Source organism: Fistularia commersonii, chromosome 23, assembly GCF_037954325.1.
Source record: "Fistularia commersonii isolate RoL2024-O1a breed Wild chromosome 23, RoL_Fcom_v1.0, whole genome shotgun sequence".
Lineage (NCBI taxonomy): Eukaryota > Metazoa > Chordata > Actinopteri > Syngnathiformes > Fistulariidae > Fistularia > Fistularia commersonii.
In genome coordinates, this window is record NC_141306.1 from 2100142 (window position 1) to 2244320 (window position 144179).

Genomic DNA, 144179 nt, shown 5'->3' on the forward strand with positions numbered 1-144179 from the left:
AGAAACCTTCGGAACGGAAGGAATTCCTCTAATGAAGGAACGTGTTACGGGGTTCTTGAGGGGTTTGCGAAACCTTGTTTTGTCGTTGTGAATCAAATTCTGCAGAGGTGGAACAGGCAGTCCGACATGAGGTGGGAGGAGACTGGTGTCAAATACCGGGAACGTGGAGTCCCGTGGAGCTCCCCGAGATGCAAAAAAAAAAACGTTTCTCCATATTCAAAAAAAAAGGCTTACAAGCAGGGATGGAAACCCCACTGCAAGTATTTGTACACAAACATCTGATTCGGTGGAAAATAACAGAGGGTGAAAAATTATTTTGGCCTAAACCAGGAGTCGGCATCCTTTAACACCCAAAGAGCCATTTGGAAACGGTTTCCATGGAAAAGAAAACACTGGGAGCTGCAAATAATTTTTGACGTCTAAAATAAAGGTACCACTGTATATATTGCTTTTTATTACCTTTACACTTTGTAGAAACAAGTGTGTTGCTTATGAAAACAACAAAGTGCTACGGAGAAAATTAAATTTTATTTATGGAATGAACACATTTTTGAACATTTTGAGCTTTGCGCTTTAGCGTAGCATTCACCTGAATTTTAAAAATAAATTGGGAAAAAGCACTGTGTTGGTAAACAGTAAAAAATAAATATTTGGAAAATATCTTCATAAATATTTATTTTACCAGGTTAGTAGGACTTCTGCTCCCGAACTTCTGCGCACAGCATCCGCAAATCGGCGCCGTTTATTTTGAGCGGCGAAAAAATAATAATAATAATAATTTTGTGTTAATATTTCAACCTATGACAATAATCCTCCAATTTAGAACTCAAATTAAAAAAAAAAGGAACCAACACAAATAAAATACACTTCAATTAAATATTCATAATTTATTTTCCCAAGCCACGAAAAAATTAAATGGGTGTCGTTGGTGTGGAGTCCAACATGTGGATTGCTAAGCTACCTTATGAAGCAAGTTGGTCCGCAGCTAACATGCTAACATGCTAGGCTTTAGAAGGAAGAGCAGAAGGGAGGTTTGGCACTTCGAAGAAATGCATGACGAAGAAAACAATATAAGCATCGTGGAAAGACGTACCGCAGGACACTGGCCTTGTTGATAGTGAGCAGCAAAGGCCTAAAGGCGCTTCAGAAAAGAGCAAGGAGGATACGCTCGCCCTCTTAAAATGCAAGGACGCAAGGAAAGCAAAAAGAAGCTACAATATCCGTCAACAAGGGGTGACGAGCCGGCAGAAACAAGGATCCTGGAAGCAGCAAAGCTCCGTGACGAAACGGAACATGATGCAACTTTTAGCAAAGCTAATCCGTGACGGAACCCATTACCGGACGGCCGAGGTAGGCGAGCGGCTCCCGAGGACGCCGCTAAACCGGCGAGATAATGTGGTCATTTTGGGAAGATCACCGCCGGGCCGGGTAACCTGCGGGTTGCGGATCGTGAGGTCGGCCGTGAAACCTGGGAGGATGTTTCGAGATGTTTGGTTATCAAGTGATGCTCAGACAAGAGGATTCTTAAATGTATGCCGGGATTAGAAAGAAGTTGTATATATTTAATTGTAACTTGTTTTTTTTTTTTTTTTTTTTTTTTTTTTAATTTTTAATTTTAATTTTAATTTTAATTTTAATTTTAATTTTAATTTTAATTTTAATTTTAATTTTTTTCCATTTATTTTCAATGTGTTGACTTTAAAGCGAAGCTTTTTGGATGAATGTCCTTGTTTATGGCTCAAAATTCCAGCCAAAACTGTATTGATTCATTTATCCGCTCATTTGTTCAGTAAAAAGTATCTACAAAAAAAAAAAAAAAAAAATTAAAAAATAAATATATAAAAATAAAAAAAATATGGATTTATATATATATATATATATATATATATATATATATATATAAAATATATATATGTGCATAAAAATAATGAATAAACAAATAAATAAATAAATTATATATATATATATATATATATATATATATATATATACATTGGTTCATTTGGACATAATTCATTCCTTTGTTTGTTTAATTTTTATATAATTTTAAACATATATTTTTAGATTTTTTTTCCATATTTTTCAGGCGTGAAAGGTGTGGATGGTGAGAGCAGGCATGTTGTCTGGTAGCACTTGAGGCAGCGGAGATGAAGATATGAAGGTTCACCCTGTGGGAGCGAGAAGGACGGAGAAGATCGGCAACAGGTCCATCAGGGAGAAGGTTCTGGAGATAAAGTCTGGTTTGGACGTGGACGGAGGAGGGGATGCTGAGGTGGAGCTGCCGGGCAGGAGGTCCAGAAGAGAGGAGGGGGCTGGATGGAGGCAGATGATTGGTTCTTGCAACCCCTGAAGGTGGCAGCCTGGAGGGAAAAGAAGAAGCCGCAGTTACGATATCCATAATTATTTTCTTAGCTACAAGATAAACTCTGTATTTATATTGGATTGTAGGCTTGTTGTCCAAGTTTACATACGTTTCCCGCCGAGGTATTCGGCGAAAACCCCGAAGGAGCTTCCTTTTCAGAAGGTCCTATCTCCTCCAGGAGGCTCGGGTTTCCGCACAGGAGCTTAGAAGGGAACTATATCTCACAGCGAGGATATCCAAAGCAATTCAAGCCGGCAAAACTGTGCAGAAGCAATACGGCTCGGGATTACGTGCGCAATTCAGACGTTCCCCGGGCCGCCCTCGCGTTAACGCAAGGGCTGAAATTGCAACTTAATGCCGCCGCCGATCGGCAAACGCGCCGGTCTAATGCGTGATCTCAAGGAGGGGAAATGAAGGAGTGGAAACACAATTACAAAAATTTCTGCATATTTGGCTCGGAGGAGCGAGCGCTAAAGATCTTAGGACCACTTACAGGGAGCTTACGCCGTTATATTGCACATAAAGATTTTGAGAAACGGTAGCAAAAAAAAAGAAACATGGTAGATAACGGCGCTTTCAGTCAGATCCTTGGACTTTTCCAGTGCAAGTCTGGAGTGCTGTGCTAATATGTTAGCACTGAAAGAACGCTAATGTGGCTTCGGTGTCTTTTTTTATCGTCTCAATTTCCACCCGCGACCAACAAACGCCCCGATTCTGTGAAGAAACCTAAATAAATAACTGGCAAAGACGAGTTAATAACATCGTGATGATGCTGATTCTTTTAATAGTTAGCTCGTTCCTGCTCATTCCCCACGGCGCCTTTGGGCTAATTAAAAATGCATGACAAACAAGAGATTTAGCCTCGGGACGTTAAAAATATTACCGTCTCTTTCTTTCTCGTTAAAGTTCCATTGTGCGGACGAATGCTAATTGTTCCGGATAGCTCGGAACAATTACATCCGGACTACGAAGGGAGGTTCATTTGCCAGGTTTTCTTCAACTCGGGTCGTTCGGATGATCAACAACGACAACGTTCGCCCCGCAAGGCCCTTAGCTTAGCTCCCGATAGAAGCGTTCAAGGAAATCTAGCTGTTCGTGTCCGGCTACCGAAATTAGCATCTTGTTAGTTCCTCCTTTTGGCCTCTACCGCTCCTCACTGCATATATTTACTGCCACGATGTGACATCAAAAGACATATTTTGCCAACCTCTTTTGGCAATTACCTTTTGAGCTGAAACGAGTGCTGTTCCGGAAAGACAGTCCTCAAATGATGCTCTGTTTTCGGCACACGGAGCTGATGGAGGATATAATCGTCTTTTTTCCTTTTGGCTTTTCCCTTCAGGGATCATCTAACTCTATTCTCTGGATCCTCCTCTCCCGCACCAACTAACTCAATACCTTCTTTCACTACGTCCATAAATCTTCTCTTTGGTCTTTCTCTAGACCTCATGCCTGCCAGCTCCACCTTCAGCAACTTTCTACCAGATCTTCACCGTGGTTTGGACATGAACAGAGGAGTCCAAACCATCTCAGTCATCACTTTGTCTCGGTCATACATGTCCTGCACCCCTGCGACAAATTATTCTTTTCCTTTTGGCTTTTCCCTTCAGGGGTCTCCACAGCGAGTCAATCTTCTCCATCTAACCCTATTCTCTGTATCCTCCTCTCTCACACCAACTACCTTCATATCTTCTTTCACTACGTCCATAAATCTTCTCTTTGTTCTTCCTCTAGACCTCAAATTCCAGCATCCGACTACCAATATATTCACCACCCCTCGTCCTTACATGACCCAACCATCTCAGTCTTGCTTCTCTGACCTTCTCTCCAAAACATCTACCATGTTCTGTCCCTCTGATGGACTCATTCCCAATCCTTTCCAACCTGGTTCCTCCCAAAGAGAACCTCAGCATCTTCATCTCGGCGACCACCAGCTCTGCCTCCTGTCTTGTGGTCATTTTTGCTGTTTCTGGACCGAACAGCATTGCTGCTCTTGTCCACCTTTCCTTTCCTTCTGCCTGATAGTCTTCTATGATGGAGAATAAAATGTCACCAGCTGGACTTGGTTTCTTTCCTTTGAAGGCTTCTTTATTTCGGCACTGAGGATCATCCAGGAGGAGTACAACTCCTGCTCCCCCAGAATCCAGAAGAGTCAGGTGAGGTGGCTTAAACATTTGGTCAGGAAGCCTTTTGGACACCCTCCCACTGAGGTGTTCCAGGTATGCTCCACCAAAAGGAAGCACCCTGGAAGACCCAGGACACTCGGGAGGGACTATATCTGCAGGCTGGGGATATTTCTGGATCCCCAGAAGAGGTGGACCAAGTGGCCAGGGAAAGGGAAGTCCGAGTCTCCTTGTTTTGCCTCCTGCCCCTGTGATCTGACCCCAGATATGGGGCAGAAGATGTATGGATAGATAGATGGAGGAATTGAAGATGCCTTTTGGAGGAGGGGTGAAACGTCTTCAAGGAAATTCTTGTTGAAACCCTCTTGTTGTGGCAACTGGACTTGAATTTCTTCACTTGAAGAAGTTTCACGGCTCGTCCGAGAGGCTTCTTCAGGTCAGAAGTAAAAAGAAATTCAAGTTCTCGGATTAGAGCTCAAATATCTTCAAGTGAACTGAAATTCAAGGAATTCTGAGACAGTTTTATCGGTTTTAGACATCTTGAAGGCACTTTTAGAAAAGCCATTTCTTCTTAACTTACCTTATCTTTCTTTTATTTATTTATTTTTTTCATCTTATTCTATTTTATTCTTTTCTTTTTTCTTTTCTATTTTGTTCCTTTGTTTTCTTACCGTTTTTCTTCTCATTTCATTTCATCTCATCTCATCTTACCTTAACTTACCTTTTCTTTTCTTTTCTTTTCTTTTCTTTTCTTTTCTTTTCTGTCATCTCATCTGATTTTTCTTCTTTTTTTTCTTTTTTTTTCTCATCTTATCTTATCTCATCATATCTCAGCTTATCTTATCTTATCTTATCTTATCTTATCTTATCTTATCTCATTTTATCTCATCTTATCTTACCTTTACTTACCTTTTCTTTCTTTTCTTTTCTTTTCTTTTCTTTTCTGTCATCTCATCTGATTTTTCTTCTTTTTTTTCTTTTATTTTCTCATCTCATCTTATCTTATCTCATATTATCTTATCTTATGTCTCGCTGTCAGGGTTTTTTTGCAGGTTAATCGAAGGGTTTAGGTCGTTAAGTTAAGACGCCCCTCAGTGCTCGTCAAAGCTTCCACCGAGCAGATAATTCAAGCTGTTTCTACTTTTCTTCCTTCACAATTTTACCTTTCTTGGCGACAATCACTCGTCCAATCTGTCGATCATCCGTTGTGTGAAGGCGACCGTCGGCCGTGATGGTGTGAGAGGAGCTGCAGGGAAGACGGGAAAAAGGGAAAGTCCGCTGTAAAGATAAGAGATTATTCGTTCAAGGAAACTGGAAATGTTCCTCCTGGATTATTCAAATGGTGTGAAAGGAGCAATGATGCACAGATTTTTTCTTTGGATTTTAAATGTCGTGCTTTGAAAAGGTAGAAAGATGGGTTTTGTTAAAAAGGAATTTACAGATGAAGATAAACTATTAATATTAATATTAATGTTAATATTAATATAGTAATACATTACGATATCAATATTAATACTAATATTAATATTAATATTAATAGTAATATTATTATCTGAAACATTTATCGTGCATTCCAGAAATGTTTTTTGGATTTTCTACTAATTTTTATTTTGGAATTTATTGGGAAGAGATTATTATCACTATTATTAGTTTTAATATTATTGTTGGTGTTGTTTCATCATCATGTGTCAAGTGTCATTATTTCTATCATTATTTCATTCTAAAGATGTTTGTTTTGATGTTTTGTTCATTTATTTTTTGAGATTTAAAAACTGATCTTATCATTATTATTATTATTATTATTATTATTATCATTATTATTATTATCATTATTATTAATATTACTATTGCTGTTATTGTTATTGTTATTAGTATTCTCATCATCAAGAAGTGTTTATTTTTTATTATTATTTTGTTCTAGAGATTTTTTTTAATTAGTTAAATAGATATTATTATTGTTATTATTATTATTGTTGTTATTATTGTTATTATCATTATCATTATTTTTGTTATTATTTTTATTACCATTATTATTGTTATTGTTATTATTATTATCTTTGGGGGGGGGATTTATTGAGAAGAGATTATGATCATTATTATTAGTTTTAATATTATTGTTGGTGTTGTTTCATCATCATGTGTCAAGTGTCATTATTTCTATCATTATTTCATTCTAAAGATGTTTGTTTTGATGTTTTGTTTATTTATTTTTTTGAGATTTTAAAACTGATCTTATCATTATTATTATTATGATTATTATAATTATTATTATTATTATTATTATTATTATTATTACTATTGCTGTTGTTATTGTTATTAGTATTATCCTCATCATCAAGAAGTGTTTATTTTTTATCATTATTTTGTTCTAAAGATTTTTTAAATTAGTTAAATAGATATTATTATTATTGTTATTATTATTATTGTTGTTATTATTGTTATCATCATTATTTTTGTTATTATTATTATTACCATTATAATTGTTATTGTTATTATTATTATTATTATCATCTGAAACATCTATCATTATTGCATTCTAGAAATGTTTGTTTGGCTTTTCTATAAATTTTTTGGGGGGAATTTATTGAGAAGAGATTATGATCATTATTATTAGTTTTAATATTATTGTTGGTGTTGTTTCATTTGTTTCATCTTTATCGTGTCAAGTAACATTATTTCCATCATTATTTCATTCTAGAGATGTTTGTTTTGATATTTTATTGATTTAATTTTTTAAATTGTAAAGTCATTAACATTATTGTTATTAGTGTTGCAGTTGATGGTTTTGTTGTTGTTATTGTTATTAGCATTACCCTCATCATCATCTGAAGAAATATTTATTATTATCTTTATTTCATTCTAGAGATTTTTATTAAATTGATTAAATAGATTAATAGATTATTATTGTTGTTGTTGTTGTTATTATTATCATTATTGTTATTATTATTATCATTGCTTTTATTATTATTATTGTTATTGAGATTTCACCACTGTAGGATCTTGCCCAGCACTTTAATCTCAATCTGATCTGAACATTTTACATCTGTTTTTTGTTCCCATGCATCTGCTCCATGATTAAATATTTAATTTTTTTTTAATTATTCTTTTTAAACACATGAAAAATGAGAAAACTCGCCTCGAAAAACATCATCGGAAATCCGCCCGTGTTCATAAAGGTCTAAAATTTAATTTGCTTAAAGCCGCAGGCACGCCGAGGTGATTAGTGTCTTGGTTTTTGAATCAGCCAGAAATGTGTTTTTATATATATATATATATATTTCTGCCCACCTGTCATTCTTTCCTCAGTCAGCAGATGGAAGCTGACAAATCCTCCCCGGAAACTTCTCCCTCCTGTCACTCACCGGCAGAATCTGCCAGAACCTGGATTTCCCCCCCAATTACAGCGTCTGCAAGAGCAAGGATCAAGGTTTTATTTATTTTTCTCAAGGTGAGCCTTATTTCCGGGACGTTTGACCCCGCCCAAAAACTTTCAGTTCCTCAAAAATAAAGATCTGCGACCGCCGAGGTGAAGATGCAGAGTTAAATGCAGAAAGGTGATTGGCTGTGACGATTCGATCGATCCGGAATCGATATATCGGTCGAACCTACGTGTCCGACACCCTTGCGGGAAACAGGGACCGCACAAAATGAACATCCCGTTTAGCGCTAATCGCTAATTCGCGGCGTCCGACCCGATTAGGACATCATTACCTGGCAACCAACACGGCAAGACGCTCCATTAAATTATCACGGGGTGAAAATAATTGGAACAATTAAAGTAATTAGGTTAAAAGACTCATTGAATAATAGGTAATTAGTGCAGCTCTGCACTTTGTTGAGCCGCGAAGGGACAGAGTTATTCACCCCGGCTTATTATTCCCCGCCGCAGGCTAATTTCTCTGAAGTCGTACTGGGAACGACAGGAGCGACGACTCCAATGTACCGGTTTAGGCGAGGAACTCTGATGGGTTTTGAAAAGAGGGGAGAATCTTCAGACACCTTCAATCAAGCTGTGCGAAAAAATGAAGAAATAAGCCGAGGCAAATGACTAAGTAATGACAGCGCGATTGTTTTGAAAATGTTTAGTTTCTATATTTTGAGTGATATGAGGTTTAAATCTCCACTGAAATGAATGAATATCTGATTCTGAATATCTGAACGTGGTCTGCACTACGCTATGTAGCATAGCATAGTGATAGCATATAGCGCTTTCATCACCCTTATCGATTCAAAGAACTTCACACTGGATCTCAAGCTGCAATGCAAGGAGCTAACTGCACCGCTAACTAGACCTCTATTTGGACCGCTAACTGGACCGCTAACTGGACTGCTAACTGGATCGCTACCTGGACCTCTAACCGGATTGCTAACTGGACCTCTAATTGGACCGCTAACTGGACCGCTAACTGGACCGCTAACTGGATCGCTACCTGGACCTCTAACCGGATTGCTAACTGGACCTCTAATTGGACCGCTAACTGGACCGCTAACTACACTGCAAACTGGACCTGTAACTGGACCGCTTACTGGACCTCTAACCGGACCGCTAACTGGACTGCTAACTGCACTGCTAACTAGACCTCTAATTGGAATGCTGACTGGACCACTAACTGCATTACAAACTGGATCTGTAACTGGACCGCTAACTGCACTGCAAACTGGACCTCTAATTGGACCGCTAACTGGACTGCTAACTGCACTGCTAACTAGACCGCTAACTGAACCCCCAACTGGACTGCTAACTGGGCCGCTAACTGGAGATTGGAGGAGATTTTCATTTGGTGCTCTATCTCTTAACTTACTGGCTACTCACTAAGTGCAACAACGCTATGCTAAATGTAACGCACAAACCATCAAACCTCCTTTAATTTCTCCGGCCTTCTCACTGACGATGCTCTCGGCCACAATATCTCACCAACAACAACTTCTCCATCTCTTCATGTACGAGTCCACGACACACAATCCTTGCTTGTGTTTTTCCAATGTTCTCTCTGAGCTAGCTAGCGGTGGCGGCGCAACCCACTGTCTCTAAACACCATTATATGGACAGCGGCGGCCATGTCGGTGTCAAATGCTCGTCCCGCTCGCTCCTTACTCAGATCTGGGCTCTTATCTCAAAGCGACGTCTCGTATCTGAAAAGTTGTAAGTCAAAGTTCCGCCAAAAGTTGGAAAATCAAGTCTCTCCTCTAAAAAGACAGAAGAAGAAGGACGGCGATTATATCTAATTGGTATTTAGTATTCCTTGGTTTCTTACGAGATGTTAGTTGTGTGATGGACAACCCTTCTCCGTGTTCTGGGAGCTAACTTTGGCTAGCAACACCAGGCTAACTCTTCATGCAACAGCAAATTGTCGTCAAGGGAACGTCTTAAAACAAACAAAGCCTGATATCTCACATCTCCGGGATGCATAAATGTCATCTTCGGAAAAATATTCGTCATTATTTCACCTGCAGGAACGTGTTTCTCTTGCAGCATCTGCAGTTTATCTCAGGCAGTTTCACACATCAAACCCTGCTGCTCGGGAAACATAAAACTCAGAGTGCGCCGTGTTTGCTGTAAACAAAACGGCACTCAAAACGCTTGAGGACTAATAATCGCAGCGGACGGCGCGACCTGCTGATTTTAAACGCCACTTCACGAACAGCGGCGGCCGAATCAGCGTCAAACGGTCATCCCGCTCATTACCCAACTCAGATCCGAGCTCTTATCTCAAAGCGATGGTTCGTATCTCGGGAAACTGAACGGTTGCACTCGTAGGTCAGGGTTCCGCCGCACGTGGAAAGCGTCATCAGATAACCGAACCATCTAGAGCAAGGGTGTCAAACATACGGCCCGCAAAGGGGTTCGACCGGGCCCGCGGGATAATTTTGAAAGTGAAAAAAATGCACAAAAGACAAGGATTTATTTTTTGTAATTAAATGCAATTCAAGAATTGTCCACTAGGGGGCGCGCCATTTTGGTCAGGGTAGACGGCAATCCGCATCACTGAGACGGACCAATCAGCAGACGTCATCAATGCACCACCTGCTGTTTGTTATGACGTTGTTTCTACTCTGTTCTCCACCTCCCCGCTACGCCCTCATTAGCCAAATTGTCGTTATCAAAATAGAGAAAAGTATACTGCTCAAAAAAATAAAGGGAACACTTGAACAACACAATGTAACTCCAAGTCAATCCCACTTGTGTGAAATCATAGTGTCCACTCAGGAAGCAACACAGATTCATTTTGACTTGTTTTAAGGACATTACATCAAAGTTGGATCAGCCTGGAGTTTGTTTTTACACTTTAATTTTGAGTGTGATTCCTAATCCAGACCTCCATGGGTTGATACAATTGATTTCCATTGATCATTTTTGTGTGATTTTGTTGTCAGCACATTCGACTGTGTAAAGAGCAAAGTATTTCATAAGAATATTTCATTCATTTAGATCTAGGATGTGTTTTTTAAGTGTTCCCTTTATTTTTTTTGAGCAGTGTGGTTAAAGAGTGTAGAATTTTCAAAGAAAAACGGATTATTTATTTACAGAGACGCACGGGAAGCCTTCGTGCTTGGCGTGTTTGCAACAAGTTTCAGTATTTAAGGAATATAATATACGGCGCCACTACGAGACTCATCAGAGCGAAAAATATGACAGCTTGCAAAGAAACTGAGAAGAGATAAGATCAACCAATCGCTGGCCGGTCCGAGGAAACAGCGTCCACTTTCACCCACAGCTGAGAAATCAGTGAAGCAGCGGTAAAAGCCAGCTAGCTAATTGCTAGCGAATATGTGCAATTTAATGTTAGTCACCAGCTTCACTACAAACGAGTACGGTGGAATTCAATTTTAATGCATTTTCATACATTTTCAGTATGTATTGTATGTGTTTGCATGTTTTATAGATGAAGTTTACACATTTACAGGTGAATACTTTCTTCCTTACACATTTAAAAGCACTCTTTTTAGTTTGAAGGGTGTTGGCAGGGATTCAATTCAGATTTTATATGCACATGAAATGGTTTAAAAATCCCTTTCTTTATAAGTCTCATTTAATCTTAAAGTGCATTACTATATTTTTAATACCAATTACTTGTTAAACTTTTGTGCCTTTGTACGATCAGTGGGATCGCATGATGATAGAAGTAAACTGCACTTTTGTCGAAGGAAATATGAGGTGTTTCATGAAATGTTTTGTAAAGGGATTGTTCATGAAATTCCAAGATTTTCCTAATGTTCTTGTACTTCTTTACACCAAAACACAGGAAAGACATGATATTTTGGTTATTTATTGCTGAGTATGCCATTATTTTAACTTGACATCTACCTTGGGCGCATGTGGCCCGCCATTGGAAGTGAGTTTGACACCCCTGATCTAGGACTTCAGCGTCACGCCGGGAATCAAACCACCAAACATCCGATTGGGAAAAACGCGACGAGGCTACATTCTCTTGCCGCGCCGTCCGAGACTTCGCTTTTTTTTGTCCCCGTCATCTAATCGCCGTCTGGACGCGGTTGTCCGTCAAGCTGGCAGGCACCAGATGGAAGCTGACACCTTCCCACGGAAGGAGAAGACAAACTGTCAGGGAGTTTATCCCGCCGCCTCATCCTTTGCTAACAACCCGCTCGCCGCAGGATTCATTCATCCCCCTCATCAGGCGCAGACGGATGCCGGCGGCTCGTCGAGTTCCGTACAAACGACGCGGCAGGTGAGGCACTTAACGGAAAAGACGTAACCGAAAGAAATAAATAAAGTCGCGGCGAAGGAACAGTAAACCCAAAAATAGGTTTTCGTACGAGAGGCGACGACGAGGGGGCATCAAAAACGAGACGGAGGGGAAACAATGGAGATTGAAATAGTCGCAGGTTCACACGGAGGGAAAAAAAAAAAAAGAAGCGCCTTCAGACGAAATTACAAGTTTCACGCGGCGGGAGCGGCGCTGAGGCTCGGCGGGGGGTTGAATCTTCTGCAGGCGGGTCGCCATCGCTGCAGATTCTCAGCCGGGGGGGGAAGAGTTTGCAAGAGTAATCCTCATCATTTTCTTTTGTCTGTTCTCGCCGGGGGCGAGGCGGTACTGCGGCGCGTTGGTTAGCGCTCCTGGATCATAGCGAGAAGGTCCACGTTTGGATTTCCACTAGGGGCCTTTCGGTGTGGAGAACATGGAGTCTCCACACCGAAAGTTTGGGGTTCCCAAGGGTTCTCCGGGTTCCTCCCAGCGTAACCGGATACCCTAAATTGTCCAGACATGTGAATGAGAGGGTAGAACTCAGCGGCGAGAGGGCGAATGGTTGTATGTCTCCAAAGGGCATACAAGGGAGAGGGATGTTACATGTCATTACAAGACTTGGGAATGAGAGGGTGAAGGCAACCTGTCCATGAGTGAGTGCATGCTTGCATGTTCTAGATGATGTTTGGATGAACGGGTGAATGGTTGTGTGACTATATTGGGTTTGAATGAGAGGATCGATAGTTGTATGTCTCTATGACGTGAATGAGAGGGTCAATACTTGTATGCTTCCAAATGATTTGTGGACGAGAGGGTAAACGGTTGTATGATTCTATATTGTTTGTTTGTTTAGAAGTTTATTAGGACAGTGTACAAATACATTAAGCACAGAGGCAGAGATGTTTGTACCAGATTATAGCTCATAGTTAATTTCCATCTGTAGTCCTGTAGTCCATATATGCTCTGGAAAGGAGAGGAATGAAAGTTAGTTGCAGCAAGACAGAATATATGTGTGTGAATGAGGGGAACTCGGGTGGAACGGTGAGGCTACAGGGAGTGGAGATCAAGAAGCTGGAGGATTTCAGGTACTCGGGGTCAACAGTCCAGAGCAACGGAGAGTGTGGAAAAGAGGTGAAGAGACGGGTTCAAGCAGGTTGGAATGGGTGGAGAAAAGTGTCAGGGGTACTATGTGTTAGAAGACTTTCAGCCAGAATAAAAGGAAAGGTGTACAAGACAGTGGTGAGACCAGCGATGATGTTTGGACTAGAAACTGTTACAATGACCAAAAGACAGCAGGCAGAACTAGAGGTTGCAGAGATGAAGATGTTGAGGTTCTCTTTGGGAGTGACCAGGATGGAGAGGATCGGGAATGAGTCCATCAGAGGAGCAGCACATATTAGATGTTTTGGAGAGAAGGTCAGAGAAGCCAGACTGAGATGGTTGGGTCATGGACAGAGGAGGGATAGAGAATATATTGGTAGACGGATGCTGGAATTGGAGCTGCCAGGCAAGAGGTCTGGGGGAAGACCAAAGAGAAGATTTATGGACGTAGTGAGAGAGGATATGAAGGTAGTTGGTGTGAGAGAGGAGGATCCAGAGAATAGGGTTAGATGGAGAAAGTTGACTCGCTGTGGCGACTCCTGAAGGGAAAAGCCGAAAGAAGAAGAAGAAGAAGTCCTGTAGTCCGTATAAAGTGTGAATGAGCGGTTGAATGGTTGAATATGTTGAACCCCTGCCTCTTGGCAATGGGAGTGCCTCTTAAAAACAGCCAAAAAGATACTCGCAGATCAGTCCCAAATCTTACTACTCTGCTGCCCCGCCTGCAACTATTATATCGTCCAACTCCTCAATTCAATGCAACCCTGCAAACCCCTCATCGCCCCACCAGCCCCCTTCCATCATGTGAAATACCGCTCATTACTTATTTATCATGTAAATGCAGAGCGCAGCTTACTTCACATTCCCTTGCTAATGGTACAATTTGCACAATTCCATACAGTATTTATTATACTTACATGTACTTTTTTCATTTACCCATCTATTTATCGATGTTCACAATTTGATGCTGCTACACCATGTGTCCCCCGATTGACCCTCGGGGATAAATTAAGTTTTTTCTGATTCTGATTCTTGCTACCCTGCCCGCAGGATGAAATGTACAGATAATAAGCGAAATCACCCAGAGATGCTAACTCTTAGCTAATTTGTGTAAATGAAGTTAAGTTCTTCCTACGCACACAGCAGAGTACGCCGACTCACCGACTGGGAGAAAGACGAGGGAAAAATTCACACTTCCCCTCTCAGTATATGAATATTTACTTCAACTTTAAGTTAGAAACTCTTAATATATTCCCAGGAAAGTGTTGTTAGCGCTAGTTGTTTTTGGATGCAGGTAGCATTCAGTGACTCCCCGCTGACGACCCTATTCTGGGCGTCAGTTGCTAACAGGAGCTAACGGGACGAGAATGAGAGGCTGAATGGTTGCATGTTTATAATTTAAATAAGAATAAGAGGGTGAATGGTTGCATGTCTGACTGTTGCATCCATGATCTAGTGGTGTGAACCCCGTCTCTCGCCCCAAGAAAGCTGGTGAAGCCCTCAGCTGCAGGATTAGCGGTATAGATAATGCTTAAATGAATAAATGTCCCCACTGCATTTTTAGCTCATCACGCCCGTTATTGAATAATCAAACAAAGTCACGCGCAGGTGTTTGGATTTTGTGATTTAACCTTCTGAACACGTTTACTGCGACCGTATCTCATTTTTCCCTCCGCTGTGACTTGTATTTTGAGCCCGTACAGAAAACCAAAAACTTGAAATTGAAGATTAGATTACTTTTCAAGGCCTCGTGCCTCTCTGGACGGCCCAACGACTTTCTATTACCCGTCGTCGACGTCTCGTTGTTTTCGTCGACGCTGTTGTAACTTTACCTTGCGGTTTGGCCCCACAGCGCGTCCCCAGGTAACAGCGCCGCACGTTGTTTACCCACTTTTATACCCAAGGATTCCAACGGCGCTGCCCGCCGACCCACTTCAGCGGTACATACCGAAGTAACGGGCCACTTGCAGACCCAAGAAAGTCAAAGGCGAGGCCTCCGTCGCTTAGCTGAAGGACAAACGACCGCCGCTGCACAGTCAGCCGCAAACAAGCCAGAAGACCCAAGAGCCGGGAAAACGCCGCAGTGTGAAATTAGAAGCAGTCGCGCCGTCGTATTGACTCCGGTCACGCTTTGCAGCTACGGATGGATTGAATGCAAACAAGGTCCAGAGCTGCTGCTGCTGCTGCTGCTGCTCCGGTGAGGCTGAAGTCCAGGGTTTGTTTGAATCGACCTCACCGTATAGTGGCGCAGCTTATCAACAAACACCGTTACACCAACTCTGCTCCCTTAAAAAAAAAAAAAAAAAAGCTCCAACCTCGCAAATCGCCTCGGGAAATCAGCGCTGTGTCTACATCCAGCCACGGGCGAAATTCAGCAGCGGCGCGTGATGTATGGCGGGATGTCAGAAGCGTTCAGGACACCCGGCCACCCGTGTGCCGCATGAGTATCGCCGCCGTCCACGTGCGAGACACGAGGTCAAGTCCACGGCGGCGTCCGGGATGAGGCCGTGCCCGCTAAGCTCTCCGCTGGCGGTGAAGTCTAGCTAAGGAGGTCCCCGGGAACTCCTGCATAACGAGGTGAACTTCGACCGGCTTCTGGAGAAACGGCGTGTCGATATCGAGCCGGGGCGACGGCGGAAGGTCACGGACGACTGCGGAGAGGATCATTTAGCCACCTGCGGTGCAGGAGGCGGCGTCATCAGGGCACTTCCACAACAACTCACACCGGAGCCGTCCGTTATGGAGATTGGGCATACAAGTCGGCATTTACCAAAAAGACCCTTCCAGCTTGAGTAGCGCCATGTAGCGCCGTGCAGGAGGCGCCGTCATCAGGGAACTTCCACAACAACTCACACCGGAACCGTCCGTTACGGAGATTGGGCATACAAGTCGGCATTTGCCAAAAAGACCCTTCCAGCTTTAGTAGCGCCATGTTTCTTACATGGGGCTTCTGGAGCCAAAGGATGCCTGCAGAGGTTCTCACTCATCCAGGTGATGGTGAGATCTTGTGGAAATGTTCTTGTCGTGGCAACTGGACTTTACATTACATTACATTATAGTTATTTGGGAGATGCTTTTGTCCAAGGCGACTTACAAAAAGTGCAATACAGTCACCGAAGATCCAAAGTACCAGTCGTCGGAAGTCAGAAGTGACCACTCTGACAAATTGACACTTCAAAACCATATACATCTTCTTCTTCTTCTTCTTTCGGCTTTTCCCTTCAGGTGTCGCCACAGCGAGTCAACTTTATCCATCTCACCCTATTCTCTGTATCCTCCTCTCTCACACCAACTAACTTCAAGTCCTCTTTCACTACATCTACAAATCTTCTCTTTGATATTCCTCAAGACCTCCTGCCTGGCGGCTCCAACCCCAAGATCCTTCAACCAATATATTCACACTATATGACCCAACCATCTCAGCTTGGCCTCTCAGACTTTCCTAAACATCTACCATGCTCCGCCCCTCTGATGGACTCATTCCTGATCCTATCCATCTTCGTCCCTCCCAAAGAGAACCTCAACATCTTCATCTCTACCTCATGTCTTTCCTTAGTGTCTCCGGAGCATACATGTCTGGTTCCACCACCAGGTTGTTCACTGAAGTATCTCCGAGAACCGAGGGACGACTTCTTCTTATTCTTCTTCTTTCAGCTTTTCCCTTCAGGAGTCGCCACAGCGAGTCCACTTTCTCCATCTAACCCTATTCTCTGTATCCTCCTCTCTCACACCAACCACCTTCATATCCTCTCTCACTACATCCATAAATCTTCTCTTTGGTCTTCCCTGAGACCTCTTGCCTGGCAGCTCCAATTCCAGCATCCGTCTACCAATATATTCTCTATCCCTCCTCTGTACATGACCCAACCATCTCAGTCTGGCTTCTCGGACCTTCTCTCCAAAACATCTAATATGTGCTGCTCCTCTGATGGACTCATTCCCGATCCTCTCCATCCTGGTCACTCCCAAAGAGAACCTCAACATCTTCATCTCTGCAACCTCTAGTTCTGCCTGCTGTCTTTTGGTCATTGGAACAGTTTCTAGTCCATCAAAACCATTTACATACATGCATTCATTTCTTTGTTTTGTTTTTTTTGGGGGGGGCGTTTGGGGCAATTAGTGGGGTAGTGCTTGGTGAAGAGGTATGTTTTCCGATGGGCAGTGATCACGCTTGACTTTCTTTACTTAAAGACGTCTCAGACCTCGTCCCAAAGGCATCTTCAGCTCTTCTTCACACCTGTGGGGAGTTTCCTAATCTGATTGCCGGGGTTGTGGGCAGGTCTGGGCTATGGTGGCTTTTTATGGAAATGAAGAGTTGATGGGCAGAAAGTAGTTCTTGTCGAAATCCTTCACTTGAAAACGTTTCACTCATCCGAGAGGCTCCTTCAGACCCAAATTAGGGATGAAATTCAAGTCCAGTTGCCACGACAAGAAGATTTCCACAAGAATTCACCATGACCTGGACGACTGAGAGCCTCTACAGACGGGCCTAAGAGGTTGTTTTGCTCATTGGCGGTTTCTTCCGTTGGGGACAAAAGAGCAACTTTATGGAACTGGACTTGAATTTCATAGCTGGAAGACATCTCATCCCTCGTCCGAGAGGCTTCTTCAGTTCGAATGACCTGGACGGAGAGTTGATCTGCAGAAAGTAGGTCTAAGGGGGTTGGAGCTGATGGGGGTCTTGTTTTTTGGGGACAAAGGCGCAACTTTTGGGGATTTACCTGTGAAAAGGAGCGAAAACTGTTGTATCCCAAGGACCGAGCCTCAGGTGGAAGTTCTTGGTCCATCTGTGCAAACCCGTCAAGGTATTGATTCCAATACGGCGTTATAAATTATCGAAAGGTCGTGTCCGAGGCCTTCTCCTCTGCTGAGACGTTCTTTCTGGGTCGACAAAGATGTCTTCCTTGACTCCATCCATCTAATCCCCTGGTAATTTCCCCTTGTACTTTAAGAGTCCATTTGTAACATGAGATATTTAAACAGAAATGTTTTTTTAATTTTTGATTCAAATATGTAAACGCTTAATTTACAAACAGTGCCCTTAACACGTCTGGTTGAAAAAAAAGGAAAAGTACAGTCACCGAGCAGGAAAAGTCATTGATCTTTGTCTTTATCCTGAGTTAAAACCAATAAAGTCGTTTTCTTCAGTGTTGGAATTTAACAGACTTTCTCCGTCACAGTTTAAAGCTCATTAGCTCCTAAAAAATGTCTAAATTTGCAATGTCATTGTGTTCAAAGTGGGTGAAAAAAGTAACGTTTACAGTCAGGATATTACAATATTCATATATTTATATCTTGATTTAATACATTATCTGTGTCTTCATCCGGAGCCCGAGTGAGAAGAGATACGTGTTGCTAAATGCTAAGCTAGCGGGACGATTAGAAAACGACAGGAAGAAAAATAAAACGTCATTTTATTTGGCCCACAAGACATCTTGAGAGGTCTGATTGTCTTAAAATAAATAAGTCAAATACGCACATTAAACTAAACTACATTTCCCACAATTCATGCTGATCATGTGACCAGCAAAGTGATGGCATGCTGTATTAGATCATAGTGTATCCGCATTAATGCGATTATAAACAAGCGGAATTGAGAAATATAAACGGTCCCTAAACGTCCGGGAAGGCAGTTTCAAGAAAGAAGGGAAGGCCAATATATGTTTACGCTTCAAGGGGAAAAAGCGGCATGAAAAAGACTACAAATGTTAGCTGAGTATGCTAAAGTTAGCCTTCCAGAAAAACAAAAAAATGATCGAAGAATAAAAAGAATTAAAAACACATGGCTTTTTTTTTTTTTTTTTTTACATCTACGCAAATGCATAAGTGACATTTTAGATTTGAATACGTTATAAATTCAGAGTTATTTACATTTATTTTACATTAAATTTAGTTACATTTAAACTGTTAGCGTTACATGTAGGCCTATGACGGCAACCGTTATGCTAACGGTGAAAATGATTTTGCCGCCCCTGCTGTCGTCCATTACATTCACCGCACGTATCCGTCTAATAATCTATAAACAACTTGAAAAATGATTAACATGAACTTGCTGCTGCTTCTTTGACTAATCAACCATAAAAACCTATCTTTAACCTTAAAAAAAAAAAAAAAAATACTGTGCAATATTTCATTTCACTGTGCAATATTTCATCTCATCTCATAACAGCTACACTACAATGTTCCCTTCTATCATACTATTGTGCACTCCTTACCTCACTTGTTACTAAGACACTTTATAGTTTTATCACTGTTTACTAAGACACTTTATAGTTTCACTGAGACACTTTATAGTTTATAGTTTATTTTTATTTCTAATTCTGCCTTTCTTTTATTATTTATTAGCAATTTCCTTCGGGATTAATAAAGTTGTTCTTATTCTTATTCTTAATCTAAACCTAATCCGATCTAACGTTCGGTTTACCGATACCGACGGGGAAAACACGGAAATAACACGGAAGTGAGGTAATGAACGGGTGATGGTTATCGCCGGGATAAGAGGAGATAATCGAACGTCAAGATACCGTTTTTATTTCGCAGCGTTGACCTTCCTCTGCGAGCGATGAAAGCGTCGCTGCCGCGGGACGCTTTATTTGAGAAAAGACTTCCCGGGAACGCAAACAGAGATTCCCGCCTCGGGACGGAGGATGTACAGCCGGGCGCAAGGAAGACTGCAGCGACAGCGGAAAATGCAACACGGATGAATTAATTACTACTCAGCTGAAATGATGATTGGATAATGGGGGAAAGCCTGCGCGAAGGCGATAACACAAGCCGACGCTGCCTTTCAACGCCGCGTTATTTATGGACGCTCACAACAGGAGCGTAATGGCTTCCGGCGATATTTACAGCGTCGGGATTCAGATGCATCTTTCAAGATACCGAAATGGTTTGTTCCACCGGTTGGACGTTTTGAGTCGCGATCGAGGATAGTTAGCCTTTATTTACGCTTATTTCCGGATCGTAAGCCGCTACTTTTGCGTCCATCGTCCGTGCAAAAATACGAAAAATTGGACACAAACACCCAACGGTTGTCTTTAGTCCAAAAAAAAAAAAAACTAATTTTGCGCTCACCACCTCGAAATTGTAGTCTTCATTATTCTTTCGGTTATTCGTTATCGGAACAGTTCGCGCTCCAGGTCTTGTCAGGTGACCTGGAGCCTCACTGTGATTGGTCGAGAGGCGGGGTTCACCGTTCTGGGTCTCCAACGAAGCATGTTTTGGACATGCATGTTTTTTTAACCACCGTAAAATACAGATTCTTAGCCGCTACTTTTCTTTTCTCACGCGCTTTAAACTCCACGGTTTAAACAACAAGGCGGCAAATTTGTGGATTTTATTTTCCAGCTAATGAGCTTCACGACGCTTAATATTCAGCCTCGACGCATCGGACCGAGGAAATGACCGCGAAATTCCGAAACCGTTCAATTCCGACACCGAAAAAGACGACTTTAACGGTTTTGGCGCGCAGGAGGAAGATCGAGATAGCGATCGAACATTTTCTTGTGTTATTTATTATTAATGTTTTTCATTCAAAAAAAGGATTTCCGGTACATATTTGTGGATGTTACCGGTATGGATTAATGTGCAATGTGCAATATTAATATATAATAATAATATATAACATCTAGTGACTCCTTATCTTTCACTTAATACTTAAGACCTTCAGACACTAAACAGTTTTTTTTTTTTTTATATATTTTTTTTTACTGTTTATACAATTTTCTACTATTATTCATTGTTCTTATGTTTTTCTTGTAACACTGGCACAATAATTTTCATCGGGATAAATAAAGTTGTTCTTATTCTTATTAAATTAAAAAACTGTGTCTGCGTAAATATGTCATGTTACAATGTGGACATTTATACACAAGCGCGACCTATATATGTACTCGTATATTTATTTAGTCTTTTTTAATTAATTTAATACTTTTCTTTTTTGCTGTTTTGCCTCTGATTTCCATTGCAGTTATTGACGTCTTAACCCGTCAAAACCTTTGTTTTGACCGAATCATAAAACACGGTTCATTTATTTTTGCCATGTGGACACTTTTTGTGTTTCCTCAACGCCTTTTTTGAAGTTTTTAGCTTAAGATTTTTTTATTTTTTTTATTTTTTTTCTCGCTATTTTAGCTTCTGCTTTGAGGCAGGGGGAAGTCATACGACGTACGTTTCACCTGCTCGGATGTTTTGAGTCGCAATCAAGGATAATCAGCTCTTATTTATTTATCATTTTGCTGTTTTGTTTCGGATTTCACTTGCGGTTGTTGATGTCTATTGATGTCAGGGTTATTTGTGCAGCTGATTAGAAGCTCCTCCGGTTGCAGCTGTTCAGACGAGCTAAAGGTCGCTTTTAATATCCCGAGCTGTTCGGCACGACGTGTTTTTTTGTTTTTAACTTTTAGTTTATTTTTTTTTTAAAGCTAATTTAGCTTCTGCTTGGTACGTATGCGCGACCTGATTGGACGCCTGACGTCTCCTCCGATGTTTTGAGTCACTATAAAGGATCGTAAGCTTTTATTAGTTTATTATTTTGCCGTTTTTGATGTCTTAGCCCGGCTTTGTTTTGACAGAAACGTAAAACATTTTTCATTTAATTTTGCAATGTAGACACTTTTTTGCGTTTCCTGGTACCTATTTGTAACAACGCTGTTTTTTTTTTTTTTTTTTTTAGTTTTTAGCTTTTAGCCGTTGCTTTTTAGCTATTTTAAAAAGAGAAAATATTAACGGTCCCCAAACGTTCGGGAAGGCAGTTGTAAGAAAAATGGGAAGGCCAATACATGTTTATGCTTCAAGGGGGAAAAGCGGCATGAAAAAGACTACAAATGTTAGCTAAGTATGCTAAAGTTAGCCTTCCAGAAAAACAAAAAAATGATCCAAAATTTAAAAAAAAAAAAAAAACATGGCTTTTTTTTTTTTAATCCTTTTTATCAGGGATAGTACGCTTTTATTAGTTTATTATTTTGCTGTTTTGCCGTTTTTGATGTCTTAGCCCGGCTTTGTTTTGACAGAAACGTAAAACATTTTTCATTTAATTTTGCAATGTAGACACTTTTTGCGTTTCCTAGTACTTATTTGTAACAACGCTGTTTTTCAGTTTCTAGCTTTTAGCCGTTTTAGCTATTTTAAAAAGAGAAAATATAAACGGTCCCCAAGCGTTCGGGAAGGCAATTGTAAGAAAAATGGGAAGGCCAATACATGTTCATGCTTCAAGGGGAAAAAGCGGCATGAAAAAGACTACAAATGTTAGCTGTTTTCAGTTTTTAGCTTTTAGCTGTTGTTTTTTAGCTATCTTAGCTTCTACTTTGAGGTCTTTTCCATTCCGACGGGAACTCATGAGACGTAAGTGCAAAGTTATTGGACGTTATTGACGACTCCTCAGATGCCAAAATTGGGAGTTTCACCCGATGTTTTGAGTCGCGATCAACAATACAATATTTTTGGGTTCTTTTGCCGTCTTTTGTCTCGGATATCAATCGCGGTTATTGATGATATCTTAACCCGGCACTCACCCGTTGCAGGAACGGGTGAGTTTTCCTTCTTCCCCGGGCAGAAACCGCAGCTCAAACACCAAAATTGCGAGTTCGGGGGTGGAAATGAGGCGGAGCGACCTTATCTTATCGCGACGTCGAGCGAGTAGGAAGGCTTTCTGACAGCTCCCATCCACCGTTCGCCTCCGGGGTGAAGATTAGGAGCAGCAGATGTGAAGCTCTTCCATCTGTACGGCCATTTCTCCCCTGAATGCAGGTCAGGGAGGAAGTTAATGAGCCCTTATTAGGGCCGTCGCTCGGATCAGGGGTGAAATATCACGATAACGTTCATCGTGTGGGTTCTTTCTGGTGGTGAGTCGCAGTGCTGATGTTCACCTCCAGCCCTCCGCTGTCACATCCAGCGTATGTTGAGCCGCATTTTGTAATAACGGTGCATTTTGTAATAAACGTCCAAAATGTAATAACTTTTTCATTTCATTTTGTAATAAAGCCGCATTTTGTAATAAAGCTGCATTTTGTAATAAACTGCCCCAATGCATTTTGTAATAAATTTTGCCGCATTATGTAATAAGTTATTACATTTTGAGAAGATTATTACAAAATGCACTTGCAACTTTTTTATTCTCTAGGAAATGTAATAACATGGAATTTATAGAATATTCTCTGTTAATGCAACCTTTGAATAGTGTACTGATAGTAATTGCTAAGTACTGCTACTAGGCTAATACAGTGATACTAATAATAGGCCTAGCTTTTACAAATACTTTTAAGTAAAATAAAATACAATTAACAAACTTATGCTTTAGAATTGTTATTACATAATGCACCATGTTATTACATTTCCTAGAAAATAAAACAGTTGCAAGTGCATTTTGTAATAATCTTCTCAATATGTAATAACTTATTACATCATGCAGCAAAATTTATTACAAAATGCGGCTTTATTACAAAATGAAATGAAAAAGCTATTACATTTTGGACGTTTATTACAAAATGCACTTTTATTACAAATGCGGCTCAACAGCGTATTTATTTGATCGCCACTCTAATTCGGCATTTTCACCGCGGCCCACAGGAAGCCCGTCCGGTTGAAAATTTTAAAACGGGACGATTTTTATTAATTTTTGCCGACGGGATAAAGCGGAAGATGGCGGAATACAGAAAAAAAAAACGCTTTTTAAAGTAGATAAAAATCCTGAAAGCCTACTCAGTTGCAGGGAGTTTCTAGCGCACAAAAAAAAAGCCCCGTGGGAAGGAAAAAAAAAAAAAAAAAAGATCAATTCCAATCGTCGGTGCAGAAGCATCAGAGAAACGCTCCCGCAGGGGAGCGAGGTGAGGTTGAAGGTGGGAAAAAAAAAAAGAAAAAAAAAAAGCAGGTAAGAAACGGCTGAGTCGCGTTGAAATGCAGGCGGTGACACAGAAGTGTCACTTGGAGATGTTCAGAACAAACCGGATGAAGGTCGGGTTCCTTTCGGTCTGGAGTCGCCATGTTCTCCCCGTGAGGTTCCTCAGGGTTCCTCAGGGTTCTCCGGGTTCCTCCATCAGTCCAAACGCAAGCGTCCGAGACCCTGAAAGGCCCAGATACATGAAGGAGAGAGTGAATAATTGTATGTTCGATGAACGGAAAGTGAAATTTGGTACTGGTCGGCTGATCTCATTGTACCGATAGTTTCCTAATCTACCCGGCAACAGGGGATTTCACTGCTATTTCCATCTTTTTTTTTTTTTTTTTTTTTTGCATGAATGTCTTTATGTTTTCACATTGCCACTTTATTTAGAATTTAGTTTTTTTTTTTCTTATACTTTTATAAGTACTTTTCTTATACTTTTATTTTCTTATACTTTTTTCTTATACTCCAGAGTTTATTTATTTAATTTATTTATTCATATATTTTTTTCTTAGTTTTTTTTTTTTTTTTTTTTACTTTAATTAACTGATACTTTCTCACACATGTAAAGATATGGAAACTGAAACATTCTTGATGGAAGGGTTTTGGAATACAATATAAAATATTGCGTATATACACAGGAGGAAGAATTAGATCAACAGAGTAAAATAATACAGACAGAAAACACCATATGGATTGATTCTTTTTTTTTTTTTTTTTTGAATCCAGAACAATTCTATTCAATTAGATTATTATTGTCATTAAACATAGGATACAGAGTAATGAATTGTTAATCAGAAGTGCAAAAAGTGCATATGTACAGAATGTGCAGAATTCACAGATCAATACAGTATTAAAGAATACATGCATTTTTTTTGGGGGGGGGGTCATGTTTAGTAGAAACCAAAATCAAACTTTTTGGTAAAAACTCAACTTGCGTTTACGGGAGAATTTAACACCATACCTGCTGTGAAACTTCATGCTTCGGGGATGATTATTCTCCGAAGGGACCGGGACGACTGGGAAAGAAAGGAAAGAATGAACGGAGGTCACGTATCGCGAGATTTGGAGTGAAAACCAGAAGATGAAACGTGGTCGGCTCTTTCAGCGTGACGGAGACGGTTTCCAGATCTCAACCCTATTGGAAAATCTCCGGATCATTCGTGTTGCCCGGCGACAAACCCGAAACATCAGCGCTCTGGAGGAACGGGACGACATGTCAGTAAAAGTGTGTAAAAACCCTGTGAAGACTCACAGAAAACAAAGGGTTTGTAACAAATTATTGAGATGAACGTTCGCTCTTGACTAAATACTTATTTTCACCATCGTTCGCAAATAAAGTCTTTGAAAATCAGACAATGGAATTTTTTTTCTGTCTCATAATTAAAATGTATCTACGATAAAAATGTTAGAACTTGCACGATCATTGTAATTCTTGATTTAAAATGGGAATTGTACCCTGGAAATCTGCACCCTGGAAACACTAGAATTAAATGAGGAATTTGATATTAAACCTTGTTTACAGGTCTGTCCGTTTGTCCTCTATACCGTGTTTCTGTATTATTTTCCTCTGTTGGTCTAATTCTATATATTCTAATATATTCGATATTTTATATCGTGCGCTAAAACCCTTCCATCACGATCGTTCCCTTTAAAAATGGCGCCATGGTAACATGTTCGTTTACAAACATTTCTGGAAAAACCTATGTTTGCTCGAAACTGATATTTTTTCTCGAGCCTCGATAGATACTCCGATTAAACATCGGTCCGTTTCCCCCGGCAACCGAGTCTTAACATCGTAAGAACACGTAAGAAGTCGCTCTCCTGTAGCCGCACAGACGTCGCCGCGGTAACGATCGGTATCTCATTACAAAAAAAATCTTTCCCCGCCGAAAAACAAGAAGAAAAGGGAAACAAATAAACATTTTGGGCGATTTCGTGTCCCGAGATTGAGACGGTTTGGGTCGGTCGATGCCGATGTTGGAGCTCCGGAGGAAAACAAGATGCCGATGTCTCAAACGTCTTATTTTGGAGTAGAAACGAAACAAACAGGTTTTCGTGTCGACGACGAATCCCCCCCCCCCCCCTTTTCGCATCGTCGGGTTCCTTCTGTTTTCCCGGAAAAGGAAGAACTTTTACTTTCTAATGAGTTGCTTGTTGTTCTCGCTGCATCCCCGGCGTCCCTCGGGGACGGGAAGACGTTTCGTTTCTCCGTTTCCTTCGACCGAAGGAAGGAAGGGTGGAAAAATTGAGCGACGGGTCGGACGCTGATAAGGACGCAAAAATCTAATATAAGCTAAAAAGATAATATAACGCATATTCATCCCAACCATCGACTCCAAGGTGTTTTTACCCCAAAGCTGCCATTGCACTAAATTCGGCACAACCCTGAACTCTTTTATCCATTTTTTTTTTCCTTTTTAAATGTTTTTCTATTCAGTGTTCTAGATGTCGTTTTATATTTTGGGCTGCTTTGTGTTTATATTTATATTTTAATATATTTATGTATATATATACTGCTCAAAAAAAAAATAAAGGGGACACTAAAATAACACATCCTAGATCTGAATGAATTAGATATTCTTATTAAGTACTTAAATACTTGAATGTGCAGACAACAAAATCAGGCAAAAATGATTAATGGAAATCAAACGTATGAATCCATAGAGGTTCGGATTTGGAGAAACACTCAAAATTAGTGGAAAAACACACGACAGACTGATCACACTTTGATGTAACGTCCTTAACACAAATCGAAATGAATCAGTGGGAAGAAGACGGTTTGATTTCACACAAGTGTGAAAGTTATATAGTGTTCTCAATTGTATAGTGTGAATATACAGATATGTGTATATATAAACATAAAAAAAATAAAAACATATATATAGATAAGTAGCAAAAAATTTTAAAAATAAATAAATATGTAAAACATCTATAATAGCAAAAATTAATGTATAAAAAATACATATATAGATATTTATATATAAAATGTATATAATAAATAATAAATATAATATATATATATGTATAGTACACAAAGTACACAGTAATATATATATGTATATATATATATATATATATATATATATATTTATTATTATTTATTATATATATTTTATTTATTTATTTTTATACATTTATTTTTTACTATTATATATATATATATAATAGCAAAAAATAAATTTATGAAAATAGATAAATAAAATATATATAATAAATATAATATATATATATATATATATTTATTTTTTTTCTGACTCATTTCTGTAATCTGAGATCTGCCATCTCTCGTGTAACGACAATAAAAGTCTTGAATCCCTGAATGTCACAGCAGCGCAACAATAACAATGAATATGATTATAAATATAAATAGAAAAGACAACTAAAAGGACAACAGCAAGTTTAAAATAAAATAACAGAATGAGGACACGACCTGTGTGAATGAGTGAGGTAGTGAGATGGTTTCTGTATCACCGATGCCGAATCCAACCAGAAATGATGGTTGAATCTTTCAAAAAAAAACAAACAAAAAAAAAAAAAACATTTTTCTTTTTTCATAAACTCCAACCGTATGGCAGAGTCGGTTCTCCACATTGGTGAAAACAGGTCCGGGAATCACTCGTCCTCAGAGAACCTAGGATGTCAAAGTACACGGTCATTGTGAAACTCGGTCACTCCAACAAAGGCGTATTGACTGATACCTACATTAAATATCCGTGATCCAGCAAATTGGCGGCTAAAGAAAGAGAATACGGTATGAGTTCAGAAGGAGGCGTGATGGAGATCGCTGATGATCGATTGCTTGGCGATATTTTTACCATGATTGACTCCTACCGGTGATACGGGGAGAAATTACACCTATTTCTGTTCGCGCCACAAAAGCGAGCTAGCGATCGGGTCGGATAAGCTACATCATGAAGTCGCATATTTTGCACAGGTTGCTATGGAAACAACCCGGGATTTGGACAAATCGCCATCGGTCAACAGCAGGTTAAATACGTGAGCCGCCTCACTTTTCTCGAAAGTGTGATGTCGCGGAAAAGAGATGCAGAAGTTGATGTCAGGCAGGCACTGGGTATGACCGCAGAAGTCTTCCAGCAAAATCTGGACATCCGAGTCTATCAGCGTCAAAATTAAGCGGCAGCACTACCACTCCATCATGTAGCCTACAGCCACCAGACACGCTGGTGAGACATGGGAGCATACGGTACAAATTGTGCAAGGACTACATTTGTTCCAACAGAGATGCCTCGAGTGGATCCATCAAGTGTCCTATAGGGTCCGTGTCACTAATGAGGAAATCCTGAAAAGACCAGACTGCAACAGTGTGCGAAATGAGAAAGTGTCGAGCTGGACACATTCTGGGCGACTCAGGCCCTCGGCACTCGAACATCTTCACTGATGTGGACACCAGAAGGAGGCAGGAGAAAAGGCGGAAGGCCGGGAAACACTTGGCGAAGCACTTTCAGAGACGACCGGGATACCGGAGTGCAGAAAAGAGGCTCTGAGTCAGATACTTGTAACCAACTTGGGCTTCTTGTAAGGGGGCAACGCTCCATTTCTTTGAAAGATCTCCAAGCATACAAGGGAACAGCAGAACGGCCAGTTGTTGCCGCTGTGGTTTTGGGATGATCTAAAAACATGCTTGCATGGAGACACTTCTTCTCTCGACTCAGTAACAACTGTGGCGACTACAGACCGACAGTGAGTTGCAGTTTTTGCTTGGGGCGACCCGAAACTACGAGGCAGGAACATCGCAAGAGGATGATCGGGAGTCATCAGAGTATTTAGCCATCGTTGTTTGCTTCCACCCCTTTACCACTCAAAGAGCCATTTGGAAACGTTTCCCCAGAGTAAAAGAAAACCCCAAAAGCCACATAATCCTTTTGAAATTCAAAAGGAATTAACATGGGATATTAGTTTTTTTTTTTTTTTTTGTTTGTTTTTTGCCTTTGTGTTGCGTTTTTTTCAAATCAATGAAATGACATTTCTGCATGCAACAAAATATTTTGAAAAAAAAGACGATGGGTTGCAGGTTACTTTTAAACAAAATACTTCTTGTATTTATGGAAAAAAAAAGGAACTTAAATTTAAAAACAGCTACAACCGAAAATGTAGGCCTTTCTCTGTTTGCTGTCATCCTTTTACCGGCACACGGAGTCGCTTATTGAGAGCGACAAATTTGAACACATTTTATTTCGATGTCACAAGAAGATAATCTTTAAATTTAAAACGAAATCGGAAAAAAATGAACACACTAAAATAAAACACATTTTAAAAGCCACAGGGAGCCACACCAGAGGGGTCGAAGAGCCACGAGTTGCCAAATCCTGGTCTTATACGACTTAATTCCTTGTTTTTCCACCCAAACAAGACATTTAAAAGCGTAAAACAGCCAAAGGTAGCAAGGCAACATTGAAATAACGACAACATACTCACTCCAACCACTTGCAAGTTTCAGGAACTGGTTTTTCGGATGAACCAATGCGAACGGCGGGTTTAGTTTTGTATCAAAACTTTATTTATCAAACAAAAAGAATGCACCATTGAAATAACATTTCTATAAAAAGGACCATGGGACTGTTCTACAGTGCATTACAAAACCAGCAATTGTATACAACATTGTGGGTAGAAACGTCGCTTGACTTCATCTGAGATACACCGTCTTCGTCACCACCTCTCCCCCGTCACTCAAATGAAAAAAAAAAAAAAATTCAAAAAAAAAAAAAAAAAAAAAAAAAAAAAGCACACTCTTAAAATATTGCCAGTCACTAAGCTAATTTGGTTATAACGTCTCTAGGATCGGCTTTTTAATTTTTTTTTTTTTTTTTTTTTTCTCTCAGCAGAGTCAAAGTGTATTTACTGGGAGCCGTCCGTCCGTCGGCTCATCTGCCGAACAATGGCGTTCTGGAAATGAAGTAATTGTCTGTGTGAGAGGAGATAAGGGCGGCTTTAATTTGGCCCTTTCACCCCAAACAGATGAGGTCCAAAATTGTTTCTGGAATTTCCCTATTTTTCCATTTTTTTTTTTTTTTTTCCGTAACCCATCAGGTCTGAAAATGTCTCCGGGCAGAATGGATTTCACGGCGAAAATCGGGCCACTTTCAAAGTCGGATCGGACCAACTTTCCCCGAAAAGAATGGAGTTAACTGAGTTTCCCTTTGAGACGTGGGAGAACAAACCTCCCGGGAGTCTCACCTTATCGGGTCGGCTTCACACGGGCACATTCGCAACGGCAGGGTTGAAAAGGAGATCCTTCCGTAAAGCCACAAATCACCCCAATCCTGCAACTTCCGCAAGACGGAACCCAGAAGACCGATATTTTCCGACTTCGCCGCGACATTGAAGGCGAGCTACTCGGTGTACCGATGAGCGTTACATTCAGACCGAAAAAAGTCCTTTGTACAGTTTTTGCCAGGAGACAGACAGTAGTCGCGTCAGGCCATGCCGTCGGCCGCTAACGTGTTTAGGTCTGAAGAAAAAAACAGTCAAAACATCACGTCGGAGCTTTCATCCTACATCAAGGGAAGCGAAAACGGGCATACAAGTCACGCAGAGGCCGGTATGTCAGATCGCTATGGTCGGGTTACTTCGGACATCTTTGAAGATGGATAGAAACCGGCGTCTCTCGAGGGCGATGTTAGCATTATTGTCGGGTAAACAACAAGTTGTCTCTGCGTTCGGCCCAAAACCGACATGAATCTTCCGACTAACGGTGCGAAAAGCGATACTTCGGTTCCCGGACGTGAGCGAATCGCGCGTCAGGTGAGGTATTGAATTTCAAGCTACAAAACAAACACCATCGGGATGCGTCCCGGTTTGTCGGGAACCGATCACTGCATAGATACGAACGGAGCTTAAATCTACAGGTTTCAGTCTGAAAGTAAAAGCGACGGCGGCGGCTTTTACCCTTCCTACTCTTTCGACATCTGGAAAACGTACAAGAGCAAAGAGATGAGTTTGAAGGTGATTTGTGTAAAATAAAAGAAAAGCAAAAATGGCACGTGACTCCTCTTAACCTGTGAGAGGAAATGTTGCCGAAGTAGCACACGGTTATAAATAAGAGCTTTAAAGAGCACTCGAAATAAAGTGTAAAATAATATTAATAGGAATGATATATTAAATTTACTTATTCAAAAAAATGGTACCACTACTCTAGTAGAACTACTCTAGGGGCCGGACATGTAGTTCTGCTGCAGGGACTATTTTGTCCACGGTGAAAATACCAGCGACAAAAAGAGTCACGTCCCCTTGGCGGGAGGAGGGTTGGTTTCGACACCGACCATCTGAGACTCCCGAATTTCTCTCTGGCAATCAACTACTTTGGGCTTACCAATCGTAAGGCCTCACGAGAAGAGATCGGACCGTCGGAGATCGGACCGGGAAGCTCTTTGGCGAGAGCGCTTCCCGGCTACTTTTGCGTTATCGGCTAACGTATCTCTGTCAACTCTACGATTTCTGGACGGTTAAATTCGATAGGCAGGGTTTTGGGGATATTTGTTAGCTAACCTTTCTAAAAATGCTCTCGTCCAAATTCCATTTTGACTATAATTCTATTCCTGTGTCCTCTCAAAGGGCAATCTTTCTTTTTTTTTTTTTTTTTTTAAATTATTATTTTTATTTGGGAGCTCCGACAGGGAAAAGTAGGCAATTATTAATACATTTACACAAAACCGCCATATTGTCCCAGATATTCAGCTTCATCTTGAGAAATGTTTTAGGACGTGGACCCGCGTTGGCAGGCAGATGCCGCTCCACGAAAACACCGGAAAAAGCATCAACGCCGCATTTTGACGGTTGCAAACAAACATGCGGATACAAGCTCTCTCCTTCAACATTTCTAAGAATTTTGGTTTGTGGGTCAGTGTGATTTAGCTTCACTCATACCTTCAAAATCAGCGCCACTTTTCCTGCTCTCAGGGTTGCGGCGAACGCTGGAGTTGTTGTCAGGCGAGCGATTGGATTCACAGTGACATCAAGAGAAGCATACAACTTCTGACCCCCTCATTCACATGTCCTATAGAGAAGAGGTCAGTAGGCTGGGGGACAAACAAGAAATAAAGTTGTTTAAAATTAAATGTATTTCATTTTAGTCATTGTCTTATGGGTCTTTTAGTTTGAAACTCCTGGACTTGACTTCGTTGAAGGGTTTTTTGGCAAGTGAATCGTCACTTGGTCCACCACGGAGCTTCTTTGGAAAAGGAGAAAGGGCCAACGGTGAGAATCCAAAGGGCAAGAAAGTTGTCCGGGATGAAGGTGGTTCGGGATGCTAAACACCGATATGGAGAACCTTCTCATTCAAACCTTCGTGAACCTACTTCGTGCTTCCAAACGGTTGGAGGAAACCCCCTGCAGACGGCCGGAGAACATGAAGTCTCCACATCATGACAATAGATGGTTCCGGTGAGAACCGTCCGCATCTCTTTCTCCACGAATCAATGCTTTTGAATAATGCCAGATTTGTATCTTATTCTCCCTGATACAAGTCGCCTTCCCATTTTCACAACATCCAGGAAATTAAGTGTCTCACCCAGAACAAAAGGCTCTTTGAGAGTTAATCCGAGACTAAATGACTTGCGAGGAATGATATTTTTATAAAGTCAGTCGCCGAACCAGCGGGCTGGGACGCGGTGACGAGAGCCCCGGATGCTCTGCGGATCCAATCTGTGATAAATCAGCTCCTCGGCGCCATTCCGGCACGTCTCCGGTTCCCGGCAGCAGCAGCTGCGCCATTGAAGGAAAGGGGGACGTCTTTTATTATCAGTCGGTATTTTAAAAAGGCAGCAGCGAGGCCTCGGCGGAGCTGCCCGTCTCATCTGTTCCCCGCAAATGAACACATCACACGTCGTATTTTTTAACATTTCATAAAGACTTCAAATAAATGAGAACACAGAGCGGCGACTCGGGCGGAATACCAACGCAATGTAGGAAGACGGGGGTGAACGAAGGATGACGCGCGGAAAGCACCGGAAGGGGTTGATAATGTGTCCATGGACGCTAGGCTACCCACCGTAAGGGTAGCAGGTCATTAAGTGGACAGCGGTAGACTATTCTTCGCGGTACGTGCTTTAGCTGCACTGATGTGGAATTCGACATCCTGAAAATTGTCTTGTCCAGGCGGCTGAAAAATAAGAATCCTCTCAAAAATGAACATCCGTTAAATTCACAGCAGAGAGTAGAATTTACCCCACTTGTCAGGTGTCCCTAATTTGTTTGATTATATGTTTTCAGTCTACAATGAACAGAAATGCATCGAAACTACTACCTGTTTCCTTCGCGGCCAGTTGTTGTTCAAGCATGTTTCATAAATTGCTGACTAAAGATTAAAAAAAGCTATCATCATAAAATGTTGCCATGGCAACCCCGGTCACCTTGTGTCTCTCCTTGAAGACGTTCCCATCCAAGAAGGCCCTCCAGTTCTTACAGACCACGGAGAGATCTGGTATGTAACCACCCCAGCTGGGCGCTAAGGCTCATTACAGTATGTTGATGAATGAGTAGAAAAGGGATGCTATGCTAATGTGCACATTGTCAGGGTTGCCGGGTTGGAATCAGAGCAGGTACTTGTATGACTTTTGCCCAGAAACAAAAGGGGTCCGTTCATTCACTTGGTCGGTACAGGAGTCACCAGGGTTCGACTTGGGGGGTTGTTGTACGTTGACTCCTCTTTCAAATTACCTCTGGCAAGAGGAGGAGAGAGGAGTCATAAAGCCTTTGTCAAACTAGAGACCAAGAGAGAGGGGTCTTAGACATGACCTATCGCCCGCATAAATACAGTGGCGTGATCCACGCGAAAGCAGATCAACACAAGCATACCCGCAAGATCCGATGGTACCCTGCGCCTCACCGTTAGAGGTGGACAACCCAAACCGGTCCCCGGCGAATACTGGACGACCCGCACCAAAGACATCTTACCAACTTTTTGAGTTATACAATCTGCATATTAGCCTTACTCAGGTGAGTCCACGGACTTCATACCTTGCCGACCAATAAGTCGGACACAACAACCCCCCTTCAACCTAGTTGGGCGCTCGACAACTCGCTTGGGATAACGGCAGACCCGAGTCCTTGCAGGAAACTCCTCACGCCCGGATAGAGCTGACGAAGCCTCTTGGGCAAGAAGAGGGGCATATTCAAGGAGAGAATCTAAGTCCAGATGCCAGAGGAGTTCTTTAAAATTGACCAGGACCTGGATGATGGAGAACCCTCACAAGCTACTTGATGCAAATCTCAGTTGATTGGTACCAGAGCTCAAATGACATTGGCTTCTGGAGTGCTCCCATGCAGTATGCTCAGATGCTGTGACGTGCAGTCAGGGGAGGCAGGAGAGGCAGTGCCTCGCTTTCCAATCTTGGAGAGAAAAAGATGTAAAATGAAAAAACAAGAATGAAATGGTTTCAGGTATTCTTCGTTTAACTTCACCAGTATAAGAGATTTTTTTATTCTAAATGGCTGGATTTTCACATTTACTGTTGAAATTCTGAGAAGAGACGTGCGGTGAGGCTGAGGACTCTTGAGCCTCACCGTAGATCGCGGAAAAATGACTGACTGCTGGCATGCTCTGCACTAAGAACATATTGCTCTTTCTCTGGATGTTGCAATTTAAATGTTTAAACAGTTTCGCTAGATGAACTACACTGTTTATTTCTGTAAACAGCTGTGTCTGGTTCTAGTTTCTTGAGCTGAGCGCTCATAAAACGGCTGCCAAGAGCCACTAGGTGAGGCACGCAGTTCTCCTGCCTCATGGTAGGGGGCGCTCGTGATTCCAGGGATTCTTTTTTGCGAATCTGATTGTGATGAAGTCAGCACCTCACCAACCACGAACCTCACTGCACGGCACAGCTCGGGAATCCTTTCGAAACGCTTAAGGAACGCCTAATTGGTGGACGCTGTGTTAAAATGGCGGATCCGTTAGGATCAATCAGTAGCACAAATAAGCCGACCGGACCGGATGGGCGAACAAACACCGGCGGGATTTTCATTCCCGTCTCCTTTGACACCGAGGAGCAGAAATCCCTTGTGTCAACAGCCTCCTTTTTTAATTTAACGCTTAAAAAGAAGATTTTTTTTTTTTTTTTTTTTTTTTAATCGAGCCCGGCAGCGTCGGATCATCCCATCAGCCCGGCGACGCCTCGCCTCGCTTTCCGAGGGGAAAGAGGAGGAGGAGGAGGAGGAAACGAGCGACTCGGAGAAGAAAAAGGAAGCGCTCGGCTCAGACCGGATTCATCTCGGCGGAACATGTTGATGAGTTTGATCCCCACGCCGCCTGAATGCCTGCACGCCTGCGTTCCCTCACCTTTTCATCCCGGCGCCCGATCTGCCGAGACGTTACCTTTCCGTCCCCTCTGTCCCCGGGACTTTTCCCCCGCCGCCGCCGCCGCCGCCGCAACGGCCCGGCGAACGTGAGCTTGAATCGTAATAGTTGAAACGCTTCTTATAATGAATTCCCGGCCTCATTCCTCCGTGCCCCGCTCGCACATGCAACTCAACTCCGGAATATCAATTCACCTCCTCCGCCTTCTCCGGCTCCCACAGCTTCTTCCTTCCCCCCACTTCCTTTCATCACGCGGAGATAAAGGTCTGTAAATTACAATATGGCTACGGAGGTGACAGTCAAATATGGAACATGGCCTGTTTTCATTCCCCCACCTCTGCTGATTAGCGAATCATTAGCTTTTTTTTTTTCCCCGCGCGGTTCGGAAACGATCGATCGACGCGCGGAGGTGAGGTTTTCTTTTTTGTTTTTTTGTTTTTTACGCCCCAAAACAAAAAAAAAAAAAAAGAAAAAAAAAAAACTGTTTTATTTACTTGTTTCAATGCAGAATTGTCGGGGAATCAAGGAAAATGCTACGCGCTAACGCGACCCCCCCCCCCCCTCCGTTCTCCCGACGGCTCATTTAATTGCACACGTATTCTAAAAAACAAAACAAACAAACAAAAAAAAAAAAAAAAACACCATTCCCTCCATGCTATCAATACAAATCAAGTTGAAAAAAAAAATAAAGCAAAGGTCAACGCGAGAAAAAAAAAAAAAAAAAAATCAGAGTATCCTCGCTCTTATTATTCATAGGATCAATTTCCGCGGTGACCTTTGATGGGAGCGGTGCAGGGGGGGGGGGTCTAAATTGCAGGAAAGAGTTCAGACGGGGCAGCGAATGTAAAAATAGACTTTTTCGGATTTGCAATACCTGTGTTTATAGTTTTTTTTTTTTCATTATTATTTTGTATAAAACACCCCCCCCACAAAAAAAACAAAATAATCCCCCGAAGTGAACCTCAACAGCGGGGAAGTTCCAGACAGGGTTAACAAAAGGTGCAGGAATGAATTATCTTGAGATAATAATAATAATAATAAAAAAAAAAGAAATAACGTTGGGAAACACAAAAGTCATCCTTATTCAACCAGCGAAGGCGTCAACGCCGTCAACTTCATTTTCAGGAGCTACGCGTCGGCGTATCACGGGGAATTCGCAAGACGCCTTCCCGAGGTGTGAATCCGCTCCCTGGAGATCAATATTCCCTTCGTGAATATTAAAAAACAATCCCAACCAGGATTAATCGTGGTGTAACGGCGGCGGCGCCGAGCAGATCTAGGAGTTGTTTTTCAAAGGTCAACATCCGCTGATCGCATCTCCAGGTCACGCCTAGCTTGATTTCCGACCGATGGTACGGGTGGTGGCTGGAACCCCGGGTGATGTATAGCGGCGGGACATGATTTATCGCGGGTGAGATGAGCGTTTTTATTTTCCAGGGAGGATCAATCACGTCCGGGACGAGATGCATCCCGGGGAAACCAACCCGCCGTCATCGGGCTGATTTTACGACCTGTCCGTGACTCGCGGTCCACTACGGGCCGGGGACTCTCGCGAGGGAAGGGAAAAGAAGTAGCTTCTCAGAAGGGCGGTTTGGCAACGGCACAAAAAGCGGTGATTCGTTTTTGGATTTGGGGCGATAAAGGCTTGATTGAGAGCAGCAGAAGACGGCGCCTTCGATCCCTTCGTTTCATTTCCCGTCAAGGCCGACATCCGAAGTTAGCGGTAGGCTTTGCCGAACCGACGAAACCAAATGGTAAAACCCCAAAAAAGGACTCGCGAAACTTCGGCGGCCAAGGATGCGCCGCCTTTCCTTTGCTGTAGGTCGCGGTTGCGCTTTTTTTTTTTTAAAACTTTCAATATCCACTTCCACCTGTCACGGCACGAATGCCGGGATACCCGAACCGGAAGAGAAGTGCAAGGGACCAAAAAAAAAGACTCCCGGTGGTGATGGTGAAAAAATGAGTGAGGTACAGTCACAGTAACCGAGTTGTGGGGAACTCAGTGGAGGAGAATGCTAATAAATACCACACGGAAGAGAGACAGGAGGGGTCTAATGATTTCGTCGTCTTTTTTCTTTTTTTTTTTTTTTTGTGAGAACCCTCCCTTCCTGCTTCGGTAAGTCAAGGTGGTAGGCATCGGGTTTGACTAGTTTTTGTTTTTTAAGGTCGAAAGGTCTCGGGATGGGTGAGCGGTCCAGTTTGGGCGTCCCTTCCGCCCTTGTCCTGTTCCCGGGAGTCGATGCGGTGCCGTTCAAACCGGCACATATGGAGGTGTAATTCCTCAGAGGCAATTCCTTTTTTTTTTTTTTTAAATATTTTTTTTCCAAAAACCTGTTGCTGCAGAGAGTGAATGGCCGGCGGGTGACATCAAGGCTCGAGGAGGGCTTCCTGGACTGGGGTGGGGGAGCTTAGAAGGCGGAACCGGTAATGGCGTTGAGCTGCTTCATCAGCCCTTCTAAACTGGCCATCTGCTCTGAAAGGTCGTCTTGTTCGTACACCTGAAAAAACAAAGTAGATAAAAGAAAGTTACAGTCGTGGACCCGGAAAATGTCATCGTGAGTCATCGCCTACTTTCTCGGAAACAAGTATTACACGTTGCCGATTTTATGAGACACAAGGAAAAGTGACTAATCCCTCCCTCCATGCAGTGAAGAAGAAGTACTCTTGTGTTTTCCAAGCAGACGGATCACTCTGTACCTGACATCTTACTTCTTGTTCGGCACTTTGGACGGCTCCTGAGAAGCCCGGAGGTGAAAGAGCCACCCGGACGACAAGGTGGATTTTTAAAATCAAATGCTTTTGCGGAAAAAGGTGACGAGCAGAACATTAACTAATAGCATACAAGTCATCATAATGAGTCACATGAGTATCATCAACAATCAGCATGGGTAGGATCAGGAATATTCCAAGCGTAAAGCCAAAACTATCGTAATGCCCCGGCTTAAGTTGCGATAGCTTGTGTTGTCAATGGAGGAGTTGTTTTGCAGAACTCGGTTGGATCTGGTTGTTGTGTTAATGGGGGCGTCATTTGTTGGAACAGAGGTACAACTCTGGGGACTCACCTAGGGTAAAATTTGAGAACCGTAATTTCCGGCCTGAATATAAGCACAAATACACAAATGCTGGAAATGCTTTTTTTCCGAACAGCGCCTGTAACACGGCCGATGAAAAGCATTAATAATACATAAAACAAGGAAAAGTCGTTCCATTAATCCATCTTTTTCTATCCCTGTTATGTCCTAGTCCAGCTGATGGCTATCTAGGTCTTCCTCCTGCGCACTAAAATCGTTAATGTTGTCTTTTTCTGCGTCGGAATTGAACGGCATCGAAATTTCACGGTAATTTAATCGGTCCAATGTGACGAAGCTAAATGTTTTGGCGGCATGAAGCTTGCTAGACCCAAAAAAATCCATAAATCCATAAAAAAAGTAGCGGCTTATAGAACTTCCAGCTAAAGTTCAGATCATGTGGTACAAATAGAGAAGAATCTGCTGGCCTTTCTATTTTTTCTGACAAAGATAGCTTCTTTCACTCCTCTCGCGAACCATCTGCGTTCTCTGGCCAGAATCTGGACATACAACAAGCCCACATGACCTGGAAGACTGAGGACCTCCATGGACATTTTCCAAGCAAATCCAGAATCCAGTTCAGAGTCGTATCCTTTTCCTGTGTCCATACCCTCGGCTTCTCGGCCAATCACAGCCGGGATCGCCTCGAGCGCCTGCCCCCATGACCCGGAGCAAACGGTGTTGAAAATGAAGGAACTAATAATGAAGAGTGCAACTACGGTTTAGAGATGGTGAGCGCCAAATCAAGGGGTTTTTTTTGGGACTAAAGACAACCGTCTTTATGATGATCGTTCAGCATGATGAAGAGTTTCGGCTTTCGGGCCTCTTTTTGCGATACCGACCAAAAGCTATTTTGTGGAGATGGATGTTACGCCAATGCATATTTCATTTGCTGCTAGTCTGCTGTAGAAGTAGCGGTATGCTTAAGGGGATCTGGGACTGCCTTTGGTACCCAAGTCTACAATTGACATTTACTTTTCTTCCTGGGGTTTTGAGGAAACGATTAAAGTAAACAGAAGGACTGAAGGTAAAGGAACTGAGTTTTGATTTGGGAAATACCAAAATCCTAACTCTATTTCATAAGTACTTTGTTCCTTGCCGTGTCATCGGGTGGACAAAAGTCTTACAGAAAAAGTCTGAGCAAGCCGATGACTTGTACACCCCGAAATGTATTTATTACCTCTCGCTTGAAGGTACACTTTAGTTCCCTCGATGTTTCAGGTGAAAAACAGGAAGCGGAGGTAATAAAGACGCTGTGTTGTCAAAGATGCGGAATAAATCCCGATATTAAATCGGCGGAGGGAGACGAGGTCCTTCACACACTTTCGTCGCGAACGGTGAGCGTAAAGGTTATTCTCTTTTGGGTGATATGCCAGTTCACTGAGGTTTTGCATTGCATCTGACAAATTTATGATCATGCCAAGAGACTGTGTCGGCACATTAGCGCTACTTCCTGTGTGGCAGAAGGGGGGGGAGGGTGACCTTTCTCCTGACAGGAAATGGAAGGAAGTTAGTGTTAATGAAGAGACTAGACTTAAAAGCTGCAGAAAAATAGTCAGACCGAGGTTTCCCATGTATTGATTCGCATACAAACACGTACGCAGCTTATAAATCTCCTTGATCCCGGTGTCTCCGAAAAAACATTTGGAGTTTGACCGCTCTGCTCTGCCTCGTGAAAGGAGATCTCGCAAATCCGACGTCATTCCATGACAGATGATCGTGAAGCTAAAGGCGCTGAGAACAATAAAAGTCAACATCCATGAACTTAGAAGAGGGGCTGCTAATCCATCACAATAACAGCCAGGACTGAATTTATTTCTGCCCGAATTTGGTTATTGTTGGCCGGCAGTGCGGTGCAGACTTTTCAATCTGCACGTAGAACCGAATTAAATAAAAGGTGACTTCACGTTGACGGTGATGGATGATCCGTTCGCGGTGGGTTTCGCCAATTTTTTTTATCCTGCAAAAGTGAGCCAGAAGTGGCAGCCGCCCCGCGGATGGATTTGAAAGCTTGAGAAAACAAAAAAAAAAAGAAAAAAAGAGATCGTTTCAGATTGGGATGTTCAAGGGAAATCCAGTTCACTTGCAAAACCTGAGGGAAAACAACAAACGTGTCCTCGTAGCATCATGTTGCATCACCTAGCTAAGCTAGATCACTAGCTCGAACTGTCCGGCTCAAATTGTGATTCAAGAACAAATGTCCTCTGAGGGAACCTTTCAGTTCTGCCTTCCAACAGGCAGTGAGGAACCCCGGTGTGATGCTAGCAACTGCAACATGCAACTTTAGCGTCATTAAAAACAAAATACGTCGAAAGAAGAAGAGGAAGATGACGGGACAACATGGAGTGCGTGGCTGGAAGAATACCGGTGGGTTGAGGTGTTTTTTTCTTCTTCCCGCACGACATGAAGAACTCCGTCAGCCGTTAGCTGCTTCTTCTTTTCCTTTCGGCTTTTCCCTTCAGCAACCTTCTACCCAGATCTTCACCATGGTATGGACATGAACAGAGTAGTGATCATGTCCAAACCATGTCAGTCATCACTTTGTACCGGTCATACATGTCCTGCACCACTGTGACAAATTCCCCTATTCTTTTGGGCTTTTCCCTTCAGGAGTCACCACAGTGAATCCACCTTCTCCATCTAACCCTGTTCTCTGTATCATCCTGTCTCACACCAACTGCCTTCATATCTTCTCTCACTCCATCCATAAATCTTCTCTTTGGTCTTCCTATAACCTCCAGCATGCCAGCTCAACCTTCAGCAACCTTCTACCAAGATCTTCACCATGGTATGGACATGAACAGAGGAGTGATCATGTCCAACAATCTTAGTCATCACTTGGTCCCGGTCATACATGTCCTGCACCAATGTGAAAAATTCCTCTATTCCTTTGGGCTTTTCCCTTCGGGGGTCACCAAAGTGAATCAACCTTCTCCATATGACCCTGTTCTCTGTATCCTCCTCTCTCACACCAAGTAACTTCAGATCCTCTCTCACTACGTCCATAAATCTTTGGTCTTCTTCTAGACCAGCAATTCCAGCATCTGTCTACCAATATATTCACTCTCCCTTCTCTGTATATGACCCAGCCACCTCAGTTCAGCTTCTCTGACCTTCTCTCTATGATGGAGTCATTCCTGATCCTATCCATCCTCGTGACTCCCAGAGAGAACTTCAACATCTTCATCTCTGGGACGTCCAGCTCTGCCTCCTGTCGTTTTGTCCGTTAGCTAACTCTGCTTATTCTATCCAAAATATTGACGTCCCTCTGCGAGCCATGGAAACCCCTCTGAGGCTTAACAGACCAGAAAACCGCTTTGTCACTTAGTTCTCACCATTCGTTGCGAGAAAACAGCTGACCAGCGACCAGGATGTTTTTTTAAAAATGGCTCTCCATGTTCCTCAGGAAGTTTGGAACTGCAAAAAGACCCCAAGCTGAACAAAAACTAGGAGTTTGACCGGTCCAAAAACCTAGTTCCCAAAAACGGTTCCAGGCCCTGCAAGAAGTTCCTACAGTGCCGAAAGGGCTAATTACATATCGGCGCCCTTGTTGTCGTCGTTCATTCGAGGGCGCGGCTACTTCAGCCGCCGTTGTAACTGCAACACTTGAAGAGTTTGCTGTCCTCACCAGTTAATGGTGTGTTTTCTCTGGCAACACAAATTGTCGCCATTGAGTGGGTCTGCTTAAGTGCCCTCGCCTCTATGTGTGTGTGGGGGGGGGGGGGTTAAGTGCACATCCCTCTCTCACACACACACACACATGCGTAAACTATATGTATGTTATACCGAGCGTGGCCTTCATGCCGGGTTTGTCCTTGCTGTTGGAAAAAAAAAAAAAAAAAATTCAATATTGTGGTCGGCTCGCTCGCCGTGGAAAACCAATAAGGGCTCGGCGGAAATATTCCTCACACTTAAATTGAAAGATGCGCGTCAGCGATGTGACTGCGCGCTATACGATCCGGATGTCGGTATAAAATAATTATGCAACAATGTTTTTTTTTTTTTTTTGTTGTTTTTTGCTCTCTGTTAAAAATCGACTTTCCGGATTGCTTTATAGATTTTTTTTTTTTTTTTTTTGTTTATTATAGCCTAGCTTAAAATTGGGACACGCATCATTTACACTTGTTCATTCATTTATTTATAATCTATAATTCTTGTCCTCCATTCAGGGTCGCGGGGGAAAGCCTATCTCGACTGTGATTGGACGAGAGCAACCAATCAGAGGGCCACTTATAGAGGCACAACTAGTCACGTCAACAGCAAAATTCACCCTTTCATTTAGATCAGATTAGATTTCATTAGATTCAACTCGATTGTTATTATACACGTAAGGATAACAAAATTAGCCTATTTTAGCAATAATTAGCATCTATTAGCAATAACGCAGTTAGCAAAATTAGAAGTACATATGTACAGAATGTGCAGTAATTACAGATAAATGCAATATTAAAGATTTTTTTTAATTTTTTTTTATTACAGCTAGTGCAAGTAGAGATGGATAAGATATGAAAATTAATTTACATTTATAGAGAAACATACCATTCACATTTTGTAGAGACCTAAAACTATTCACACTCTCGCCCACAAATGATATGGATGAACCTTCTGCATGTGTTTGGACCGTGCGAGGAACCTGGAGAACCATGAGGAACCCCACGCAGACACGTGGAGAACATGAAGACTCCACAGAGAAAGACCATCCAATCAGAGGCCTCCTTACTGTGAGGTGGAGGAGCTAACTGCTAACCGCTAACGGCTATGACCGCCGAAGCAGGACTAAACAGAGTAAAATAGTGGGTGAGACGGCTTTTCAAGCTGAGTCTGTCAAACGCAAAGGAATGTAATAAAAGCGATAAAAATAAAAAAATGATGTATAAAAATACAACAAATGAACGGGGGAAGTCTGAAAAAGGGTGAATGTTTTTTTGTCCGTTTATAATGGATAAAATAAAATGGTCGATAAGGTCATGGTGGATTAATGAAAGTGTGAATCCAGATGTGCAAATAAAAGAATGAATGGTTCCATCTCTTTTTATAATGAATAAATGAAAGGGTGAATGATTTACATCTCAATATATTGGATAAATAAAAGGTTGAACATTTGCATGTCTGTATATGGTTGTGATTAATTAAAGGGTGAATCTAGATGACGAATAATTCTCTCTATATGACAGATAAATGAGTGAGTGAATAGTTGTGTGTTTATATGGTTGATAAATGAAAGGGTGAATGGTTTCTGTGACAATCGGAAGGATGAATGAGTGGATGAATGAATTGAGCCGCATTTTGTAATAACAGTGTATTTTGTAATAAACGTCCAAAATGTAATGACTTTTTCTTTTCATTTTGTAATAAAGCTGCATTTTCTAATAAACTGCCCCGTCGCATTTTGTAATACATTTTGCCGCATGATGTAATAAGTTATTACATTTTGAGAAGATTATTACAAAATGCACTTGCAACTTTTTAATTCTCTAGGAAATGTAATAACATGGAATTTATAGAATATTCTCTGTTAATGCAACCTTTGAATAGTGTACTGATAGTAATTGCTAAGTTCTGCTACTCGGCTAATACAGTGATGCTAATAATAGGCCTAGCTTTTACAAATACTTTTAAGTAAAATAAAATACAATTAACAAACAAATAAACTATCGCTTTAGAATTGTTATTATATAAGGTACCATGTTATTACATTTCCTAGAGAATAAAAAAGTTGCAAGTGCATTTTGTAATAATCTTCTCAATATGTAATAACTTATTACATCATGCGGCAAAATGTATTACAAAATGCGTTGGGGGCAATTTATTACAAAATGTGGCTTTATTACAAAATGAAATGAAAAAGTTATTACATTTTGGACGTTTATTACAAAATGCGGCTTTTTTACAAAATGAAATAGAGACGTTATTATATTTTGGACGTTTATTACAAAATGCACTGTTGTTACAAAATGCGGTCCAAGAGGGTGAATAGTTTTACGTCCCTATATGATGTGTGAACTACGAACGAGCAAACGAACGAACGATCGAACAATCGAACGAACAAACGAACGAAAAAGCAAGCGAAAAATGAACAAATGAACAAAAGAACGAATGATCGAATGAACGATTGAACGAATGATCCAACGAACAAATGAATGAACGGACGAACAAACGAACGAACGAACGAACGAACGAACGAACGAACGAATCTGTAATCGAATCACGTGTAAATAACACGAGCGTTTTCGGTGGAATCTTCACGGCGTGGCTCTTCATCCCCCTCCAGTAACCTCCTCTGCTTCTCAATGAGACAGAAAAAACCTGGCGCTCTGCAAAGAAGCCACCAGAAACAAAAAAAATAAAAAAAAGAACATAACCCCATTTAAAACCCCTTTCACTTAAAACCATATGACCTCCTGATCTGGATTTGTTGACCCCGCAGCCGCCGCTTCACAGGGTGGGTTAAAGCCTCCAATCGACACGATAAAACGGCGTCCGACTCTGCCGCGTTCCCGTCTGATATCCCGTTATCACCGCTGACCCGGATTCGCTCGGCTCTTTAATCCGGCGGAGATTCGGCGGAAATGCCGAGGCCTCGCAGGGAAACCGCAGAGACCGCCTTTTTCCCGTCTCTGTATTAGGAAGTGAACTCGAAAACGTAGACCTGCACCCTAATGGCTGTTTTTTTTACGCGCCGGTCTATCGTGAATAAAAAAATAACTAAATAAATTTAAAAAATTGATAAAAATCATTAGAAAAAATACCTATATTTTTGATTATTTCGCTGAAATTATTATTATTTTCCCTGAAAATCCCCGAGGATAGACGGACGTCTTGACCCTGATTTTCGTAGATTCGTCGGTTTTATTCCCATGTGGGAAAAAATAAAGGGAACACAAAAATAACACATTCTAGATCTGAATGAATGAAATATTCTTATTAAATACTTTTTTCTTTATATAGTTGAATGTGCTGACAACAAAATCACACAAAAATTAATGGAGTCAGTGGAAAAACCAACTACAGGCTGATCCAATGTTGATGTAATATCCTTAAAATGTAATGTTCTTTTTTTTTCAGCAGTATAAAGTGGAAGAGATTTTGGACTTTTTGGACAAATCGCGAAATGTGAAGAAATTCAGGTCCATTTGCAACGACAAGAAGATTTCGCAAGAATTCGCCGTGACCTCGATAACCTTCACAGGCAGGACGAGTTTCTTTTTTTTTTTTTTAATATGCTGTTTTTATCTCCTCTTAATTTTATAGCTATTTATTATTTGAATTATTTTTACAGCTAAATATTTTTTAATTTAATATCTAATATTTTTTTTTATTTTTTCACTTTTTTTATTCCCATATTTTTCCTTTTTACATATTTATCTATTTATTCTTCTAAGAGTTTTATACATTTTTTATCTCAATTTTTTTATTGTTGTATTATTGTGCTGTGTCCTGCTTTTTAAGGTTATTTATGTTTTTGATTCCCCAGAACCCGAGAGCTGCTATCTCTAAATTTCCCTGCACTTTATGTAATGATAAAAGTCTTGAATCACTGAATCTTTTCCCGGCAGTGCGTTTGTGTGAATTATACAGGAAGTGTTTATAAGAGTGTGGGGAGGGTCATGAGATATTTATAAATAATAAAATAAAAATATGACAGCTACTTTGTGAATTTTCTTTTATCGCTGTTTGGTTTTGGAAAGTAACCCGGCAATAAAGGAAACTACAAGCGATGCACCTTCCTTGTAGCTTATAGAGCTAAACCAGAAGATGGAAAGCCGCAGCTCCCTGTGGACAATTTAATTAAAAAGTATTTTATTTTAGCTCCTATGAGACTATGGTGACCTTGTAACATCTAAATAAAGCATGCTAATGCGCTAAAATATTTTTGTCTCTCTTAATTAGCGACTGCACACGGCAGTAAAAGTACAGTACACACAAAGAGGACGGCACTTTTGGCTAATTTAAGTTTGCCTTTTTTTTTTTTTTTCATAAATACAAGAAGGACTCAAATAGACATTGAGTATTTTGCTGAATTAACCTTCAACACAATTTTTTTTTTTTTTTTTTCTGAGTTCAAAATGTTTCGTTGCATGCAGAAATGTAAGTTTTCACTACAGTTAATAAAGAAAATGCAACACATATTTTGCTGATCCATAGCATGAAGGCAAATATATATATATATATATATATATATATATGTATATATATATTATATGTTGTGTAAATTCATTTAAAATTTTAAAAGGGTTGTGTGGCTCCTGTTGTTTTCTTTACTGTGGAGTGGGAAAGGTTGCCGACCCTTCAGCTAAGCTAGCTACACAAGCTACAAAGCTAGCATTGTGTTTATATAACTACACGCTTAACTGCTTTGTCTTTCTGACAAACGTAAATTATGATAATTTTCTAGCCACCTGTTAATTCACCAGTTTAACGGGTGTCTTAAGTCACGGCTGTAAAAGTTTTTCCTCCCGAAAATTTTGTCAGGAGACGCTGCGGATCAAAGGTCGTCCGCAGGGGTCAAAGGTCAGCTCGTGACCTTGTGTTGAGACATCCAGAAGGCAAAAAACACAGCGTCGGGAACGGATGATCGTTTTTTTATCCTTTTTCTGCCGGCGATCAGTGCGACACACACACACGCACACACACACACACACACAAACACACACACACTTGATATACACTTCAACACTCAGAAGATACTCAGTCGTAACAGTCGAGCTTGCAGAAAATTGTGTGTGTGTATGTGTGTGTGTGTGTGTGTGTGTGTGTGTGTGTGTGTGTGTGTGTGTGATGGACAGGGTGCAGAGCTGATGGGAAAAGACTAGATCAATTACAAAGATAGAGCAGCAGATGAAGAAAAAGACCTGCTGACCTTTAGCCGCCCCCCCAACACCCCCTCCCTCGTTTTTCTCCCCTCATCCGACGGTCGCCACGGCAACGCTGCCCGCCACCCCATTGTCGTCGAGCACCGTATGAATATTTAAACGAGCCCTGACATCCCGTGTCCCGCCGCGGCGCCCCGCCATCCCTCACGCCAACCCGTCCTCCATCATCCCTCCGTTCTCGCCTTCATCCCCCTCTTTCCGTATAATTAAATTACTTAATCTACATATATACTTTTATTTTTTAACTTTAAATTAAATATTAAATTAAATTAAAAATTACAATTACAATTACAAATTAAACTAAAATTAATAATGCAACTTACACTCTTTGGATTGAAAAAAAAAAACTTTGGAAAAAATATGAAAATGTAAAAAAAAGAAAAATTTATTAAAATTATGAATAAAAATATATATTTGTAGCAAGAGAAAAAAGGCATATAAGAAATAAATAAAAACAGTATTAACATTTCTGATAATAATAATAAGACTTGCTGTTTCTCTTCTTCTTATTGTTGTTGTTGCTGTTAAAATTTTAATTTTAATTTTAATGTAGTTTTATCATACACATACAATAAAACAAAGGAAAAAAAAAATAGATAATAAATATTATCAGGAAAAAAAAACAATTAAATTTTACCCTCCTTGCTTTTCTAATTTTTTTTCACAGAGCGAGACGACGAGTGCGACTCCCCCCCCGATTTAGTTTTAGAAAAAAAAAACAAATAAAAAAGAAAATAAATAAATAAAACAAAACAAACAAAAAGAAATAAATATTAATTAATCTACATATATATACTTTTATTTTTTAATTTTCAATTAAATATTAAATTAAATTAAAATTACAATTACTATTACAAATTAAACCAAAATTAATAATGCAACTTACAGTCTTTGGATTGAAAAAAAACTTTGAAAAAAACATGAAAATTAAAAAAAAAGATAAATTGAATTAAAAATATATATTTGTAGCAAGAAAAAAATGCATGTAAGAAATAAATAAAAACAGTATTAACATTTTTGATAATAATAATAAAACTTGTTGTTTCTCTTCTTCTTATTGTTGTTGTTGCTGTTAAAATTTTAATTTTAATTTTAATGTAGTTTTATCATACACATACAATAAAACAAAGGAAAAAAAAAAAAAAAAAAGATAATAAATATTATCAGGAAAAAAAACAATCCAATTTTACCCTCCTTGCTTTTCTATTTTTTTTTCACCCCCCGGCGCCGGACGGTGGCTCGTGATTGGACGGTTTCCCTCAGAACGAGAAGGTCTGAATGTCCCGGTTTTAAAATGGCGGATTCATGACTCGCATGAAGACGAGATGCGGGTGGAGTTATACATCCTCTTTGTTAGAACTGCAAGTCTCGTCATAATTCAATGATTTAAAAAAAATGAAAAAAAAATATGAATACATGATATAAAATCAAATAACAAAAAATGATTCATGTATATATATACATATGTATTTTTAAACTGTATTGGTGTGGCCCAGTTGTTACTGTTATTGTTCAGTAATTTGATATAAAGCAAAATATATTTATAAATATATAATGTTACTGTTCGGTAATTTAATTTAAAGCAAAAAAAATGTATGTCTCTATATATAAATATACGTTGCTTCAAATTAAATTACTGAACAGTATCAATTACTGAAAAGACACATACAAAAAAGTGACAAGTCCAAAATTGTCAACATTAAGGCATTGGGGCAAATGTTAGATGTGAAGTGAGATAATGAAAAATTAAAAAGTAAAAAAAAAGATAGTACATTTTCTAAAAATATGAATAAACTTGAGTATGTATAAAGACAAAAAATGCACATAACAAAACAATAAAAACAACAGCATTAATCATTATGATAACAATAATAATTGCTGTTCTTATTGTTGTTTTTTAATTAATTTAATTTTAATTTAAAAATAAATATCGTCAGGAAAATACAATGATTCAAATTTGCCATTTCAACCAATTCAGAAGAAAGGATCGGTGCATTTATTTCTTCTCATTATTAATTTTTTTGTACGATCCAATTCCCCGGATCGTGACTTTAACCCGAGATTTATTCTAACCTCTGCTTTCCTAAATCCCGCAAAACAGCGGCGTGAGAGGCTCCGGACGCCAACTGCAACGACCGATGGCTAATTTGAAAAAAAAATAAAAATAAAAAGCAGGAGAAAGAGAAACACAAATCCTCAAAGTGGACGGCGATCAAAGCAAAGTGCCTGCTCTTTCTTTGAGAGCGTCAAGCTGTAAACACATCCATGATTAATGCAGCCGCCATTAAAAAGACGCCACATTCTGGCGACCGAACCGCTTTTAACGGGTTGGATTCGCACCAAATGCACTCCGGACCGAGATCTGCTTCCAACGCCGCGGCTTCAAACCAGACCGGGGGACGCAAACAACCCTGATGTTGCTTTGGTGGAGCCAACAAACACACACACACACACACACACACAAGGACAAACACTGCCTGGACATTGAATTACCAACATTTCATTAGTGTTTATGCTGCATTTTAACACCTTTGTGCACCATTTTCCTCTACAACACCTGTAGACGTGTCCATATGACACATGAAGAGGTCAAAGGTCGTCCAAGTGACAACTCCCACCTTCAGACCCGGTAAACATGAAGGCGGAAAAACGTCTCCACGCTAAATCTGGTATTCATATTTTGCTCTGCGTTTCCCTGTCTTGATATTGTCAATAAATCATACCAGTGTGTGAAGCCGAAGATGTGATGAGTACTGATGAGTTTGCCCGGCGGGGGGTCCACGCTCAGATGTTAGGAGTTTGCGTTTTCTGTCTTTTTTTTTTTTTTTTTTATTTTGCATACCGTGTGATGTGTTCGTGTTTGATAATCTGTTTGATTGTGCGCTCTTTGTAGATGCGAATCACTTTTCCTTGCGTCAAAGAAACAATTTCCCTCCCGTCTCCTGACATCCCCGCAACGCCTCCACCAAGTTCTCCATGAACCGCCTTCATAAAAAATGCCCTAAAACTGTCAGAAGGTGTTTGCTTTAGGCTGTAGCCACTCTACATTCGATCGCTCATCCTAGCTAGCGCCTTTCCCCGCTAACGGAGACTCACGCTAGCGGCCGAATCCTCCGGGGGTTTGGTCCCGCCTTCCTCCGGGATGTCCGGCGCCGTGGGGACGGAGACCGGCAGCAGTGGGGACCGGGCCTTCCCGGCCTGACCCAGGGACGCCGTCTTCACCTGGGGCTTCGGGAGGCTGGCACCTGGGGAACACAACGCAACAAGTGAGCACTTGATTTCCTGCCCCAATGTCATCCATCCAACCCTTCTCGGGTATTCCCGGAGCGTTCCTGGAGCCAACCGAGACATGGAGCCACTCCAGCTTGTCTTCTTGTCCCCGGACCTCCTCAGAACAACTACCCAGGGAGGCGTCCAGGAGGCCTCCGAAGTTAAAACATCCGTGGTCAACCTTTCCTAGCAGTAGGTCTACTCCGAACCCCTTCCCACCCTTCCTCCAAGGGGTACACTTGTATGTTTGTGGAAGTTCTCAGTCATCCTGATCATGGTGCATTATTGTTGAAATCATCCGCTCATGGCGATTGGACTTTAAGAAGAAATTCAAGTCTAGTTGCCAACCAAGAGACGTAGCCACTCCAGCATGTTGTCTCGTCCCTGGACCTCCTCAGAACACCTCACCAGGGAGGCCTCCAAAGTTAAAACATCTGTGGTCAACCTTTCCTAGCAGTGGGTCTACTCTGAATCCCTTCCAACCCTACCTCCAAGAGGTACACTTGTATGTTTGTGGAAGTTCTCAGTCATCCAGATCATTGTGAGTTCTTGTTGAAATCCTCCTGTCTTGGCAACTGGACTTGAAGAAGAAACTCAAGTCCAGTTGCCAACCGAGAGACGTAGCCACTCCAGCGTGTTGTCTCGTCCCTGGACCTCCTCAGAACAACTACCCAGGGAGGCGTCCAGGAGGCCTCCAAAGTTAAAACATCTGTGGTCAACCTATCCTAGCAGTAGGTCTACTCCGAACCCCTTCCCACCCTTCCTCCAAGAGGTACACTTGTATGTTTTAGAAGTTCTCAGTCATCCAGATCATGGTGCATTATTGTTGAAATCATCCGCTCTTGGCAATTGGACTTGAAGAAGAAATTCAAGTCCAGTTGCCAACCGAGACATGTAGCCCCTCCAGCGTGTCTTCTTGTTCCTGGACCTCCTCAGAACACCTCGCCAGGGAGGCGTCCAGGAGGCCTCTGAAGTTAAAACATCTGCAGTCAACCAGTCAAGTGGTGGTTCTACTCTGAAATCTCCCTCCAAGGGATACACTTGTATGTCTGTAGAGGTTGTCAGTCATTCAGGTCATGGCGAATTCTTGTCGAAATGTCTTCTTGTTTGAATTTCTTCTTCAAGTCTAGTTGCCAAAACAAGAAGATTTCAACAAGGATACACTTGTATCTCCTTCTTTTGTTGACCAATGACAGCCAGGAACCAGAGGTGAGGGAGTCCATGCTAACATACCTGGTTGACCGGAAGCAACAGAACTGGTGAGTGCTAGCATTGACTAACATTGATTTTGCGATTATTTTGAATTATTAAAGAAGCTACCTTTGTCAAGACCGGAAAAAAAAGGCCAGTAGACTCCTGTGCTTTTGCTCCACACAATCTGGACTTTAGCTAGAACTTCTGTGATTTCCGCTATTTTTTTGACACTTTAAACACTGTGGCTTAAACGATGATACGGCTAATTTATGGATTTTTGGGGGGTCAAACGAGCTTCAAGCTGCCAAAATATTTTTTCAATTCCGACACCAGAGAAGACGACTTTAACGATTTTTAGTGCGCAGCAGGAAGACCAAGATAGCATCGGCTGGTGTAGGACAAGGCAGGGATAGAAAATGGATGGACTTTTCCTTGTCTTATTTATTATTCATCTTTTTCATCAGCCAGAAAAAAAAGCATTTCCAGTATGTATTTGCGGATGTTAAGGTTATGCATTTAATCAAAGTTAAAAAAAAAAAAAAAAAAAAAATCGGTGTCAATATTTCATGACACATTGGGACACCTACGGCTTATAGACAAGTATGGCCTATATATGTATACATACGTTTATTTTATTTTTATTTTTTTTTAGCCAGTGCGGCTTATATTCAGATGTGCTCAATAGTCCGGAAATTATGGTACTCAAATTTTCCCCCAGGTGAGTCCCTAGAGTTGTACCTTTGTTCCATCTAACAATGCCCCCATCAACAAAACAACCCCTTCCAACAAAGTTCTGCAAAACTACTCCTCCATTGACCTCACAAGCTGTCGCAACTTAAACCGCCGCTTACACCAAACCCTTTTCCAGTCACAGACCTCAATATGGTAGTTGAAAGGAAATCCTAAGAGTCGTAGGGCAGTGCTAGCAGAGTCGCAGAGCACTTCCGTCAGCTCAGTTCAAAAATGTGAGCTGGTAGTTTTGAGCCTCAGTGCAGTCGTAGGTCAGTCTTTTCCCCGTCTTAGTGCTCAGGATTGATATCAAACATTACATCATCGGAAAGACCGAACCAAAAGATGAGCTCCGACAAAACCGGACACAGGAAACCCTGTTGACAAACAGTCAAGCATCCAGAATGAAGAGATGATGTTGGGGCTACAAGCAAAAAAGCCCAGGTTGGACAATGTCCAAAGCGATAATAATAATAATAATAACTTCACTTTATTTTATCTCATTTTTATTGTACTTTAACTTTACATTTATATTTATTTTAGTTCATCTGCTCCAGGTTGCTATGCTACCCCTTGTGCCCCTCAATTGCCCCACGGGACAAATACTGATTATTCACTGATTCTGATTATCGGACCAAAGAAGTGAAGGCTCTGCAAATAACCGGTGAAAACGTAGCATAAAAAGATTGCCGAAAGAATGTAGTTGTTGGTTTCCACGAGTTTTTGCAAAATCTTTGGATGTAAAACCCACGGTCTTTGGTCTTATTTAGTTTTAAGGCGCGAGCCAGGCTTAAGCTCCGCCCCCAAACCCTGATAGACAGAAGAGACTCCACGATTTTGTTCCAGTTGGAGAAGCTTCAAGAATCGGAGGTGAAAGGTCCTCAAGGGAAAACATTCAAGTCCGGTTTCTGCAAAAAAGATCTCGACAAGATTGTGCCCAGAGAGTTCAGAGATGGAGGGGTGAGGACAGGAAGCGGCGCTGGCGAGCCGGGTCGGGTCATTTGTCACGCCGCCTCCCTGATCGTGCGTTCGCCAACGCGCAATCTCGTGCGAGACAGTTTGATCTAAAAACGCTGAGCCGCCGCTAATTGTTAGCATTGACGACTCCATCCAGAGCTAAGTGGAGCGTCAAACGGGAAACAGATCGAGCGTCCGAACCCCCGCGGCCGTTTTCCCCCCGACCTCGCCCAACGACCGCGCGATGACCAGGCGATAGAGGAAGAGCAAACATCCCGGTAATAGAACAAACATTGATGGACAAGCGGAGGGGAAAAAAAAAAAAGGAATAAATCAATGAATACACTAGGCAGCTTTATCTCTGCTTTAAAAAGTCGATTCTACGGATGAAAAAAAAAAAACAAAACAGGAAAACCGGGAGACAAAGCGTTTTCCCCAGACGGCGTCCAGATGCCCGGCGGCGTCCGAGGGGTTCCCCTCCTCCTCCGTTCCCTCGCTTCCTGATCAATAAACATCCATCCTCCGGAGCCAAACGCAACGGCGTTCCCGGAGCCGTGAATCACACCGGGGAACGAGAGGCGAAAAAAAAAAACATAAAATGAGAAGGTTTTTTTGCCATTGGAGGGTGGAGGAAGCAGACCTGATGACAGACGTTTTGTGTGTTTTCATGCCGGTCGGACAGAACGGCTCAAATCCGCCAGACGTTGACTCTGTTGGGTTTAAAACAAAAAAAAAAAAAAAAAAAAAAAAATCAATGGAGCAGCAGACGCACACACATGTTTAAAAAAAAAAAAAAAAAGAAGAGAGAATACACACACGCACACACATGGAGTTGCATATGTTGTGGTATTAAAAAATATAATAAAATGCAGATTTGTTAGCGAATATGTGAATGACTGAATGAATGCTTTTGCATTTTTAAGATGAGTTCTTCATAACGCTGAATGATTGGGTGAATGTCTGTATGAGGTGAACAAGTGAATAATTGCGTGTTTGTTTATATGATGGATAAATGAGTGAATGCTTGTTTTTCTACATGAAACTTTTCTACATGAATAACAACAATAAAGATAATATAGAATAACCAACCAATACAGTGCTGATGCTAACCACAACAGCGCGAACACCAACCACAACAGCACTAACGCCAACCATAACAGCGCTAACGCCAACAGCACTAACGCTAACCACAACAGCACTGATGCCAACCACAACAGCCCTAATGCTAACCACAACAGCGCTAATGCCAACCATGATAAGCGTGAATGGCAACCATAACAGCCCTAACGCTAACCACAACAGCGCTAACATTAACCATAACAGCGCAAACGGCAACCACAACAGCGCAAAAGCTAACCATAATAGTGCTAACGGCAATCACAACAGCATGAATGCCAACCACAAGGCACTAACGCTAACCATAACAGCGCTAACGCCAACAGCACTAACGCTAACCACAACAGCACTGATGCCAACCACAACAGCCCTAATGCTAACCACAACAGCGCTATTGCCAACCATGATAAGCGTGAATGGCAACCATAACAGCCCTAACGCTAACCACAACAGCGCTAACATTAACCATAACAGCGCAAACGGCAACCACAACAGCGCAAAAGCTAACCATAATAGTGCTAACGGCAATCACAACAGCATGAATGCCAACCACAAGGCACTAACGCTAACCATAACAGCTCTAAAGCCAACCATAACAGCGCTAACGGGAACCACAACAGCACTAACATTAACCGGAACAGCACTAACTATAGCCACAACAGCCCTAATGCTAACCATATCAGCACTAAAGCCAACCACAACAGCGCTAACGGCAACCACAACAGAGCTAATGCCAACTACAACACCCTAATGCTAACCACAACAGCACTATCATTAACCATAACAGCGCTACCGGCAACCACAACAGTGCTAAAGCTAACCATAATAGCTCTAACGCCAATCACAACATGATGAATGCCAACCACAACAGCCCTAACGCTAACCATATCAGCACTAAAGCCAACCACAACAGCGCCAACGCTAACCACAACAGTGCTAATGCCAACCACAACAGCACTAACATTAACCATAACAGCGCAAACAGCAACCACAACAGAGCTAATGCCAACCACACCAGCACTAACATTAACCATAACAGCGCAAACAGCAACCACAACAGAGCTAATGCCAACCACACCAGCACTAACATTAACCATAACAGCGCTAACAGCAACCACAACAGTGCTAATGCCAACCACAACAGCGCTAACATTAACCATAACAGCGCGAACAGCAACCACAACAGAGCTAATGCTAACCACACCAGTACTAACATTAACCATAACAGCGCTAACAGCAACCACAACAGTGCTAAAGCTAACCACAATAGCGCTAACGCCAATCACAACAGCATGAATGCCAACCACAACAGCGCTAATACCCACCATAACAGCGATATTCCATCATTTCAGTATGTTAAAGCTCCTTTAAATGATAAATGACCATCAGGGTCATTTGAGAATTAAACAAAACGTCGCTCAGCGTGACGCCTCAGCGTTGGCGAGCCGGAACGGGATGTATCTGGGCTAGCGCTCGGCCCTGTGGCGGACGCTCAGGGAGGTGGATATATATCTACCAGACATGTTGGAGTGGAGGTGGGAAGCGCCTACGGGAGGAGGGGGTGCACATCTGCAACGTGTGTGTGTGTGTGTGTGTGTGTGTGTTGTTCAGGGAGGCGGCGAAAGGAGGGGCGGAGTTATCGATCCTGAGCATCTCTTTGAAGTGAACACGGTTCGAGATGAAAACGCGTCTTTAAGGAGAAGAAGCGTCTCCAGGGGCGACGCCTTCCTCCTCCTCCGTCAGCCATCTGTTGGATCTCACTCCGTCTGAACACCCGCGGCCGGAGAAGATCCAGACTTTTCCGTTTCCCGGGTCACATTCTTCGCCGTCAAAAAAACGCCTCGGGGTCGATACCACATGACGCAAATAAACGGGCGTCAGATGTGACGCTGATGACACTGAGATCGGTGTGATAAATAAGCTAAATAAATTTCCAAGCACCTTTGTTGATATTTGCGTCAAATAGAATAAAGATCTCAATTACTAAGACTCTCTTTAGACTGAACACACACACATACACACACACGTTAATACATATAAATATGTATAATACTATAGACTATAGCTGGTCCCACTAAACATGTTTCAAAACATCCAATTTAAAATTAATAAACAAGAAACAACTACAACATAAATGAAAACAACAAAATAGCAATAATAATAATATAATGGTGAAACAAACAGCATGATCGAATGCATGAATAAATCATAAAACAATAAATAACAAAATAAAAAACTGTAACATTAATGATTAAATAACAGCAATAGTGATATAAAACAGCTGAATGAATGAAAAAATAAAAGCCAAAAAATATATTAGAATAACATGTCATTATTCTTATAATTAACTTTGACACATTAATTTTATTGTATTTCTTAAACTTTGACACTTTATATTTTTTATTGTATTTCTTATTCTCCCTCCTTCCTACTATTATTTATTATTGTTATGTTTTGCTGGGAACTCTGGCACAACAACTTCCTTCGGGATAAATAAAGTTGTTCTTATCTTATCTTATCTTATCTTGTCTTATCTTATCTTATCTTATCTTGTCTTATCTTAATTCTTATCATTAGATTCTCATTATTATTATCATTATTACCACTAATTTTATTATTGTTGTTGTGTTAGTTATTATTTTATGAATGAAATAGCTGGATGGATGAATGAATGAATGAATGAATGAATGAATGAATGAATGAATAAATGAATGAATGGATAGATGGCCATTACTCAGCAAACAATCACCCATTTTTGGATAAAATCTGCATAAATTAAAAATGAATGTCTTATGGCCTTGCAGGAGGTTCACTTTAAACGCCATTGCCGGCCAGAATCAGGATTTGGCCGAACAGGAAGTCAATTAAAGGAGTAAACAGGCGAACGTTGCCCTGCAGTGAAGCGTTTTAAACTTGGCGTTTTATTTGCTTTTCATTTGCCGTCATATGTTCACCAGATTTTCCATCACTGGCGGATCCACGGAGGCTCCTCTAATTGCCGCCTTCAGTTTGGACTTTGCAACCCCGACAAAATCCCCGACATCTCGATGAGCCCGATGTCTAATATTTACCCGACATGAACGACAGACGCACTCCTTTAATTACACTTTTCTGGAAAGTCAATTCACGTTCGCAAAGCCAATGAAGGAGAATAGAGGAAATGGTTGTGGCAACGGGAAAAACTACTATATTAATAAGGGAAAAATAAATAATACTCACCTACAAATGTTATTAAAAAATCAAAATATATTGAATCATAACTAACTAATTAAAACATGTTTAAAAGTATTTCCCCCCCAAAATTATATGTGAATACTATTTTTTGACACATAAAATTATTACTTATACAGGTATAAAAAATTGATCTTATTTAAAGAAATATATAAAAAAAATTAAATCAAATTTCAATATGTTAAATATGAATATACTATTTCATACAGTAGAAATAAAGAAAACACATTTTGAAAAATATAAAGATCTCAATTTTTTTAAAATAATCAAATTAATTTTATCTACTTTACTAACAACACAGAGTTTTTATATTTTTCAGCTTATATTTTTTTATATTTTTCAAGGTTTGAATGGGACTTTCTCCTTTCAAATTATAGTTTATCAATATCAAATCAATTCCATTCCAATTCCAGCATTCAGTGTCTCACAGTAGCTATAGATACAATTCATATGTACATAAATGTAATAAATAAATATTGTATTTTTTTTTTCATTTTTTCAAGATTTTTAATGAGACTGTCTTCCCCTTATAGAATGTGACAATTCATCAATATCCGATCAATTCCATTCCAAAGTAATGATATTTGATTTGAAGCAACATACTGTGTCTCTGCTTAAGCATCATAGTAGCTAAAAATACTATTTATAAATTAATTGAAAAAATAAAATATAAAAAAATTTAATTTAAAAATAACAAATATATATATATAATAAATTTTTAAATAATCAAATTAATTTTATCTACTTTACTAACAACACAGAGTTTTTATATTTTTCAGCTTATATTTTTTTATATTTTTCAAGGTTTGAATGGGACTTTCTCCTTTCAAATTATAGTTTATCAATATCAAATCAATTCCATTCCAATTCCAGCATTCAGTGTCTCACAGTAGCTATAGATACAATTCATATGTACATAAATGTAATAAATAAATATTGTATTTTTTTTTTCATTTTTTCAAGATTTTTAATGAGACTGTCTTCCCCTTATAGAATGTGACAATTCATCAATATCCGATCAATTCCATTCCAAAGTAATGATATTTGATTTGAAGCAACATACTGTGTCTCTGCTTAAGCATCATAGTAGCTAAAAATACTATTTATAAATTAACTGAAAAAATAAAATATAAAAAAATTTAATTTAAAAATAACAAATATATATATATAATAAATTTATATATATTTTTTTCTTTATTTATGCTCTCTATGAATTCTTTAAGAAACTAAAATAAAAAAATAAAAAAAATAGAAAAATAACAAATAACAAATATATATATATACACAGTATATCGGTGTGTCTCTCGAGCATCCCAATCCCAGTAGCATGTTGCTTATACTGAACATCTGATCAACTCCGGCGACCTCCCGGGATCACGCTCATCAGCTTCACGCCTACAAACACGGCGGCGAGGACGACAAAAACAAAAAACGCCTTTTCTTGTCTCCTATTTCGCTGCTCGACCGCTGCGAGATAATAATTTTAAAGACATTTAAAGCCTTTTTTTTCCCCCCGTCTTGTGTAATAACGCGCGTCTTCTGAGGCGAGATTAAAGCGTACACTTGAAAAACATCCATCAGGGCCGAGCGAGCGTCTGAGCGAGCGTCTGACCGAGCGTCTGAGCGAGCGTCTGACCGAGCGTCTGCCTCCAGCAACAGCCAGGACGTCTTTGCCTCAGTATCAGACACTGAGTCAGAGAATCCCATTACAGCTCGCAGCATTACGGCCCACTTTCAGGCCAATTTAAGTGAATGACTGCCCACTATCATACTTTACTCTCTGCAGACAGGATTCCAAAAAAAAAACAAAAAGAGAGAGAGAGAGAGAGAGAGGGGGGTAAGGCTGAAGATTTTTTAAAACTTGATATGAAACGTGGCTGGAAAAAGGTCAGGGTCTTGTTGATGTGGATGCAAAGAAAAGGAAAATAAAAAGTAAAGAAAAACAAACCCCAAACTGAATGTTATGAAAATGTTCCACATCGGATTTTTCACAAGTTCTTTGAATTTTGGTTAAAAAAATAATTATCAACTTTTACAATAATAATAATAATAATAATAATAATAATGCTATCAATTATAATAACAATAATAACAATAATAACAATAATAACAATAATAACAATAATAACATGAATAACAAGAATGATAATGATAATAATAATAATAACAATAATGTATTATTATTAATTATCCGTTATTATTATTTTTATTATCATTATTGTTATTATTATTATTATCATTGTTGTTTTCTTAGTTATTATTGATAATAGTCATTATTATTATTATTATCATTATTATTATTATTATTATTATTATTATTATATTGTGGGTCAGTTGGTTGTGTGGGCCAGTTGGAAGGTTGGTTAATTAATTTCCTGGTTTCTTCCTATAATTCTAATAATAATAAAGCAAAATAATCAACATAATGATATTAATTTCATAATCATCATAAAAATTGAAAATCGTATGATGTCAACTGAATGAAATTCATTTCCAGTTCCCATGATTTCAAAAAGTTATAATAATAACGATAATACTAATAATATTATTATTATTATTATTATTATTATTGTTACAGCAAATCATTACATGTCTATCTGACAGCCTCACCCAATAATATAGTGAATGTAATAAATCAATCAATAAATGAAAATATTAATGACAGACTGAATCAATAACGCTATTAGCAAACTCAAATGAATAAAACTCTCAGTCCTCCAGGTCACCGGTAATCGTTGTAAATCGTAGCAAACTGTCTGCTAGCGGCGTTTTGCTAGTCCGTCTGTTGTTCCAACAAGTGCCATATCGTGGTCACGTTTTTTCAGAAAAATAATAAAAAAAGGAGGAACACGTTGATGTTTAGCTGGTATCTCCGAGAAATGACACCCACTCACCACTGCCAAGATTGACGATTGGATAGCAGAATTCTGTACTCTCGTGCTAGCGTTGTTGTTAGCGCCCCTTATTGTTAGCGTTGTCGTTAGCTCCTCTAATTGTTAGTGTTGCTGTTAGCTCCCCTTATTGTTAGTGTTGTTGTTAGCGTCCCTCATTGTTAGTGTTGTTGTTAGCGCCCCTCATTGTTAGCGTTGTTGTTAGCGCCTCTTATTGTTAGCGTTGTCGTTAGCTCCTCTTGTTCATGAACCCGTTTTATCCGCTGCTTTTTTTTTTTTTTTTTTTTTGTGCAGATCCAAACGGATTCATCACCTTTGCCATTTCACTTTCACTCGAGTCGGACGGATTATGAGGTGCGCGCATTGTTTTTTTTTTTTTTTTGTGCTGTATTTCTTTAGGGCTCGTAAAAAAAAAAAAGACCAACAAGCCCTTTGTGACTAATTCAGAGGCGATACAAAGAAAACGTATGCTGGAGCCTCTCACTTTGACAGGTCTGAGAGGCATCAAGGCTTTCTTTTCTTTTTTTTCTGGTATCTCCTTCCCTTTGTTCGATGCTCAGCCGAGCTTGAGCTTCAAGGTAACGTTGAAACAACCCCCAGCGGTGAACGATAACCTCGGCGTAGCTGCTGCACGCCAATCTTTGCCTTGACGTTCCTCCATTGTTCTCGATGGTAAACGTGCACTCCAGAAGCGCTGAAGTTCACTCGAGAATTATTTAGCGTCTATTAACCAAATTGCAAAAAATCGTACGCCTGATCGATCGGAAGGGATATGATTTAGAAAACCGGGAGATGAATTATAGCTTGAAGATCGCTCTGAGAATTTAAACTAAACCTGCTAATTCCATCTTAGAATGCCTTGAAGGAAGGTCCGTGGACACTTTCAGGCAGCAAAGTTCCAAGAACTCAATTCTAAGAATCGCCCTGCTTCGATTTCATTGTTGAGAATTGTTTTAGTTTGGCATTCAGCTGCAACACAAGCATCTACAACATGCACTTTTAGTGCAACACTGAAGGCAAACCACCAAAGAAGAAGAAGAAGAAGAAGAAGAAGAAGACATGGACAAGGCGGAGGTGGAAGCTGCGAACAGCGATTAACTATCAGAAGAATCTAGATGTTTTTATCTTCTCCCTGCAGAAGTTGCCATACGAAAACTCCTGTTAGCCGTTCGTTAAATGCCTGTTTATTTTGCCGAAAATGCTGATGTCCCTCTGCGAGTTCGGTATCACGCCGGAAGAGCCTTATTTCAAAGACCTAAAAAGATTATTAGCACAATGTTGAAAAAAAACTGTAAAAGTTCTTGCTAACACTCTTTTTGCGGTTCTTTAAAACCACCAGCTGGAAGATTTTGGGTGAAACTAGGATATTCAAACATTCACAAAATGATGTAAATATCACGTGAGTGTTACTCAGACTGAGACAAGCTTGGATAAAAAAAAAAAAAAAAAAAAAAAGTGCATTTTTTTTGGCATGGAAGTTAATTTAAGATGCAGCTAGCCAAGAACTCCACATACAATCAATCATCAATCTTTCCCCATATTGATTCTTGCAGGATTCTGCCTCCATAACAAGAACTCAGACACCTAGAAGAGCATTAGGGACCCTCTGAAAGGTTTGGGGAACATTGACGCGGGAGGTCTGACCTTGCTTCTGTACAGTTGATAGCCTTCCCGGGATTATTCCTCTCTCTTACCCGCAACCGCAATCCAATTAAGCCGGGAAAACATCTCGCTCTTTTTTTCCCCCACAGAGGGAGTCATCACACCTGAGTGAGTGCGTAAACAAGACCAAACAACGCCACAACATACGCCATCGGTCACAAGCCTGCTTTTTCAACCCCCGCCTCCGAGGGAAGGGTGGTGGTGGTGGTGGTGGTGGGGCGCGAGTTGAGCCGGGGGGTTTCGAGGAGGCGAGCGGACGACCCGAGGAAAGGGTTTTCCAGGAGGCGAAAATCAATGTTAATCTGAGGCCACCTGGGCGTGTAAACAGAGCCGTAATGGAAGTGTATACACCCACACACTGCGGTAACACAAACACGCCCGCAGGAACAAGCAACACTCCCACCCGACGGACACACACACAGGCCGGAGATCACGGCGGTGAAGGTTTTCTGTCTGTGGCGCTTAAAATAGATTTAGCCCATCCAAATAGAGAGGATAAGATAGAGGAGATGTTTTCAGAAGGTGCGATGAGAGCATCTAGACCAGTGGTTCTTAACCTGGGTTCGATCGAACCCCAGGGGTTCGGTGGGTCAGTCTCAGGGGTTCGGCGGAGGTCAAGACACACATTGGTGATGACATCACTGGCCGCAGGTGATCACGCTACGTAGCTTAGCCTATCCGTGCTGCGGGGATTTTGGCGCGCTCAGTTGTAGTAACTTGTGACTGTCGTGATAGTACGTCATGTGATTTCTTTCTTAATATTTTAATCCCTTCGTACTAATTATGTCGGGCAAAAAAAGAAAGCGGTCGGAAGAACACGTACAATACGGATTCACATGTATGACGGAACGGGATTGGAATCGATGTCCTAACTGCATGATTTAGAATGACAAGATGAGCGATTCTAGTCCAGCACCGGCAAAACTAAGGGAAGGCTTCCTTCAGCTGCATGGAGATGGGAACTACAAGAACATAGCGCTTGCTGAATTCAAGGTGAAGGGAGCCAGATTCGATGAAAAGGCTACTCTGCCTGTTCTTTGTACCCATCAACGAACCGATCCTCGATCCAATAAAGAAGGGTTCGGTAAATGCGCATGTAAAACAGGTGGGGTTCAGAACCTCCAACAAGGTTAAGAACCACTGATCTAGACACTCCGGTGTTCTGTTTTTTGGGGGTCGGTATGCTTGGGGAAGATCCTTGTTCTGTGCCATTTTTTTGGAGAGGAGTTGATTTGAGGCTCAGATAGGAGTTGCAGGAGAGCCCGAGGTTTGCAATGGTGGTATGAATGCTAGCTTAACCCACATGCGATCTTAGCATTGTGTTTACTCCCCTTGGCCTATGGGTCAAAAATGACCCATAAGACAATATTTGTACCCTAGTGTACAGCCCACATGGAAACATAAACAAAAAAAGAAATATCACTTTTTCTTATTATGGGGTCTCTTTAGGAAAAGTCATAAAATTTCAAGTTGGAAAAAAATACATTGAGCTGTTTTTTCTACAGTAGGTCACTTTTGACCCGCAAGACAACACAAGGGTTAAGTGCAGGATAGCATCGCAAATTTGGGACTGCACAACAAGAAGGAGATTCGCGGATTTTGTTCTTGGACAGAATTACGCAGCAGAATCCAGGTAGCGGTCCTCAGCTGGAGCAAAGGTGGAGCGCCGTCTCCGGGTCGGGGATGACTTCCCACCATAAGTAACTCAGGGTCTCCGGTAATGGGGACTCTCCAGGGGTCAGTTGAGGTGACAAGAGAGCTGAGCCAAAAGGCAAAACTCTTGATTTACCGGTTGAACTATGCCGCGATCCTCAGGAGGACACGGATACAAGGGAGTTGCCCCTACAGGACAGTCCGGTCTCCTACTTAGACAGGGTGAAGAGCTTGACCATCTGGGAGGGGCTCAGAGTTGGACTTCTGCTCCTCCAGCATACAGAGGAGAAAGATGAAGAAGCCGGAGCTTCTGGTCAGGATGGACGCCTCCCTGATGGTGTGATCTTGGGAGGTCCCACCAGGAGTGAGGCCCGGGAGAAGACACCGGACACCCCGGAAGGACTGTGTTTCCTTTCCACCTCTGTTCGTCCAGTTGCACTGGCTACCAGTAGCTGCCAGGATCAAGCACAAGGTCCTGACCCTGGGATTCAAAACCACCTCAGGAACAGGACCAGCATATCTGAACGAAATGATAAGACCTTACGTTCCCGGCAGAGAGCTGCGTTCCTCTAATTCAAACCTACTAGCAGTACCTTTTGCTCGCTCTGAGCGATCTCAGGCAAAACTGTTCTCAGTTCTATTACCTCAGTGGTGGAACAAACTTCCGGAAGCAACAAGACTAGCATCATCTCTCTCAACCTTCAAGAAACAGGTAAAAACGTTTCTCTTTCAGGACTTTTACTGCGCTGATGCCCCAGATCAGGTTAGGAAACAAGTTAGGCTATGCAGTGTGTGTGTGTGTGTGTGTGTATGTTTGTGTATGTCTTTGTCAAGGAAGTAGCCTGAGGAAAGGGAAGTCTATGTATTGATGGCTGGATGGGGCAAAAAATGCAGGACACCTTGTTGAGCCGCATTTTGTAATAACGGTGCATTTTGTAATAAACGTCCAAAATGTAATATCTTTTTCATTTCATTTTGTAATAAAGCCGCATTTTGTAATAAACTGCCCCAACGCATTTTGTAATAAATTTTGTCGCATTATGAAATAAGTTATTACATTTTGAGAAGATTATTACAAAATGCACTTGCAACTTTTTTTATTCTCTAGGAAATGTAATAACATGGAATTTATAGAATATTCTCTGTTAATGCAACCTTTGAATAGTGCACTGATAGTAATTGCTAAGTACTGCTACTAGGCTAATACAGTGATACTAATAATAGGCCTACCTTTTACAAATACTTTTAAGTAAAATAAAATACAATTAACAAACTTATGCTTTAGAATTGTTATTGCATAATGCACCATGTTATTACATTTCCTAGAAAATAAAAAAAGTTGCAAGTGCATTTTGTAATAATCTTCTCAATATGTAATAACTTATTACATAATGCGGCAAAATTTATTACAAAATGTGTTGGGGCAGTATATATATATATATTAAAATAAATATATTATATTTTAAAATAAAATACAATTAACAAACTTATGCTTTAGAATTGTTATTACATAATGCACCATGTTATTACATGTTATTACATGTTATTACATGTATTACATTTTCATGTTATTACATTATTACAGTTCCTAGAAAATAAAAAAAGCTGCAAGTGCATTTTGTAATAATCTTCTCAATATGTACTAACTTATTACATAATGCGGCAAAATGTATTACAAAATGCGTTGGGGGCAGTTTATTACAAAATGCGGCTTTATTACAAAATACGGCTTTATTACAAAATGAAATGAAATAGTTATTACATTTTTGGACGTTTATTACAAAATGCACTGTTATTACAAAATGCGGCTCAACACACCCATACCCATAATTCCAGATAGGAAAACATGTTGGTTGTCTACATGTCTACATACACAGTATTGTCTACATGGCGGCCTTGAAGAAGCTGAAGAGAGATTCAGGTAACGAGGACGGAGAAAGAGGTCAGACGAGTTCACGTTCGAGCCTTCGGCTAATGTCAGGCCCGGTTACGGCGCATGCTAACGGCAGACCCACACATGTACACAACCGCACATGTACGCTACGGCAAACGCAGCAGCCTAAGGGATAAAGATTTTTTTTTGCTTCCCCGAATGAATTAATCAACAACGCAGCGGCTCGGCGGAGAGAATCCCGCCTAGACAAAGAATCGCTGAAGAAGATAAAGAAATAAAAATAATTAAATGGATGTGTAAAACAAATAGCCAATTTGAATTTAAGTAACGGATTTGCGGAGCGGGAACCAGCTGGGAACTTTTCCAAATACGGGTTTGTTACCATCTAAAACTAAATATTATTTCGTGGGCGGTGGAAAGACAGCACACACACACACACACACACAACGCTTTGGATGTGTGTTAATCACACACATTTTAGCGCAGAGAGATGGATCGGCTGTAAGCTTCGTGATTAAACCCTGGTAATTCGATCGTGGGAGTCCCGTAGGTCAGACGGGTTGAAGGATCGCGAGTCAACTCTCTGTTTTGTTTTGTGATTTGGACATTGTGGTTGCGGCTGGAGGTGACTGGACAAGAGTGATGGAAGCCTGGGGCCGGTATAAATCTTAGGATATACTCAGGGTGGAGAGGAAAGGGCCTCAATGAGGAGGACGTCAAGATACATGGAAATCAAAGTCCTAAAAAAACAGACCTGAGTCCGACATGAATACTGACACAGCACGAGCAAAAGTTTAGTACTACGACTCAGAACACCAGTCTGGGACTACGGAACAGGAAGAACCAGAACTATGAACCAGGGCTACCAACTAGGGCTACCAACCAGGGCTACCAACTAGGGCTACCAACCAGGGCTACCAACTAGGGCTATGAACCATGACTACCAATCCAAACTACACATCAAGACTACAAACCAATACTACTGTATAAACCAAAACTACAATCCAGGACTACAGAACAGGACTACGAATTAGAACTACGAACCAGTGCTACTAACCAGGGCTACCAACTAGGGCTATGAACCACGGCTACCGACCATAACTACAAATCAAGACTACAAACCAGTACTATAAAGCAGAACTACAATCCAGGACTACAAATTAGAACTACAAACCAGGGCCAACAACTAGGGCTACGAACCACGGCTACCAACCCAAACTATAAATCAAGACTACCGTAATTTCTGGACTATTGAGCGCACCTCAATATAAGGCGCACCGGCTAGCCGATCGCTATCTCGCGCTTCCTCCTGCGCACTAATACCGTCAAAGTCGTCTTCTTCGGTGTCGGAGTTGAACGGACTCAGAATTTCTTGGTCGTTTCATCGATCCGATGTGACGAGGATAAATGTTTTAGCGGCGTGAAGCTCGTTAGCCCCCCCCCCCCAAAAAAAAGTCCATATATTAGCCGCAGCGTTGTTTACTTGAAAAAAGTCGCGGCTTATCATCCGGAAATTACGGTACATACCAGAACTACGAACCAGAACTACAATCCAGGACTACGGAACAGTACTACAAATTAGAACTACGAACCAGGGCCACAAACCAGGGCTATGAACCACAGCTACGAACCCAAACTACAAATTAAGACTACAAACCAGTGCTACGAACCAGTACTATAAACTAAAACTAAAATCCAGGACTACGGAACAGGACTACAAATTAGAACTACAAATCAGGGCCACCAACCAGGCCTACGAACCACGGCTACAAACCCAAACTACAAAGTAAGATTGCAAACCAGTACTACGATCCAGAACTACAGTCCAGGACTACGAATTAGAACTAAGAACCACGGCTACGAACCCAAACTGCAAATCAAGACTACGGACCAGTACTACGAACCAGAACTACAGTCCAGGACTGTGAACCAGGGCGAGGAACCAGGACAAAGTGACCCCCACTGAACGAGTCACACAGCATATGTATGCTCGACAGGAGGGATCAGGTGGGGACGATTAAATAAAGGGTCTTAGGAGGGGGAACCAGATGCAGATGGCTGACATGATGAACATCCAGGACAATCGAAAGCGCAGGGTTTTCCATGTCGAGGAGCCGCTTGTATGAAAGTCGTTGTGGAAAGTGGAAGTTTTCTCAGTTCCTGCTGATTACATCTGAAAGCAGATGTGGAGTCCTCGGAAGAGCGGCCTCCAGCCTCAAGAACAAGGAGGGACGGAAGTGCGAAATGTTGGACTTTGAGCCATGACAACTTTTCTCTATCCCGCCTCCGTCAGACTCCTAAACCGCCGACAGGGATTCACAACCTTGGACGACTTCTGGACAAGCAGCTTCGATCGACTGCTAGCACTTCAATTTTGAGAATCATCGCTGACAGTGCACAACAGTCTCCGAACTTTTCAAACAGCCACAAGCTACCTCACGAAGTTCACTGATTGCCCCTGCGCTCCACTCTTTACCTTTTCAATTAGTTGTTTCAATTTGCACACTGCTGACCCTGGCAGTAAAGTCCAGAAACTGGGATGTTTTCCCATCAATCAGATCTCTAATGTGTTGATGCTAAATGTACCAATCTCACATTTGACCCTGATAAAAGATGAAGAAAAGGTTATTTCTAATCACAGCAGTTTTTGGGGTGTCTTACTCGGGTATATACCTCTCTTGACAAGATGATGGAAAAGGTTTTTCTTTTGGTTGAAAAAGCGGTACATTAAAAACCAACCAAACTAAGAACCACTTGAGGCTGAATGTCAGCAAGACCGGGGAGATGGTGATCAAATTCAGGCCGGCACAGCCTCTACAAATCAGGGCTAAGCTACTGGAGATGGTTGAGGACTATAACTTCCTGGTTGTCGTGATTGACAACGGACTGGACTGAAGATCCAACACTGTGAACAGGAAAGGATCTAATGTATGCAGCAAGATGTTGGAGATCTTCTACCAGTCTGTTGTCTCCAGTGTGATCTTTGGTGCACTTGTATGCCCGGGGAGCAGCATTGGAGCAAGAGACTCCTACAGAGTAGACGGGGTCATCAGGAGAGCTGGTTCTGTGACCGACGGTTGAGAAACTTGTCCATCACGGATGATCTGGACCAATACCTCCTGGACACCGGAGCTGCTCCTCCAGCAGATAACCCTAACAACTCCGCCGTCCAACAAAAAGGTACCGATCTTGTACAATAACTCACCCTAATCAGTTACTGCACTACTTCCCATCTCCACTTTGCTCATAACGCATTCCTGTATACTGGTAAATATAGAGACTTTTTTTTTTATTCTACTTTATACCTTTACACTTTGGAGTTTATGTATTTCTTCTTATTCTTTTTTTAATCTATTTATTTATTTTTTATTGTACTTTCCCCCTGAAATAAACCCAGCATGGATGAACCATGAGCAGTTGGCCGCCATCTAGAGCGATTAGGTCAGGGGGAAAATAAATTATAAATATTTAATTGAAGTGTATTTCATTTGTGTTAATTCCTTTTTTTTAACTTTTAGTTCTAAGTTGGAAGATTATTGTGATCTTGAAATATTAAATAAAATTATATTTATTATTTTTCGCCGCTCAAAATAAACGTCACACTCGCGGAAGCCAGTAAAGTCCCGATTTGTAGATGCCGTGCGCAGAAGTTCAGGAGCAGAAGTGCCATAAACCAGGTAAAATAGAAATTTATGAAGATATTTTGCAAATATTTATTTTTTATTGTTTACTGACACGGTGATTTTTTTTTCCCGATTTATTTTTAAAATTCAGGTCAAGGCTCCGCTAAACGCTCTGAAAGCCCAAAGCTCAAAATGAGTTCATTACATAAATAAGATTTAATTTTTTCTGTAATACTTTGTGAATTTAAGAAGCAACACACCACACACTTGTTTATACAAAGTGTAAAGGTAATAAAAAGCAATATATACAGCGGTACCTTTATTTTAGACGTCAAAAAGTAATTGCAGCTACCAATGTTTTCTTTTCCGAGGAAACCGGGTCCAAATGGCTCTTTGGGTGTTACGGGTTGCCGACCCCTGCTTTAGGGGTTCAATGTCTTGCTCAACAACACTTCGATAGGCAAAGAGGAACCGGGAGTTCAGTTCCAAGGACGATCGCTTTTTGCTTGTCATTGTCTTGTCCTTGTATGCCTTCCTGCTGCTAAACACTATCCCCAATAACGGGATGGTTAAAGTATATCCCAAAAGTACTCACTGGACTGCGGCATCATGGACGTGTACACCTTCGGGTCGATGGTGCCCATGGGCGGAGGCAGCAGCGGGTTGGTGAAGCTTCGCAGCGGATGGGTCGGCCGCACGCAAGCCGTCGGGATGGTCCGACTACCGCCCGCCTGGGACTCTTCCGTGGCGCCGGTGACCGTGGGCGCCCCTGGTACCGACCCTACGCCCGGGACGTGCTCCCCGGTCGGGGCGGAGGCGCCGGGGAGGAGCGGCGCCGGCTGCTGTGGCGGCGACTGCTGCTGGAGGAGGGGGTTGGTGGCGGCGTCGGAGGGCATCACTGTCGGACCGGCGGTGAAAGGAGGGCGGTGGGCGGATAAAAAGAGTTGTTTAGAGGAAGAAATGGAAATATGAAAGGACGCGGAGAAGGTCGGACAAAAGACGACATATCTAATTAGTCTCAATCGCCGTGTCGCTCGTAATGAGTCACGTTTTATTTGGAAACCCGACAGAAAACACCGAACAAGATAAACAGCACAACTTCAAACGTGCGAATGTTCGACTACGAAATCCCGCAGAGCTCCAGGGTTTTTCATAGACGCTGCCCCCTTTGATGTCGGCGGCATTGCGCTTTTTTCTCAATTACCCCGACACTTAACGCGCTTCTCAACCTCTTTATGTACGTGTAATGTGATAACACCCTCGCCGGTTTCACGCCTTTTTTTTTTTTTTTTGGCTAAATGGCGACTCCGGAGGGGGGTTGCTCGCAGTGGACTGACCTTTTTGAACTATTTGATGGAACCAGCGGGAATTAGATGCGCCCAAAAATAAGCGTCTATTAAACAAGTCCAAATCCATCAACAAGATGTTGCTTTAAATAGATTATGTTTTATGGCTCGGCACACCAGAAAGTGTCTTTTTGGCTGGATCGCAAAGTTAATCCAATAGGGTTGGCTTGATTTGAGCTAAATGTACTCAAATGAGACGGGCATGCGTGGGAGGTTAGCTTCATTCTTTGGGCTTTTCATCTGTTGGCAACGCATCTGCGAGAGCTCACATCGACGAAGCATACCGAAATTTGGACCTTTTAACATCATGTGACAAGACGACGACTGAATGGAAGCATACCGAAATTTGGACCTTTTAGCATCATGTGGCAATGAGACGACCAAATGGACGCGTAGTGGATTTTGGACCTTTTAAAATTGTGTGACAATGAAACGACCAAATGGACACATACTGGATTTTGGACCTTTTAACATAATGTAACAATAAGATGACCGAATGGAAGCATACCGAAATTTGGACCTTTTAGCATCATGTGGCAATGAGACAACCAAATGGAAGCATAGTGGATTTTGGACCTTTTAACATCGTGTGACAATAAAACGACCGAACAGAAGCATACCGAATTTTGGACTTTTTAACATCGTGTGACAAAAGGACAAACAAATGGAAGCATACCAGATTTTGGACCTTTTAACATCGTGTGACAAGAGGACGACTGAATGGAAGCATACCGAAATTTGGACCTTTTAGCATCATGTGACAATGAAACGACCAAATGGACGCATACTGGAGTTTGGACCTTTCAATATAATGTAACAATAAGATGACCGAATGGAAGCATATCGAAATTTGGACCTTTTAGCATCATGTGACAATAATACGACCAAATGGAAGCATACTGGATTTTGGACCTTTTAACACCGTGTGACAATAAAACGACCGAACAGAAGCATACCGGATTTTGGACTTTTTAACATCGTGTGACAAAAGGACAAACAAATGGAAGCATACCAGATTTTGGACCTTTTAACATCGTGTGACTAGAGGACGACCGAATGGAAGCATACCGAAATTTGGACCTTTTAACACCGTGTGAAAAGAGGATGACCAAAAAGAGCACAAAAGTCCCACCCATGGCCGCACTCAAGCATCAAAATTCTCTTTTGACCTTCCCTGCCGCTGTGAATGCGACCAATAGAGGGCACAGCGGCGGCTCTGTCTTGTTCCTTGGACCTATTTTTGGTCCTGTGTTAGTAGTCCACCTGCTTCCACTCCATCCAAACATAATAGGCCTTTTGTTACAATGAGGCAGAACTACAGCATCCACTTCAAGCACTTTGAAAGACTCTTATTATTGGCCAACAGAAGGGACCCTCCGGACAAGGCCATGTGATACTGTTGGCTGAAGACTCAATATTTTACATTTGGAAATACTCAGTTGTTTTCAAAGACATTTGTTAAGGATGTAACAGTTTCTTCGTTTTGTTTTTTTTTGTCCACAGTGGACGTCGCAAAACGCTGAAACCAAAACGCCGAAGTACAGTTGAAGTACCTTTTGAAGTAAAAGTAAAGGGCATTGATGGAACAGAAATTTCACAAAATACAGATATCGAGCTGGTCACTTGCGCTGGTTGTGATGTTCTTTGTCCAATAATAATGGACCTCTGGGATCAGGATAAAATGTAACCGTGAACCGGAGCCAAAATCCTCGTTTTCGGGACAATACTTGGCCAATAAAGTCCCTTCTGATGAACGCTTGCTTTTCCTCCAATGTATTCCTGTAATCGTCCCCTGCTTCCGTGATGATACTCGAGATATATTTTCAACACTATTTTCTAATTAGAAAAAAAAACAAAAAAAAAAACGGTTATTTGGCGTGCAGTAATAACGCCTCCCGGTGCGTCGGCTATTTCAATGACGCTGAAAACTCCTCCGCAGTTTTCTGACGATGTTGTATCATTTCCGACTAGGAATTAGCCAATTACCGCACAATCGCTCCCGACCGCATCGCTTAGAATTGTCCTCAGGAGCGAAATTGGTCTAAATGTGATTGAAAATAAACAAACAAAAAAACACAGGAGTCAGTAAATGTTGAATTATCATGTGAAAACTTTGTTATCAAAGTGAGTTTTGGAGTTGATCCTGAATCGCACATTTTTAAAGAAAGAATAAATATAACGTCTTTTTCCATACATTTACTCACCTTTTTTTCCCCAGATAATTTTATTGTTATTTTTAATTTTAATTTTTTTTTTTTAATTTCTATTGTTTTTATTTATTTTTTTAAATAAAAAAAATCAAGTAAAATAAAATAGGAGAAAATTATTATTTAATAAATTATTATATTATTATTATTTATTATTATAATATAATTATATATATTTATATATTTATATAGTATATATTTGGATATATATAATATTTTATATTATAATTTATTATTATAATAATCTTTTTTTTTAATAATTATTTGTGAATTCATTAATTTGTCTTTTTATGTATCTACTTACTAAAATATTTATTTCATATTTTCTCTTCTCCAAAGACCAATTGGATTTTTTTTTCAGAAAGAATTATTCTCCAACTTGTATCCCAGATTCTGTCAGATGACCCGGGTTCACCTCACATCTGTACTTCTTCACCGCCCATATTTTTCTGTAATCTTGACATGTTTGTGTTTCCGGTTGGCGGCGGCTGCACTTCTTTGAATAGTTTCTTATAAATAACGTGACGGTCCTTAATGTTAAACGGCTAATGTTGCTAATGAGCCGAAACAGCTGCTAAACAGTGGAGGTTCACACCCGGCCTACAAGAGGCCCCTTTTCTTTAACCCACAAACTAAAGTAGGAAGTTAATAGTGTGTTTCTAATTGGCCTCGGGAGAAATGTTTGGCCATTAGGAGCTGTTACTCACGTATTTAACCGGACATGCTTGTGTTTGCAGCTTTCAAATGTTTTTTTTTTTTTTGGACAAAGACTCCATCAGCAGCCGGATCTTCTGTTCGACTCGTGAAGGAACGTAAACATAGCAACGCCTGTGGAGGCATTTCTTTTTTTTTTTTTTTTTTTTTTTTTTTTAAGTCCGACGCAAGAATAAGATGCAAAAAACAAAAATCATTGGTTTTCGGTTCAAAAACGGTGATGTTTTATCGGGGACGCAAAGTTCGGTGACATTTCACCGGTCAAAGCTTAGCTGGGGGGAGTTCAGGCAGTTTGTGGCCAAATAATAACACTAGATGGATGGATGGATGGATGGATGGATGGATGGATGGATAATAATAATAATAATAATAATACATGGGATTTTTATAGCGCTTTTCATGACACTCAAAGACGCTTCACAAGTAAAAAAAAACAGAGGGAACAGAACATACACAGAATTATTGGGAAGAAGTCCAAATTGGATAGATAGATAGATAGATAGATAGATAGATAGATAGATAGATAGATAGATAGATAGATAGATAGATAGATAGATAGATAAAAAATAAAAAAACAATAATTGTTAGCAAAAAATATATAAATAAATAGATAAATAAATAAATAAATAAATAAATAAAAATATAATGAATAAATAAATAAATAAACAGATAATAAACAAATGAATAAATGAATAACAAGATAATAAACAAATAAATAAATGAATAACAAGATAATAAACAAATAAATAAATGAATAAAAAGATAATGAATAAATAAATAGATAAATAAATAAATAAAAAGATAACAAACACTTAAATAAATAAATAGATTAAGGATGAATATATAATATATGTAATAAATAATAAATGCTTGTCGATTATCAGGTGAGAGATAAAGATAAACTACCATTCACCCCTTCCTGATATTTTTATTTTTTACAAAAATATAGGAAATCGCCAATTAAAAAAAACAAAAAAAAGTTGCCACTTTCTATGATGGGAGTAATCTAATTACTATGATATTAGAAAAAAAAAAAAAAAAAAAAAAGTTATGTACATTCCTAGAGTTTTTCTTTTTTTTTTTTCCTTCATTTATTTTATTCATCTTTTTAAATGTGAGCGTATTCAGGACCCACCTGGTGTGTATCCTCTGTCCACCGTCAGGCTGGAAAACGGCATCGGCCTCAGGCTGAACTTGCCGTGCGTGAAGCCGCAGGACGGCGACGGCAGGATCCCGGGATACGGCGCCGAGTCCAGAGACGGCACCGGGATGGCGCTGACCACCGCTGGCGGGGACGGGGAAGCAGAGTCGGTCACCAAAACGCTATCCAAGCGCGGGAAAAGGGAACTTTATAGCAAACTATAAACGGGGAACTGAGATGGAAGTTATCCTGGTAAAACGCGGCTTGTTAAAACTGATTGTTAAAATTTTGATTTTAACGTCCCCGGGACTAAATAAAAGGGTCGGTAAATGAGTGAGTAAACGTCAGCGCTGCAGCCGTTTACAGCTGCGCACGCGTGTGTGTGTGTGTGTGTGTGTTGTGAGTTGAAACAAAGCAAAACGTGCGCTGCGGCGTGACCTCGCGGTCCACATTTAATGGCCGCTATCACAGATTTGAAGAGTTAAAGCCGGAGGACGCGCCACTTGATGTTAGCATCAAGGTGCTCCAGGTGTCCGGGTGAGTTGTGTTACAAAGGGTGAAAGGTGTGTGTGTGTGTGTGTGTGTGTGTGTGTGTTGTGGGGGGCCTAGATAGCACATTTCTAATCGTAACCATGACCCCGAGCTGCTCAGCGGGTTTCTAGTTAGCAGATACCCGATGCCTCGTGGGAATTGTAGCTCTGCAAGAAGCTACTAGCTAAAAGCTGTAGGACCGTTTTGATGTTCCTGCTAGATTTTCAGGATTTAGACCCGCGGCCTCCAAACTACGGCTCGGGGGCCGAATATGGACCGCCTCCAGTTTTTTCCCGGCCCCTGAGCAAAACCAGAGATGCATTACGATGCAGGGTTTTTAACCTGCGGCGGACAAACGATTATTTTTTTCGTCAAATTCTGAGAAAAGGCTGTTTGTCGTATCTGTCAAGAGACGGTGGCTGGATTTAAAGGATTATTTAACCACGAGAAAGTCCCGTTGCTATTAAAAACCTCTTTTACAAGGGAGGCAGCAATAGATTTAAATTTCATAAATAGTGTTATTTACTTTATTAATAACGTTAGTATTAATCTTCTGATATATATTTTTTTTTTTTTTTTCCTGTCAAGATCCGAGAGAGAGTTAATTTTCTGTTATGTACAACTTTCTGCAAAACACTAAATGTTTACATTTAGGAAGCTCTCCATTAGAGAAGGGAAACGTTATTCGATCCTGATTGGTAAACGTTTGAGGACCCCAAAGAAATCCGGTTTTGTGAAGAAAACCCGCCGTTAAACTGACACTTTTTGGCCGATATCGGATTTTGCACAGAAAATATATATCGAAAAAAAAAAAAAAACTATTGCGCCTGCTCGGTTCGGTGCCGCTCCGAAGGTCCGAATGTGAGATTGTTGTCTCGCAAACATCGGAAAAAGCTCCACGAAGGCGAACATATCCCATCCGTGTCTTTAACCCCCGGAGCTCTTTTCAATTCCATTCTCAGTCGGACGACACGGAGGAGGTCCGTCCGCCTCCTGCTTACTCCGGTTTTCTCCTAAAACCCTGATCAATACCGGGATTGATTGGACAGCATCGATTTATCCGGACGCTCCTCGGCTGCGATCAGCAGCTTTGGGAAATTTGTGCGCGCGTGTGTTGCTTACTGTATTTTGAAGAGACGCGGGGGTTTGATTACAGCGGCAGGATGGACGGGGAGAGCAGGGCTGATCAATACTGTCACTGACTGGGGTTATTGATGAGACGGGCGCAGGTTAATGGAGGTTTGTGTGTGTGTGTGTGTGTGTGTGTGTGTGTGTGTGTGTGTGTGTAAGACAGAACGATAAAATCGAAGCGGCGGAGATGGATAGAAATGTGTTGTATTTTTTTCCTCTCCTTTGCGTTGTACCCTGTTGGGATCACCACAGCCAATCAGCTGCCTCCATCTAACCCACAGCCAATCAGATGCCTCCATCTAACCCACAGCCAATCAGCTGCCTCCATCTAACCCACAGCCAATCATCTGCCGCCATCTAACCCACAGCCAATCAGCTGCCTCCATCTAACCCACAGCCAATCAGATGCCTCCATCTAACCCACAGCCAATCAGCTGCCTCCATCTAACCCACAGCCAATCATCTGCCGCCATCTAACCCACAGCCAATCAGATGCCTCCATCCAACCCAAAGCCAATTATCTGCCGCCATCTAACCCACGGCCAATTAGATGCCTCCATCTAACCCACAGCCAATCAGATGCCTCCATCTAACCCACAGCCAATCATCTGCCTCCATCCAACCCAAAGCCAATCACCTGCCACCATCCCACCCAAAGCCAATCATCTGCCGCCATCTAACCCACAGCCAATCAGCTACTTCCATCTCACCAACAGCCAATAATCTATCTCCATCTAGCCCACAGCCAATCATGTAAAGACAGTTGTGTTTTCCAAATGTCAGCAAAGAAATGCGGTTTTAGACTCACAGCCAATCATCTCCATCCATCTAACCCAAAATCAGATCCCACAGCCAATCATCTACTTCCATCTCACCAACATCCAATCATTAATATAAAATATAATAATATAGGACACAATATAATATAATATAGTACACAATATAAAATAATAATAATAATAATACTGATAATGACAATAATAACAATAATAATAATAGTAATTATTATCGTTATTATTATTGTTGTTATTATTATCATTATTATTATTATCATTGCTGTTGTCTGTGCTGTCGTTAGAAATTATAATAATAATTAGTTTATGAGTTCATCAAGAAGGGAAACCAAGAGAAAAGTAAAAAAATACATGTTAAATACATGCAAATACATGCCCAATGAAGTCATGCATTCATTCATTCATTCATTATCTTTACTTCTTATCCCTATAAGGGTTACCGAGTCAAAGCGATTCCATAATAAAAAAATGATTGAAAAAAATGAAAAAAAAAGGAGTAATTCATACGGTCATATATCCTTCATTATATTTACTGCTTATCCTGCACTCTGAGTCTCCTTGATATTTTACCATATTAAATAAATGTATCCATATAGGAATGAATAAAAAAAAAAACATTGATTCATCATCTAAACTGTTTATCCTGCTCGAGCGTCTCCGTGATACAGTAATACTGCCAAAAAAAAATATATATATATTATGATTATTATTGTTGGATTGGGCCTTTTTTTTAAATTTCATTATTTTTCTTCTTGTTATTATCCTCATTAATATAAAAGCAGGGGGCCAGAACGATTCAAAAACAGCTAAATTAACGGATCAATCACTGATCGATTGAACGAAATATCAACCCCATTCAAAAAGAATTAACAAATAGATAAATAATAGATGAATAAAAAGGTTTTTCGACGCAGGAGGCCCAACGTCGGAAGGCGCAAAGGAGAAGAAAAACCCGGAGGCGGAAAGAGAGATCAGCGATCCCGACGTCTGCAGGGCCGAGAAGTGGCAGGTGAAGAAAGAAGCCTGGAGCCGATCCGGAGGAAACCAGGGAGGAGGAAGAGAAAGAGACGGAAACAACAAAACCGCCTGCGGGTTCAACAAATAACACGAGTTCCCGTCATTAGAAATATCTTTTTTTTTTTTTTTAGGCTGTTAAATATCATAAAATTCTTTAAAACAAACAAAAAAAAAAATTAAATATTCTACCAGACGAACATAGTCCAGTGGCCCCCTGGTGGCCGTTACTGGAAACCGCAACTAAATATTCCTCTAATTTTATTTTATTTTATTTTTTACATAAAGATAATTAAAAAAAATAAATAAATAAAAATAAAAATGAAATATCCCGAAGCTGAAAAAGGAACACGAGTGGATCCAGGTCAAGGACAGGTTTGTACGTTGGGACCCCGCAGGCTCCCCCCGCCGCCTCGCGGTGACCCGGACGCCACATCACACACACACACTTCTGCACACACACACACTTTTGCACACACACATGTCGGCATGCGTCACAACGTGGAAAGCGAAATAGAAGAGTCATTAGCTGAGTCACGCTCTCCTGAAATAACCGAGGCAAAGTCGACGGCGACTTCGCTATGCAACAACAACGTCGCGGGAATAAAACACTGGAAATTAAAGTTTCTCACACACACACACTTATGCACACACACACACACATGCAGGAGGGGTGGGTTTAGGATTCTTGATATTTAAAAAGCAAAAAGCGAAGATGGTGATTATCTTGCTTTATTAAATTAAAGGCAGAGCGCGGATGTGTCGGGAATTAAAAGTTGCATTAAAGTATTAGCGAGATGCTAATTGAATGAGCGAGTTAGCAAGACGAGGAATAAAGGACAAGAAAATGAAAAATAATAATATAGTCCCAATAAGTGAAGAGGAGTGTTGGTTATCCATAGACTACCACTGCAGAGTCCACAGGAGAGAAAATGGATCGCTCACACTCCTATCCTCCGGAGGAGTGTGAAGGTAGAACGGCGCGACTGAATAAGTCGTTCTACCCGACTGCCATTGGACTCCTAAACAGCTGATACTTATTCTTCTTTTCTGCTCTTTCAATGTTGCCATTTCAAGTGTACTTGTCGTTGTACCTGCACACCGAGCTGGACTCGAGTTTTTACTTGCACGGCCAAAACCGTTCATATTTATGATAATATTTACAACACCTTCTTCTTCTTCTTTCAGCTTTTTCCTTATAGGGTCGCCACAGCGAGTCAACTTTCTCCATCGAACCCTATTCTCTGTATCCTCCTCTCTCACACCAACTATCTTCGTATCCTCTCTCACTACATCCCAAAATCTTCTCTTTGGTCTTCGTCTAGTCACCTTTAGCAACCTTCTACCCAGATCTTCACCTTGGTCACATCCAAACCATTTCAGTCATCCCTTTGTTTTGGCCATACATGTCCTGCACTCCTGCGACAAATTCTTCTTTCCTTTGGGCTTTTCTCTTCAGGGGTCTCCATAGCGAATCAACCTTTTCCATCCAACCCTATTCTCTGGATGCTCCCCTCTCACATCAACTACCTTCATATCCTCTCTCACTATGTCCATAAATCTTCTCTTTGGTCTTCCTCGAGATCTCTTGCCTGGCAGCTCCAATTCCAGCATCCATCTACCGATATATTCACTATCCCTCCTCTGTACATGACCCAACCATCTCAGTCTGGCTTCTCTGACCTTCTCTCCAAAACATCTAACATGTGCTGTTCCTCTGATAGACTCATTCCTGATCCTCTCCATCCTGGTCACTCCCAAAGAGAACCTCAGCATCTTCATCTATGCAACCTCTAGTTCTGCCTGCTGTCTTTTGGTCATTGTAACAGTTTCTAGTCCATACATCATCGCTGGTCTCACCACTGTCTTGTACACCTTTCCTTTTATTCTGGCTGATAGTCTTCTATCTCTTCGTACCCCTGACACTTTTCTCCACCCATTACAACCTGCTTGGACCCGTCTCTTCACCTCTTTTCCACAATATTTAAAATACGTATTTGCCAGAATGAAAGGAAAGGTGTGCAGGAAAAGTGGTAAGAGCAGAGATGCTGTCTGGCCTAGAAACAGTAACAACGGGGATAAGACAGGAGGCAGAGCTGGAGGTCACAGAGATGAAGATGCTGAGGTTCTGTTCGGGAGGATGGATAGGATCAGCAATGAGTCCATCAGAGGGACGGTAATTGTTGGATGTTTTGGAGAGAAGGTCAGAGAAGCCAGACTGAGATGGTTGGGTCATGAATATATTGGTAGACGGATGCTGAAATTGGAGGTCTAGAGGAAGACCAAAGAGAAGATCTATGGAGGAAGTGAGAGAGGATATGAAGGTAGTTGGTGTGAGACAGAATGATACAGAGAATAGGGTCAGAAGGAGAGGGTTGTTTCGCTGTGGAGACCCCTGCAGGGAAAAGCCCAAAAGAAAAGGAGAATTTGTCACAGTGGTGCAGGACATGTATGACCGGTACAAAGTGATGACTGACATGGTTTGGACACGAACAGAGGAGTGTTCATGTCCAAACCATGGTGAAGATCTGGGTAGAAGGTTGCTGAAGGGATCCCCCGAAAGGAAAAGAAGAAGAAGCTAACGGCTTACGGAGCTCTTCATGTCATGCAGGGAGAAGAAAAAAACACCTCACTGCTATTTTTCGCAAATGGTGCAGGACATGTATGACCGAGACAAAGTGATACTAAAATGGTGTGGACTCCTCTATACATGTCCAAACCATGGTGAAGATCTGGTAGAAAGTTGCTGAATGTGGAGCTGGCAGGCATGAGGTCTAGAGGAAGACCAAAGAGAAGGTTTATGGACGTAGTGAGAGAGGACATGAAGGTAGTTGGTGTGAGGGAGGAGGATATAGTGAATAGGGTTAGATGGAGAAGGTTGATAGACTGTGGAGACCCCTGAAGGGAAAAACCCAAAGGAGAAGAAGAAGAAGTTTACAAAGTCAATACAGAAATCAATACAAATCCAAATGCACTGCGGACAGAAAAGTAAGAATTTCATTGTACAAGGAAACACGTTTCCAAACTGTACATATGACAATAAATACTTAAATCTTAAATCTTGGTGGCTAGTGAGGACAAGCTAGTGAGGACTGAACCTGGACCATCTCCAATCAGAGGCATGGGGAGGGTGAAGGACAAACTTGGAGCAAATACATGTAGTATTACTGCGTATAAATCATGGTTATTACACAAAAGAAAATGGAATTATTTGACATACGGAGAATTATTGCACGTGATGACTCCATATGTTTAATAATTCCATTGTCGTCTGTGCAATGACCGTTTCCTGTAAATCGCTACTAAAAAAAAAAAAAAAAAAACATCTGTCAGAAGAAGCCCGTTCCACCTGATGCTGCTGTCACTTTTGGTTATTGATGTAAACATAATTCATGTTTATTCATTTGCCTTTTTATTGTTTTATTTTAATTGTTTCTTAGCATCTGTCCTTGACTGTCTAATAAAGCGTCTCCAATGTAGTGTATTATTATTATTCATATACACTGTAAGGTTCAAAATTATGCTACATGCTATATTATTTCGAAATATTTTTCATCAAAAGCTGCTTTCAAGAGAGCAGATTTTAAAATTTAAGTTTAACGAGTTTGACGAGTTCGTTGTCAGAGGCGACGGTGTTGATGGTTGCCTTGGTGATGATATGTCGCGCACCACCGCCAGCGTTCAGAGCAGCTGCGTGTCAGTGTCGATACCAGACTTCATTTCTACGTCTGATTTAGAAGCCACGTTCGCGCACACACACACACACACACACACACACACACACACACACACACACAGCAGAATGACACTTAATGAGGGTTCTGAGCTCCGTCTCTTTTGCTCTCTCTTTTTTTCGTCTCACTCAAATCTCCTGAGTGTCCTCCTAGTCAGTGTGTGTGTGTATGTGTGTGTGTGTGTGTGTGTGTGTTTGCAAGTTCCAACCGTATGTTTGTTCCATGCCAGCAGCCTTTTTTTTTTCTTTATCACCTCCATTCCGGAGTTGCAACCAACAGCCTAGTTTGGCTAGCTAGCGCTACGCTATCCGGTACGTTTACTCTCACGGGTCTCTGACAGGTATCCACCATTGTTATTCTTTTTCACTAATATTAACATACGATATTAGCATGTATTAGCATGTAACCGTTAGTTTTTAGTAATAGATAATTTGAGCCTGGTTGAGGCAGAAGACTGGCTACATCAATTGGGGATCTGTCCGAGGTTTTTCTGAGGTGCCCACCTGCTCTGCAAAGCTAGCAAGCGCTAGGCTAGCCCGTAGGTTTACTCTTGCCGGGTCCCAGTGGGTGTCTTACTGTCACACCCTGCCGGGCCTTACCTTTGTCATTTCTTTAAAGAATAAACAAGCTAACATTTTATCACATTAGCTATTAGCATGTAACTGCTAGCATTATCATTGTTACTAGCAGTAAATAATTTGTGCCTGGCCGAGGCAGAAAGCTGCCCACATCCATTGGGGATCTTTCCGAGGTTTTTGCACAGCGCCCACCTTCTGTACGAAGTTAGCTAGCGCTAGGCTAGCCTGTAGCTTTGCTCCTGCAGGGTCCAAGTGGGTAGGGATTGTCCTACTATCACACTCTACCCAGCTCCCCCCTTTTTATTTCTTTTAAGAATAAACAAGCTAACGTTGTATCACATTAGCTATTAGAATGTAATTGTTTGCGTTATTATTGTTATTATTGTTATTGTTATTGTTATTAGCAGTAGATAATTTGTGCCTGGTCGAGGCAGAAGGCTGCCCACATCCATCGGGGATCTGTCCAAGGCTTTTGCACAGCACCAATCCTCTCTACAAAGCTAGCTAGCGCTAGGCTAGCCCATAGCTTCGCTCCTGCAGGGTCCCAGTGGGTGGGCCTTGTCCTACTATCACAACTTACCGGGCTCGACCCTTGTTATTTCTTTTAAGAATAAACAAGCTAGCATTGTATTACGTTAGCCATTAGCATGTAATTGTTAGCGCTGTTACTGTTATTAGCCGTTAATAAATTATGCCTGGTCGAGGCAGAAGGCTGCCCACATCCATCGGGGATCTGTCCAAGGTTTTTGCACACCTCCAAGCTTCTCTACGAAGCTAGCTAGCGCTAGGCTAGCCTGTAGCTTTGCTCCTGCAGGGTCCCAGTGGGCGGGGCTTGTCCTACTATCACACTCTACCGAGCTCCCCCCTTGTTATTTCTTTTAAGAATAAACAAGCTAACATTGTATCGCGTTAGCTATTAGCAGGTAACTGTTTGCACTATTACTGTTATTAGCAGTTAATAATTTGTGCCTGGTCGAGGCAGAAGGCTGCCCACATCCATCGGGGATCTACCCAAGGTTTTCGCTCTATGCCAAAAGCGCTAACGTGCCACAAGACGCTAAAGAAAAACAAGCCCACGGAAGCATTAGCATCCCCCCCACCGCATCACATACGTGTGTTGCTCGGCTGCGAGTCCATCGGAATCATCATTTTTCCCCGCGTCCCCCTCCTGGCGGCCAGCGAGCGCTCCAGCGTGGAGATGCTGCTCGACGCCTCGTCCCCATCCGCACCTGGAACCGCATAGACAACAGAGAACATTGGATTAGCATACGGCTAGCAAACGTAAACAAAACCAAAAAAAAACGGAAAAACCCGCTACCTGAGTGGCTGCTCTTGCTACCCATCTGGCTCTCCGATTGGCTGTGGGCCACCTGGGGGAGGTCCTGGCAGGACTGGATGGGGGAGTCGCGGGCGGAGGGCGCCACGCTGGGGGCCTTCTCCATGTTCTTCATCTCCATCTCCTCGTGGTGGATCCAAAGGTCCGGCGGGCGCAGGTCTTTCTGGCTCCCCTTCCGCTTGCTAGCGCTATGGCTAGCTCGCTTCCTGCAGGGGAGAGCTAGCGTTAATATTGGCGACGGAAGCGTTGAAACACCGGTCTGTCTTCCAGACAGGAAAAAAACCACAGGTGCTTTTTTTTTTTTTTTTTTTTTAATTTTTTTTAATGCGGTGAGGAAACCATGTGTCAGTTTGGCGGGATTATTCATTAGAGACCAGGACGGGTCATTAAGCATCTGCCTCATTACCGTGACAGATGTTTACTGGCGTCGCGCAGACGAATGAAAGGCCTGACTTCCATCCCCCCACTTCCACACGTCGCCGCCGCGGCCAGAAATGCTTATCCACGGACAAATCATTTATCCTGTAACGCGGACGTGAAAACGCCGTCGGCTAAGTAAATACAATTTGAATGCATGTTCCGAGGGATGTTAATATTTTAGACAGAACGATACCTTGTATTTGCGTTGGTTTTATTCATATATATATATATATATTTTTTTTTTTCTTTGTTTGTTTTGTTCTATTGGGTTAATCGTACAAAAAATAAATACGAAAAGAAGTATTACCTTTAATTAATGAGCGTGTATTTTTTTCCCACTCAGATCATTACTTAACAACTAGGAAAACATATTTACAGAGGACTTGCGAAGATATATAATACATTACAATAATTTATTCACCCATTTATGAATGTATCTATGTTTTCATTTGTGTCTGTATTTATTGAATTAAATTTCTCTTTTCTTTATTCATTTATTGTGTTGTGTGTTGACAAGAATAACAATAACAGTAATTCTAAGAATAACACTTCACAATTACCATTGCAACAATTTTGTTTTGTTTATTATTATTACAATTCTAATTAATGACATGATTTGTGTATTATGATTAATAACGATAATAGTTTCATATTGTTGTCGTTATCATCATCATCATCATCATCATGTTCATTATTATAATGATTATTAGCAACATTATTGTTGCTATTATCAATATTGTTATTAATAATAGTATCATACCATTACTATATAATTATGATAGTATTATTATTAATCCTATTACTTTCATTTCTATTAATCAATAGATCTATTATAATTATTATTTTTACTGTTGTTAGTATTTCTAATACTAAAAGAATAAAAAACAACAACAGCAATGATGATAATAATAATAACAACAACAACCCCAATAATAAGAATAATAATAATGATAATACAAAAATAACAAAAAAAAAAATGCAATTAAAAATGATAGCAATAATAATAATAATAATGATAATGACTATGATAATGATAATAATGCTGTTATTATTGTCATTTTTATTCCCTGATTATAATATTTTCTTTCCCACTGTAAATCCCCGTGTCCCGACTTACTTCCGCTGCTGAGCCGACGACCGGCGGGTGCAGATCAGCGCCACGATGATGACCACGACCACGGTGACGGCGCCCACCGAGACCACGATGATCACCAGGAGGTTGCTGTTCTTCTGCGGCGTGGCGCTGCCATGAGGCGGACGCATCTGACCAATGGGAGACTCTGAAATAAAAGCGTGAAAAATATATATTTTCATACCGAGTTTTTTTTTGGGAAGCGAATGAGAGGCCGCGCAGATAATGAATGAATATAAAGTAGAAATAGACCAAAAGATGTATCAAGTCGGGTTTATTGACGGGGCTTCGGCCGGTCGATCCGTTAGCCGAGGGCCGGCAAATGGTTCGATTCCGAGACGGACGAGGAAATCAGAAGATGAGGAAAGAGAGGAGTGATGGATTGCGCTTTTCATCGAGACGGACAAAGAAGTGAGGGAAAGGGAGGGAGAAGAAGGTGAAGTTCTCTCTCTCTCGTTCCTTGATCTTCATCCCTTCTTCAATAACGTCCTCATCTCCTCCCTCGCAGCTTCAAAACACCTCCAACCCCCTCACATGTTCATTTTTCCATCCGTTCTCCATTTTTCTTCCCTCGCTCTTCTTCTGTCACCCCTTCTTTTTTTTTTAAATTCCTCATTCACTTCTTGTCATTCTCACTCTCTCTCTCTCTCTTTCCCTTCGTATTCCAAGGTCAAGTTAATGAATGACAGAGCGTGTCATCAATTCCCCTCTCTCCTCCAACACCTGTCAAACAGTCAACACACACACACACATGCTTGCACACACACACACACACACACACACACACACCATACGGTGTATTGATTGGAACGGCAGCATCTGCTCGGTCTTGTGCGTCCAAGGAAACCGCGTTGTGTTTGGTTCTGCAGAATCTCACTTGTTGTTGAACCTTTAATGCTAATTTATCGTGTGCGATTTAATGGATGGATGTTTGTATATATAGATAGATACATGATTCATTGATCCTGGGATGTTATTATTATTATTAATATTAAAATGATTATTTTTCATGGAATTTCCATTCATTTGCACGCACATGTATATATACATATATACATATATACATATATATATATATATATAAATATATATATGAAAAATTAATATGTATTTATAAAATATACATAAATATATTTACATAAATATATGTATATTTTGTATGTTTATATATATATATCGAGTATATAGATATACGGGCACACACGCGTGTATATACAGTATCTATATGTGTATATAGGACTGTCTCAGAAAATGAGAATATGATTAAGTTCTTTATCTCCTGTAATCCAATTTTAAAAAAAAAAACCTTTTCATGATCTTCTAATATTTTGAGATAAGGTATTTGAGTTTTCTAAAGATGTTAGCCATAATCAGCAATATTAAAATAATAACAGGCTTGCAATATTTGAGTTGATTTGCAATGAATCCAGAATATGTGACTTTTTTTTTACATTTTTTTTACATACATTTTTTACATTCTGGATTCATTACAAATCAACTGAGATAATATTTTTTTTGTTTTTTGTAATTGCATTACAGAAGTTATAAACTTCACAATATTCTCATTTTCTAAGACAGACCTGTGTCGAAACACACACGTATATTAATGTATATATATGTATATATACATTTGTGCGTATACACACACGGATATCGATAACAATAACGTATCAATTTCATTTACATTTACACACACAAACACAAACATATATATATATGTATATATGTACACTGTATGTATAAACATATATTTAAAATGCTTTCCTGCTTAGTTTTGCATATTCCTACATTTATCTCAATAATAATTCCAATAATTCTAAGGACGTCGTTTGCATTTTTGCACTTCATGAGGCACTATTTCAGTTGTTGTTTCAAAACAATTATGTCTTTTTCACAATGACAAATAAAACTATCGATTTATTCATCAATTCACGATTTCATTATCTCCACAGGGATGCTGGAGGTTTCCCCTGCCGTCATTGGCCGAAAAGTTGGGGTTAAAAAGCTCATCCAACCAGGGATCTCCTTGCTGTGAGGTGGAAGTGCTAACCGCTGCGCCGCCCTGATGCTACGTATCATCTGCTCATTGTGTCTTATCCGGCCCTCAGGCTGTCAGCTGGCGAGACGCGGCGTTTAACCCGCGACCCGTCAACTGTCAGCCACGGCGCTCAAGTTCACACCAATGAAACACCTGCATGGCTGGAAAAAAACAACAAAAAAAAAAAGCCAGACTATGTCTCAAATTGAGGAGTTGCTCCTGATAGCGAGGTTAGCATGAGTGTGTGGGTGTGTGAATGCTATCCAGCGGAAAGTGCTCTGTGAGTCGAAGCTTTTATTGATGCAAAAAAAAACATTATTTTGAAGATTCGGATGGGCTTATTTTACATTATCCGATCAAATTCGCTTGTTATTCAGAGCAAATGGCTGCTTCTTGCAGGCGACGGCAGAGATGTTCCAGGGGAACACGCAGGAACAAAATGTAATTCAATTTTAACCGACTTTTTCTTTTTAGAATAAATATAATAATATATCATTGTTTTAATAATATTTGTTAATAATAATTATAATAAATATTATTATTATTATTATGACATTTATATTGATAGTTATATGATTATTGTTATCTTTATTATTATGGCATATGTAATGCTAGTTATATTACTATTATTATTATTATTATTATTATTACTATTATTATCATTATTATGGCATATGTAATTACAGTTCTATTATTATTATCATTATTATCATTATTATTATCATTGTTATCATTATTATTATTATTGTTATCATTATTATTATTATTATTATTATTATGGTATTTACAGGACTGTCTCAAAAAATTAGAATATTGTGATAACGTTCTTTATCTTCTGTAATGCAATTGCAAAAAAATGTCATACATTCTGGATTATTCATTACAAATCAACTGAAATATTGCAAGCCTTTTATTATTTCAATATTGCTGATTATGGCTTACATCTCAAAAATTTTATCTCAAAATATTAGAAGATCATGAAAAGGTCTTTTTTGTTTTTTTAATTTCATTACAGAAGATAAAGAAATTTATCAGAATATTCTAATTTACTGAGATAGTCCTGTATATTGATACTTTTTGTTATTATTATTATTATTATTATCTTTACATAATAATATTTAATATTATTATTATTATTATTGTATTATCATTGTCATCTTTAGTATTATTTTCATGTTTACTATTATTTTTATTATTATTATTATTATTACTATTGTTAATTATTATTAATTGATTTTATCTTAATTATTTTTGTTGTTTCTTGCTTCCCATCCCCTGAGAGCGCTAACACGCTAACGTGACGGCGTCAAGGCATTTTCTTTTGGACGAGTTGTCCTTCAATAGTGACACACACTTACACACATGCACACACACACACACAGACACACACACACACACGGTCACACTAAGGGAACTGTGACCTGGTCGAAACAGTCAGAGGTGAATATTCTCTGCCGGCTGTTTTTTTTTTTCTTTCCCAGAGCCGGTCGACGTAAAGGACATCGCAACGTTAAAGATGAAATACACCCGAGGTGAGGAGCGAGGCGTTGCCCCCGGCGACCTGCCGTAAAGCTGGAGGAGACTGGAGGTCAGTGATGATGGATTTATGATGGCCTCGCAGCGGCCAAACATTGACAGGCACGCACACACACACACACACACACACATGTTCGGCCGTCCTCTACCAGGAAACTGAATCACCAGAGGCTACAGACCGTGACCTTTGACCTCAAAGAGTCGGGGCGACTGGGGGCAGGAAGGCAGTTTGTCTTCAAGCGGCGGCTATGAACGTCATTTGCTGCGCTCGCTTTTAAATACTGGATCTCGCATCGCAGCGCTCTGCGCACATTTATATCAGATATTGACTGATGTGCTGTAATTACACTGTAATGACAACAGCCGTGCGTGATTGAGTTTGCAAATTAACAAAGATGATAGTAATGCATTTAATTAGTTAAAGAAAATTACATGACCTAAAAAAAAAATTAATAGAAAGATTTTTTTTTCTTTTTTTTAATGATTGAAATATATCTTGATCCAAGACTTGATTTACACTATATTTATTTTTCTATTTTTCGAAAATAATTAAATGAAATAAAAATAAGAAGGAATGATTTACTCAGACTACATTGGATAAATAATAATGATTATCTCTGCTTTTTTTAATAAAAAAAAAAAAAAGTTTTTGTCTGATTGAAGTAAATTTTCTATTTTATCTAAAATATGCTGCATTTTTATCTAAAATATTTATAACAAATAAAATATTTTTTCATATTATATTACATTTTCCATTTTTCGAAAATATAAACAATAAATTGAAAATAATTTGAATATACTTTTCTTTGTTTCACTTAAAACTTGATTTATACATAATATATTTTTTTTCTATTTTCCTAGATTTATTTCAATAAATAAAGAATAATATATATATATATATATTTCTAGATTTTTTTTATTTTTCTAAAATAGATACAATAAATCTAAAATTATTTGAAAATACTTTTCTTTGTTTTACTTAAAGCTTGATTTATACGCTGTATATTTTCTTTTTGTTTTTCTAGATTTCTTTAAATAAATATATTAAGATATTTTGTCTGATTGAATATAAATTTTTGAAACATATTTGCAATAAACTGCATATTATATGTATGTTATATTGACTTTTCTATTGACATTCAATGAACGTAAGGGAAATTTTGTAATAATCACATTTTTAGTCACATTTGTAATAGTCACATTTTTTATGAGTGGAAGATCACAAAATGCAAATGAATATATTATAAATAATGATTAATTATAAATAAATAAAAATAAATAAATTGTTTTTTAAGTCATTATAAATCAAACCATTCACCCCCTGTCACTCATACGTCTGGACAATTTAGGGTTTCTATTGAACTTCCTGCATGGAGATTCAACCGGACACCTTCTCGCCGCAAGGCGGAAGCGCCGACCTCCCCGTCGCCCGCGTAGCTGCCAACTTAATCGACATCAAACGCCTCATTTAAAAGTTAGATATAAATAAATGATGAAAAACGGGAGGCAAAAGTTTCCCCGTCTCCCCCCCGTACATCAATCCGACCGCTATTAGTCATGTTGTCATTCGATTAAAAAGAGATGATTTACACGCCGACGTTGTTTTGATTCTGCTTCTCCTTCCACAAACAGCGTGTCTATCTAATTTGTATACTAAAAAAAAAGAAAAAAAAAGAAAACGATGGATGTTGAGATTGGGAAGCTAATTAATTTTCCTCGACAGCCGGCAGGTTGTAGGACAAACAGGAAGCGGCGTCGGCGGACTGCAGATCAGCCGACGCCGCAGACGTATCCTTTCCCTAATGTAGTTTACAATCCCGACAAGGGGGGGATTTTAATGATGCTGCACGATGTTGGGGAAACACACACACACACACACACACAAAGGGCTTCGGCATAGCAGCAGGACCCAGAAGGTCAGAGGTCTTTGTAGCATCTCATCAAAGTGGATGTTAAGATTTGGACGTCCGCTGGTCAGACTTTTTGCAGTTTTTTTGAAAGGGAACCAGATTGGGAGGCATCGATTTGGTTTATTGTTTGTCTCAAAGCACAAAGAATCGTTATTTCTCTAAAAATCGCAATTTCTAATACATATTTTTACCCAAGGGCTAACTTTCTGCTAGCGTTAGCTTTGGCGCAATACAATACGGTATAATACGCTAATATGAGATGAGATGAGAACAACTTTATTAATCCCGAAGGAAATTGTTGTGCCAGAGTTTCAAGTAAAAACATAACAGTAATAGATAATAATGGAAAGGAGGAAGAATAAGAAATATAATGAAATATAAATTGTATAACGCTAATAATAACTAGTAATAACACAACTAACGCTAGTAGTAATGCTACATTGTGCTGCTATTGGGTGCAATTTCCAGTTCAAGAGAAGCAAAAGTACTGATGCTAAGCTACACAGCTTTGCAAGCGGTAAGAAGATGGAAGGAGTGCTTGATATTTTTATCCAGATTGCCGCATCTAGCCGAGCTATTGCTAAAAGAACTGCTAGTTTGAAGCGGACGCTAAAGCCCAACCGCTTGCCGACAGTTTTCTGTCGGGTGAAGCCGACGCTAGACTTTTTGCCGCCAGGACGAGCAGAAGTAGCATCTTGACCAACGAGATCATGGCAAAAGCTAGAGCTAATGGAAGAAGTGGAGCTCCTCACAACAAGCGCTCTCCGTTAGCATAGCAACAGCGACTTTTGCCGACCCTTGCCTTTGTCGGTCTTCATTTTTAAGCTACCAAAACAGCGTTTTTGTGCAATTTTACACAAACTAAGACACGTCGGGAGATTTCATTTTCACCTAGCTGGTATAAATATAGATCAGATAGGACAATGACATCTTTGTAACCGCTAACCGCTAACCGCTAACCATGGACCTGACGTTGAAGCCTCATCACCCGATTCCACAGCGGCTAAATGTTAAGCTTCCCGTTTAGCAGTAGGACTTTGCTTGCTCGTGTGTGTGTGTGTGTGTGTGTGTGTGTGTGTGTTACCGTTAATACTGCTCCTGTCAACCAGGTTGGTATCGGGCGGCCAGAAGGCGTGGTCTCCTCCTCGACCTGGAGGTGGGAGGAAAGAGAAAATGGAGGGGATGAAGAAGCAACAAGCCATTTTGCAGCTGTAATAGAGGGATCGGACGGTGAGATTGTTTCCAATCCGGAAATAAATTGCCTTGTTTCCACACACAAACACACACACACACACACACACACACACACATCCTCCATTGCACTTTCCCTTTCCCTTTCGTGAAGCTCAATTAAATCGCATTTACATTAGGAAGGAAACAAAAATTAGACCTCTTGGTCAAACGATGAAGCCCGACGTTGTTTCGGGAATCCGGTAAATCGGATTCGGTTAAATTAACGTTAAAAGAGAGAAAAATGTCTGAAAAACGTAAAAGCCCATGTGAGACGGGAAGACTGGAAACCCCTGGTTGGTGAAATTAAATTGAAATAAATATTTATTTTCAGGAGAGCGAGAGGCCTCTGTACAAAGATATTTTTTTCTTTTTTTTAATGACTGAAATCCATCTTGATCCAAGGCTTGATTTACACTGTATTTTTTTTTTTTCTAAAGTATTTAAATGAAATAAAAATAGGAAGGAATGATTTACTCAGACCACATCGAATAAATAATAATGATTCTCTGCTTTTTTTCAATTAAAAAAACAAAACAAAACAAAAAGGTTTTTGTCTGATTGAAGTAAATTTTCTATTTCATCTAAAATATTTATAATAAATAAAATGTTTTTTTTCATATTGTATTACATTTTCAATTTTTTTTTAATATAAACAATAAATTGAAAATAATTTGAATATACTTTGTTTTACTTAAAGCTTGATTTATACACTATATATTTTTTTTCTATTTTCCTAGATTTATTTAAATAAAGAATAATATTAAGTTTTTTTTCCAATTAACCAATGTTTTTTTTTGTTATTAGTCTGAAAAAACATGATAATAATTTAATTTATATCCAGGTTTGAATGAAAAACTTACATCGATAAAGCTCAGGGTGGAAGGAGGAACGGCAGAAATGATAATATTTAAAGAAACTCCGCCAGGTTTATAAATCGCACAGTTGAAATCAAACATCAGCATGTGTGTGTGTGTTCATGTGTGTGTGTGTGTGTGTGTGTGTGTGTGTGTGTTTCTGGTGTGGGGTCCTTGGCTGCACATCAATCTGCGCTCCTCTCCTGACAACACTTCACTTTGAACAATGCAGAAGGACTGCAGCGCACACACACACACACACATAAAAACACACACATACATGTGCGCACACACACACACACACACACACACACACGTGTCAGTGACAAACAGCGCCATTTAACGGCTCGACACCAGAGCGGAGTCTCTCCGGCTCGGCGTCCCAGAGCCCGAGACGCTCGGCTGCACTGGAAGTCCGGCTGCACTGACGATCCCGCGGACCAGGACTCAGCTCATTAAACCCGGATTAACTAATCCAGGCTATCATAACCCAGGATTGTCAAAATAATCCCGCTAACGCACTCTTTCACCGTGTGGACGGGGCTCGGGGTAATAAAAATAAAAAAAAAAAACAGCAATGCAACATGGCGTCCTCCGGGGCGGACGTGTTTGTTCGCTCCGCAGCTGCATGCCGGAGTTTTTTTTCAATTCGAGCGAACGTCCGTGGAGGTTCTCGGTCTTCCAGGATGAATTTTTGTCGAAATCCTCTTCCTGTCAGATGAGTCTTCAAGTGAAGAAATTCAAGTCCAGTTGCAAAGACAAAAAGATTTTGACAAGAATTGGAGCGGACTTCTCCACTCTAAGGACAACTTGTTGTACTGCACGCCAAGCTGCACTCAGTGTTTAACTCACCGTTCATCTTTATAAAAATGTTTACGATACCTATTTATTGTCAATACAAATCCAAATGCACTGTGGACAGCAGAGTGAGAATTTCATTGTACTGGGAAATACGTTTCCACACTGGACATATGACAATAAACAATTTGAATCTTTGAATCTTTGAATCTATGAATTGATGAATCTTCGAATCTTCGAATCTTCGAATCTTCAAATCTTCAAATCTTCTAGTATATGAGTCTTTAGGTCTTCGAATCTACAAATCTTTGAATCTTCAAATATTCAAATCTTGGAATCTTCTAATCTTTAAATCTTCAAATCTTTGAGTCTTTGAGTCTATGAATCTTTGAATTTTCAAATCTTCAAATCTTCAAATGTTCCAATCTTCAAATCTTCAAATCTTCAAATCTTTGAATCTTCAAATCTTTGAACCTTCAAATCTTCGAGTCTTTGAGTCTTCAAATCTTCAAATTTTCAAATCTTAAAATCTTCGAATCTTGGCATCTTCAAATACTCGAATATTCAAATATTCGAATCTCAAAATCTTCAAATCTTCGAATCTTTGAATTTTCAAATCTTTGAACCTTCAAATCTTCGAGTCTTTGAGTCTTCAAATCTTCAAATTTTCAAATCTTCAAATCTTCGAATCTTGGCATCCTCAAATACTCGAATATTCAAATATTCGAATCTCAAAATCTTCAAATCTTCGAATCTTTGAATTTTCAAATCTTTGAATCTTCGAATCTTTGAATCTTAAAAAAAGAAACATCTAACCAGAGATGAGTGTAATCAGGAAAACCTCGTCGGTAGGCATGAGATAGAAGTACATCTTACGATGATGAGCCTTGGTTTGCCGTTGAGGCAGGGAAAGTGGCGTATTGCTTCTCGCTCGGTTGTTCCTGAGGAAGCTATTTCGCCGGAATGCTCCGGTCGGAGAAATTGCGCTTCCGAAATGTGAAGGGATGGGCGCACGGACACCACTAGGCGAAGGTGGATCAGGACAAAAATGCAGAGGAGAGATTCCTGTCATTTTTTTTACTGCAAAATCCAGATCAAACTGTCACCGTGTCCCTAAAACAAAACCTGCTAAGTAGCTGATAAAAACAGAGAACAGCTATGCGGCGAGGCTGAACTCAGACGAAGGACCCAAAATAACTTGCTAAGTCTCCAATGAAAGCAGAGAACAAACAAGGACAAACATACGAGGCAGAAGCAGAATCTCCTCCAGACAAAAGACCAGACTGTCGTACAAACAAGAGGCGGGAAAAGGGGAAGCCATCAACAAAACACAAACACAACAACATAACAGACTGTGGTGCATCATAAGGGCAGTTCATTACGTTCAAACAGCATATTGACGAGGATATTGAAATGTACCTTAATAAAACAGAGAAAGAAATAGAGGCCGTCTCATTCATCGCCATGACACCGCCGAGTTAGACTGGACCAACGGTGGCGGGAACCCAATAAATGTTCCCTTGTCGACAGCAAGGGACGGCGGTCCGACAGGCTACGTTGCTCTTCCTGGGTATGCAAGTTTGTGATTACTTAAAGCACAATAAAGAAGCTAAGCCTTTTTACGTTGTTTGTCCAATGTGCTCATTTCTCTTCCTTGTCAACAGCAGTTGCAAGAAGTATCCGAGCGGTAAAGTTTGTTGGCGGCTTCCCGCTCTGCAGTCTTGCATGTAAAACTGCGCTTGTGCTTGTACACATGTGACCGACCACAGAAAAGAAAAACATACTGTTTGGAGATGATGTCATGATGTCCGTTTACAGTCGGGGTTGATTAGGGTTCAACTTTTGGATGCAGACTGTCATAATGTGGATCGTAACAATCATTTGTTCATTATCTATACGACTTATCCTGCACTCAGGATCAGGAGGCTGCTGGAGTCTATCCGGGACATCATTGGGCAAGACGTAAACAATCAATCTATCAATCTATTGACTTCTTAATTATCATTTTTGGTTCCCCAATACAAGTTGCATTGGACTTCTTCTCCTTTTGGCTTTTCCCTTCAGGTGTCGCCACAGCACGTCAACTTTCTCCGTCTAATCCTATTCTCCGGATCCTCCTCTCTCACACCGACTACCTTCATATCCTCTCTCACGACGTCCATTTATCTTCTCTCTGGTCTTCCTCGAGACCTCTCGCCTGGCAGCTCCAATTCCAGCATCCGTCTACTAATATATTCACTATCCCTCCTTTGCACGTGACCGAACCATCTCAGTCTGGCTTCTCTGACCTTCTCTCCAAAACATCTAACATGTGCTGTTCCTCTGATGGACTCATTCCTGATCCTATCCATCCTGGTCACTCCCAAAGAGAACCTCAACATCTTCAACACGGACACGGCACCACTGTCTCACAGCGAGCATACATGTCCTGCACCAGTCTAACATACTTCTCTGCCGCTCCAGACTTCCTCATACAATACCAGAGCTCCTCTCTTGGCACCCTGTCATATGCTTTTTCTAGGTCTACAAAAACACAATGCAGCTCCCTCTGGCCTTCTCTGTCGTTCTCTATTAGCATTCTCAAAGAAAATACTGCATCTGTAGTGCTCTTTCTAGGCATGAAGCCATTCTGCTGTTCACAAATGCTGACTTCTGCTCTCGGTCTAGATTTCCACTACTCTTTCCCATAACTTCATTGTATGGCTCATCAACTTTGTCCCTCTATAGGGATAAATATATACAACATACAGGAGAACCTACTGTGTAATCTGATTCGTTCTCAATTCCTTCAACTCTCTTCGTGAAATGTTTGTGAATAGAATCAAATTTTCCTGTTCAAATCACTGTAAACCCCATCGATTTGTTCTGTCGCTCTTTTGAAACTTTTTAATGGGTTTATTTGTGCCAAAACAAAAACAAAGCCAAAAAAAAAAACAGAAAGGAATTAAAGATAACCTTATTGTGTGTCAAGTGTTCTTTCTCTTCTTGCCAGCACTTGTACACCACATTTCTTTGAATCACTAAATGTATGGCCAAGCTAATGCTAACCTGAACATTATCCCCAACAAGCTATTTTCAGTTAATCCAACCAACAATTACCTTTTTACTTCTTAGATCCAGATCCACTGTCATTCTGAACTTCTTCTTAACATCGCAACGTTTTGTTTGTGAGCCATAAGGAGAGCTAGCTCACTGAATAAAGCGTGATTATAGGAGAACGCAATGATAAACGACGTAAACAACAAAGAGTAATACATACTACTGTCGCTACGCTACAATGCTACAATGCAGAAAGACGGTTTGTTCTTAGCACGATTCTAATTTATTCAAAAACATGCAAATATATAGACTTACAACTAGTCACCCTGTCATTCACACATGGAGACGCAACACAGAAAAGCTTCTTGTTGCCTGGTGGAAGCGCAAACCACCACAACACAAAAAAAATAAAATAAAATAAAATAAAATTATTAAATCTATAAGGTTCATTAAAGTAATTTATAACAAAGAACTAAAATCCTCACACAAACCCAATCAATTTTGAAAATTCATTCCAACACTTTTTTTTTTTTTTTTTTCAATGACCAATAAAAGCCCAGAGAGCATGTCCGATTTAATTTCAGGTAATTTCCCACAGCCTCCTCTGTGCACCCAACTTAGAAATTGCTTCATGCTTTTTAATGCAGATGATTTGGACCGATTTGTCACACTAGTAATGATATAGAATAAATTAATAAATGAAAAAAAAAATTGCTTTAATTTCGCGTACTATTAGTTTTAGTTTATATTAATACATAAAAAAAAATGCTATAAATGTGTATCCTATTAGTGTCGGTTTATATTAACAAACACAGAATAATATAAATTTGCATCCTATTAGTTTTAGTTTATATTAACAACATAAGCAAAATGCTATAAATGTGAATCCTACTGGTTTTAATTTATATGAATAAATCAAAAAAATACTATCAATTTGCATCCTATTACTCTCAGTTTATGTTATTAAATGTAAAAAATGCTATAAATTTGCATCCTATTTGTTTTATTTTGAAGTCAGTTTCCTTGTGCGTCCCTGCTGTTTGCAACAGGAAGTCTCTGGTGGGCAAAGACACAATCTATTCCTTCTGGGATCCAAAAGCTCGGTGTTTTTTCTGTTTTTCGTTTTATAAAAGATCCTGGCGACGGTCGCCTCGCTTTTCCCTTCCGCCGGCGAGGCGTTCGAAAACGTTAAACGTGACTCGATCCGAGGAAAGAAATATCAAAAGTAGGTTGGAGATGGACGGCATCTCAGTGATATAAGCTTTAACTTGAATTAATTCTGTTTTTTTTTACGATTGTATCTTGTATATGTATAGACATACAACATTCATTTGCATGCATTATATAGATGAGAATATCCATTTAATCATCGCACATTGGGGAAATTTCAATATCGAGACATAAATGCAATTATTCACTCATTCACGACGTGTAAAGACAAACAACCAGACAACATGGAGACGTTCAATCATTCACCCTCTCATTTGTGGATCACGTGGTAGCAGACGACTATTCCACATTTATGTGAAATACAGAAAAGTGAAAATTCAGCCATTCACTTATTCGTATATCAAACGAACAACCATGAATGCGTCGGACAGAGACATCGAACCATTCAGCCTCTGATTCGTGCAGAAAGTAGAAGCACAGGACGATTCACTCATACATTCAAACGTCATATAAACACACACTCACCCATTCACAAAATATAAAGAGATATAACCATTCAATCTGTCATTTGTGCATCATAAACAGACATAAATTCACTCGTTGATTTACGAATAATATAGAGACATGCGTGCTTTCATTCACTCATTCACAACATATGAAAAAATACAACCATTCACCAAACGTCCAACTATTCACTCATTCATGCAAAGATCGAAAAGCGATATTCAACCAGTCACCCTCTCATGCAGAAGCATAGAACTAGTCCCTCATTCATTCAAACATCATACAGAGACATACGACCATTCACCCTCTCATTTGACCATTGTATAAAAACAAACAATTCACTCATTCATTCGCATAGAAACTCATATCATGTGGAATCAGACGACCATTCATTCAAAAGTCATACATACAACATTCATTCATTCATTCACAACATATGATGACTTACAACCATTCATTCATCATTTTGCGCATCATAAACAGACATAAATTCACTCATTCATTTACAGATAATATAGAGACATGCATATCTTTCATTCACTCATTCACAACACATTAAAAAATACAACCCTTCACCAGACGTCCAACAATTCACTCATTCATGCAAACACCGAATGGAGTTATTCAACCATTCACCTTCTCATTCAGACATGATATGACATTCAACAATTTATTCACTCATTCACAACATATAAAGACTTACAACCATTCATTTGTCATTAGCGCATCATAAACAGACACAAATTCACTATTCATTTACAGATAGTACAGACATGCATGCGTTCAAAAAATACAACCATTCACCAGACGTCCAACAATTCACTCATTCATGCAAACACCGAATGGAGATATTCAATTATTCACCCTCTCATTCGCACATCGTATCAAAACAAACAATTCACTCATTCATTCCCATAGAAACTCATATCATGTGGAATTAGACGACCATTCATTCAAAAGTCCTACATACAACATTCATTCACTCATTCACAACATAAAAAAACTTACAACCATTCACCCTGTCATTTGCGCATCATCCACTCATTCATTTACAGATAATTTAGAGATATGCGTGTTTTCATTCACTCATTCACAACATATGAAAAAATACAACCTTTCACCAGACGTCCATCTATTCACTCATTCATTCAGACATCACATGACATTCAACAATTTATTCACTCATTCACAACATATAAAGACTTACAACCATTCACCCTGTCATTTGCGCATCGTAAACACACAAATTCTCTCATTCATTTACAGATAATATAGCAAAAAACTACAAAAAAACTACAACCCTTAACCGTTCACCCTCTCAATCGTGCGTCATATAGAAGTTGGCAACATTCACTCATTCATTCACAAATCATATCGAGACGCAGAAACATTCACCCTCGTCCTCGTCATATCCAGACGGCTCCCCACCAATCAGGAGCCGGCTCCCTTCCAGACGCTTTTTTTTTTTTTTCTCTTGAAGGCGCACGTGATTGGTCAATATGCGTGTCTGCACTTGGTGTTTCTAAATGACGATCTACTGATCTTTTTCTTTTTGTTTTACACATTTAAATTGATATTTTTTGCGTGTTTTTCAGGAGTTCTGGGTTGTTTCAGTCTGAAATTGGTTAAAAGTTGATTTGTAAATAGTTAAAAGTTCTTGTATTTTATAGTTTATTTATAACACTGAAGAGTTAATATTTCTAATTTATTTCAAATTTTTAATGATTCTATTTTGTTGTTTTGTTGTTTTTTTCAGGGATTCTGTGTTGTTTGACTTTAAATTTGTTGAGTGTATAAAAAGCTAAAATTCTTTTGTATTTTATAATTTATTTTTTGTAGATCTGTAAATATTTTAATTTATATTTCGTGTGTTTTTCAGGGATCCTGTGTTTCACTTTAAATTTGTTACGTATAAAAAAGCTAAAAGTTTATCCTTGTATTTCATAGTTTATTTGTTGTCGCACTGAAAAGTAAATATTTTAAATATTTTTAATTTATTCTGTGTTGCTTGACTTTAAAGTTGCTCAGAATAAAAAAGTTAAAAGTTTAGTTAAAAGTTCACTGTAGAGCGAAAAATAAATGTTATTATAATATAGTAGTAAAATACATTTTTTTTATTAATTATTACTTCATTTTGTGCATAATGTTACATTATTAATGGCAATGTATCGATTAAAGCAACAAAAAAAAATCTGAAGAGCCGTTTGGGAGCCGAAAGAGCCGGTTCTCTAAAAAAGAGCCGGAATTCACAAATTTACAACATTTGAAGAAATACAACCATTCACCCTCTCATTCGCACATCGAATCAAAACAAATAATTCATTCATTCATTCATTCCCACATCACACTAAACACGGTGATTCATAATATAGTTTTTTAAGCCGTAATTAGATCATTCGGTATCACGTGAGCCAAAATAATTGTTTAGAGGTTTATTATAAAAAATTAAAAAAAAAAAAAAAGATTTGAAAATACATGAAAAAAAAGCTTTTAATTCGGATGGAAAAGGATTGTAAGTTCAACTTTTCTCTGTTGGAAAGAAAATGCAAAACGGGAACATTTTCTACCCAATAATTGCAGTGACGATTCTTTACATGCTTTTATCCGGCGTGTGTTGGATAAGTGGACAATTTTGTTCAATAAAAGGAAAAAAAAAAAAAAAAGAATTGGTGAAAATTGTTCGATAATATTCCCTGCAGCAGAGAAAAATGAAAAGTTGCTTCCATTCATTCATTTGTTCATCATCTGTGTAACTTCTTTTGCGCATGTGAAATACAGAAAAAAGTAAAATTCACATGTCACATGGAGACTTACAACCTTTCAAAACAACTCTGATGGCGTCTATTATTTAGAAACATTTTTTTTGATTTTTTTTTTAGTTAGCAATCCATCTCTTTCGTAATTGGTCACTTGAAGTCACATGACCCATTTTCAGAGACAATCATTCATCCTCTCATTCACACATCTGGCTCAATTCAGGATCTCCATTGGACGTCCTGCATTTTTTTTGGACTTTGCGAGGAACCCGGAGAACCCTGAGGAACCCCACGCCGTAAGATCGTCCAATCGGGGACCTTCTTGCTGCGAGGTGGAGGCGCTAACAACGCCGTCACCCCCCGATATTAAAATAAAAAGATGCATCAGCCAACATGTCCCATTATTGGCAGGTCTTGTTCCAGAAAGGTAGAACAGAACCGAGACGTACCCTCCGACACACACACACACACACACACACACACACACACACACACAAGCCTACCTTGATCATTTGCCATTTTGTCTGGATGTTCCACTGGAAGAAAAACAACGGACGGAAAATCAGCAGAAATTCACAGAAAACACATGTCGAGACAATAAATCTGACACACACACTCTCTCACACACACACACACACACCTTTGGCTGTCCTCAGGTGCACGGGCTCTGACAGCGGGCCCACTCCTTTGGCGTTCTTGGCCTGGATCCTGAAGTAGTAAACGGTGTCCAAGTTGAGATCGACGACTTGATGGGTGAGCCGATCGCCGCTGATGGTCTCCATCACCCAGGCATCGATCGGCAAGCTCTTCTCCAGGGTGTAATACAGGATGTAGCCTGTCGGACCGGAAAAAACGGACGCTTTCGGTAAAACCCGGACATCCTGCGGCGCTAACGCCCGCTCATTGTTATTATTCCTTGTGAAAAAAAAATCCAATTTTGATATTTTTTAATCCAACCTACAGAGGAGTCAGGTTATTTTTATTTGTAAATATTTTAGGAGAAACCCTCTTAGCGCTAACTAAAACCTCCGATTTTTTTTTTTTTTTTTTTTTTTTTTTTAATTTTTAATTATGTTCTTCCAAAATTCATCACCAACTTGATTATTTAGCGATATTGACTCACCGATTTAATCACCGCTCACAGCCCGAGACTAAGATCTCATTAATTTCGTCAATAAATCAATGTTGGGGTTGATTTATCAACAGATAATAATGCTAATTATTATCTCATTCATTAATTATGATGCGTTTATTACATTTACAGGCACATGATCCGGAGCAAAGCTAATGCTAGCGTGTTGCAGCTGCATTGGGGAAAAAACCCCCATGTAGTTCAGCTGGATTACAATTAAAAAAACAATAATAAATACATAAAAACAGCTTTGTATGACAGCATGCTAATATCCCATAATATTTATTGATGGCCAAATAAGTGCAGCAATGAAAAGCAATATTTCCTAGTGCTGGGAAATAATTCCCCTGCACGAGATCAATAAACTGTAACTTAACTCATGAATGATTAACAAGGTTAATAAGAAATGAATGACACTAAAAAAAGGACTTTAACACCTATTTGTTTAATAAAGCAAGTTTTAATGGTTTGTATAAAGGTATCAGTAATTCTAGATATAGAAATTCCCTAAATGTATTATTTTATTTGAATTATTCATTATTTGCATACTCTACAATGGAATATTTGTTACTCTAAATTTGGATTATTTACTATTTCCATTCTCTCAAACATTCATACCTGCTGAGTTTATACAATAATATTCTACTAATAACAATAAGAAGAATGATAATAATAAAAAAAACCCTTATTAGTATTATTATTATTGTTGTTTTTGTTGTTGTTGTTGTTACTATTATTATTATTGTTAATTTGTCTTATTACAATAATACCATTATTAATTAAGAATGATAATAATAATAATAATAACTGTAATAATAAATCCATTCATCCATGCTTATATACCACTTTTATATGTATTTATTTATGAAACGCTGCAGACATATTATTTAATGAAGGTGTTTGTAAATATGAAACTAGTGGCAATCAGCTGTCTCTTTGTCCTATTAATAATCAATAATAATCATTAACAATCAAATTTTTTTTTACGAAGAAGTAAACAATAAGTTGCTTAATTCGATTGCCTGATCATGAAAATGTAGTATGTAATTTTAATATTGTTAATATCTTCATCCTAACTGTATACTTGCATACAAATCAAATCATTTAATCATTTCAGTGGAAATAAAGGATTCACTTTGTAATTGTGACAGATTTCCAGCGTACTTTTGCACAAAGATGAAGAATAAATCTCATATTTTTGCAGAGAGGCGTTGAAAACCACAAAGCTCAAACTTACTTTGCGAGACGTTAAATTTGGTTGCGGTGAAAGATAGAAATGGAAGATGGAGGAAGAAAACCGGAAGCTGTTGAAATGTCTGGTTAAAGCAGACGGGTCGATTGGCCCGCAGAAGGGACAACAATAGACGTGTGAGTGTGTGTGTGCATGCATGTGTGTGTGTGTGTGTGTGTGTGTGCATAGACGTGCAACGTTTTGTTTTCTTTTTTTTTTCCAACATGCTCAACGTGACATAAGATGTGTTAAAATGCCAGACAGGACAAAATAGCAATATGGTTCAGATGAATGAAACCTTTCATTCATTCATTCATTCATTCATTATCATTCATTCATTCATCTGTTTTTGAAATCATATTTTTGTTTCCACATGATAAATTGCTTAATGAGAGGATGAGGGAGAGAAAATCATTATTATTAGTAATAATAATTTATATAATAATAATAACTATACTAAAAATAATAACATTATTCCTTCAGTCATGTAAATAAAAAATAAATAAAAAATAATAAATTAAACATAAATAAATAAATATCGAAATGGAGAAACAATAAATAAAACATACATAATAAATAAAATAAAAAAAAAATATGTTTTTAAATGAAATTAAATAATACAAGTATGAATAAAAACAATAAAGATAAATAAATAAATAAATAAAATAATAAGGTCCCTGACTAAAACAATTTCATCATTCATTTATTCATTCATCCATTGATGTATTTGTTTATCCATAACATTTTATAAATATAGCCTAAATAATATCTCTCTCAAAAACATTATTACAATTACATTTTACTCCAAATTCTCTGCAGGATGTAGAATGTGCTAAACATTTAGACAAGACAGAACACATATCCAATATGGTTTGGATGAATAAAAAAATGAATTAATTCATTCATCTTTTTCTTGATTTTTTTTTTCCACATGATAAATCGATTATTGAGAGGACGAGTGAAGGAAAAATAATTATAATGATAAAAAAAAAAAAATAAAAATAATAATAATAACAATAATAGTAATAACATCAATGAATGGAAAAAAAAGAACTATTTGCCATATTTTACAGCCTAACAATATCTCTCTCTCTAAAACTTAATTCCAATTATTTTTAATCTAATTTCTCAGCAGGATGTGCAATGTGCTGAGGACAGAAAAGACATGCAACATGGTTTGGAAAAATAAAACATTTCATTCATTTTTAAATGTTATTTTTGTTTCCAAAAGTCCAATGGCTCTTTGAGAGAATGTGTGAAGAAATAAATGCATAAACAAATAAGACTGGAAGATCTATGAATCAAAAACAAAGGAATAATGAATGAACATACATTTCTAACATTTTACAAATATAGCCAAATAATTTCTGTTTAAAAAAACATATACTTTTTTTTTTTTTAATCAATTTTGTCCATGAGAATTTAATTTATCTGTTTTAATTTTAATAAATGAATTATTTATTTATTTATAATTCATTTTTAATTTATTAAATTAATTTTTTATTTTAATTTTTTTTAATCCGGAGATACCGAGCGCTGACCTGTGATCCGCCCGTTGGCCTCCATCGGCGGCTGCCAGCTGATCAACATGGCTCGGGGTCGTCCTTCTCGCCCGATGACCGTCAGGTCTTTGGGGACGGAGCTCGGCGCTGCAAAAAAAAAAAAAAAAGAATTCAGAATTCCAGCGTGTTTTATTTCCGTATCGAACCTTCATTTATTTGATTCGCAGTGGCTGAAAAGCATGATTTACAACTGTAACGATCCATTAGAATGTACTGCAATTCCTAGTTAATTGAGCGCACCAGATGTTTATTGATTATATTCTTATTATACAATATTATTATGTATTATTATGACGCTTCAAACGTGCCCATGTGCAAGGCATCGGAGTCTTGTCGCCTCTCCACCCAGTGCTAGGAAATAATTTCCCCTGCAGGGGATCAATAAAGTAGAAAACGTATGTGATTGATAAGGCTAATAAAAATACATACAGGAAGTTAACACAGTTTGTTTCATAAAGCAAGTTGAAATGTTTGGTAGAAAGGTTGTTTTAATTCTGAAAAAGTACCTTGTTTTATTTTTGCATTAACGCCTGGGGATGCACTAAAATAATACTGATAGTCCAAATAAAAATAACAATAACAACGATAATATATAGGAAACCATTTTTATTCTTATTAATTTCCATTCATTTTTATTAATTATCACTATAATTATCATTATTGTTATTATCATTGTTGTTATTGTCTTATAACAATAACATGGATTTAAAATAATAATCATAATCGTGATAGTAGTTTAAATGTCAATAAGCATTATCCATTAGTTAATTAATCCATCCATCCATCCACCCTTTTAGATCAATTTATTCAGGAAACACTGTATATAATAATAATAATAATAATAATAATAATAATAATAACAATATTAATAATAATAATAATAAAAAGAAGAAGAAGAAGAAGTACTAAGTATAATGTAATATAGTAATAATGATAATAAGATAATATGATAATAACAGGAATAATTATATACTACTACTACTACTAGAAGTACTTCTACTACTACTGATAACAATAATAATAGTTATTGTAAGTAATTAATATAAAATGATAATAATGATAATACTACTATTAATAATAGCTATTATTATTTATTATCATTATTATTATTATCATTATTAGTGGTAGTAATAGTAGTAGTAATATTATGATTATTATTAATAATAATAAAATGATAATAATACTACTAATAACAAATGATTACTTTTATCAATTTTATTTTTATTTTAATTATTATTATTTTTATTTTAATAATAATAATTATTATTATTATTATTATTATTATTATCATTATTATTATGACATCTCTTTGTATTTTTTTTTCTGGTGAAAATCAATGTCACCCACTCGCCCCCCTAATAAAACCTCCTGTCAAATGGGAAACGACGCACCGCAGGTAAATTACAAGTTATGCCTGGTCCCGTTAGCACGCTGACAGGTGGTGTTTGGAATATATAAAAAAAAAAAAAAAAAGCTGCAGAACTCAAAAAAAAGAACTCGAGCTGCAGAACGAGCTGATTTTACGGCACTCGGCGCCAAATTATCAATGACGCCAAAAACAGAAGTAGTATTATGCTCTAAAAGTGGGTTTAATTAAATCTGAGACAGGACAATCAGGGGCGCTGTTGCAGTTTTTATTTCACCTTCTTTTTTTCTTATAAAAGATTCTCGCAAGCAAACTGAACGCAGCGGCAGGAAAAAAAAAAAATAGTTTTCGAAAAACCTGCCGAGGATTTGGAGTCAAATCGCGTCCGACGTGCGGGAAAAACGGTCGGTGTTCGCCCATCGCCGCGGGGACCGGGGTGGGCTCGGCCCGTCTGCTCACTCTGAATGTCAATGTATGCAGCGGACCCCCCCCCTCAACACACACACACACACACACACACACACACACACGTATCTCGGGTCGGTGTTTTCGATGCCATTCACGCTTAATTGGGTGACAAATATTACAAACATGGCTATAAACACCGTGGAGGGGGACGCCTTGGCGTTTTGGGGATTTCAGCGCAGGCATAAGTTTCGTTGCGTTAAGGTTGGTGCTGTGTGTGTGTGTGTGTGTGTGTGTGTGTGTGTGTGTGTGTGTGTGTGTAGTGCTGGAGGGCAACAATCAATCACACAACAATGTCACCTCAAAATGTATCCTCAGCAACAGCTGGATTTGAACTCATCGACTTCCTGGCTACTATGAGTGTCAAAATGTGTTTGTGTGTGTGTGTGTGTGTGTGTGTGTGTGTGTGTGTGTGTGTACATGTTCGCGAAGGGTAGCGATCACCAATGACGCCCTGAAATATATAGCAAGCAAGAACAGCATTTGAACCCATCTGCTTCCCAATATATGTGTATGTGTGTGTGTGTGTGTGTGTGTGTGTGTGTGTGTGTGTGTGTGCGGTGTGTGTTGGAGAGAGTTAGTATGTGTGTGTGGAAGCTAACAATCAACAATGTCGCCCCAAAATGTATCCTCAGCAACAGCTGGATTTGAACTCATCGACTTCCTGGCTACTACGAGTGTCAAAATGTGTGTGTGTGTGTGTGTGTGTGTGTGTGTGTGTGTTTGTGTGTGTGTATGTGTGCGCTAAGGGTAGCGATCACAAATGACGCCCCAAAAAATTTATAGCAAGCAAGAATAGCATTTGAACCCATCTGCTTCCCAAAACATTAGTGTGTGTCAAAAGATTTAGTGTGTATGTGTGTGTGTGTGTGTGTGTGCGTGTGTGTGTGTGTGTGTGTGTGTGTAAGCTAACAGTCAACAATGTCGCCCCAAAATGTGTCCTCAGCAACAACTGCATTTGAACTTATCTACATCCTGTGATACTATGAGTGTCAAAAAATGTGTGTGAGTGAGTGTGTGTGTGTGCGTGCGTGTGCGTGTGCGTGTGTGTGTGTGTGTGTGTGTGTGTGTGTGTGTGTGTGTGTGTGTGAAGGATAACAATCAACAACGTCGCCCCAAAATGTATCCCAAGCAAAAACTGCATTTGATCTCATGGACTTCCTGTGCTACTATGAGTGCCAAAAGTTATGACTGTGTGTGTGTGTGTGTGTGAGAGAGAGATTGAGAGAGAGAGAGTGTGTGTATATGTGTGTGTGTGTGTTCAACCCATCTATTGCCACAAATGGATGTGTGTGTGTGTGTGAATATGTGTGTGTGTGTGTGAATATGTGTGTGTGTGTGAGAGGCCGACCTGCTTCATAGGTGGTGGCGTGTGCCGTCATACTCCAGGTGCTGGACTTGCGTCCTTTGGTTACCATGACGGCAAACTCGTACATGGTGTTGGGCTTGAGGCCGGTGACGGTGTGGCTGAGGGCCGTGGTGTCTGCAGACTGCAGGGACGCACAGAAGAATGAATAATACATAAAAAAATTGAAATGTAATAGCGATACTTATCCTGCAGCCACGGGCCACATATGAAGACATACAAGTCTAGACCCTCTTATTCATATCATACAAAGCTACAACTTCACTCGCTCATCTGAGCAAATCAGGGTCTCAGATGAACCTGCAGGATGTTTTTGGATTGCCGGCGGAACCCGGAGAACTCAGAGGAACCCCGCAAAGACCTGCGGAGAACATTGACGCCTAAAAATGAATCTGGCCTTCAATATTCCTTGAAGAGCAGCAGGAGCTGAGCACTGGAGTCCCATCCAGGAACATAATGCCGGATGACGAGTCAAGCAGGGGAGGACTTTTCAAAATCAAGACGGGTACGTGCTGATTAATCCCTGATTTTCAAGTGTTTTGTTCAAGTCGGTCTCCAAGTTGAGACATACAAGTCCAAAGATCAGTCACAGCTAAGCTTCCTCTAGTCGAACTCATCTTGCTGCGGCAACTGGACATAAATTTCTTCACTTGAAGATGTTTGACCCTTCGAGAAGCCTCTTGGAGCCTCTCAAAAAGAAGATTTTGACAAGTATTCACCGTGACCTCATCCAAGAGGCTTCTTCATTTGTTGACTCTTTCTTCAGAACCAAAGAAGCCTCTTGGGCGAGGGGTGAAAGATCTTCAAGTGAAGAAATTCAAGTCCAGTTGCCACAACAAGAAAATTTGGACAAGAATTCACCGTCACCTGGATGTATAAGAACCTCCACAAAGATAAGCTCCCTTAAATCAAATTGGCAAATTTATCCCACCAAAGGTACAAGTCTTGAGTTCGACAAGGACATCCAAGACCTACGAGTTCGCGACGATGTTTGGAGATACGTCTCTCGCCGGCTTCTCGGTGTTACCTTGTACTTGCCGCTGGTGGAGTAGCTGGTCATCCACTTGACCGAGTAGTACCGGACCTCAGTGGACTTCTGGTTCTTGGACATGGAGTTGTCGGCCCAGGAGACACGGACCGATTCGGAGGAGAGCGCCACAGCTTGGACCCCGACGGGAGGGATCATGGGCGTGCTGGTGTCTGGCATGGGAGTGGGGTATTTGTCAAAGAGGTGGAAGACGTCGTCCTCAGACGTATCTACTGGGTCTGAGGGGGGTTGGCGTCGTCGCCGTGGGTGATTCGGAATTATCGGACACGGTGCGATGAATGCGAGATCATGAGTGACGCGAGCGCAAGCGCACGTCGGTATGGGTTTGGTACGTATGCATGTGCGAGAGTAGGGCGGAAGGGATAGGAAGAATGAAATGGCGACAAACAAGGGTGAGGACAGAGATGAAAAAGAGGAGAGAAGAAGACAAACAGAGAAAAGGCAAAGTGAGATAATAAAAAGTCGTCACTCTAAACAGGAAGTGGAGCCGCGGATCCACGCCGGGACGCAGCGATTGGTCGGGAGACCGGCGGACTTTTTGTCGGCGTAACATCACAACCTCTTGGGCGCAACCCCCAAAAAAAACCCCAACTTTTTAAGCAACTATTTCCCGTGATACACAAGTACCGTGCCGATTTTAATGATGATAATTTATCCTTTATTAATCCCGAAAGGGAAATCGGTTCTCTGCAATGAACCATCATGGATGAACCGCGAGAGGTAGCCTACCGTCCACCAGTGCCAAGGGAGCACTTCGACACACCAGAACAAGCCGGGAATCCAACGAAAAATGTTGGTTTCCCAGACGATTGCTCTACCTCCTGCGCCGCGCCGCCACCGATTTAATTGCGAAGATGTTATTTCTGTCTTTTTGTTTGAAGGAGTGCAGGAGGTCCATCATGATGGGCAGTGGAGTTGCCGACTGACATGTATGCATGTAACCCCGACTGAAACCTCCGTCCAGAAAAATTAGGTTTAACAAGAGCCAGACATGGGATTGTTGATAAATGAAAGTGAAAATAGCTAAATAAATAAATCAGTATTGATCAAGTACGGGGACGTTGTGTAGACGTCTCCCTTCTGACTACAGTTAAACCAATTCCAGCTGCCATGTCGGACCCGGTCTGGGGAATCCTTGACAATCCTGCGCCCGTAGCCTGATCCTGAATGCGTCCGTATCATTTATTCATTTATTAGCTTTTCATTTTATAGATGTAGCATCTGCTCCGGGATGCTACGCTACTCCGCATGCCCTCCGAATGCCCCTCAGGAGACAAATAAAGTTTCTCTAATTGTAATACTGATTTGTTTTTAGGGTAGTTGTTGATCACGTAGGCCGCGTTCAGCTGTTCGCTAACAGGTCAGGCCCGGGTTTCATGCTATCGTGATGCAGGAGCGCTAACCACAAGTAAATATCCCTAGCAAGCGACATTTGCTTCGTATTTGGTCCGAACACAACAAAATATACTTGAAAACCTGCTCGGATTGGAAGATCAATAATAATCTAGCAGGATAATTCAAACCGCACTCCGGAGTTGATGCTAATGCTAACGTTTGTTGCGCGAAAGCGACGGGATTGGATTGATCACAGCTGCCGTGGGGATAGAAATTCAATTTTTATTTTTTTTTTTTGTTGCTTTTATTTTTCAGGAAACGGCTGTTTTTTTTTGTTGTTTTTTTCGGTTACGATTCCTCTCATTAATATCAGATTTTTTTTTTTCTTTTTTTTCTTTTTCTGAAATCACACGCCGCCGGCTTCCGACCATCTGCATCGCTTAAAAAAAATCGTCCGTGGATCTGCGTCTGCAGACGCCCGGGGAGGAAACGCCACCTTCAAGTGCCTTCTGGAAAACCTCCTGAAATGGAAATGCGTGGGTGTGATATTCAAATGTACGACGATCCATCATTTATCGCCTTATTTCATTTCTTTTTTTTTTAAAACAGATTCCTTTTCAGATTTTACGAGCAAATTATTCCCTTTTTTTTTTTTTTTTTTTTCCATTTCAGCACGCCATGTGTAACACCCACTTTAAACGTAAAAACACCCGAACGCCTCATTTTTAACGTGACGGCGATCCGGGAAGGGCACCTGAAGGCAGCGCAAGGATGCAACACACACACACACACACACACACACATACACAGACTACGGCGGATTGCGGTCAGAGAGCTGGAATGAGCACCTGGGGGGTTGCACGTGAGAAAAATGAAAATTAAAATAGATAAAAAATGCTTATTTCAGCTCTGCGATCCAAGGTCTAGAGAGAGTCAAACCTACTGGAAGCAGAAAACACAGTTAGCGGAACAGAAAGCGAAGGGAAAAACACATTTTCTCCATTCGGTAATCAAGAATCACAGTAAAAACAGTTAAAACACGGTGTGAAGCAGGGAAATGTAAAAGGCGGATAGTTTTTCTCGGTGGTTTGCGAGCGTTTGCTTCGCCGACCGTGGAGGAAAAACAGTGGAGAGCGACCGAAGGCCCGATCGGAAAATGAAATGTTCGGAAAACTGGAGTGTAAAATTAAAGGCCGGTCTCTTGTGAACGCCCATCACGGTTGGCGGTTTGCTTCCTGTCTAGCAGAAAGAAAAATGAGCTTGTTTTTCACCATTGTTGGGGTATACACACACACACACACACACACACACACACACACACACTCACGTAAAAACACACACTTCTTCTCCTGAACGCACTTCCTGTGGCTATCGGACATGCAACTCATTGGATGTTTTGCAGAGGAAGATACAACACACACACACACACACACACACACCCATTAAACACCTCTATTTTCATCTTTTTTTTTTTTTTTTTTCTATTCTGTTGTCCATTCTTATCCTTGATGTTGTTGTTGTTGTTGCGGTCTATTTATTTGTGGATGCCTTTTGCTATCTTTTAATTGTCTCTATTTAAATTTTTATTTGTATTTATTGACAGTATTACTGTTATGCTGCTGTGACAAAAGAATTTCCCCAATGGGGATCAATAAAGTTCATCTTATCTTATCTAAGCTATGGTTTTTAGGAGTTTTTAATCTTCACTTGGCCTTTAAAAGAAAAAAAAAGAAGAAAAAAAAATAAAAAAATATATATATACAGGACTGTCTCAGAAAATTAGAATACATTGTGATAAAGTTCTTTATCTTCTGTAATGCAATTACAAAAACAAAAATGTCGTACATTCTGGATTCATTACCAATCAACTGAAATATTGATTGGTAAAGCCTTTAATTATTTTAATATTGCTGATAATGGCTTACATAAGAAAACTCAAAAATCCTATCTTAAAATATTAGAATATCACGAAAAAATATTTTTTGTTTTTTTAATTGCATTGCAGAAGATAAAGAATTTTATCACAATATTCTAATTTTCTGAGACTGTCCTGTCTATATATTTAATATATAAACATATATATATAAATCTTTTCATTAATTCTTTTTAAATACTGGTGGACGACACAAACATTCACCCTTTCATTAAAACATCACGAGGATGTACTAATATTGAATAAAATTAAATGAATAAATTAAAACTTCTGCATTATTTTGCACTTAAATGAACATTTTTTTTTTTTTTGTTCTGAATGTAGGTAATACTTTTAAATCTTTGCTACAGCGTTATTGGCAGAAACATGTTGCATTTGGATTGGGATTTAAATAATTTTGTCCTGTCCTGCAAGCAAATATGACGCACCCTATTGTTGAAACGGTCTCCAAACGACAGAGTATTGTTGATGTTACATGCTAATAGCCGCTAGCCACCGCGCACCCGCGTTTTGGACGAAGGAGCGAATTCCAAACGCGCATTTCGACTCAAGAGCGTTCCGCATTGAGGACCTGGCATCGGCAGAAGCATCAAGTAAATCGATCGCGGGCCGGCCGCCCTCGCGGCTGATATTGAACGGTTTTGTCTGCGGCGCGGAGAAGGACACTTGGAGAAAGAGAAAGGGGTAAAAATAAGCGGTGAATTGGGTAATGTCTATTTCAGTAGGCTGCTATGTTTTTGGCTCCCCTCCTGCGATCTATTCGGGATTACGGGTTGCCATTTCAGATCCCGCGTTCTGCAAAGTGATGTCTTTATGTTGGAATAATATGTTTGTTGCTATGTCAAACTCTCTGATGAACCTATTAAAGTGCTAATGTTTTAGCCCGCCGGCTAGTGATTGCTAGAAATCTGCAAAACCGTGACTGGGTCGGTGAGCGGAGCGACGGGAAATGTCTTATTGAATTGTCCAGCTGGCCAGAGGGTTTCGTCTTTAAATGTGTTACAGCTAATAACTATTGACACTTGGCCTCCAATAAGCATGTATGCATGTTTGTATGCATGCATGTACAGAGTACATATGTGTATCTAGTATGTATACATGTATGTATGTAACCATGTGTGCAATGCATGTCTCAGTATGTTTATATGTATGTGTGGATACATATATATATTGTGTGTGTGTGTGTCTATCTCGTGTTTGTGTAAGCATGCGTGAATCTAGTATATATGTTTGCATATATGCATCTGGTATATATGCACGTGTGTATGTAAATGTGTATTTGGTGTGTGTGTATGTATCTATGTAAATATATCAGTATATTTAAATGTGCTTGTATGCATGCATGTATGCAAATATATAAATATATATGTGTGTGTGTGTATCTAGTATATATGTATGCATGCACACATGTATATATGTATCTGGTACATATGCATGTATGTATGCATGTTTATATGAATACAGGTATCTTGTATGAACGTATGTGTACATATGTATGTATCTAGTATGTATGTATGGACATATGTATATATGTATCTGGTATATATGCATGTATGCAATGCATGTCTCAGTATATTTGTATGTGCTTGTATGCATGTATATACGTGTGTGTGTGCGTATGTAGTACATATGTGTAAATGCACATATGTATAACTGTATCTGTTATGTATATGAATGTATGCATACATATATGAACAGAACAATCTAGGATGTATGCATGTATGTAGCTTTGTATGGAGTATCAGAGGTTGTATGTATGTGTATTTATGTATGTATATATGTTTGCATGCACATATGTATACACACCTGTGGCTAATAGACAAGTATGGGCTTTATATATACACATATATTTATTTAGCTGTTTTTAACCAGTGCGACTTATATTCAGGTGCGCTAAAAAGGCCATACGATTATGCTACACACACACACACATATATGTTGCAGAAACTAAGCACGGCACGTTCAAGAGCAGCATCCTTCGTGGGAAGAGAGACGTCAAAACCGCCGGTCGGCGTGGCGATAAAACCCGATCGGGCCGGAATACCGATGAGGCGGACGGGTCGGCCTCTTGGAACCTCCTCCCTCCATCACTTTTTCTTTCCAATATTCTCTCCTGTCTGAACCCGAACCTCCGTTCACTTTTCTTCTCCTTTGACGTGTTTCTTCTCCGCCGCCTCCTTTCCATCCTTCTCCCCTCGCTTCGGTCCACTCTTCCCACTTCACCTCGCCCTCCCCCGAGCTCGCCGCTCTTCTTTTCATTATCTTCCTCAGCCGTCTCTCTCTCTCCTCTTCGGTTGGGCTCTTAAAAACGACCCGTCCTCCCTCGCCGCCGCCGCCGCCGCCGTCGCCTCGCGGCTGATTAAACGGCGTCGGCGCGCCGGTCGATTGAGGATCGGAGGGAGAGCGAGCGAGAGTCGAGGCGAGGACAGGCCGGTATATTAACGAGGATCCCGACGTTAATGAGCCATCTTTTTTTTTTTTTTTTTTTTTTTTTTTTTTTAGAGCCGTTGTCTTGGAAGAAAAAAAAAAAAAAAAACTTTCCAACCGTCTCACACTGACGTGTGTGTGTGTGTGTGTGTGTGTGTGAGAGTGTCAGTAATGGGTTTAGTTTCTGTCTCTGCCCTCGGGGTTCCATCTTATCAACTCCCGACTGTCACGCCGCGGTTTATATCTGCAGAAATTCGTCCGTGTCCCGCCTCAGTGAATTTCTGAGGATGTCCAGGTGTGTGAGGGAGCCGTACATCTAGGGACTCGTAAAAAATAAAAACGAAAGAAAGAAGTAGCCCCAGATGAGTTCCCGGTATGTAGGCCCGAGTAGGATGTTAGCTATCCAACCAGGATAGCCTCTTTTAGCGCTGTAGGAACTATTAGCGGTTGCTAGAACCTTTCCAGGAGCTCCGTGCAGAGGGACAGCAGAGGAACCAGGGAGGTGCACCTCAGCTCCTGGAACCGTTGTAGCCCCAACTCCGCCCTTCACCTTCCATAGGAACTCATAGGCACTTTGTGATTGGTGGAACTCGTAACTCATCATAGGTGTTTTCTTGGACAATGAAGTCCAAGGTCTTCTGGCCTGCTAGACCAAAGAGGGGTTTCCGGCAGAAAAATCTGGTCAAGTGGGTGTTAAGATTTGGATTTTTTTATGGTTAGGAACAGGGCAAAGCATACATCTGGACTGTTAGCATTCAAGGGCTACTTTCTCTTGGATGGAAGTTTTTGCTTCTCCTAGAACCTTTTCAGGAACTAGGTTTTTGGTGCACCGGGACAGCAGAGGTACCAGCAGAGACCCTGGACCTCAGCTTCCATTGTAGCTCCAACTCTGGGGCAGGGCCTTTCCCCATCTACAGGAACTCATAGGTGCTTTGTGACTGGTGGAACTCATAACTCATTGTAGGTGTTGTCCTGGATGAAGAGGTACAAGGTCTTCTGGCTTGTTACGCTAACGAGGGGTTTCCAGGGCAACATCTTGTCAAGTGGTTGTAAAGATTCTGATGTTTTTATGGTCCGAAAAAAGGGCCAGCCATCATCTGTGCTGTCAGCATTCAAAGGCTACTTTCTCAAGGTTCCCAGAACCTTGACAAGAACTAGATTTTTGGTGCACAAAGACAGCAGAGGAACCAGTCGAGACCGTAGACCTCAGCTTCCCTTGTAGCTCCAACTCCGCGGCAAGGCCATTCCCATTCCACGGGAACTCATAAGCCATTTCCAGATACGCCTTGCAAGATGCCTGTTTTAAAAGCCATAGCGGTCACTGGTCGGCTGTTTGCTCAGACAAGGAGGTCCAGGCTCTTCTGACCGGCTATGCTGCAGAGGGACATCCTAGGTAACATGTCGTCTGGTGGGTGTTTGGATTTGTTTTTACTGGATAGGAATAAGATCAAGCATACATGTTTGGTGTGACTATTCAAGAACTGCTCTCTCAATCCTGGAACTCTTTGCAGTTCTTAAAACCTTTTCAGGGGCTCCGGTGTTTCCAGGAGCATCGGGACGGCAGAGGAACCAGAGACCATGGCCTTCAGCTCCTTGAACCGTTGTAGCTCTTACTCCACATGTTCCATAGTACGAGCATTTTGTTGGAACTCATAAGCCACAGCTACAGACAGATACTTCTTGCATAGCACAACTTTTTAAACATATTCCGCCCAGTGGTCAGCTCTTTTCTTGCAACTAAATGGACATGACCCGTAAGAAATGAAGAGGTCCGAGGTCTTCTGGCCTGTGACGGCCACAGAGGAGGTTCCAGGGCTTGCAGAAGAACATCTACATATCGGTCAATATGGGTCCAGAGTTAGCTAATTGCTAACAGGTTTCTTCCAGTGCCGAAGCAACACAGGGAGAAGATAGAAACACCTCAACCCCTCTGATAGCCCATGGTTACTATTCCCAAATGCTGTTGGTCTCTTCAGCTGTTAGTTTTTGAACGTGGCACTCAAGGTGCACGCTAACCCTACCGCAAACAAAACCCAAAAAGAATCCCTTGGATGAGGCTAATTCCTGGAACTACTTTCCTCTCGGGAACCGGCTGATGATGCAGGTCACACCAAAACCCCCGTCAACAAATTCAACGCTACTGTAAATTTCAGCATATAAGACGCTAGTTTGAGAACTGCGGCTTTTAGAATGATGCGGCTAATTTTCATAGGGTAATTACGGTAGCTTCCTTTCGCCAAATGAAACTATTTTGGCAAATCTGCCGGCATTTACGATGATTCTTCCACAGATCGGCCATTTCGCGCTTTTTGTACGCCTTCCCATCATGAAAAAGACTTGCAGAAATGCATTTGAGGCCGTTTGCTGTCGAAGAAGGAAATCGAGCTGCCGCTAGTAAGTTCGGCAACTGTTCTGAAAAAGCATTTGCGTCGTTTCCCGGTTTTGTAGATGTACTGCCAGTTATTTATATAAAGTTTTCAAAAATATCTTTCCTGTAGCATCCATCTGTCTCATGTTTCAACAGAGACACCTGCAATTTAAGGAAAACGGCGCCTTTTTTATGTACAATTTCTTTTTTCTTTTAAAAATATGTAGTTGCAGTCCGGAGTTTAAGCTAATTTCGATCTTGACCCCGTGCTAACGCTTGTTAGCACCATACTAGCACCGTCGGTGACACTGCGCCGAGCCAGTAAGAACCGCATCTTTTATTTCCTGTCATTTTCCTGCAAGCGTCACGCCGACGCCTCGGTCCAGCCGGAATGTTCCGCCGGGCTGAACGCCGCCGCCGCCGCCGCTCGTTGCAGGAAATGCCTTTGACACGCCGTCTGGTCGCCTCGCCGACACGCGGGTTAATCTTTTCTTCCCGCGCGCCGTTCATCCTCTGAAAGAATTCCCAATCAAAGACGGCGTTTCCCAACAAAAAAGAAACAAAAGGTCGCGGCGGAAAAAACACGCTACGCCGTAATACTGAGAGACAGCGGTGAGCCGCGCGAGGCTAAGCTGACGCCTTTTCCTGCGACGATCATCCCGTCATAGGGAAAAAACTCAGAAATGTGATTTTTTTTTTTTTTTTTTCCGGACTAATAAAGGATTTATGTCAGCTTCAGGCTGCGCGGCTGAGCAGAGGAGGGTCGGCTGTTTAATTCATAAGATGAAACTTGGCTCCGGGTTTTGATGTGTTTCATTTATCTCACTTCTGCAGCCCATAGTTTGCAAAGGGAGAGCTAATGAGTCTCCCGTTCCCGCTCGCTAACGCGTCCTCGTAACACGCGTCGCCAAATACATACATGTCGTACGCTCCGAACGGTTTCCGCCGGTGTCGGAAAAATGGCTCGGATGGAATCGAAACATCTTTTTTTGAAAACTTTTGATTTCCTGCTGCTGCTGGTGACGACGATCCGAAGCTCAGTTTGAACTGAGACTTTAATTAAATCTGCCCGCTTTTTTTTTCCTCCATCTAAGATGATTTTGTTTAATTTCAGATATGAAAAAGTCAATTCATCCCAAGTCTAACACCTTTATTCTGCTTTTGCTTGTAATAACAATCACATCTTAAAATACTTGATAGTCTTAACCTTGACAATTTATATTTCATTGTATTTCTTATTCTCCCTCCTTCCTACTATTATCTATTACTGTTATGTTTTTGCTTGAAACTCTGGCACAACAATTTCCTTCGGGATAAATAAAGTTGTTCTCATCTCATCTCATCTGTGACTATTTATTTATTCTTTAATATAATTTAGGTATAACTATTATTATTACAGTGATCCCTCGCTATAACGGAGTTTACTTTTCACGGTTTCCGACACACAATCCACCGCACGCCGCACGACCCCAACGTGTGATTATCGGTCCTCGTTTCGGGCGGGAAAACCATAAAAATCGTCAAAAAAATAAAACGTCAATGGTTGCCATGGAGACGGGACCGGACGACAAATGTATAGGTGTGATCTCAAGCGGCACGTTTAGAATAATAATATCAGAAGCGGCGTTTCTGTTCCTCCGAAGATATTTATGCATGGATGAAGTCGAGTTTTTAAAAGGGATGCGTCCTCATATGGGGACGCACAGCGCCACCTGCTGGACTATTGAGCTCACCTGAATATAAGCCGCACAAAAAACAAAATAAATATATGTACAGTGATCCCTCGCTATAACGCGCTTTTCTTTTCACGGTTTCGCTACTTCACGGATTTGCATGGTGCATTGTGTTCTGCATTCTGATTGGCTTAAAAGTCACTCCGCTTCTTCTCTACCTGTGCGTCAATAACGACATTAACGTTTAATATGTACACGTACGTAAAACAGCTTGATGAATTTTCATTACGTACGTGCAAATTCTCTTGCAATTTCCAGTTTCTCTAAAACCCATAATGTTGACAAAACGCTCTGGAGCGACAAAAGGGCCCAAAAGGCAGCGGAAGATGCTATTTATCACAGATAAAGTTAAACTTCTGGACAAGCTAAGGGAAGGTAAAAGCTATGCGGCTGTAGGTCGGCATTACGGAATTAATGAATCTTCCGAAAAAAACATAAGGACGACAGCAGCAATGTATAATAGAGTATTTAATTGCATAATAATTGTAAAAAAAAATAAAGGTTTCTACTTCACAGATTTTGCCTATCACGGGTTCTTTTTGGAACCCCCGCGAAAAACAAGGGTAAACTGTAATATAATTATATTGTTGTTGTTTGTCCATTTACTGTAATTATATTAATTTTCTAAGCGATCATTATTTTCTTTTTCCTCACCTGGTTATTATTATTATTAACATTGTTGCTGTTTGTCAATTCATTGTAAATTGATTTATCTTTGAGTTACTCTAATTGTTATAATTGTTTTAAATATTATTATAATTTTTTGTTATTGTTTTTCCAATTATTAAAAATGCATTTTTTAAGTTACCATCTGAATCTTCATCATCATATTGATTACAATTATTTCAATTATTATTCTAATGATTTTTTTTTCCCATTATTGTCTTTGCTGTTTGTCCATTTGTCTGTTTGTGTGTTTATTTTAAAAATAAATTATTAAAACATTATTATTTTTAAAGCAATTATCATTATCATTGTTTTTTTTTCCCATTGTCATCGTTGTCAAGTAGTGTTAGTAGCAGTAGTACTTTTTGAATTTTATTTGTTCTAATTATCATCACTATTGCCATTATTATTATTATTATTATTATTATTATTGGTATTATGTATTACTTTAATTTTATTTCAAATGTTTGGCTTTTTTTCCCCTTTTCATTGTTTTCATCTTCTGGCTTAATGTGTTAAAAATTATTTAAAGTATATCCCAGATAAGCAAGTAAGCCGTTGACAACAAATACCACTAGCTTTGCATTAAGATGCTCTGAGCAGCCAAAAAATCAGCCAATAGAAATCCGACACTGTTAAAGGTCACGGTAGCTGATTGGTCAGTAGTTTTCTGCGTTCCCCTATCATTGAGGGGTTTAACTTTAAAGAGACGCCTTCACAAACCACAGAGAAACACGGCACCTATGCAAACACAACTAGCATCCGGCGCTAGCGCTCCTGGTGCACAATGACACCCCGACTGCTGATAAGGCTCCTGCGGTTTAGCTTCTCAAAATAGCGACAGGATAATCAAACAGCCTTGTTTACGGTGTTCCAGAGATGTTTTCAAGCCTTCCTACCTGTGAGGGACCTGGTGACGGCGCTCTCGTACAAGGGGACGCCTTCGCCAGCGTTGTTGAAGGCCTTCAGGGAGATGACGTAGTGCGAGCTGGGCTCTGGTGGACAACAAAAGAGGCAAAGGGGAGGAGTTACATTCACACTTTCATCGTGACATCATGCTTACATTAAAAAAAACATTACTTAAGAGCACAAGCAGAGCGTATGATTGCAAGAGTTCAGCCATTCCTTGGCTCACACCGGCCTCAGTGCATCGCGGCTTTCACGCCCCCTGCCAAAAAGATGTCAATCTTGGCCACGACAATCTTGGACACAAGCTAGTTCCCCTTTCAGCTGCAGGAAAAAGGACTGGCGCCGATTTTGGGACCAAAACATTCATTCATTCATTGTCTTTCTGCTTGTCTGGGACTCACAGTTGCCCCAGGGGCGGAGCCTACCACAGCTGTTATCGGGTGAAAGGCAGGGTTTGCCCTGGACCGGTTGCCAATCAATTTTAGGGTCTCGTATAGAAGCATACAACTATTCACCCCTTCCTTCGAATGCCATATGGAGACAAACAGCCATTCACCCTTTCATTCTTACGTCATGTAGAGACATACAACTCTCGCCCCATTCCCAAATTGTGTAGAGATAACCACTCATGCCTTCATTTGAAAGTCACAGTAGGACGTACAACTTTCTCACACTTCCAGGGTATTCAGGGTGACGAGTAAGTTATTAATGAGGGAAAATTCGGACAATTCTACCCGTTAGAAATTAGGGCAAACACCTTTTTTTTTTCTCAGAGCAGGAACTCTTTGCAGCTCCTAGAACCTTTCAAGAGCTTGAATCTTTCTTGGTGGAGGGGGACAGCAGAGGAACCAGAGTCCACGGACTTTAGGTCCTCGAACCATTTCTTCTACTTGGAGGCAGAGGGTTTCACATTCCATAGGACCTCCTAGGTGCCTGGAGGAGTTTGTATGGGACGACCATTGACAGATACTTCTTTTCTTGGGAGTAAAAGGATGGAAAGCGTAAGAAATGAAGCGACAAAGAGTCCCGAGCTCTTCTGGCCCACAGATGAACAAAAGGCATACAACTTTCTCATTCTTCTCGGCAATTCAGGGAGTCCCTCACGTTTTTGGACTCTGGGAGGCCCTTAGAACCTTTAGGAATCGAACCAGGGACCTTCTTGCGGTGAGATGTGCTAACCACTGGTCTCCACTAAAAGAACCCTTCTGTGATGTTACCATGATAAGGCATTATCCAGGGCGACAGGGACGAGGTTCGATGTCTCGCCAGAAGTCCCTTCAGGAGGAGGAGCTTGGGAGGCGCCAACCTTCTGTGGACTAATAGTCGGAGTACTCCTAAAACCCTATTTGGTGAATCCTGGAGAGTGGAAGCTCTCCTCCCAGTCTTTGAGAGCTACAAGGGGATTATCTAGTAATATCGAGCAAAGAGCTAATCTTGATAAGTCGGCTTTTCGGAATTTGCGCTTCGGATACGCCGGCTTTTCTACGAACACGTCCAAGCTGTGAGAATTCGCCCCCCCGGAGTTTGTAACCACGACGATTGTCCCGTTGTTCGAGCATCTGAACGTCCAGCAGCCGCCCCGTCCCTCAATTAACGCTCGCCATAAATTATGAATGCCGTGTTCGTGCCGAGCATCCGTTCCGACGCCGGCAGGAGACTTTTTCCGTTTTTTTTTTCATGACTCTTCCATTATGAAGCCCCCGAAACGGGGGTCCGCAGAGGCTCGGCCCGATTTGTTATTGTCTTCTTTAGCATGCAAATTGCTCAACGCGCTCACTCGGGGAAATGTTTTTTTGCCTTCTCAAGCACTCAGTGATTGGATTTCCACCTCGTGCGGCTTCCTTATGAAATTCCTTTAAATTATTGATTATAATTAAATAGGGGGGGTTCGTCATTGTATTGGATTAATGGGAGCGTTGTGTCAATATCGGCGTTCTGTCGGTGGAGAGGCCTGATTTAGGAAGGCTGGGCGGTTATTTCACTGTGGGAGAAAACAGGGGAGGCGGCTGAAAAATGACGCAGAAAAAAAAATTGAATTTGATTAAAAATCGATTAATTCACAGCTCAGACTGATGCTCGAATGCAAAATCAGCTGAAAATATTGCTTGCAAAATGGTGCCCTTAAGAAGGCAATACTGAGACAGAACTCATGCTATTTTATTTTTATTTTATTTGCTTTTATATGATTTGTTTTTTATTTTATTTTATTTTATTTTATTTATTTTATTTATTTTATTTATTTTATTTATTTTATTTATTTTTTATTTCATTTTATTTTTATTTTTTTTGGCTTCAAAATCATGACAGGACGATAAAAATAGGAATATATCGTGTAAATATTGGCCAAAAATATACGAATTAGGAAAAAAAAAAAAAAAAAAATCACCAAAAATGGCAAGCTGAAAAGCAGCAAAAATTACATCAATTATGCAAAAAAAAAAAAAAATCCAAAAAGAAATAAACAGAACCAGCAACATAAATACATGTGTATTTATTTATGTCTAAATCATCAAGGAATCAAAAAAGGGAGAGAGCAACTACTCCTGAAAAAAAAAAAAAAAATAGAAAAATAAAAGAAAAAAAATATATATATTCATTGATTTGTTGAATAAAAAAGAAACGAAGTAACAAATAAATAAATACATGAATGGAAAACGATGTGGGAGTGAAGGTGTCGGGTGTTGAAAGAAGCGAAAGAGCAGGTCTGATTCAATCAAGTAGGTAAATGAAAATCCATTAAAATGGAAAAGTGGAATAATTCGAGTCTGAAAGCAGAGGGCGGCTCTCGGGCTCCTATTTGCATCCATCCATATTTTATCTGCGTTTATTCATATTTTATACATCTGGTAATATCGCAGCTGTTTAGGTCATTATAAAGCAATAACATGAAAATTACTCATTTTTACTGGAATAAACAAGAGTTGCATGTGTTTTTATTCCCCCCCGAAACACGAAGGCGTCCTCGTCGGGGTTTTCGGCGCGATCGCGGCTCCTAACCGACGTAACGAGAACCGATCGGAGTTTAAATACGACTTCTTAAAAAGCCGTTTGCACGCATTTTTATCCATTTTCCAGCCCGACAGCTCATTACTTGCATCCCACCCTCCTGTGGCCACAGCAGGAACCTGCAGAGATGCTCCTGACGAGCGTGGAGGAAAGAAATGCGCTAATTTAATCGCAAAAACGCGTCGGTCAGGGGTGTCAAAGTCACATATCTGCATAATGGTTGCCCTCAAAGATAAGATAAGATAAGAACAACTTTATTAATCCCGAAGGAAATTGTTGTGCCAGAGTTACAGAAAATATAACAGTAATAAATAATAAAAAGAAAAGGCAGAATTAGAAATAAAAATAAACTATAAACTATAAAGTGTCTCAGTGAAACTATAAAGTGTCTTAGTAAACAAGTGATAAAACTATAAGTGTCTATAAGAGCCGCATGTAATGGTAACGTTGTGTTTTAAAACGCTCAAAATGGAGTTGGACTAAATTTACAGTAACCTAGATCTACGCTATGACATGATTTCCTTTCACAAATTTATAAATTATATTATTGTACATTTTAAAAGGTTTAACCCAAAGAATTTCAGCTAATTCTGAGCGCTAACTCCCAATTCTGCGAGGAGTCGGACAGAAAACCGAAGATTCGGGTCGCGTTTTATCCCCTTATGGTTTGCGTACGCGGTAATGATGTAGCCGCTCTTCCGCTATGCAGACGACACGCTAATATCCCGATCAATCACGCCGGGTCTTAATCGACCCGCTGAGTGTCGCTTTACGGAGAAAATAACGGTTGCGTGAAGTGATACCTCCGACCGAACACCTGAAAATAATTAAATCTCTGCCGCTGCGACAGATGTTACGACACAAACCCGATGAACAAAATTAGCATTTCACCTCTTTTTTCCGATAAGCCGTATGGCTGCAACAACTGCAATGCCGTATTTTCGAACGATCGCTGTGTTTATTTCTTTATTCATTTCTTTTACTATATCATGAAGTAATTTTTTTTTTTCTTTTAAAAAAAAAAAAAAAAACAAAGTTGACACTAACCTAGTCCTACGCCATGACATGAACTACATTATTGTCAAAACAATAAGTCATTATTTTGTTATTATTTATTTATTGACAAATTCACTTATTCAATTTATTTAGTATATTGTTTGCAAAACAATCAAACTGAGCACCACCGAAAGAAAAAAAAAAATCCCCAAACATTACAATGTTTGTATCTGGTGACATCTACGTCCCAATTAAACATCTGGATTAAACAGCTGCTCGTAATTATGTATTATTATTTACTTAAAATATGCGTTTCGTCTGTTCTTTTACACCGGGGTGGTCAAACTCATTTTTCACCACATCTGCATAAAGGTTGCCCTCTGGCACAACAATTTCCTTCGGGATAAATAAAGTTGTTCTTATTCTTATTATTCTTAAATCCAGATTGTGGTTTCCATTGATCATTTTTGTGTGATTTTGCTTTCAGCACATTCAACTATGTAAAGAACAAAGTATCTAATAAGAATATTTCATTTATTCACATCTTGGATGCGATATTTTAGTGTTCCCTTAATTTTTGTGAGCAGTATTTATTTATATTCATATTTATTGATATTGTTGCTGCTGTGACAAACAACACCCCCCTATTGGGATCAATAAAATACTATCTTATCGTCACCGTGTAACTTGATGGTGACCTTTGCAGAAAAAAAAAAAAAAAAAATGCTGCTCATATTTTGCACTTTACCGCTAATTTGCACTCTATTATTATTATTTTTTTTATTTTTATTTTTTTGTTAATTTCATGTCCCCCTGGGATTGTGAGAAACATCTTCTCCAATCCTCTAGATGTCTCCTACGTGCCGAGAAATTGACGATAAAGCCGTCTTTGACTTTGACTTGGATCACAAGGCTAAGGGAGCTACATTTTTAGCTCCATCATCAACGCCATCCACAATTCCCCGTTTTTCATCCCCACAAGATATTTCTGTAACTCATCCGCCGCTAATCCCGCGCCGCCACGTTCGCAGACCCCCGCCTCCGAAATGTGGAACGATCCGGATTTTGAAACGGGAAAAAACAGACGGCTTGAACAAACTTGAAGTGGGAGGTTCTCGAGACAAAAGAAGAAAAATAATGAGAAATCTGAATGTTTTTTTTTTTGTTTTTTTTTTCCCAGGCGAAGCGTGGAATTTATTTCTTCCAAGTTTATTTCAAAATTTGAAAGGTTTTCGAAAGCGCTCTGCATCTTTGACCTCGGTCTCTCAGTCAAATTGGAGTTTTGAAAAAAAAAACTATTAAGAGTGAAGATGTTTGCGGCGTTTCGTGGATCAAGGCTCACCTCTGCGGCAAACGAGACGCTAACGCTAACGCTTAGCGAAACAACCCTCTGCTAATTTTTACGAGATCACGAAGGATTTTCTCTTGAATTAAAAAAAAAAAAAAAAAGACTAGGTTCAGGTGGATAAAATGAAACAAAGGACTACCATAGAAAAAAATCTTAACAATAAAATAATAATCGGGAAATCAAAAAAAATCCTCGGAGTCAGGTCTTTCTATGTGTTGCTTATTGGATAGTACAGGTGGGAACTAGCATAGCCTTCCTAGCGTAAACCTTCCTGAAGTCATATGTATATATCAACAGTCAGAACAAGGCCGTAGGACAGTGACAGAAAATTACAAAAATGAAACTAATAAAATAAAAAAGAATCCCAAAATGACTTATTAAAGTGACAGGAAATAAAAATAAATAAATAAATAAAATAAACCTTCAAAAGGGAATGCCTTACATTTGAGAGTGATATCACCATTTTCAAAACATAATTGCCCAAATCTTTTTTTTGAGTAAATCAACTCCTTATTGGACATTAATCACAGTTTTTTGCGTTTCTGAAAAACTCGAAAAGACGACTCGGTTGATTGTTGTCAGAAGCCGACGAATTTGAAGGGTAAACAAAGCAGACGGTGCCCGAAGGAGGGCTTGCAAAAAAAGGACAGTGCAGATACTCATCCAGTCTCTCGTTTGGACGACCGCAACTCCCTCCTTTCCGGTGCCCCAGCGGTGACCATCAGGCCTCTGGAGCTTATCCAGAAAGCGGCAGCCCGCCTGGTGTTCAAACATCCCAAATACGCCCACATACGTCCCTTCACTGGCTTCCAGTAGCCACCCGGGTCAAGTCCAAGACTCTTGTGCTCGCCTACCGGGGAGTGACTGGGACACCCGTGTCTTATCTCCAGGGTATGCTCAAGATACATGTCCTTACCCGTCCCCTATGGACGACCGTCCACCCCATCACTTAGAGCTGCCATTTGAACCGGACTCTTACGCCTTATGGTGCACAAAATATGGAAGTTCTTGGAGAACTGGAGTACAAGAGGAATGCAGTTAATTCCTTAACCCTGAGAGCGATCAATTCCACCATGGAAGGTCAGAAAAAGCCGAACCGTCCTCCAATCCAGCGAGCCATGACCAGAGATTGGAAAATGTTGGTTGACATTGGTCAGCAACTAATTTTTTTCCCCAGAAATGGCATCTACTACCACATTTGGTACTTTGGTCCTCATCACTGAGGTCTGTGTACATTAGAGAACTTCCCTGGGAGAACGCAGTTGAGGAAGCCTATGAGCGCAAGAAAAACGACTACTTACGTGTCCTAAGATTTATATATTTTCTGACAGTTTCTCATTTTGCTCTCAAGACATACCTCATGTAAGTACATACCCTGTACTGGCACTATGGACGGTTTTACATCTCGTCCCGTGTTTCCAATTCGGCAAAATTGAGAACTGCCATTCAAACAAAAGCAGAAACTACCAACTGTAGTCGGCAGAGCGGGAGTCCCTCAAATCGGAAGGTTGGCGGTTCGATTCCCGACTCGTGCTGTCGGTATGTTCGGCGACACACTCGACCCCTCAAGTTGCTCCCGGCGGTATGCTTAGCGCCTTGCATGGCCGCTCCGCCGCCGTCGATGTTTGAGTGCGTGTGAACGGGTGAATGCGACCGGCCAAAGACGATGACGACAACACGGACTGTCCGATGAGTTTTGGTCCCGCCCTCTTACCAAGATTTTCGATGGAGTAGTATCTCTGCTTGCTGTCCACCCGCACCGTCTTGGCGTAGGGGCTCCCCACGCCGTAGCCGATGATGTAGCCCCTCACCAGGATGTTGGGGCTGAGGGGGGGCGTCCACGACATGATGATGCTGCTGGGCAGCGGCCGGACGTGCAGGGAGCTGGGCTGGTCCGGGACCTGGCTCTCTGCGGAGACACGGCATGAAGACGTTCATGGTGGGGTCGCTCGCAATCAGCAAAGAATCCAGTAACAAAGCGCTAAGACTGAAAATCAGATAAATATGAATCAATAAAAAAAAAAAGGGGAAAAAAATGTAAATAAATGAATAAAAATCTATAAAACAATGTATAAATAAATGAAAAAAATAAAATAAAATGAATGCAATTCAAAAATGAATAAGTAAAAAAAACCTTAATGTCTTCCAAAAAAGTGCTTGCAATTAACTACTTTAATATTTAGAAAACAAAAAGCCCAGAAGTGAATATAAAAATTCAATAGAAAATGATTAACTCCGTGGCAAAAAAAAAAAAAAGAGAAAAAATATATAAATAAATAAACAAAAATCCATAAAACAATGTATAAATTAATAAGAAATAAATAACAATTAAAATAAATGCAATTCAAAAATGAATAAGTAAAAAAACCTTAATGTCTTCCTAATGTTAATAGATAATAAAAATAAAATCAAATTAAAGTCTTAAAAGTGGTGCCAAATGAATGAAAACAGAAATTGAGAAAAACGTGATATAAACATCCCTGAAAGTGTTTGCAATTAACTACTTTATATTTAGAAAACGAAAAGCCCAAAAGTGAATATGATAATTCAATAGAAAATGAATAACTGGGTGGCAAAAAAAAAAAAAAGGAAAAAAAAATGTTAATAAATAAATAAAAAAACATAAAACAATGTATAAATTAATAAATAAATAAAAAATAAATAACACTTAACGTAAATGCAATTCAAAAATGAATAAGTAAAAAAAAACCTTAATGTCTTCCAAATGTTAATAGATAATAAAAAAATAAAAAAATCCAATTAAAGTTTTAAAAGTGGTGCAAAATGAATGAATACAGAAATTGAGAAAAACATGATATAAACATCCCTCAATTAACTGTAATATTTACAAAACGAAAAGCCCAAAAGACAATATAGGAATTCAATAGAAAATGATTAACTCGGTGGAAAAAAAAAAAAAAAAAAAAAAAGGAAAAAAAAAAGTTAATAAATAAATAAAAATCCATAAAACAATGTATTAATAAATAAAAAAATAAATAAGAAAAAAAATAACACTTAACATTAATGCAATTCAAAAATGAATAACTAAAAAAAAACCTTAATGTCTTCCAAATGTTAATAGATAATAAAAAAAAAAAAAAAATCCAATTAAAGTCTTAAAAGAGGTGCAAAATGAATGAATACAGAAATTGAGAAAAACATGATATAAACATCCCTCAATTAACTTGAATATTTACAAAACGAAAAGCCCAAAAGAGAACATAAAAATTCAATAGAAAATGATTAACTGGGTAGCAAAAAAAAAAAAAAAAAAAAAAGACAAAAAAAGACTTTTGAAAAATAATCAGCAAAGAGGTCGTTTTCCCCAAACGAATTAAAAATTCAAGTCGGATTGAGAATCCCGGCGTCGGCGCCCGAAAACATCCAAAACGACTTCACACCAAAGAAACGAGAGGACGACCTCGCCGCTTTTCTTTGACCTCTAAAAGAGGCGGCGGGTGCCTGGAGCAGCTGCGGCTAACAGATGCTAACCTGGTTAGCGCTGTATTAAGCCCTAATAAGCCCTGCCACTTTGTGTTACACGTCAGCTTCAGATTAGATTAGATTAGCCTTCTCAGGGTCTTTAAGCAAAGACGCTTCCTATCACTTTATTGAGTGATAATCCATCGAAATGAGATTTGCGTTTTCTCTCCGTCCCAGCGTGGAAACACACCGAGCATAGAAAAGATTCCTTTGACTTTTTCTTTTTTTATCTCAGCGGTTTCCGTCTCTCGGCTCCGGCCCGAGGTCACCCTTTTTTTTTTTTTCTCATTATTCTGCAGGGAGGCTCTCAGGTCACCGAACACAAGGGCTCCTCTCTGTTCTCCTGTTTCGCGGAAAAAGACCTTTGGCAAAGAACGACAACGTTTCCCCGACCAGAACTAAAACCCGCTGACCCGGAGGACACACACCGTTTCTTGATATTCACAGATTCACGTTTTTTTTTTAAGGGATTGGTGCAAAAAAAAAAAAAAAAAAAAAAAAAAAAAAAAGAATACAGTGTATTATTAATCTTATTGTTGTTGTTGCTTCTACTAATATTATTATTATTTATTATTGTTATTATTATTATTATTATTAGTAGGTTTTAAAGTGGTTTTAAACAGATTTTATTCAACAATTCTCATGGCGCTTACCAAGCAACGACAACAACAATAGTAACGACAATAAGAGCAATGATAATAATAATGATGGTCAATGATAGTCAACGATAATGGCGATAACTACAGCATTGTTATAATTATTATTATTATGATTATTATTATTACAAACAAATAAAAATAGTGAGAACAAAAAAGGAATCCTGATAATGATAGCTGTAAAAATAAAAAAATAAAAATAATAATATCAATTAGAATAATAATGACTGATGAATTTTAACAATAATGCTTTATTTACTTTATTTATATACTTTATTTAACTACCACTACTATCAATGATGATAAACATAAAATAATCAATTTCACAAATTATAATAATACATTAATTAATTAGCACTAAAACTACAATAACCACCAACAACACCAAACAAACCAGCAACCTTGTCAACAACAGCAATAACAACAAAACAATCATATTAATAACAATAATGATAATAATAATGATAATAATAATGATGATGAAAGTTGCAACATTCCAGTTTTGAGATCAATAAAATACATCCATCTTTCTATCTATACATACACATATATATATATATATATATATATATATATATACATACATACATATATATCTATATGTGTCTGGGAAACTCATTATTTTTCTTAATTAATCGCCGATTTATTGCCTCATAATCAAATATGCATGTATTGGGTATTAATATTCTCAAATGACTGTGAACTTTGAATAAATTCAGGTTCTAAAACTGCGGCTGGGTTTTGTTGAAATGTTTTCTCAAAGGGTTTTAATACGATTCATTTCTGTTTCTGTTTTTAATCCTTCTGTAAATAAGAAAAGAATCTCCAAAGATGGCTTAGGCATGTTTTTTAGGGTCAAAAAAGAAGTTTTTTAAATCAAATTTTGAATAGTAGATGAAAGACCATCCCGTGGAGAAAACATCTAATTTCTCCCCAAAAAAAAGATTTAAAAAAAAACACATTTTGAATATCAGTTTATTCATTCATCCCATAAACAAGATGTTTGGGCTATGCCTCTGTTTCATTGTGATTGTTATAATTATACAAAATAAACAGAGCCTGACTATAGCAATAATAATAACACTAATTAAAAATCTATCAGAAAATTATTCATAAAGTCTCCCGGAAAACAAATTACCCCTCAAAAATTAATCAATTTTGCAAGAAATTCTCAGAACTGTGACGGAAATGTGTTTAAAGCGAAAGTAATATAGAGTAAACAAACGCCCTGAAAAAAAGTTAAAAATAACCAAAAAATAAAAATAAAAAAAAATATATAAAAAAACATAAAAAAATCACAAGAAACCTGGAAAAAAGTGCAGTAATTTGTAAATAAGCAACAAATGTAAATAAGCAAAAATAAGCAGTAAATAAGCAACAAATGTACAAACAAAAAAAAAAAGATAAAGTAATCCAAAAAAAAAGCAAAAAAAAAAAAATGGAATCAACGCAAAAATAAAATTTGTAAAAAGATAAATAAATAATTAAATCAATAAATACATAAACAAATAATAACTAGTATTTTTCAAAAATTACATCTTTATTTTATTAATTTTTTTTGGTTTGAATTAAAGGTCATAGTAACCTTTACACAACATCCTGGTGCAGCCATTACTTATTCATTCATTTCCTTGAGGTGTTTTTTTTTTTTGTTTTTTTTTTTTTTTCCCTTCCTCCTCCGGTTGAAGACTTGTCTTCGTTTACCTCCGTGTCTCTTTTCCCTCCTCCTCTTATCACCCCATCCCCCTTTTCGCTCACCCTGCGGTAAATCTCCCGTCCGTTCATCCGTCTCGGCCCTAAACTGGTGAAATATTTATGAGTGTGTTGGGACGGCGGCGGGTATTTACATGCTGTGGTACAGATCATCGCCCACAGCCAAACACACACACACACACACACACACACACTTACCGTCCAGGTCGTTTTCGGGGGTCTCTGCGGCGTACCAGTCGCTGGCCGGACCCGTTCCGTTGGCCGTCATGGCCGCCACTTGAAAACTGTACTGGCTGCCCTTTTCTAGACCTGACAGAGCGTAAGAAAGAGCGAGAGTTAAATCAAATCCTTCAAAAACAAAAAAACAATCCCTGGGTCTTCACAGAGCAGAGGTTCCTCTGGAGAAATTCACCCTTTCATTCAGAATTAAGAGAATTAAGACTCTTCGCCCTCTCATTCACAGATCATATAAAGACGCTTAAAACGTCTAACAAAGAAACATACCGTTCACTCGCTCGCTCATATGTCCGATAGAGACGTACAACCATTCACCCTTTCATTCACATCACATAGACGCATAGAACCAGTCACCCTTTCATTTACATGGCATTTTAAAACAAACAAGTATTCACCATCTCATACAGTATCTTGGCAATTAGGTGTATCCAATCAACCCCCTGCAGTTTTTTTGGACTGTGGGAGGAACCTGGAGAACCAGGAAGAAGCCCTAAGCAGACACTGGGAGGGCATACAAGTCAGGCCCCCCATGTTGGAATCCTACCAAGGACCTTGTTGCTGGGATGTAAAAGCACTGGCCTCTCGGCAAGTGTCCTGCCCTTGAAGGTCTTTTACCCAAAGCTTCGAAAGGTACTAAAAATAAAATCATCTTTATTCCTTTGTCAGATAAAATATTCTGGTTCCATCAGTGTAGAGATGATTTAATGACGGAACAGTTCCATAATAATCATGTTTATTTTCTTTTTTTCTCTTCGGACCCCTCCTTGTGCGCTGGTCGCAGCATTACTGAGTAACCCCCTGGAGGTGCACGGACCTCTATTACAGATGCACTAGCTTAAAGGTCAGAGAAGCGAAATGTGTTACTGAAAGGTCGCCGATTCAATCCCGTGGCCCGTCAGGCGAAAAGTGTAGGCCCTCCCCCCTGATGGTCAGACCTGTACAAGACACCTGAGCCACAGCTGGGGAGTTGCTCCCGGCTGCTCCCGCACGGTATGCTCCCTCTGTAGGGGATGTGTTGAAAAAAGCGGAGCTGAAGTTCCCTTGAAAGTGGTCGGATTATCCTTTCCTCGTTGGGAACCCTCATCCTGAACCTCCCGGAGGGACGGACTAACCACGGAATAATCGGATCCGGCAGCTCTTTTACACGCCCAAAACGGCACTGCACCGAGCGGATCGAATCACGGGTGGGAAGCAGATGAGTCGGCAGGTTGTGACGGTATTTTTATGTACACAAACACCCATGGATGTCAAAAGGGGGAAAGTATTTTTTGGGGGGTCCCAAATTTCTACCACTAGGTCATCTTCGACAAGTGCCCAGATCTCTTCTTGTCAGCATACCGTGATATCACAACGTCCCCCTGCCAATTGCGATGAACCTTTGGTGGCTTTTCAAAAAATCTCCCCTTGAGCGCCAGGAAGGGTCTTTGGATTGAACCAATAATGGAGATCCTTAAGGAAGAGTTGTAAACAAAGACCATCTTATCTCAAAGGACTGTTACACCCTGGTTCCTACTTGTATGCTTAGGCTTCCCGAGGATGCAGGACCAGTGGTGGTCCCAGAAGTGTCTAAAAGCAGAAAGAAAAGATCATATTCTTTGGAACCATCTCCAAATCTCCATCAAGGGCTACCAATGCCCTCTGGTTGTTTAAGAACCCAGCCCCTGGGTATGCTGCCGCAGGCTACGTCTGCAAAGGGATATCCTGTTTTGCACCTTTCTCTTGCCATCATGTATGCACTCATGTCCCTTCATCACCACATTATGCTGATTTCATATCTTCTCCTGAGTCTCTGAGCTCTTGCATTCCCCAGGGGCCAAAGGGGCGGGACTTGATCTACCACCAAAATGCCTGGCCTTGCAGACTTTAATGCTCTCTACCTGATAGAAGGCATGGTTTCATTTGCCCCTTTGGTCCAGACTTGCTCTGCACGGTGGTGTCAGAAGATACCGTGAGGCGATTTAAATAAAATCTGACTTGATATTCTTCTTTTCTGTGGAAGCGAGTCGCCTCCTTGGAGACATACCGTTTGTCCACCAAGCTCTCTTTCTCAGATCCCTCCCTGAAACTCTGAATTCTGCTGACCGGAGGAACAATCGCGCCTCCAATTTCTTGTCACTTCTGAGCCGACGCTAAAAATTGAGCTAATAAAGGTTTAATCTCTTTTCTTTTCATCTCCTTAGCGGAATTGCATTTATTTTTAGTGTTTAATTTTCAGATAGTAAGACAGGAGCTATTACCTCTGACAGCTAGCGCTTGTGCACACGCATGATACGTGCACACGCACACACACACACACACACAAGTGCATGTGGACAGAAATGCAAAAGCCAGCCAGTGGGGAAATGAATTCCCCAGTGGAAAGACAGATGAAGATAGCCATCAGTGGAAAATAATGAAAAGGAAGATCAGTTTCATTCAAATCCTGCAAACCTCAAATTGAAATAATAGCTGGTGGCAGTTTGAATGCACACACACACACACACACACACAACACACACACAACACACACACACAGTCATGCAGGCTTGTGTTTTAATGCCTGAAGCTCTGCTGTGTCCGGCAGATTATTAAAATATTACTGGAGCAAGAAATATGTTTTAATCCGCGACTGGAAACAAACGCTCGGTTAATGAAACACCTGCTTTAGGATTTATTTCTTTTTTTTTTTTAAATGAAACCTTTTAATGACACATTTAGCGGAGCTGAACTCGAGCTCCTCCTGGAAATGACCATGGCTTGTTTTCTTCGCAGGCTTTTTTTTTTTCACCTCTAGCGATTTCCAGTTCTTGCGTTTTTCTTGCCGAGCCTTTGAAAGTCTACATTGGAACGCAGATCAGGTTTCGGATAAATATCGAACGCGGCACTGCGGGGATTAAAATTAATCCACATCATTTTTTTAAATTTCTCCATAAAAAAAAAAAAAAAAAAAAAAAAAAAAAAATCAGGAATTCATTGAAATCCATTCATTCATGCATGCAATCATTTATTATCTATAAACGTCACACAGAGACATACTTAAAAGAGGGGTTCAATAATGTTTTTTTTTTAATTTTCTCCAGGAAAAAAAAATCAGGAATTCCTTTTTTTCATTCATTCATTCATTCATTCATTCATTCATTCATTATCTGTTATATGAATTCTCATTCTCACGTCATATTGAGATGTACAACAATTCTTCTTATTCACACGTCATAGAAACATAGCATGCTAGGAATTTATTGAAATTCATTCATTCATTTATTCATTCATTTATTCATTCATTCATTATCAACAGTTCTTATCTCGTCCTCAGGGTTGTAAATTATTATTCACAGCAAATAGACATCCAACCATTCACCTTTCTATTTATACATCACACAGAAACATACTGTGCAAGTGGTTCAATTAAAGTTTTTTTTTTAATTTTATTATTTTTTTAATTTGTTATATTCTCCAAGAAAAAAAAAAAATCGGGGATTCATTAAAATTATTTTTTTTCCTTTTCTCTTATGTGAATTCTCATTCAAGTCACATAGAAACATAGCATATCAAGGGTTCAATGATTTTCTGCTTTGTTTGTTTGTTTTTTTAGTTTTATTTTCTCCAAGAATAAAATTAGGAATTCATTCATTCATTCATTCATTCATTCATTCATTCATTCATTCTCTATTATGTGAATTCTCATTCTCACATCATTTGAGATATACAACCATTCACCTTCTCATTTACACGTCAAAAAAACATAGCATACTAGGAATTTATTGAAATTCATTCATTCATTCATTCATTATCAACAGTGCTTATCTTGTCCTCAAGGTTGTAAATTCTTATTCACAGCAAATAGACATCCAACCATTCACCTTTCTATTAATACATCACACAGAAACATACTGTGCAATGGGGCTCAATTAATGTTCTTTTTATTTATTTATTTATTTATTTATTTATTTATTATTTATTAATTATTCTGTTATATTCTCCAAGAAAAAAAAAAAATCAGGGATTCATCAAAATTCATTTATTCCTTATCTCTTATGTGAATTCTCATTCACGGCACATAGAAAAATACTATATTAAGGGTTCAATGATTTCCTGCTTTGTTTATTTGTTTTTTTAGTTTTATTTTCTCCAAGAAGAAAATTATTCATTCATTCATTCATTCGTTCATTACCTGTGATGTGAATTCTCATTCTCACGTCATATTGAGATGTACAACCATTCACCTTCTCATTCAAATGCCATAGAAAAAAGCATACTAGGAATTTATTAAAATTCATTCATTCATTCATTCATTCATTCATCATCGACAGTGCTTATTTTGTCCTCAGGGTTGTAAATTATTATTCACAGCAAATAAACATCCAACCATTCACCTTTCTATTTATACATCACACAGAAACATACTGTGCAAGTGGTTCAATTAAAGTTTTTTTTATTTTTTTTTATTTTTTTTTTTATCTTGTTATATTCTCCAAGAAAAAAAAAAAAATCAGGGATTCATTAAAATTCATTTATTCCTTATCTCTCATGTGAATTCACATTCAGACGTCACATAGAAACATACCATATCAAGGGTTCAATGATTTCCTGTTTTGTTTTTTTTTTTTTTTAATTTTTATTTTTTCCAGGAATAAAATTAGGAATTCATTCATTCATTTATTCATTTTCTACAGCACTTATCCTGCACTTATGGTTGTAATTTCTTATTCAAGTCTTATAAACTTGCAACCGTTCACTCAATCATTGACAATCCTATACAATCATTCACCCTTTCATTCATATTGATAAAACTCCCCCCGGCCTGCACACATCCTGCCTATTTTTGTGTATTTTATTCATTATTATTGTCACTATTTGTATTGTCATTTCGTTCTGGTTGTGTATTTCTTTATGTTGTCCGTTATTATACCTGATGTTGTTGCTGCTGTTTATTTATTCCTGGATGTCTTGCTGTCTATTTATATTTATTTTCATATTTATTTTAATTTTTGACATAACTGTTTTCTTTATGGCAGACCCGGGCATTTTACTTCCCGCGGGACTTTTTCATCCGGCCCGCCCAACAATTTTCTTTGAATATTTGATATTTTTAATATTTGAATATTAAGTATTTTCAATCAATATTGAATTTAGAAACTTTTTTTAATTTTATTTATTTTTTTTAATTTTGCATGGATGATTACAAACAAAATAATGTCAGTCGGTACATTTAAATTATTATTAATGATTTTAAAAGTGAAATAAAATGCCAAAGTATTTGAATTCCAATCTTTGTTCACCTAGTTTACCCGTGCATAAAATTTAAAAAAGTAACATATAGTACACATGGTAACATACAATCATACGTCATCTAGAAACATCTCACCTGTGAACAGGTACCAAAAGTTGTTGGGCTCGATGGCTTCCTGGTCTCCACGGCGACCGGTCTTCCTGTATCTGATCTTGTAGGCGCTGATGACGCCGTTCTGGGCGCCGCGTGGCGGCGGTTGCCATGACACCTTTATGCTCTGGAAGAAGGAAAGGGGAGGAAGAGAGTCAGGTGTAAGAAAAAATTGATAATATCTGGAAAAAAAAAAGACAAAATGAAAGTCCCGCTAGACGATTAGCAAAAGGCTAAAGATTCTTCGGAATCAATAACAAAAAGAAGAAAACGCTGATGTTGCAATTTCAATTGAAACATTCACCTTTTCATTTACATTTTATTTTACTCGCTCAGTCACAGGTTCTACGGAAACATGAGATGAAATTATATAATGTAATTAATGTAATATAATTGTAATGTAATATGATTATATAATGATCCCATGCTTGGGAAATTATTTTAAAAAAGGTCATTGCTCAGGAACAGATGCAGAAAAATTCTTAAAAAAAATATATATATATATATATTAATTTAAATACTCAATTAGAATTAATTATATTTGATACAAATATAATATTTATATAATATATATATTTACATTATATTTATATCAAATTATATCAAATTATATTTGATCAAAAAATGATCAAATATTAATAAAAATACTACATTAAATATAAGATATAAAATATAATATTAAATATAATATAATATAATATAAAAAAATATCTTAAAAAATACTTAAAAAGGATGACACAAAAATACGATAAAAAGGAAGACACAAACTTATAAAAAATAAGGTATATTAGCAGCGGTCGGGAACCTATGGCTCTTCCATTGACGACATATGGCTTCCAGACCATTTTGAGTAGAAAAAAAAAAAAATCAGTTGGATCTTATTTTAAAATACTTGTGATATTTCTCCATCAAACTGTGTCATTTTAAAGGAAACAGAAATTAGTTTTGAAGATAAATTTCACGGGTCGCCCGTCAATCGGGTCGGGAACCAATGACTTCCGAGCACGTCCGGGTCATTTTAAAGGTGAAGAAATTAATTTCATCAGATAACCAACTAGTTTATCCTTGAAACGGTTTAAATATTGCGGAGGAATTTGCATTTGGATCGGCGGTACGTCTAATATGTTGTGATAAAATTACATGGATGAAACGGTCAACACATCCATGCGGCACCAGAGGTCGATTAAAAGTAAGACATATTTAATTTTTCTTACGTTAAAAATACGATACAGTATTAAGTATTAAGTTCCCGATCATCGGAACCGAACCGTCACGCCGCGGCGCCGCCTTCACAGCGCGTTTAGCTGTATACACCCGTGTCCACAAGTGTGTGTGCATGTTTGGGTGTGTGTTGCATGAATTTTAATTGCTTTATTTGCATGCTAACAACCCACCGCTGACACACACACACACACACACACACACACAGCAGATGTTTGCCGGCCCCCTGTGCGCTCAGCTCTGCGAGGCAGCTGCCATTTACCGTCCCGGTGATTCACCGCGTGACCCCGTGTGTGTTATAGGTGGGTCGAACGTTAATGAATGAAGATTAATGGATTAGAAGAAGAAGCGATAAATAAAAGATGGTTTTACGGCATTTCGTTTCCCCCCGTGATGATTCCAGGTCAGGGCGGGAAAAAAAAAAAAAAAAAAAAAGAAACGCGTGTTTATTCTGACGCCATTGTGAAATCGGACGACTAAAAAGAAGCCGCCTGTTTTGTAAAATCCGTTTTAGTTCAAAAATGAGACGGCGAGTGCAAAACAAAAAAACAAAAAAAAAAAGGCGTTTGTGACTTTTGATTTTAACCGTTTCTTACGGACGGAAAATATAAAGTTCAGTCGGGTTGAAAAGGGAGACGGAATTTCGTCAATGTAGATTGGCTTCCTTAGAGCATCAGAACATTCCTGCGGGAAATAAAAATACATAAAAATTCAGCAAAGTGACCCCCGCTTTTCTACAAAACTCAACTTGCACTTGAAAACCCTTCTTTTTTTCACGAATAAGAAGGTCACCGACCAATCAGAGGGCAGAACCGCGACCGCTGAACTGAAAAAAAGCAGCAAGACATCTAGTGACATTTTCCACGAGTTTTGGACGATTAAAAACGCTTCCGAAATATCGTTTTTCAGCGTTGAATCCGTCTCCTCCACCAGGTCACGATGATTTGATTCAATAGATAATTACCAATTTGAAATGAAAGTTAAAATGCCACTTGTACCGACATCTTGTTGCAAAATATGCACGTTTCATTTCAAGGATGAATGATTAACTCCTGATTAGTCGGATTAATCACGATTAATCAGCCTTTAAGATGACTTTAAACATAGCAAAAATATAAATCAGTTCAAAGTACAATCTACGTCTGGGTTTTGACGCCAAACACGGAACTAGGTATGCTAACGTTAGCCTTCCAGAAAAAGAAATGAATAAAGAAATAAACACAGCGATCCTTCGAAAATACGGCATTGCAGTTGTAGCAGCCATACGGCTTATCGGAAAAAAAGAGGTGAAATGCTAATTTTGTTCATCGGGTTTGTGTCGTAACATCTGTCGCAGCGGCAGAGATTTAATTATTTTCAGGTGTTCGGTCGGAGGTATCACTTCGCGCAATCGTTGTTTTCTCCGTAAAGCGACACTCAGCGGGTCGATTAAGACCCGGCGTGATTGATCGGGATATTAGCGTGTCGTCTGCATAGCGGAAGAGCGGCTACATCATTACCGCGTACACAAACCGTACGGGGATCGGATAAAACGCGACCCGAATCTTCTTTTTTCTGTCCGACTCCTCGCAGAATTGAGATTTAGCGCTCAGACATTTATTATCTTTACAAGTCCGGTTAAAACCCCCGATCAGAGGAATTAGCTTAAATTGTTCGGGTAAAACTTCTTCAATAACCTTTTGCTCCCGACGGGGAGTTTAATAAGTTTCACTCCACCAAGAAGTGCAGAGGACATTTACTAGTAGGTCACGTTTAAGGGAATAAAAAAAACAGAAATCTATATATATATATAAAAGAGGCACCATAATGTGATTTGGGCTGTGGAATTGCTTGGCTACAAATGTCCCGTCGCTTGAAAAATGACTCCGCCAGGGACCGGAACTAATGGCGGAGACGTTTCTGCTGTGTTTGTTTTATTGCTTCGTCGCTTTGCCGGTAATTTCTTTTTCTCAGCAGCGGCAGTTAAGCTAATTCCGGCTTATTATCTGGATATAACTACAGCGCTGCTTATATATAGCGATGTATATAAATATGCTAGACGCGCTATCATCGGTGATTTGATGGTTGAACGCATGACAGAATCAAAATAATAGAAGGGCATGTGTATCTATATCTATCTATATATTTGATATGATAAAAACTCCTTTTGAAAATTAGTGTCGCTGCCACAAAACTCGAATTAATCTTCGAAAACATGGGTTGATGTAATTGCCGCTCTAATTTGCGCTTTTGATTTACTAATTCACAAGCGCGGGGTTGGTTGGTGCGGGCGTTTTAATTTAATATTGTTTCGACGTGATCGCATAAATAACCGCTCCATGATGAAAAAAGAAAAAAAAAAACATGCTAGCTGCTCATTACTCGCTAACGTTTCTTAAACGGAGTGTGTTATTGATCTACTAAAACTACTAAAATGTAATAAAATAAGAATTACATATAGATGGAGATGGAGAATAGTGATCAATGTCTTCTTTTATTTTTTTTTCTTTCTTCAACCCCAGCTTCAAACGTAGGCTAATGAGCTCCCTGCTCTTGAATTGAAAAAAAAAGAAAGATAAAGTACAATTTAAAACTGATTATTTTCCATCCGCTTAGTCTTTTAAGTTACATTTAGACCCGAAACGCAGGTTGATGCAAAAAAAAAAAAAGACCGCGATATCGAGTTTTATCGCATTGAGAAGTTCGGTAAGTTGAGCGTGGAAATTGTTTTGTCGCAGCAGCGTGAAAATTATAGTCGATATGAATATAAATAAAATAAATAAAATAAATATATAAATATAAATACAACTAGAGAGGCAATTAGAAGACAATAAGAAAATAGCAAAATACATCCACAAATAAAAAGACAGGGGAGAATAACAAGAACGACATCATCAAGGATAAGAAAAGAACGGTAAGATGTAAATAGACGCGAAATAGCAAAATAGCGACGACAATCACAATCGGCGTGGACCAATCACAGCGCTACATGTAGAGACGTACAACCGTTCACACTCACACATGCCGTAATTTTCGGATTTTAAACTTCATTCACACGATTTAGAGCAAGGATGGGCAATTATTTTGTCTGGCGAGCTGCATTTCTAATTAAATTTTTAAGCGCGGGCCAACTAGGTATCATGTAAATTGAACAAAATGAAAATTGCAATTTAAATACATACATTTTTCAGCATTTATTTCAACTTTAAAATCATTAATGATCATATTAATGTACTGACATTATTTTATATATAATCATCCAAAAAAAAAAAAAAAAAATCCGGTACGTATTTGTGCATCTTACATGTCTATTTAAAGAAAAAAAAAAATTAAAGGTTTCTGTGTCAATTTTTTCATGTCACAACATGGACACGTGCGGCTTTGACAACTACAAGGAATTTTCTTTGGTTAGCGGTGCTAAACAGACAACATGTAACAGATATTAAACAAATTAAGAGTGAAAAACAAATAACGACCAAGCTTTAGAATTATATCACCACTAATAATTAGCAACGTACCTGTTAGCAAATGCAGCTTAAGTTCTATAAGGCACAAAAACATGAATAAGTTCCCAAAATTCCAGATTATAAACCACTACTTTTTTCACGTGCTTTGAACACGGCGGCTTAAACAAGGATGCGGCTAATTCATGGATTTTTAGCGGGTGGCTAACGAGTTTCACGCCGCCAAAACATTTAGCCTCGTCACATCGGACCGACCGAAGAAGACGACTAACGGTTTTAGCGCGCAGGAGAAAGACCAAGACAGCAATCAGCGGTATGTATTAAAAATAAATAAGTAAATAAAATAAAAAAAATCAAGTTTCGGTGTAAATATCTCATGTTACAACGAGTGCAGCCCATTTATGCACACGTATTTATTTTGTTATTTTTATCAAGTGCGGCTTATATTCAGGTGCGCCCAATAGTCCGGAAACCATGGTAACTGCCCGGGTTCGAGGTGGCTTCAGGTTACGGTAGCTTGGAAAAGATGAGTGACAGAAACTAGGTCAAATTATTATTATGCTGGTCTGTTCGGCCCGTTTGGGGCTGTGAGTCCGAACCAAAGGTTGGGAACAAAAGTATGCAGACACGAGTTTCGGGAATATAAAGAGTCGCTGAGCTGCTCTTTCTCCCAGGGAAAGGTTGTCCACATAGAGACCTGGCCGTCACCTTGGACAACACCGCGGTAAGGCCGACCCCAACTGCAAGAAACCTGGGTGCGGTCCTAGACAACCCAATCCTGCAGATTCCTCCCCTACAACATCAGGAAGATCCGCAGATTCCTGACGGAGGATACAGCACAGATACTCATCCAGGCTCTAGTCATCTCTGGTTTGGCACTACTGCAACTCCCTCCTTGCTGGTACCCCAGGGGTGACCATCAGGCCTCTGAAGCTTATCCAGAAAGTGGCAGCATGCCTGGTGTTCAACCGTCCCAAATTCTCCCACAAAAGTCCCCTTCTTATATCCCTTCACCGGCTCCCGGTAGCTGCCCACGTCAAGTTCAAGACCCTGGTGGTCGCCTACCGGGCGGTGAATCGGACACCTTGTCTTATCTCCAGGTTATGGTCGAGCTACATGTCCCTACCCGTCCCCTCCGATCCGCCACCTCTGGGCGACCGTCCACCCCATCACTCAGAGCCTCCGGCCGCAGATCGAACTGGTCCGAACGAACTCCCAAAAAAGGTCAGGGGTCGCTGCTCATCTTTCGCTGTGAGCTGAAAACATACCTCTTCACCAAGAGCTACCCTGCTAATAGCACTTAGCCTCCACCCCCCTCAAAAAAAGGGGCGTATGTATGTATATGGATCTGAGATGGCTATTTGCTTGAGTGGTCACTTCTGACTTCTGACTGCTGTTACTTCGGACCTTTGGTGACTGAATTGCACCTTTTGTAAGCCGCTTTGGATAAAAGCGCCTGCCAAATAACTGGAATGTAATGTAATGTAATATAGCATAAGTGCAAAAACAACAGCTGAACGGACAATTTTGGATCTCCAATAAATCCCCTGAACGTTTTTGGACAAACCGGGGACCTTCTCACTGTGAAGGGTAAGTGCTAACCACTGGTCTCAGCTT

The 144179-nt window shown here is 39.7% G+C and overlaps 1 protein-coding gene across 1 annotated transcript; it reads right to left on the reverse strand.

Moving 5' to 3' along the window:
- Positions 1–37548: 37548 nt before the first annotated feature.
- Positions 37549–110879, reverse strand: LOC147220610 (netrin receptor DCC-like). The gene is made up of 13 exons (XM_086170100.1): positions 109709–110879; positions 108667–108805; positions 105464–105571; positions 102200–102394; positions 102063–102095; positions 92290–92355; positions 85707–85869; positions 84152–84375; positions 83946–84062; positions 75046–75195; positions 70239–70541; positions 50520–50668; positions 37549–37980 (listed from the first exon to the last, which is right to left on the reverse strand). The coding sequence occupies exons 1-13, from the start codon at positions 109886–109888 to the stop codon at positions 37891–37893; spliced, it is 1917 nt and encodes a 638-aa protein (XP_086026226.1). The 5' UTR covers positions 109889–110879; the 3' UTR covers positions 37549–37890.
- Positions 110880–144179: the final 33300 nt, after the last annotated feature.

Bases quoted from the DNA above. Each gene is read 5' to 3' on its own strand.
- LOC147220610 (XM_086170100.1), bottom strand. From the start codon at position 109,888: ATGCCAGACACCAGCACGCCCATGATCCCTCCCGTCGGGGTCCAAGCT. The intron at 108,806-109,708 runs GTAACACCGAGA...GCGTCCCTGCAG, and splicing joins CCACCAGCGGCAAGTACAAG to TCTGCAGACACCACGGCCCT. The intron at 84,063-84,151 runs GTAGCGGGTTTT...ATGCGGTTCCAG, and splicing joins TAGCAAGAGCAGCCACTCAG to GTGCGGATGGGGACGAGGCG.